Here is a 107,166-nt window from a genome sequence, read left to right as displayed (position 1 = left end):
TTTTTGCGGGGAAGACCAGACCTTCAGAGTGATAACTCACAAAGCTGGCAGGGTGTTAGGGTGGGAGGGACTTCCGTTTACATTGGGTCATTCTTTTTTTTTTAAATAAACTTATTTACTTATTATTTATTTTTGGCTGTGTTGGGTCTTTGTTGCTGCACGTGGGCTTTCTCTAGTTGCGGCGAGCGGGGGCTACTCTTCGTTGCGGTGCACGGGCTTCTCATCACGGTGGCTTCTCTTGTTTCAGGGCACAGGCTCTAGAGTGCAGTCTCTAGAGCTTCAGTAGTTGTGGCATGCAGGCTCAGTAGTTGTGGCTCGTGGGCTCTAGAGCGTGGGCTCTAGAGCGCAGTCTCAGTAGTTGGGTCGCATGGGCTTAGTTGCTCCGCAGCGTGTGGGATCTTCCCAGACCAGGGCTCGAACCTGTGTCCCCTGCATTGGCAGGCAGATTTTTAACCACTGTGCCACCAGGGAAGCCCCTACATTGGGTTATTCTTCATTCATTCATTCAGTAAGTATTCATTGTGGTCTACTGTATGCCACATACCATTCTAGACACCGTACACAATCCCTGCTGTCAAGGAGCTTACATTTTACCCCAGAGCCAGGCAACAAGCACAGAAATACAAGACAGGAAGTTTAGAGAGGACCCCTCAGCTGAGTTGCTCAAAACACATGAAGAAAGTAAGAAAAGGCGTCATGCAGGTAATTGTGGGACAGCAAGGAGAGCCACGGGTTTGGGTTTTTTGGTTTTTAACTTTATTTTTAAAAAATTGAAGTGTAATTTGAAATGTGTTAGTTTCTGGTGTACTGCAAAGTGATTCAGTTATATATATATATATATAGATATATATAGATATATATAGATAGATATGGCTACTGTTTTTCAGATTCTTTTCCCTTATAGGTTATTACAAGATATTGATTACAGTTCCCTGTGCTGTACAGTAGGTCCTTGTTGTTTACCTACTTTGTATATACCGGTGTGTATATGTTAATCCCAAACTTCAGTGTTTCCTTTGAGGAAGTCGTATCTGAGCTGACTCTGCGTGACGAGGAGGCCGGCGCGTGCAGGTCAGGAGGAGCTTTACAAGGGAAGGAATCGCACGTCCAGAGCAGCAGGGGTCTGAGATGAGGCGGGGTGGCAGCAAGCCGCACAGGGTCCGTCAGAGTGGTGGGAAGCCACTGGCGCGTTTCAAGCAGGGGTGACATCATCTGCCTGGTGTTTGAAGAGGTGGCTCAGGCAGTGTGGACGTGGGTTGTGGGCACCTTGAGGCTGCAGCCCTGCTGGCCGGGGCAGAGGCTCAGCCCCGTCCCACAACAGATCAACTAGCTGAGGCGTCGCTGGGGGCTCCGGTGAGAGAGAATTCTCCACCCTCTCCTGCAAAGCCTCAGAAAACACTGGACCCTTCCTAAAGACTGGAAACCAAAGGAGAAGACAGTGAGGGTGTGTCTTAGCTTCGGGTACACAGACTCACCCTCTCGCGCTTCTGGAGGCCAGACGTCCAGAGTCGCGGGGCAGCTCCTTCCCCACGCTCTGGGAGGAGCTGTTTCCTCCGCCTCTTCCAGCTCCCACGGCCTGTCTTGGCTGCGGCTCCCCCTCTCCCTGCAAACCGCACTCCAGCCTCTGGTTGTCACATCCTGCCCCTCTTGCCTCCCTTGCAATTGCGCTGAGGACCCACAGAACAATCCAGAGTTGTCTCACCTTAAGGTCCTCAACCTGCAAAGTCCCTTCTGCTAGATAAGGTGACATTCACAGGTTCCAGGGGCCAGGACATGGACGTCTTTGGAGACAGGGGCAGAGGGCATTATTCAGCCTGCCACGGGGTGTTAATAGTATATAGGGTGTGGGGTTTGCCTAAAGGAAACCCACCTGATTTTATAAAACCCTGTGGTGTTTGATGTCTGGTGACAAAGTGTTATGGGCTGGACTGTGTCTGCCTCTGCCACCCTAAATTCACAGGTTGAAGCCCTAACCCTGAGGACCTCAGAATGTGACTGTGTGCAGAAATAGGGCCTCTAAGTGGGTGACTGAGATAAAATGAGGCCATATGCGTGGGCCCCAACCCAATGTGACTGGTGTCCTTATCAGAGGAGGAGATCAGGGCACACACACACAGGGACTACCACGTGGGGACACGGGGAGAAGACGGCCGTCTACACGCCCAGGAGAGAGGCCTCAGGGGGAACCGGCCCTGCGACACCTACCTCCAGAACTGTGAGACCGGATATGTCTGTTGTTTAGGCCTCCCCATCTGTGGTGCATGTTATGCAGGCCCCGGGGACCAGCACACAGAGCTGCTACTGAGAGCAGCGCCGCCCACAGCAGCACGGACGGTTGGGTCAGCACTCAACACGGTTTCCCACACTCGTCCTGCCAGGCTGCTCCGAGTGGGCGGGGGAGAACCAGAGATGAGGATACAGGTCAGGCTCACCGTCTCCAGAAGGAAACACACAGAAAACAAAATGAGAGAACACACTAGGCTCAACAGAGAGGGGAAGAGCCCCAGGAGAGGGGTGCAAAGCAGGGTCTTTGCGAGCACCCGCCTGCCAGCGGTCAGCAGACGCTTCAGCCAAGTTTACACCAGCGGAGCAAGCCAGGCAGCGTCCTGCTCTGAATTGTGAAGGGGAGATAAACAGTAAGGAAACGCTTCCTTTCCAATGGTCGGTCCCAGGAAGAAAGCCAGACAGGCTGATGCTAGAATGGCTGGTTGGGAGGCCCCACCAGGGAGCGGGTCTGGGCCAAGCCCTGAGTGGGGAGGAGACATCGCCAGGCAGCCCGGGCGAGGGCCCAGGTTTGGGTCTAGCTGCGGAAGACCCTGGGGAGTTTGCTGAGGGAGGGGCGGGGGCCACCCAGTGCTGGGCCTTTGTGGGCCGTGGTAGCACCATTCATTCCTATGTAACAAGCCAACCCAAACCGCAGTGGCTTCAAACAACTATTATTTCTCACGATTATGCTGGTTGGGGGCAGTGGCGTGCTGGTGTTTAACAACCTTCTCTCCAGAAAACAACAAAATGACCCTGATTTGCAGCATTTACCCATTTCCATGGTGTAAATACTCCTAGTGGGGCCAGTTTCAAGCTACCAACAGTGAGGTCCACAGACCGGATCAAAGGCAGCACCGCAGAGAACCCACAGGTACAGTCACAGGTGCCCTCGGGAGCAGAGGGAACAGCCAGATGCACACGTTTATCAAGAAGGGCTGAGTCCTGAGTGCTTATTACCTTTGTTTAATCATAACTTGAGAATTCCAAGTTCATACAATTTTCTGAAGGGCTGTGTTTCAGTTACCGATGAGAGTCATTCCTGAGATGGTGACAGTTGTCCCCTGGGCGCTGGCCACAAGGTCCTTCTGCAGGTCAGGACGTAGCTGGCAGATCCGCAGGGCTGGGCCTCCCTCCAGCTTCCCAGCTCCACTGGGGCCCAGGGCAGAGGCTGAGAGCGGGAAGGATCGCGCACAGCTCATCTCTGCTGCATTTGCTTTGCCAGCGTCCCGAGGGACAGGATGGAAAGGACGTCCACTTGCAACAGAGAAATGAACCAGCACGTGGCACGCCCAAGGGAGCGCTGGACGGCTCGACTAGGGGGTCCTTAACACCCCTCACGGTGCATACTTCATGGCTTCCATCTCAGAGGGGCCGGGAAGGGGTGGGAATGAGGAGACAGAGCCCCGGAGGCCAGATTGGGTGGCAGCCCTGTGGGCTGAGGGCCTCCGACTTAATTCTGCAGGGAGCTATGAATGCCACTGCAGGCCGGCACTTCCTGGGGGAGTAACCGAGACCCAGCAGCACGGTTTCCGTCAGCGTCAGGCCTGGGATGGGCTGAGCTCTGGCGGGTTGCCTGGCCCAGCAGTCCGTCTGCTTTTTTGGTGGTGACACTGGAGCCTGCCTTCCCCCAGCCCCACCTGCTTATGGGGTGCTGGCGGCTAGAATGTGGTGAGAGGCTTGGGTCTGGCTGCTCATCAGCTTTGGGGTCAGGGACAGGCTTCTGTTTGAACTGGTGGGGAGGCCACCAGTTCACCTGTGTCAGCTTGGAGGAAAGCTGATGTCTGGGAAGCGGCCACCACACACAGGAAGAGAAGGGTCCCACATCCAGCCGTGCTGGAAGTCAGGCTCGCTCTGGACTTTCAAACCCAATCCATCCCCCATTTTCTCTTCCTTCCTCCACAGCACAGGTCAGCTGCCTGGTGCTGGGCTGCTGGTGCCCTCTGCAGCAGCAATCCTGATTCAGAACTTGAGCTTTCCAGGACATCTTCTCTGCTGGCTGCATGAAGACTGGTCTGGCTGCAGGGCCCCCACTGATAGAGGCCTGGCTCAGAATCCACTCTGTTTGGGCACTTCCCTGGGGTAAGATCCACCCATGTCATGCTGGGGCTCTCAGATCTAGGCCTGTGATTCCAATCCTGTTAGCTATGAGGTATTTAAGATGACCTCCTGGGTCCTTGGTCACACCAGGAGCGCTGACAGAGGCTGGCCTGAAGAGGACTCCAGGCGATTGCCTGGAGCTTGAACCCACAGGCCAGGAAGGGCAAGTGTGCAGCCCCTGGAGGATACCCAGCAGATGGGAAGCGCGGGCAGGGCCAGCCCGTCTGATGGGGGCACCAGGAGCCCAAGGGGGACACGAGTCTGGGGATGGGCTGAGCAAGGCTGTGCGAGGACATGGGCTGGGCCCAAGGAGCTGGCCACAAGCACACGGGAGTCGTCGGGCACGAGCTGAGCCACCAGGACACGAGCACACAGCAGGCTCCAACCCACTGTGGGCTGGATGCGGCGGGGAGCGGGGGTGTGTGTGTCACGGAACAGGAAGTAGGGAAAAGTCGCAGAAACACCGCACGGTGCGCCCTGTACAACAGCTTGTCAGCAAGCCTGGAGAACCACCACCCCGGCCCGGGCTCCTGCCTCAGGTTAGAGCTGACAAGCTCCGTTCTGACCCCGGTGTGCCTGTCAGAAGTGGGGAATCCAAGGTCCACTGCAGGCGGGCCAGCGCCGTGGATCAGCGGTCTGACACGGCGCATGCCCTGCCCTTCGCTGATGGATCCAGCGCAGCCCAAGGAAGGCTGCGTGGTTAAGCCTTGGCCAAGGAAGCTGCTACATCTGCTACGGGGCCTGCGTCTCTGTTCTTAGTTTGAGGGAGGGGTCAGGGTCAGAAGTGAAGGGGGGCGATGAGTCAAGGTCCTAAGCGTGGAGGGCAGCTTCGTGCCCGCACGAGCCAGGCCGGGGCTTAGACACAAAGCCGTGCCTTCAACCTGGGACCAAGTCGGGGTTGGCGGATCCAAGGGAACCTGTGCCTTTTCCCAAATGCTCAGACCCGGGCCTTGACCCCAGGTCACACACGCCTGCGGGGCCTGCGAGGCTAATCCAAGTGGAGCCCCCGGGAGGACTCTTTGTTAGTCAGCAGGTAACCAGTGACGCCCGCAGCCGGTCCCACCGTGACAGGAGGGAGCACATCACAACCAGCACACGAATGAACGTGCCGGGGAGAGAAACAGACACGGCTTGTTTATTAGAACGCAGGAAGGAGGCCTTCTTCCACGGAGCGCTGCTTCTCAGAGTCTGTATCAAGAGCAACACAAAGTTGAAAATCCTATTCCTGAGAAGAAGCAAAAAAGGTACAATTTTGCAAACAAACGTTAACGGGTGATTTCAACAAATGATAAAAAACTTTTTTTTTAAACAATAAAATTTCAAGTATTATTCCAGATGACACGGCAAACCCATAGCAGGCGGAAAGGGCAAGGACTTGTGGAAGCTCTCGGTGGGAAGAAGCTGCTACTGGCGGGCCGGGGCACCACCAGGGACGACCTACACCCCAGGTCCCTGGGCCACCCAGCCCCGGCCACAGGGGAAGAGTGAAGAAGGCGGGACAGGTTGGCGGGGCTGCAGTTGTGCTGAGGAGCCCGGCATGGCAGTGACCCAATCACGCCCTTGACGCCGGGGTCCCTGGACGTCGGATGATTTTTCTTTTATAAACAGAAACATATCCTTATTCTTTCAAATATCATACTATCTCCCATTTTAGTCAACTTGTGAATTATAAGTTATATCATTTGTGCTACAGTTTGCGATATTTAAGTCTTATTAGGAGATGAGCACCGAACCTATGAAAGTGCGCAGGTCACAGCCACCGTGCCTGCCCCGGCGGGAAACTCTGTTCCCTTCCCCAAAACAGCACAGCGTTTCTGACAAACTCCCCTTCTTCTCCCAGGGCACTTTTCTTGAAGAGAGACGTCTGCTTTGACCGTGGTTGTGGGAAAGGTACAGAGAGCAAACCTCGTGGTGATCTTCAACAAGAGGGGACGGCTGATGGCTCTTGCTCGGGCCCAGGGCTCTGGGCGCCACTGGTAGGGGTTCTTGCCGAGAGGGTCTCGCTCCACAAGAGAAAGTTCGCACCAGAGTGGCCGACGCAGAGACCCCGGCGTCCCCTGAGGGGCACTGTGAAATGCTCTTAAAGCGTCTGTATTCAGTATTTTCTGAGACACGTGTCACTGACCGGCAGTACTCCCCAGCCATTGTGCTGCCTCCCTGGATGTTTAGTTCTTGAACCTCGTCTGTTCACAGATGTGATTGAATTTCCTGCAGGGAGACAACGGTGAAATACACAAGAGGGCATCAGAGACACATTCAACAAAGGAATTCTGAATTGCGCCTGGGGGAGCTACAGGAGAAGCAACCCTGTGCTTGGGGGTTCGCGAGGGCTTGTCTCTCATACCATCAAAGAAACTAGCCCCAAACGCAGCCTCTTTTCTCCTTTTTTAAATTTTAAAATGTAAGTGGAACATTTAGGTAATTCCCAGATACTCAAAGCATCCCCAAGGCACTGTGGGTGACCTGGTGGGGCTGACACCACCTCCTCTCCAAGAAGACGACTATGTCTTTGCTGCTCTGACCCAAGTGTTTACTGAGAAGGGTTAGCCTGTTACTACTGAAATCTCTTTTCTTAGAATAAAATGGTCTCTTCCACACAGTTAATGCTCGCATACAAAGCAAGCCTTTTATTCCACCAAATCACTCCCTCAGAGGCAGCCCCTTTCCTGGAGGCCTCGTGATGACTCCTAGCCAGGGGCACTCTCTCAAGTACTTCAGCTTGAGCCTCAAATGGCTGTTTGGGGTTACAGTTGCCCCACACAGCATCCATCCACGGAACTCATTTATGTGATTGCTTCCCTTATGGTTTGAAAGCGTAGGCGAGCCTGCTCCCACGGGCCACCGCGCGTGGCAACGTGCACGTCAGCATGAACAGCCTCTAAAGACCCCGTGGGAAACTCCCAGCGAGAGCCTGTGAGCCACCACGGCACCAAAGGCAAAGGTAGACCCAGGTGCACGGCAGCGTGGCTCAGGATGGGAGTTCTCAGTGACCTCAGCCACGGATTCGGAAAGTGCTAAACCTCGAACGTGCAGGCTGGGGATGGCTGCCTGTGCTCTGGACACGTGGAGGTGGAGCGGGAGGTGAACGTTTGTACGCCAACGTTTCATGAAATGAGATAACAGAAAAGCAGAGTGTCTAAGTGATGATTTTTTATTGATATATACTATGTGACTTTATAAAAGCATGACAACTAAATTAGTTTATAAGTAGAGAGCTGACTAGTTCATGCACATCCCTAAAAGCTGCGATATCAACTTGGCCGGAACGCTTAAAGAAGAGCACCTTCCTGTGTAGGGAGAGCGTGGGTTTGCCTCTCTGCAGGGGACTCCTCCAGCCCCGGCCCGGCCCCCGCCCCCATGCCGCACTCACATTGCGTGGTGAGCCTTCACCTGAGTGCGGCAGTTGCGACCCCAGTAGCAATCAGGACGGGACGTTACGGCCACTAGGGAGAGAGAAAAGTGAACACGTGTGACACACACACCACACTCACAGACTCAGCCTAGTGAATTTAAGCCAAGGCCAAAGAGACACTGCAGCTCAAACGCACAGTGCTTCGTCACACTTCACAGCTCGTTTCCTTGCACTGTTCTCCAGGAAAGGAAAAAGAGGTTCAGCTGAAAACACAGGTTAGAAATGAGATGACTCCGGTTGCCCATAGGACGTTTGTTGGGCATCTTGTTTTAGCAACCTGCTTCAGAGACCCAGAGCCTGTGCAGGCACCAGGCAGGGACAGCCCTGAGACCCGCCCGTGTCCCTGGCCGACGCAGACGTCCACTAAGAACACAGAGCAAAGGCCCACACAGGCTATCTAGCTATTGCAAAGCAGAGTAGGAGCCAATGCAAAGAGAACTGAGCTGCGGGCCAGGTGGGGGTAGGGGCAGGGGTCTCCTTACCCGGCAGCTCAGAAGCAGGGATGTTCTGCCGATACTGGTAGGTCAGCTCGCGGAAGCTCCGCAGGCCACAGCAGTAGCACAGCACGGTGTTTCCGGTGATTCTGTAATCTAGAAGGAACACAGCCTCTTACAGGCACGGTGGTGGCAAAATAGACGCGGACTTGCAAACTGCTGGGGGACCAGTGCACTGATCCACAGACAGGCCGGAGACAAAGGGCTGGACATTTGGAACACGAGAACAAAACCAACCTAGATACCAACTTACTTCCTTACGGCAAAATAATTCCACCTGGATTAAAAATTCAAATATTCCAAAAAATCTAGAAAAGTACTAAGAGGAATGAATGTCCTTCTCTTGAGCTATTTCCAACTAAGACATGAAAACCGAACGGCACAGAGGGAAGGATTTGTAAATGTGACCGCCTACAGTTTAAACATCACAATGGAAACACGTACAACAAAAATGAAATACTAATGAAGTAGCAGAGAACATATTTTCAGCACAAATGACAATGTGTTGTACCCTTAATTAACAAAGATATCACACAAATCCATACCTCCCAAGTCCAAATAGCCTAACATAAATATGGACCAACGACACAGACAAGCAAATGGCCTGTAAAACAAAAAGATCTTCAATTTCATTAATAATCAAATATGGCAGATAAAACAATGATACCTCACCGTTTGCCTCTTTCATATTTACAAGGTCTAGAAGGCAAACATGCAGCTGACGGGCTCAGGGGATGCTGGCCCTCAGACCCCAGGCACACCTCAACCGTGCCTCCAGCAGCCCTGTTTATTATCCTAAGGGTACAACTGTTAAACCTACAGGACTGCATGCTTGACAGCTTCAGTGTTGTTTCAAATAGTGAAAAGCTGGAAACAACTTAAATACCCTTTGCTAACGAATTGGCTAAATGAAGGATGGTATCAGGATGCTAACTGAAAATCACGGTATAGATCTTTATTGACATAGGAAGGGTCCAAGATACATTGGTGAGTGAATAGCTTACTAAAAGCATATCTGATAGGATTTCATTTATACAAATTATACACACACATGGGTACGTGTACTTAGAAGGGTGATCGTGAAAGTATTATCACTGGGTATCTTTTTATCTTTTTAGGCGGTGGGATTTCTAATGATTTTCACTTTATCCTTCAGACGTCCTTGTACCACTTACATTTTCTTTGTGAACCACGTCATTCTTATAAAAATAGCCATTAAAAAGCATAAGGACTTAAGACCCAACCACACAGAGCCGTCGCAGCAGAGAAAACCCAAGACATTCACTAGAATGTGTCCAAAAATAGCTTAGAAGGGTTCCCAGCAAACCTCTCAAGTCTTTCATAATAATTCATGTCTTAGGGAAAAAAAAATCACTTGATTTTTCTGCACCCTCCCTTAGTGACAAAAATTCACACTTCACGATGCACTGGGTGTCCCTGGGAGAGGGGGCGAGCCTTCACTGAGTCACCCACGCACTGAGGGACAGGCACCAAGGACCGTGAGGGTTTGGGAACAACCAGCCCCAGGATGTCAGCGCTGACAGGCGGTAGGGCCAACACCTCTCCAGCTGTGCCTTCCCTCCCCTGTGCGAGAAAAGATTCCAGAATATGTCATGTCGACTCAAACCCAACATAAAAAAAGAAACCCAAGAGTAGTAGGACCTTTGTGTGTGTCTGCCAGGGTGGGCGGAGGTCGCAGGTGTGAGCGTGGGAAAGCTGACAAGCAGTCCTGCCAGCATGCGGCCTGGCAGGTGTGGCTGGTTTACGAGAGGCAGAGCTGCCCTGGAAAGCACCACTGTCGGTGCGGGAGGGCAGGCATGAGGCTTACCAGACAGCAGGAACGCTCCCCTCTGTAGAGCCCCGAGGCTCTCAGCCAACATGTTTTTCCACGTCAAACCCCTGGTGGCCAGATAATTCTGTAACAGGGAAATGGGCAAGAGAAGAAACACAAGCTTGGAGAAAGAAACACTAAAATGGCAAAAAGGGTTGACATTTCATAAAAGGCCCTGGAAGGTGGGTAAAGCCAAGCACCTAATAAGCGTGGTGGGCACTTGCAGAGGGCGAGCACGGCGTGCAGTTAGGAGCCCTGCTTCCAGGACCACAGCCTGGACGGCCCAGATAGCCTCGCAGACCAGGAGGCCTGGGACAGACATGGTATCACATCCACACACGACTGCACAAGATTTTTGTCCAAGGTGCTTCTTCTGAGTCTCAAAAGGCAGGCTAGCTTTACAACCTCGAGCGTAAGAGTTACCGCACCCTCTCTGAAATTCTGCAAAGACATTCCTAGCACAGGAGCAGCGAGACACCTAACCTTGGCCGGAGTGGCCACAGTGCAGAAACAGGCCCACGACCACGTGACAAGGAAGCCAGGGGTCTGGATCTGTGCTCTGCCCTCGAGACACGTGGAGCTACCTGGCTCCTTCTGTGCAAACCTACAAGGAAGCGCCCCGCAGACATCTAGCCTGAGTACCGCGATGCTGAGGCGCCTGCCATTCACCCTGGCGGCCGATGCCGCACATGGTCCAGGTGAAGGCAAGACTCCTGGCAAGAGGCTGACGTGCACGTTAAGCACTGAAGTTCTAAGAGCCGCTGCCCCCTGAAACGCGGGAAGAGAGCGACAGGGCAGTCCTGGTTGCACCCGAGGGCCGGCCGCGCCCCCGCCCCACTCTGCGCAGGCCGAGCAGGAGCCGGAACTGTGGGACACAATTCCTGTGGCTTCTTGTGTGGCGGGGATGAAGGAATACCTATTTGGGGGGAATATAGGGACAAGCAGATACACAGTGGCAGCACTAGTCAGAAGTGCCGAGTCATGAGGTCACTGGCGGGTCCTGGAAGGCCTCCCGCTGGCCTCGCCGGGCCTGTACCTTCAGGACGTCCGACTCGTAGTTGTTGTTGCTCAGCACCCCGTCCAGACACCGGTCGCCCAGGTTGAGTTCTGTCAGGACAGAGGGAAGCAGTGTTATCCGTTTCGTACACACTTTACGAAAGCACCGTTCACGCAACAGTTAAGATAACCAAATTTCCTTCATTATGGAGTCTACAAAGAATAAAAAGTTCCATGACAAAATACAACTTCAAACAGAGAAAAAGTAAAAGGACTTCCATTCCACTCCCCCCAGAAACGGCCAGTCTGCGCAGCCCCTGGTCTGGGGTCGTGAAGTCTGGACACGATTTTTTAGTGGGGGTGGTCCTCGTGCATGACTCAGCGTCCCCCTCACTGACGCTCGCAAACCTACGCAGACCACCAGGGAAAGGGGCCAACTCGTGGTGACCAACGTGGCCTCTCCCTCCTCGGGCACACGGCCAGCCCAGCACTGGCCTCAAGTGCACGAGAGCACACGGGAAGGTGGCGGCAATCGATGGCAGGGCCGGCATTACCGCAGAACGGGGCCAGGCAGCCGAGGCAGCCGGTCCGGGCGCAGCCCCAGTACAGGTGGCAGAAAGGCTGCAGGCAGATGGCACCTGCGGACACAGAGCACAAGCACCAGTCACGCCATCCAGCGAGGAGAAGGTTCAAGGAACTGGTAAATAAATGACAAGCTCGATTTTCATAGTGATCCAAAGACTGTAAACTAAAGAGCCATATAGCTCATCCGTTGGACTTTAAAGTGATACCTTGGACCCGGGTTCAATCCCTAGTCGGGGATCTGAGGTCCAGAAAGCCACACAGTGAACAGAATAGAATGGAATAGAATAGAATAAAATGACACACTGGAGAACTACTGTGGGGACACACGTCAGATACAAGATCCAGAAAGAGAGCCCCCCGTGTGTGGAAACTTAGTGTATGACGGGGGCGGGGTTATCAACCGGTGGGAAAAGATAAGATTATTCAACGTGGTCCTGCAGAGACACCTGACGACGGAGGTGGAAACAGAGCTGTGCCCTTACTTCACACCACACAGAGAAGTCCACGACACTCTTGAAACCTGAGCTGGAAGGACACACGGGAGCGGCTCCGAGGCGGGGAGGGGCGCCGGGAAGACGGCGCACACCCACACCCTCACTCACACTGCTGGGGGGCGATGCGGGGGTCCCGCTCACGCTCCGCCCTCCGGTCGGGCATGGGCTGGAAGCAGCAGGTGCATATGGCGTGGCTTCCTTGCAGGGCGCACACATAGTCCTGGGCTGTGGAACAGATAGGACACTCAGGCTGGTGCCGCCAGCACACGGGCAGCAAGAGCAGCTCAGACCACACCCAGAGGGGCAGCTGTAAGGTCTGCACGAAGACACAGACCTACAAGAAAACCCGGACAGAACTCAGGCCTATTTTCCGACAGCCAAGTGACGGTCTACCGCTCAAACTAAGAAGTTTAAATAGACTGAAAAATCACTGAAGTTACCTCCTGGTTCAGTAGTTGTAGTAAGATTTCGAAGATCACATGAAGGTTTTCTACCATTTCCCATAAAGGAAGGGCAGGCCAGAAAACAGTAAAGTGGTTTCTCTAGTCCCTGCTGGCTGACCCTGGACCAGGAGCTGTGTCCACATGGCCCGGCCCCCCGTCACTCACGCACCGCATGAGGCTCTGCCTGTGCACACTGCACTACGGTCCCAGTGGGGCCTTCCACGCGCTGCCCCAGCCATCCCTACCCAAGGGGCCTACAAGGAAGCCCCCAAGAGCCATGGCACAGCATCGTGGCAGATGGTTAAGAACGTGGCTCTGGGTCGCAATCCTTAGGTCAGTGGCCTCTTGACAGGCTCAGGCTGACGGTGGCAGAGAGGCCAGGCCCTACAACACAGGGCCACAAACCACAGTCCACGTGTCCACCTTCCCTTTCTTGATGGCACCTGGGGACCTGCCCACTGAAACGGGCATCGAACAGATAGCTCAGGGAGGCTCTGGTAACATCATGTCCTGTTGCTGGAAAGAGGCCAGTCCCTCACTGGAGGGGCCTGTGTGTGATGGTCCTTTTGGCTTTGGTGAGCACCACAGGGGATGCCGACTGCCCTGAGGTAGTGGGCTGGGCGGGGTGGGGGTAAGTGTTAGAATCAGGACTGAATCCTCGGGTATGTCCAGGAGCCGAGGCCCACAAATGAAGTTAATTATCTGGTTTCTTAGCTCCAAACAGGTTATGAGAAGCAACGAGCCATTCGAGCAGAGAGGAGCCAGCAGAAGTGCCACCCGCTTCCCGAATGGTCGGGACAGCACGGAAGGTGTGGCCGTCTCACCTGTCGTGATGCTGGCGGACGTCGATGGTGCATCCCCAGGGGCCTGCGGTGCCCCTGGCTCACTGCTGGGCCCTGGGCAGGGAAGGGGCCGCCCCGCCTGCCTGCGGTACTCGGGGCACTGTCTGCACACGATGTACGGCTGACTGCAAGGGAAGAAAACCCGGAGCTTGGAGGAAAGAGGAGACACCTGCTCTGGCCATGTATAAGGGTGGTGGCAACGACAGCCCAGCCCTGGTGACGGGACAAGACCCAGATCCCCGCTCACCGGCCTTGTCCTGCCTGCATGCCTCAGCTCTGCACCAGGTGCTGCACCCAGTGTGTGCAAAAGGGAAGGACAGCTTGGCGCCCATCCTGTACAGCAGCAGTCGGCAGGCTCTCCTCCCCGCCACCTCCCAGCCCCCCTTTCCCGCACGTTCCCAGAGCCCTCGGCCACTCCTGGGGTACTGAGATGTCTTCTCCCTGCCCCTCGCCCCCCTGAGCCATCCCTGGGGGCAAAACCACCCTGTCCCCACACTGGGCAGGACGCGCTCTCACAGGTTTGATGCCCGCCCAGTGCACACCCTTCCTTTCGTTAAAATCTGAGCAGAACACGCCAGGGCTGGATGCCGCTGTCATCAGGGGCTTTCACCCAGCTGTATGCACTTCAGCTGAGCTTTCAAATCTGCAGACGGTAAAATAGAATCTGCAGGAAAGGCACGCACGGACTCTCCCCTCATCTCGGTCAGAGGATGCCTGCCTGAGCCTGCCACCAACGGGAAGGACAGGCGAGACCTGACTAGAAAATGCGGAAACACTGAAGACATTCAGCCTCGTATGTAAGAAAAACATATAAACGGGAATAAGATACCTGTGTGTCCCATTACTCCGAGTGTCGCAGGGATCACTGCTGCCCCTCTGCACACCCTGTGGGGCACCAACACCAGGACTCTCTGACAGGCGTTTCATGACAGATGCCAGAAGTCCAGCAAGGCGTCCCCTCAGTGAGACTCCTGACCTGAGCATCCTACTTCCATGTACTTATCTCCAAGAAAAGACTGGACATGTGCACTGAACTGTAAATGCAGGCCATGCACTGCAGCTTTGTTCGGAATTCAAAATATTACAAAGAAATGTTTTAAATGGTAAAAAAATATGTATGACTACACATATGTATGGCCAGATGAATACGTAATAAAATGTTCACACTAAAGTGATTTTTGGTTTTCTTTTTGCTTGACCATTATGTGCTAAATTTGGGGGAAAGAAACAAAGATAATAAACTGAGGAGGGGGGGGCAGTTTTGTTTTTTTAAATATTATGGCCACAACACAAAAATGCATACCCTGGACTTCCGAGTCAGGAAACATCAACATTCTACAGCAGAGGGCTTCCCTGGTGGTGCAGTGGTTAAGAATCCGCCTGCCAATGCAGGGGACAAGGGTTCGAGCCCTGGTCCGGGAAGATCCCATGTGCCACGTAGCAACTAAGCCCGTCCACCACAACTACTGAGCCTGTGCTCTAGAGCCCTCAAGCCACAACTACTGAGCCTGCGTGCCACAACTACTGAAGCCTGCGCTCTAGAGCCCGCGAGCCACAACTACTGAGGCCATGCACCACAACTACTGAGCCTGTGCTCTAGAGCCCTCAAGCCACAACTATTGAGCCCATGCGCCACAACTACTGAGCCTGTGCTCTAGAGCCTGTGAGCCCCAACTACTCAGCCCGTGGGCCTAGAGCTTGTGTTCCGCAACAAGAGAAGCCACCACAGTGAGATGCCCGCACACTGCAACGAAGAGTAGCCCCAGGTCGCCACAACTAGAGAAAGCCTGCATGTAGCAATGAAGACCCAACGCAGCCAAAAAATAAATAAATAAAATAAATTTATGAAAAAAAACCCAACATTCTACAGCAGATAAAATAGGTCTCCTAGGGCTTCCCTGGTGGCGCAGTGGTTGAGAGTCCGCCTGCCGATGCAGGGGACACGGGTTCGTGCCCCAGTCCGGGAAGATCCCACATGCCGCGGAGCAGCTGGGCCTGTGAGCCATGGCCGCTGAGCCTGCGCATCCGGAGCCTGTACTCCGCCACGGGAGAGGCCACAACAGTGAGAGGCCCGCGTACCAAAATAAATAAATAAATAAATAAGGTCTCCTAGGATTGCACCCTCTGCCAGGTGACTGTGGCTTTTCTACAATAACATCCTAACAGATGATAAATACTGCAACTTACGGTGCAGGACGTATGATCACTAGACAAGCTACAGAGAGTGAGTGTGCTTCTGCAGAGTTTGTCTCAGCCTGTGAATCAAGGCACTTGATGATGACTCAGCAAACAAAAGGGTGTCACTTACTGTGGTGATCCTATCACAATAATTAAGCCAAAGCATTATGCTGCCCACCCTGAACTTACACAGTGCGGTATGTCAGTTATATCATAATAAACTAGAAAAAATATACAGATAAGCAACAAAATAATAGAATAAATATTCCACATATACAAAAAAAAAGAGGCTGTCGCAGGAGGCAGGGCAGTGAGCAAGACTCATCACAGTCACCTGGGCCAGAGCATCGCACCTCAGCAGCGGCCCAGACCAGCAGGTCCTGGGGGGCGGTCAGACCCATCCCGCCTGCCCCGCACCCACGAGGCTCACCTAACGTCCGAGGACTCGCTGTCCACGTCCGACAGCTCCAGCAGGTCCTCGGAGCTCCCCTCCTCGTCGGAGAAGGCCCTCCGGACCTTGGGCTGCAGCATGTCCTGCGTGATCCTGTTCCTGGCGGCCATGCTACGCACGTCCTCCTCGCTGCGGCTCTTGTCCGGGTGCTGCAGCAGGTACGCCTCCACCAGGTTGTTGAGGATGTGGTTTTTACAGATCCGCTCCACTGGACAACGGCAGGTGGGGCACAGGGCAGAGCGCTCCATCCAGCCCGAGTAGCAGGCGGCACAGAAGGTGTGCATACAGGGCTGTAGGCTGAGGGCACAGGACGGGCACTGGGTATGAGAAGCAGGGACCCAGGGTCATGCTGCTTCTTTCTCCGAAGGAGGACGTGGCCCTGCTCAGACTGAGGTTCGGGTACAAAACAGAAGAATGGGCCAGCTGCCCCCCGCCTCCCGCCCCCCGCTGTTTTGACTCCGCAGGGCCTCAGGCCTGTGCTCTGGGGCGCTCCACCCATGCCATGGTGGGGCCCGCGGCTGGCGGGGCTGCACCTCAGCTCACGCAGGGGCACGCTGCCTGCCTTCCACGACCCGCCTGAGAAGCAGTCCCCATGCAAAAACACGGCGTTCAACTGCAACTGCTCCAGCTGTGCACTTGTCAACTACAAGAGACTGGGGCCACGCGGCAATCTGTGCTCCAGGAGGGCCAGGGACCACTGGTGGCCAGGGCCACCAGGAACGGGAAGAGTGGAGACACTGGGTGTGGGTGGCAAAGACCTGCATTTAAGCCAAACTGCAGACAGACTACTTCTTAAGTTCCCACAGAGAAGCAAGGAGAGATCTTCGTTCTGGCACCTTCGCTCCACGTTAACTACCGTGTTTCCTTAACCATGAGATGCTGGCCACTCGGTACAGCTCCCCTGCTCTAGCTGAGATGGACCTGGCCGCTGAGGTCAGAGCCGCTGCACGCGTCTCGCAGGCTCCTGTGCAGCGTCAGTCAACAGGCCCGGCTTTCAGCTTGTCAGCCGCACAAGGAGAATGGCTATGGTAACCTCAGAGAGCCTGATGCAGAGGCCAGCCCCGTCTGCGGCCCTGCAGGCGTACCTCACACAGTCGTGCAGCAGGTCCTGGCAGATGATGCACGTGAGCGTCTCCTCCATCTTGTCTGGCTTCACAGTCGCAGCTCTGATGTCGAGGGCACTGTGGGGGTCTCCGCCCGGGTCTGCGACCAGCATGGGCAGGTTCAGGGCGGGCTCCCCGTCTGCAACGGAAAGGGACACGTTCTCAACATCGTGACCATGGAGGAAGTGCACTCCATCTCTTGGTTTTACAGACGTCTTAACCTGTGGACAGGAGACCCAGTCCTCCCTGCATTTTTTCTTTTAATTTTATTTATTTATTTACTGGCCACGCTGCGGGGCATGCGAGATCTTAGTTCCCTGACCAGGGATCGAACCCGTGCCCCCTGCAATGGAAGCTCGGGGTTGTAACCACTGGACCACCAGGGAAGTCCCCTCACTGTATTTTTTTTTTAACATCTTTATTGGAGTATAATTGCTTTACAATGGTGTGTTAGTTTCTGCTTTATAACAAAGTGAATCAGCTACATGTATACATATAACCCCGTATCTCCTCCCTCTTGCGTCTCCCTCCCACCCTCCCTATCCCACCCCTCTAGGTGGTCACAAAGCACCGAGCTGATCTCCCTGTGCTATGCGGCTGCTTCCCACTAGCTATCTACCTTACATTTGATAGTGTATATACGTCCTTGCCACTCTCTCACTTCGTCCCAGTTTACCCTTCCCCCTCCCCATATCCTCAGGTCCATTCTCTAGTAGGTCTGTGTCTTTATTCCTGTCTTACCCCTAGGTTCTTCACGACATTTTTTTTCTTAAATTCCATATATATGTGTCAGCATACGGTACTCATTTTTCCCTTTCTGACTTACTTCACTCTGTATGACAGACTCTAGGTCCATCCACCTCACTACAAATAACGCAATCTCGTTCCTTTTTATGGCTGAGTAATATTCCATTGTATATATGTGCCACATCTTCTTTATCTATTCATCTGTCGATGGACACTTAGGTTGCTTCCATGTCCTGGCTATTGTAAATAGAGCCGCAGTGAACACTGTGGTACATGACTCTTTTTGAATTACGGTTTTCTCAGGGTATATGCCCAGTAGTGGGATGGCTGGGTCATATGGTAGTTCTATTTTTAGTTTTGTAAGGAACTTCCATACTGTTCTCCATAGTGGTTGTATCAATTTACATTCCCACCAACAGTGCAAGAGGGTTCCCTTTTCTCCACACCCTCTCCAGCATTTATTGTTTGTAGATTTTTTGATGATGGTCGTTCCCTCACTGTATTTTAAAGGGCATTTTTACAAAGGTTCAAAGTAAGTCTCATAATCCAGTATGTTTAAGTTCTGTTTTATAATAGTTAACAGCATAAAAAAGACACTCAGGATACACGGGTGAGAGATAAAGGCCAGGTGTCAAATAGCATTTGTGTGTAAAGTCATTTTTGCTTAAACAAACAAAAAATGTGACCCATATGCACACAGGGAAGTGCTGGAAAATACAGACCCTCAAATGTTACCAGGAGCTTAAATTTTTTTTTCTGCCAGTGTGTTTTACTTTTTTTATAAGCAGAGATTAAATTTATTTTTAATTAAAAAATACTTACAATTTAAAAAGTCAAATATTTAAAAGAAAATCAAAGCAGCAGCCCTCTGCCCCAGCCTGTCCTCAGCCTCACCCTCCCTCCTCTGGGGAAACGACTTCCGTGTCTTCTGTTTCTTCTGGTCCGGACCTCTGTGTTTCTGAACTGTCAAGCTACGTTTAGGCTGGTGGATTTTAGACATCATCTCCTGGCATCCGTTAAAGCAGAGAAGGACTCTGCCCCTCTGGGTCTCCTTCCCAATATTATTCTAACACAATGATTGGATCAGTATGTCGTATTTATATTATTATGCTTAAATATTCACTGCTCACACAGTATAATTTTCTTCCGTATACAATTTTTCATTTCTGATAGAGTTAAAAGTGGCTCCATTTTCATACTTATTTTTATGTACCTGTTGCTGACTCATCCCACACCTCCCCAGGCCAATCAACTCAATTTTCCACTCAATACATCAGATAATGCAGTTTCTTTCCGAGGCCCTCCCTCCTGTCACACTGCCCCAATCCAGGGGCAGCTCTCAGGCCTGCCTCACAGCTACTGTCCTCCCAACAACATTCCCCAAAGTGTTTTACAATCTTTTTAACTTCGACTTTTAAAGTATAGATTTTTCTCAAAATCATCTTTAACGTGAAGGTTCAAACTATCACTTAAAGATAATACACTCTTAAAAACTGGCTGCTGGATCAGGACAGAGCTGCAACCCCAGAATGTGGTCTCCAAACCAATAGCATATCCTGACAGTAAACACAGTTCAATCCCGATGGTACAAACAGGAAAGAAAAGGCCCCGATTGCCATCTGGAAGATGCTGAGGTACCACAGGTGTCAGCTGAAGACAGGGTCCTCCGACTTCTGCAGATGGTGGGGCCCCAACAGGCTCAGGTGCGACGGTGCTGCCGGGGCCCCAAGGCTACACGCAACCACCAGACTCTGACCTGCTTTTACTCTCTTCTTAACGGGCTCCAAGTCCTCCTGATCCTTGGGCTCCGATACAGAAAAGGATGCCCCCTCTCTTTCTGGGAGAGCCAAAGGGAAGATGGCGATTTCATCACTTGCCACAGATGGACCACACCCTTTTGGGGAGACGTCTGCACCTCTCAAGCCTGTGAGAGGGACAAACAAGAGACGTTCTGATTCACCTGCCTCAGAAGAAGGGACAGCGGTTCAAAGCATCACTGGTTCAAACCAGGCACAGGCAATCCAAGATGTCATTAAAAAGAAACCAAACAAACGGAAGGGTTCACTCTGTGTGGCTTTTACAGTATATGAATTATAACCTGTAAAGAATACCACAGTATGGTAGTCCCTGGCCTTCAGCCTGTCTCTTGGGGACGGAACAAGACATTTACTACTACAGAAATCTTACTACTGACAGCCTGATGATGCCTGACACCACCTCTGAACTCCTCAGTGGCTTGTCTGTCTCCGTAACAATGCAGGGCAGGATTAGTGAACCAAGGGCAATGCAGCTACCACCCCGAGATCCCCATCTCACCGGAGCTGGAGGGAGGCTCTCGCCCTGCAGAGGTGGGCTCCATGGAAGAGGTAGAGGCCGTGGGGAAGAGGTCCGATGTGGACGTTGATGGCTGTGGTTCCTCAAAGCACACCTGAGTGGCGGGTGGCGACGGCAGGACCTGGGGATCCTGGGGGTCGTCGCCTCGCCCTGCACCTGAGGTATCTTTGGTCACGTGGAACACGTTTTCTTTATTAGCTTCTGTAAGCACAAAGAAGCAGGAGCATAACACAGTCGGGGCGCAGGGGGAGCCGCTGCGTCAGAAAGACATTCCAGCGGATGAAGAGTCAACGCACACACCCGCTCCTTTGCGAAAATCTCACTTACCGAAGGAGTCTTGTGTTACGCCTTGCTTTTCATGTAAAGATTCGTAGAGGTATGCCACATCTGGAGGGAATTAACCAAACCGGAGTGGCGTTTGCCACGCGTCAGGAGAGCTCATCTTTCTCTTCTGCTCCCTCCCGTCACCTCACGGTCACTTTGCCCTTGTCGACTAGTTCGACTTATCAGCTAGTAACCACATCCGCCGGTTTAAGGGATCTTAAAGCAAGTGATCCAAAACATCTGAACCAAACTTAAAATAAATAAGCCTCAGAAAACCATCTGGCATCAGGAGGCAGACTAAGGCAAGCAAAGCAATGAGGAGGGATGAGCCTGTGTCTTGTTATTTCAAACCACCAGGACTGGACACAAGATCCTCCCCTGTGGCCGGGGGCTGGCTTTGACTGCTGAGGACAGTCTAGGGGATACCTGCCCTCTTCTTCCTCCTTCTGGGGTAACCTTCGAAGGACTCCCCTAACTCTCCCTGTCCTGCATCATTCTTCTCCCGCCAACACAGGCGCAGATGCTCAGAGCTGGAAAAGCCCTCACGGAATCCTGTCTAACCTTTGCTGTCTCCCGTAAAGTCTCCCAAAGCAGAGCTGTCCGTGGCCTCCAGCCCCCATTCTAGGCCTTATTCTCCTCACTCAGGTGCCCTCCTCACCGCCCCCCACCCCCGCACCCCGTCTTCCTGGCTACCATATTGAGACCGTGGCTCATGGCCACAGTGGTATTTCTGAAGAATGGCTGGGGCTCAGCCCGCGAGGTCAACACTCCCATTCTTCAACAGACACGACCCACACCAAGAATGTACATGAACGAAAAAGGGGATGCAGCTAGTACTAACATTCCTTCAGGAAATACCTGCTTCAACAGCCTCTTCCCACAATGCTTCCCAGCTGTGGCCGGGTCCCCTGCTGCACCACCCGTGAGTCCAGCCCAGGAAACGCCCCCTCCCTTACTGTGTTCTGGCTCATTCTTCCTGTACACCAAGTAGATGATGTCCCCAGTCTGTAAAGGGCAAGTCTGCTTCTTAACAACCTTCAGCTTGTTAATTACTGTTCCATTGGTGCTGTAGGGACAACAAAAATACAATTTATCCTACTTAAAACAACTTGGAGTTAAAATTTTCCTTTTTTACAGCCAGTAGGAAAGCAGTTCAATACTACCACTTTGCAAATAATAAAACACTCATAGGAATGATGTAAATACTCATGCCACCTTACAATTCTCTTGAGAAGAACCTTGCCTGTTGCCCTCTCACTCACAGCCCAATGGTGTGTCAAATGTTTTTTTTTTTTTTTTTGCGGTATGTGGGCCTCTCACTGTTGTGGCCTTTCCCGTTGCGGAGCATAGGCTCCGGACGCGCAGGCCCAACGGCCATGGCTCACGGGCCCACCCGCTCCGCAGCATGTGGGATCTTCCCAGACCGGGGCACGAACCCGTGTCCCCTGCATCGGCAGGCGGACTCTCAACCACTGCGCCACCAGGGAAGCCCCGTGTCAAATGTTTTAACGCCTCCGCTGTGCCAGCCCCACATTCTCCTGGTGGAGCCCTGGACGCCCACCAGCAGCACGTTCTCTGATTCCCAGCTTCTCTCTTGCTTCTGCACCACGCTCTGTCGACAGGTCTAACCCTGCTCCGGCAGCCGCGGCCCAGCTCAGTTCACTCCTCACATGAGCACTGACCCTCCTACGAGATGGGCTCTGGGCAAAAGCAAATCGATGCAGGGCTACCGACCGGAAGACGGCGCGGTCCCTGCTGCTGGGAAGTCACTCCAGTTAATCAGGGACCACAGTGCTGGATGGGAAGGCACGGCCAGGAGACACCGGGACCTCGGTCAGGCGGGACAGGAGGCACCTCCCTGAGGAGGGGCTCCCGAGTGGACAAAGACAACCCCGCAGGCAAGGGGAAGAGTGCACCGGACAAAAGCCAAACTCGGCAACTGAGCAACCCCTCCCCGCCCCTTGCCAATTTCAGGCACTCAGTCCACACGGGCCCCAACTCCACGGCCCCACTCCTAAGGCCCCCAGTGCTGAAGAGGCATCACCTTTCCCGCTGAGCAGACTGCCACTACTTTAGATTTCTGTAAAGGGCCAGGCAGGAAATAGTTCAGGCTGAGCAGTCACGCTGTCTCCGTCCCAACTCCTCAGCAACAGGTGGCAGGTCCCTGGAGGGCTGGGCTGCCTTCCCAGTAAAGCCCCACTTAGAGAGACCAGCAGAGTTGCTGCAGCACTGCCGCAGCCTCTGCGGCCAGGCTTTCCCCACGACCTATCCTCAAGCTCCTTCTAACCCACAAGTCTGATTTCAGTTTTCTGCTTAAACCCCTCAGTGACTCCTCACTGCTCTCAGGCTAACGTCCAGTCTCTCCAGCGTGGACGTCGGCGTCTTCCTGACTGCACCTCGGGGCCTCTGCACCTGCGGCTCCTCCCACCTGGAACACCCCCGCCCCTCCAGCCACCTCAGCCAAGGAAGGCAGCAGCCTCTAGAAGCTGGAAAGGACAGAGGACGGCTTCTCCCCTAGAGCCTCCAGAAGGAGGCGACACCAATGAGACCTGAGATGGACTTTGAGCACCCAGGCCTATAAGATCACAGATTTGTGTTGTTTTAAGCCACTGAGCCTGTGTAATCGTTACAGCAGCCTTGGGAAGCACATACTACCCTGTAGCCAGTGTGGGAGAGCCAGGGACTGAGGCAGAAAGAAGACTCTGGAACCAGCACTGTTACTGTACATTGTGTTGAGAAATAAAGGACTTGACCTGCTATCTATCAGAGGAGGAAAAGGAGCATCCGTTCTTCCTAATAAAACCAAATTCCTGGTCTTCTATCCCTCAAACTGCTACTTACCAAAGAATCTCATAGCACTTGACCTTCACAACAATAAAAGAAATCACCTTGTGGGAAAGGCGTGTTCTCAACACTGCTGGATGGCCGTCCGCCACTCACGCCTTCCACCCAGCATTCCTCCCCATAAACTTACCCCAGGAAAACCATCAGACATGAATGGAAAGAGTTCTGGAGGAGAGTCACTGCAGTGTCGTTTAAAATAAGAACAAGTCAAAAGAATAACTTGCCATCAGTAAGGGAGCTGACAAGTTATTATATAATAATGAAAAAGACGAGCTGGACCTAGACATACGGACGTGATGAGCACTCTGCAAACATTACAAGTAAAATAGATACACAGTATAACAGTATAATCTCATTAATACAAAATAAATATGTATTTTGTGGGTGAGTGGAATTTTGGAAAGCTTTTCACTTTCATGTACTACTTATGTGGTATAATAATAATTTAAAAAAGAAGAAAAAAGACTCCTTGATTTGGGGAAGTCTAACTTGAATAGGTTTGCAAGAACCCAAAATGTATCACTGCCTTTTAAGTCTTATTTCTGAGCTATTTTTGCTTCAACCTGAATACATTTAAGAATGGTCACAGACACCAAAGTGTCACTAAGTAGCCCCTCCTGGAAACCAGAAAATACATCTCCCAATACCCGGAGACCCTATCGGACTACTGAGCTATAGAAAGCAGGCCCCCGTCTCTTCTCTGCACTCACTGGCTTCAAGTCGGCTTCCTGAAGCTACAAGAGGAGAGAAGTTCAGAAAGAGCTTACCTGGTATCTTCCAGCGACACCTGACCAGATTTTTCATCCACTATAATTTTACAGTGATCTCCAGAGACCAGTTTATTGCCGGGGAATGAAAGGTCACAACCTAAAACAGCAAGGGGGGCGTGCTGGATACGACCGTGGGTACCGGGCATAATACCGCCCTTTGCTTAATCAAAGCATGCGGCTGGAAGTCAAGACCCACGTTGTACCCACTTAAGGAGACAGCACTTAATCAAGTACAAAGAAACTTTAAAAAAAAGCATTTAAGTGTTAATCCAAAGTAAGGGAACAGGGACTATGTCTTGAACCTTTCTGACTCCTCCTTACCTAGAGGGTATGCGCCATCATCACCTCCAGCTACACATCAGCTGCTTCTTGGTGACATTTTTACAATATGCACACATATGCAGATAGCCTGATAAGTATTACAGAACTTTAAAAAAACTATGGGGCTTAAATATCTTCAGTATCTTAGTCCTTAATTTCTTCTGTGTAACCTAAGGTTTCATAAATCATCACAAAATTAAAGCAATGACAGAGTCACAGAAAATATGACTGAGTAAATTATTATAGGCGCATGTACGCGTTTAAGAAAATTTAAAACAGAGGGGGAAGCATCTATGGTTCAGTACAATTGTTATACCCTCATCAATCCAAGAGGAAAACCCTCAAACGCTTTGTTCTCTCCTTAAATCAAAAGAATAAAAGCGGGCTTCCCTGGTGGTGCAGTGGTTAAGAGTCCGCCTGCCGATGCAGGGGATACAGGTTCGTGCCCCGGTCCAGGAAGATCCCACATGCCGCAGAGCGGTTGGGCCCGTGAGCCACGGCCGCTAAGCCTGCGCGTCCGGAGCCTGTGCTCCGCAATGGGAGAGGCCACAACAGTGAGAGGCCCACGTACCGCAAAAAAAAAAAAAAAAGAATAATAAAAGCTTTCAGAAGTGTTTTAATACTGAGTCACTAATCTGCTTATAACAGGTTTGCACCATAGCTACTAAGGTTTACAGTACCTTTATTTTATTTTGGGCCGCACCCCGCAGCTTGCAGGATCTTAGTTACCTGACCAGGGATTGAACCCGCGCCCTCCGCAGTGAAAGCGCAAAGTCCTAACCACTGAACCGCCAGGTAATTCCCTACAGTATCTTTATTTTTTAATAACCAAACGTGGGAAGCAGTACTGGTACCCGTCTACTGGTGGTGAATTAACAAACACACTGCAGAACATCACCCAGCAACAAAAAGGAACAAACTACTGATATACGTAACTGCCAAGGATGAACCTCAAAAGCACCAGCCAAGGGAAAGCAGTCTGACCCAAAGACTGTGCTGCAGTACAGTGTGATTCCCCTTAGACGGCATTCTGGAAAAGGCAGAACTATAGGGAGAGAAATCAGATCGCTGGGTGCCAGGATTTGGGGTTGAAGGGCAGGGACGGGCTCCAAAAGGCAGCCAGGAACTTGCTGAGGTGATAGAAATGTTCTACATCTCGACTGCAGTGCTGCGTCCATTTCTCAAAACTCCCTGAACACCTAAAAGGGGTGACTTTTACCATGTGTGAGCTATGCCTCCGTAAACCTTAAATATCAGAAATCTTATTGGCACAAACATTCTACATTATGGGGAGTGTTTTGTTACATTAATCCAAGGCAAATTTCACCCCTATTGAAGACTGTCCCCTTGTGCTGAGCAAAACTGCCAGGATGGTCTCCTTGCAGCCCCAGACTCAGGCTGGTCACCAGGCTTTGTCGCCGGAGTGGGGTTTTACTAGGCTTCTCCACACCTGAACATCAGCATTCCAACTGAGAACTGAAATACTAAAGTTCTACTGTTGCTAAAGCTCTACTGTTGGCATTTGCCCTGCTTGTCGTTCAGTTGGTTGTTCTCTCCATGGCTGGTACACATCTCTGCCTCTCCCCGACAATGGGAAGGTCTTTGGGAAGGCGAGCGCCCCTGCATCCTTCCACACACGTCAACTCAGCTCTCCCTTTTCCTCAAAATAAGGCCTTGTATATAGCAGGCGTGCAATAGTTTTAAAATAAATCTAGTTCCACAACCTGAAACCCTATCCCCCAAAGTGACTGTATTTAGAAAGAAGGCCTGTAAATGATAAAAGTTAAATGATGTCATTAGGGTGGGGCCTTAATCTGATAGGGCTGAAGCATTTATAAGAGGGAGACGCCAAAGATCTCTTGGTCCAGCAGGCCAGGACACAGCGAGAAGGCAGCTGCCTGCAATCCAGGAAGAGGGTTCTCACCAGGAAACAAACTGACTGGCACTGTGAACTTGGACTTCCTAGATTCCAGAACTGTGAGAAATATACTTCTGCTGTTTAAGCTTCCTGATCTGTGGTATTTTGTTATGGCAGCCCAGGCAGACTAATACAGTTTTGCTGGAAAGGTTAATATATTCAAGGAAAGGACTTCCATTAAGAATCAACTCAACAACACACTTTTGCTCCTTGTATTAGCATGTAAAATGATACTACAGTGTTGTGTTATAATAACAATGGCTAACATTAAGTGCTAACTCTTAACCAGGCTCCTTCTAAGCACTTCACTCAAGATCTCCTTTAATCTTCACAGTGACCCCATGAAGTAGCTACAAAGGCACCGGAAGGTAAATTAGCCCAAAGCAGATTATGCGGTGGTGGTGGTGGTGGTGGTGCTGGTGGCCTAGGGGGCAAGAGGGTGGTGGTCTCCAGGCTTCTGCTCAGTCACCAAACTTCCATTCACACCAACTAAAGACAATGCATCTTGGAAGGTTTCTAATGATATGTAAATATTTTTAAAGTTGTAAAAAAAAAAATGAACTTGATATTGGGATTTAAGACTGCTTCCCCAAAAACCCCAACAAAAAACAGGTACAGGTGCATGATGATGGGTAAAATGAAACCAAAGAACATTTGCTTTTAAACACTAATCTTTCTCATTATCTCTTGCTTAAAGTATAAAGTCAGTGGACAATTTATTAATTTGCAGAAAAACGAAATATTTTTGTTGGCCTGATCAGTGCACTTCACTTCCAGTAGGAAAGCTACAAGGGAGGTTAAATCACCAGATGGCCGCTAGGAGTTTAGAGGCAGCAAGTGCGGGGGGTGGGGGTGGGGGGGTGGGATGGGGGTGGTGAGGGCTCTTCCTCTCACTAGTTACGGGACTTTCTTCAAGGCCGTAGCTTCCCACATTCATTACATCAAGAAATATTTGAGCAGCTGTATTCTAGGAGCTGGGACTTGAGATCTTTTTTTAATGTAGCTGCCTACGGCTATAAATTTCCCTCTGAGCACTGCTTACCTGCATCCTCTAAGTTTTGGTACATTAAATTTTTATTCATCTCAAGGTATTTTCTAATTTCCCTTTTGATTTCCTCTTAGACCCACTGGTGGCTTAAGAGTGTTATTTAATTTCCACATATCTGTGGATTTTCCGGTGTTCCTTCTGCTACTTATTTCGAATTTCACTCCATTAAGGTCAGAGAAGATGCTTTGGGTAGTAATACCCTTGAGAAAACCGCATTCCAGGGGATAAATTATTGCACCTACTTCGTAACGTTGCAGTGAAAATGAAATAACCTGCATGAAACACGCAGAAGTAACTGGGCCGACCAATACGTGAATAAACGGCAGCTGTTACAGGACGGCCCATTCCACCGGAAAAACCGGGCAGCAGAACGCGCCGCGTCCAGGGGCCTCCCACAGCCCAGTGGGCCCGGTCTCGCCCAGCCCCCGCCCTCAAGCCCCGGCTCCAGTCCCCCAGCACTCGGACCCCGTCGGCCGCCCCCATCCCGGGTCCCCGGTCCCCGCCCCCGTGCCTGGACCCGTCCCCGGCTCTCCCCCAGTCCGTCCCACGTCCCCCGTGCCCGCTCCCCGCCCCGCACCTCTTCTCCGCCCGATGGTCCACTCCCGTTTCCTCAGGAGGACGTGCGGCTCGCCCTCCTCGGCGCCCAGGCGGAGAAGCCTCCCCCACGGCTGCTGCTGCGGCGACTGCTCGCCTTCCCCCGGCCGCTCCATCGGCTTCACATCTGACGAGACCCGGAAACGTCGGGTGAGACCCGGCCCGCGAAGGCAGAGGCTGCGGCCCGCCGCTCCTCCTCGCCGCCCGCGCCACGCCGCCGCGGCCCGCGCCGCCAGCCGCCCCCCCCTCCCCGGGTCCCGGCGGCCGCCCGCGCCCGCCGCCCTCTTACCCCCCGCCCCGCGCCGAACCCGGAACCGGCCGCGCGGCCGCCGCCGCCGCTGTCAACGGACATCTCGGATCCCTCAGCTGATCCGTGAGGCGGGGCCAGCGGCGTCCGGGCCCTGCGATTGGCGGGCGGTGGCAACCACCGAGCGCGGCGGCTAGAGCGGAACCTGGCGGACTGCCTTCGAGAGTGGACGCGTGGAGGCGAGCAGAGCGTGCGCAGACTGGAGGCTGCGGGCCTGGACGCCCTCTTTAATGCTGGCCGGGACGATTTGGTGTTCCAGAATCTCGGAAGTAGCTGCGGTCAGCGCCATGTTAAGTCGGGGCAAAAGGGACGGAGTGATTTGGGCGTTGGGCCCCGAAGCAAATTCCCAAAGCGGCGTTGGAAGTGCAGAGGGCGTTTAGATATGCAAAGGGACGGTCCACCTTACAGATGACGAGGTAAACGCAAGTCGAAGCTTTCGGGTGCCAATTTCCCCGCGATCGGAAAGTTGGTAGTGCCCTGGGAGAGCTCTGGAGAGCGCGAGCATCTCGGTTGCTGGTCTGCACCTCTTGTGGGGGGTGCTGTCTTTCGGTTTTAAACGCGCGTTTCCGTGGCTCAGCGATTCCGCCTCCTGGGGTCTAGCGGCGTTGCGGTGTGTGTGCCCGGGGAGGATGCCCTGGGGTCGTCCGTGCCGGGCGCGTGGGAGTGGAGGTGCGGGTCGGCCAGATGCCGAGTCGCTGGGGGGCGCCGTGCGGCCCCGGGCTGCGCGGCTCAGAGCAACGAGGTCATGCCTGACCGACGGGGACCTCGAGATGGAAGTAGAAAGGACAGATGTGTTCGTGCGCTCATAAAAATAATGTGAAAGGACAGAAAATAGCAGTGGCTGCCTCGTGAGAGAGAGCAGAAGTCAAGGGAGTGAGGAAGACATCTTTCGCTCTGTACTCCTTTGTGTAACTTAAACGACATCATTTGTAATTTTTACCTTTTTCTCTTAAGATAAAAAAATGTATCGATTCTTTCTCTGAGACTGTTTTTCAGTATTGTTTCGTGGGGGACTGAGGTTACTGCATTTGCTCTCAGAACCAGGGCCTAGCCTGGCATCAGGAGTTTTTGGAGGGCCTGTGTTAGTCTACACAAGGCCGACCTGCGGCTGAACCAGGATGACGTTGAGCCGAAGGAACAGCCCAGGCTTCTTGGGTGACAGGCTTCCAGACCTCGGGGACATTGAGCCAACTCAGGCCAAAGGCCCATTTCAACTTAGTCTTAAAAAAGCGCATCTCTCCTGTCCGTCTCAGATTCAGGACACAGGAAAGGCCAGAATTTAAAATTCCTCTGAAGAAATTTGGTTTAGGGGGAAAAGAAGCGAATCACAGCACCCTAGCAGACTCTTTGGGTGTTGGGGACAGTAGGTGCCTGGCTAATCAGGCCTTTCTGTTCAAATGGAAGCCCTGTTCTCGGGATCACAGCTGGTGTAGCCCCAGCAGCAGCTCAGCTTTACAAGAACTGGCAGCTACTCTCTGGTTGAAACCTTATCCTCTCTGCCCCTCCCCATCACCTCAGGCACATTCACTGGGTCAGTAGGGTCCTTGCTTCACAGAGGTTCCCTTAAAGGCTGGGCTTAACTCACTCATGGTTTGGCTTCGGTGTCCAGCAGGCCGCAGTGGCTCTCCAGGTATGTAGATACGAGAGCAGACATAGTCTCCTCAGTGGACAGAACTGAAGGCCGTTCTCATAGCTCTGGCCAACACTCACTCTGATCTTTTGGCCCTTGAATTGCCACCAGTGGTCTAGCTGTCTGGTCTGTCAATTTGAAGAGTGCTGACTGACAGATTAAAGACATTACTCTTTGGGGCTGCAGACTGTAAAAACAAATTGTGGCTGCCTATCAGACTGTCTAGGTCAGTCGCATAGATGCCCATCTTTGATGAAAACAAACAGAATTAAGCTATCAAGCCTGCCTCTCCCTGATCACTGACTACCACCTGCAGTAGTCATCACAATGGAAATTCCAATGTATCCCCCATCATGGACTGGCAGAAGTGGAGGATATTACGCTCCTGATATAGAAGCCAGCAGGTAACTTGGAGGTGGCAAACCTTATGCCTAGTCTACTGAGGGAGCCTGGTACCTCCTGCCAAATGTTGGCCCCTTGGTTTTGTGTTAAAGGAGGACCCATTACTTGGGGGCGTTGATCTCCCTACTCCTGGAAAACTGTATCTGTCCTTTGACCCCTTCTCAGGGCTACCAGTGATGTCTCACCACTGCTGACACGTTTTCAGAACGTGTTCTTTCACCTGATCAGCTAATTCTGGACACAGTGACTTGGCCCTTGAAATGAAACGAAACTAAGCTCTCATCATGTTTTTGATTGGCCCATTTGCCCCCTAACAGTGGTCCATCTTTTGTAACAAAGTCTATACAACAATGACTTACAGTCAAGGTAATCAAGGGACCTGCCAAACTCCATCATTTCCTGTTGTACTCACCTGAGTTGGGCTGTTTGGTTACTGTATTAATTTCCCATTACTGCTGTAACTAATTACTGCAAATTAGTGGCTTAAAACAACACAAATTTAACAGTTCTGGAGGTTAGAAGTCCAAAATGGGTCTCATTGGGCTAAAATCAATGTACTGGCAGAATGGATTCCTTCTGAAGGCTCTCGGGGAGAATCCGTTTCCTAGTCTTTTCCAGCATTCCTTGGCTCATGGCCTCTTCATCCATCTTCAAAGCCAGCAGTGCCCCGCTGAGTCTTTCTCACCATGCTGTATCTCTGTTACTGTCTAGTACCTCCATCTTTCGCTTATAAGGATCCTTGTGATTAAATTGTACCCACCTGGATAATCCAGAGTACTCTCACTATTTAAAGGTTCATAATTTAATCACGTATGAAGAGTCACTTTTGCCATATACGTTCCAGAGAATAGGAAGTGGACATAGTTGGAGGCCACTATTCTGCCTACCCCAGTTACCGAACTCTGCTGTTCCTAAATAGGGATCATCTCCATTTGCCTGATTCCTGGATAATGTTCAAGAAAAAGTGGTAGGGAGATATGTGAGATTATACAGACTATTTTAAAAATTTAGGTCTCCACCTTGACCATTCCTGGGCATGGTGCTTCCTTGTTTCACCCTCGAGCAACAACAGGCAAGCCTGAGTGTTATCCCTGGCAGGTGGCTCTCCAGAAAGAATCATAAGGGATGAAAATAAAATTTAATTCTGGTTCGTTCAGCTGAATTTTCTTGTTGCAGTGACATAGTCTTGAATCATGAGAATAATAATCACTTGGCTGGGTACACTGCTTTCTGATTTCCCTTTCACTGGTCCACATAGGGCAAAGTGGGAGATACAGTGAGTCTCTGAAATTTTTGGAAAAATGCCTTTGTCCCAATCCACACCTTCATGTGAAAAGTCTGGGCATGAATTTGGGTTAATTGTTGAAAAGGTAAAGTTGTAACTTCTGAATACACTGATTGTGTAGCAGTGAAGAGAGAGCAACAACATTGGTGATTTGGAGCAGGGTGACCCTTAGACCCTGCGGGTACAGGGAGTTCATGGGGCAGCCAGTGATCTTTTTGCCCCCTCATCCAGCACTGATTCAACAGCTGTAGCTGGCAATCTGACCTGCAGGCAAACTTGTCATGCTCACCCATATCCTATAAAAACAAAAAACTTGACTCCCAGATTCCAGTCCAAGGTGTAAGGAGCTTCAAGTTATCTCTCCCAGCCTCACAACAAGAAAAAAGCTGAAGAAGCTGGAAATCAACAGCTCTTCTCAGATCTAGCAGATAATTGACCCCAAAATTGTAGAGACAGACAAATACAGGGAATCAAAACTTACCAGAGCAGAAGCCACTACTGGAGCCAGTACCAGGATATTAAAACTTACACCTTAATTGGAAGATGGCCAGAGGCTCAGTGTGGACAAGATTGAAAGTTAAAAACTCCAGGGGGTGCCAGTCTTAGAGGGGTCCTCACACTTTTGTTAATTTTACTCCCAGCAACCAAACACCCCCTTGTGCTCCTGGTAGGGGCAGGAGAAAAGTAAACATTTTGAATATACCCAGAGTATTCTGTTCTTCTTCACAAAAGTCTGCCCTCAAGGGAAACTATTCCACCAGAACCTAACCTACTGGGGTTTTATTGGAGCCTACCTGACAGAGGGGAAGGAGAGAACCCAACTTCAGCCTCCTCCAGCCTGCCTGCCACACATGGGAAGGGCAATACCCAACTCCAGTCTTCTCTAGCCTTCCTGTCTCACCTGAGGTGGGGGAGCTTGGAATAGAACAATCTGAGAAGCACTGTAAAGGTCACAGCCCAGGAGTACAGACTAAATAAATACTGAGACCTAATCATAAGTGGATAGACTGCTTCCCCAGCCCCACACATTAACAATACACCAATAGGGACGTTGTATAATAAGAGGGGGTTACAGCTGCAAGAACTGCAGAGCTCAGACCTTACTTAAGAAGTAGTCTCTTGGGCTTCCCTGGTGGCACAGTGGTTGAGAGTCTGCCTGCCGATGCAGGGGACATGGGTTCATGCCCCAGTCCGGGAAGATCCCACATGCCGCGCAGCGGCTGGGCCCGTGAGCCATGGCCGCTGAGCCTGCGCGTCTGGAGCCTGTGCTCTGCAACGGGAGAGGCCACAACAGTGAGAAGCCCGCGTAACTGCAAAAAAAAAAAAAGGAAGTAGTCTCTAGGGAAACCCAAGGACAACAGGGGAGACAAAAACAAATACACCAAAGAGGAAATTTTAGCCTCTATCATCACCTACACCTATAGTAGACAATAAGCAACCTACCTCCTAGCCAGATAAGCATGAAACCTCACACTAAAAGCCTATTTACCTCAATTCCTTTTACTCAATGCATCATGTTCCACTTTCAACCAGAAGTCTACAAGGAAGACTAAAAGACAAAAACACAGTTTGAAGAGAGTAAGCATCAGAATCGGGCTCACACATGGCAGAGATTTTGGAATTATAAGGGACCTCATGGAAAAAGTGGACAACATGCAATAACAAATGGGTAATATAAACAGAGAAATGGAAATTCTAAGGAAGAATCAAAATGAAGTGCTGGAGATAAAAAACATTAACAGAAATCAAGAATGCCTTTGATGGGCTCATCAACAGACTGTACACATCCAAGGAGAGAATCAGTGAGCTTGAAAAAATATGCCAACAGAAACTTCCAATGCAGAAATGCAAAGAGAAAAGAAGTTTTAAATGAAAGAGAATATCAAAGAATTTTGATGGACTAACATGTAAAGGGAATACCAACAAGAGGAAAAAGAGAAAAAAACAAAAAAAAACATTTGAAATAATAATGGCCAAGAATTTTCCAAAATAATGACACCAAACCACAGGAATCTCAAAGAACACCAAGCAGGATAAGTACCAAAAAAATTACAACTAGATGTATCATATATGCAGAAAACAGAACAATAAGAGAAAATCCTCAGGTGAGTAAGAGGAAAAAATACAAAAACCAAAAACACCTCACCTACTGAGGATCAGCATAAGAATTACATCAGGTTTCTCTTCAAAAACCACACAAGGAAGAAGAGAGTGGAGTGAAATATTTAAAGTGTTGAAAGAAAAAAAAAACCACCGAACTAGAATTCCATACCCTGCAAGGTTATTTCTTCAAAAGTGAAGGAGAAATAAAGACTTTTTCAGACAAACAAAAATTGAGAGAATTTGTTGCCAGTCATCCTGCCTTGCAAGAAATGTTAAAACAAATTCTTTAGAGAGAAAGAAAAGGATAAAGGTTAGAAACTCTGATCTACATGAAGAGTTAGAGAAGGAATAAGTGAAGGTGAAACAAAAACCTTTATTTTTCTATTCTTCAAAGAGGTAACATTTTGTTCAAAATAAGAGCAACAATGTAGTCAGTAATTATAGCTGTAATAAGAGCTAGGAAGAAGGAATTGGGAATATTCTGTTATAAGATTCTTGTGTTACCATGAAGCAGTACAGTGTTATTTGAAAATGAACTTGGATTAGTTGTAAATGGTTGTTGCAAACTATAGGGCAACCATTACAAAAAAAATTTTTTAAGTATAATTGATATGCTAAGAGAGGAGAAAAATGGAATCTTATAAAATGCTCTATTAAAATAAAAAAGGCAGGGGCTTCCCTGGTGGCGCAGTGGTTGAGGGTCTGCCTGCCGATGCAGGGGACTTCGGTTCGTGCCCCGGTTTGGGAGGATCCTACATGCCGCGGAGCGGCTGGGCCCATGAGCCATGGCCCCTGAGCCTGTGTGTCCGGAGCCTGTGCTCCGCAACAGGAGAGGCCACAACAGTGAGAGGCCCGCGTACCAATCAATCAATCAATCAATCAATCAATCAATAAAGCAGAAAAGAATATGATAAGTGAGGAAAAAATAAGGGTGATGCATAGAAAACAGTAACAAATATGGTAGATATTTGCCTAACTATATCAATAATCACTTTGTTAATGGTCTAACTACATCAATTAAAAGACAGAGACTGTCCTTGTGAATTAAAAACAAAACAAAACAAACAAAAAACCATGAAGCAGTACAGAAAACCAGAAAAACCCAAGACCTGACTCTATGTCAACTACAAGAAACCTTTCAATATAAAGACACAGATATATTAATGGTAAACGAATGGAGAAAGTTATACTATGCTAACACTAATCAAAAGGAAGTGAGAGAAGTTACATAAATTTCAGACAAAGCAGACTTCAGAGCAAGGCAAATTATCAGAGATAATGAGAGGCATTACACGCTGCTAAAGGATTCAAAGCTCCAAGAAGATATAGCAATCCTTAACGTATATACACTAACAACACAGCATCAAAATATGTGAGGGAAAAACTGATAGAACTGCAAGGACAAATAGATTAATCCAGTATTATATTTGGAGATTTCAACACTGCATATCAGTAATGGGCAGATCCAGGAAGGACATAGTTGAACTGAACAGCATCATCAATCAACTGGACTTAGTAGACATTTACAGACTACATCATCCAATCAGGGCAGAAATCACATTCTTCTCAAGTTTGTCTGGAACATTCACCAAGATATGCCACATTCTAGGCAATAAAACAGTCGAACACATTTAAAAGAAAGTAAATCATACAAAATATGTTCTCAGACCACAGTGGAATTAAACTAGAAATTTTCCAACAGATAGTTGGAAAATCCCCCAAACACTTGGAGATTAAACAACACAATTCTAAATAACAAGCAAAACAATTTCTAAATAACAAATAGGTCAAAGAAGAACTCTCTCAAGAGAAATTTTTAAATATTTCAAATTAAATGAAAATGAAAGTACAACTTAAAAGAGGAGATATGTGTCTACATATAGCTGATTTGCTTCGCTGTACAGCAGAAACTAACACAACATTGTAAAGCAACTATACCCCAATTAAATATATATATTACATATATATAAAAGTATGCTGTTTCTCAGCTGCTGAACCTGATATAAAAATTAACAACAACAACAAAAAATTTGTGAGATGCGGTGAAAGCAGTGCTTAGAAGGAAATTTATAGTATTGAATGAATATATTAGAAAAGAACAAAGATCCAAAATCATTAAGATACCACCTTAGGCAACTAGAAAATGAAGAGCAAACAATAAATGCTGCAGAGGTTGTGGAGAAAAGGGAACCCTCTTGCACTGTTGGTGGGAATGTAAATTGATACAGCCACTATGGAGAACAGTATGGAGGTTCCTTAAAAAACTAAAAATAGAATTACCATATGACCCAGCAGTCCCACTACTGGGCATATACGCTGAGAAAACCATAATTCAAAAAGAGTCATGTACCACAATGTTCACTGCAGCTCTATTTACAGTAGCCAGGACATGGAACCAACCTAAGTGTCCATTGACAGATGAATGGATAAAGAAGATGTCGTACATATATACAATGGAATATTACTCAGCCATAAAAAGGAACGAAATTGGGTCATTTGTAGAGACATGGATGGACCTAGAGTCTGTCGTACAGAGTGAAGTAAGTCAGAAAGAGAAAAACAAATATTGTATATTAACACATATATGTAGAATCTAGAAAAATGATACAGATGAACTTATTTCCAGGGAAGGAATAGGGACGTAGACATAGACAATGTGGACACGGTGGGGAAGGGGAGGGTGGGACAAATTGGGAGATGAGGATTGACATATATACACTACCATGTGTAAAATAGATAGCTAGTGGGAACCTGCTGTATAGCACAGGGAACTCAGTTGGTGACCTAGCTGGGGGGGATGGGGGGGTGGGAGGGAGGCCCAAGAGGGAGGGGATATATGTGTACATATAGTTGATTCACTTCGTTGTACAGCAGAAACTAACAGAACATTGTAAAGCAACTATACCCCAATAAAATTTTTTTTTAAAAATATTTTCATGGGTATATACATATGTAAAATTCAACAAATTGTAGGTTTAACCTAAGTTCAGTATCTGTGTATCACTTATAAGTCAACACAGAAGTAGAAAAAAAAAACCTGACAAACTGTAAGAGCTTTTAACTTTCTTGACAAAAAAATAATAGCTTTCAAAAACAGAATTAAGCTTATGAATTTATAAGCCAACTTACAGTTGGGTGTAAAAATGAACCCATAATTTACATACTAATGAATCTGGTGTTTCATTAGTAAATTCGCACACTGCTTGGCTTAAGGCCATTGGAGAATATCTAAACGCATTCAGCATGGATGGGAAACGCACGCTGTCTGAAAGGAAGCAGTGGCTCTTGCAGATGTGGGCCAAACACACACAAAGGCAGAGCCATCCCGTCACTAACTGGTCATTTCTACAACATGAGGCAACTGGATGCCGATACCTAGATTAGATTAGACTGGGCCGAGGAAACCATGCCTCAGGTGATTAATATCTGACAGTCTAAGAAAGTAAAAAAAAAAAATACTGCAGGATGAAAACTAAGTTATTTTGAAGGCTATAAAGGGAGAAATTAAAATTCACTCATGTATAAGACTTGCAAAGTGAGAGGGGTGACTGAGAAAAAATACTTTCCCTTCTGAGGAAAAGTTTAATGAGAGAATCTGGAAGACAGAAAGAAATCGGAGACACCTCGAGGAAGGAGACATTTATCTTTGTCTACTCTTTGTCACTGAGACCAGGGGTCATAGCCAACTCCATGTTTACCCACAGGGTGGTTTCAGCGTGGCTATAATCTCACAAAGAATCATAGGCCATCAACATCAGATGTTGTATGTAGGTCCCACCACCCTGGTAAAATCAGTGGTTGAGTTTACCTCTATGCATCATCCCCACCAAGGAATTATTCATTTGAGAAAACAAGCCAAATGCTGCTTTTACAGAAGACACTCCCCATAAGTGGTCATCAGGAAGCTGTTCTACCAGGAAGGCAGGACAGTGGACAAGATGCCATTGTTCCCCACAGAGCCTGTGACTTTATGGGAGAGGCCAAGCCATGTGCACACAGCAACCGCAACACAGGCAGTGGGAACAGAGGCCTCGGGGGCACCCAAGACAGCAAAGACTCCTGGATGGTCCTGAGGCTGTGTGACCCTAGAGTGGGGAGGGTAAGAGTTGGCCTCAAGAATGGTCAACTGCACTTGAGGTCAGACATGGCCTTAAGCAAGGTAGGAAATGCCAGACAGGTAGGAAATACCTACTCTAGTGCTCAGAGCTGAGGCAGGAGAGCTCCCACTCTATGAGTAATGCACCCTCCCTCCAAGGAAGAGTTCCAGTTTTAAAGATAATCTAAAGATCGCCTCCTTATTCTGCAGAGATGCTTATTGTATTAGTGCAGTCGTCTGCTCTAGAAGGCCACTCCCATCATAACTAGTGAACACAATATGTTATCTCTGATCAATTCAATGAAAACACATTTTTCAGGAGCCAATTTCCCAAATACACCAAGCTTTAACATTCACCAACATCACTGACTTACCAAAATCTTACTATTAATAATACATACAGGACTTCCCTGGTGGCGCAGTGGTTGAGAGTCCGCCTGCCGATGCAGGGGACACGGGTTCGTGCCCCGGTCCGGGAAGATCCCACATGCCGCGGAGCGGCTGGGCCTGTGAGCCATGGCCGCTGAGCCTGCGTATCCGGAGCCTGTGCTCCACAATGGGAGAGGCCACAACAGTGAGAGGCCTGCGTACCGCAAAAAAAAAAAAAAAAAAATACATACATACATTTTGGGACTTCCCTGGTGGTCCAGTGGTTAAGATTCCACGCTTCCTAATGCAGGGGGCCTGGGTTGGATCCCTGGTCAGGGAACTAGATCCTGCATGCCGCAACTAAAGATCCCACATGCTGCAACGAAGATCTCGCATTCCGCAACGAAGACCCAGTGCAGCCAAGTAAATAAATATTTTTATAAAAAAACATACATTTTAAGGCAATTCATATTTGGATGGGATGGTTTTTAACATTATTTGAGGATAGCTAGGAAGTTTTAGTTGAAGAGATTCTGTTTAATTTTAATGGAACCATTAAAAAGATTGTTACCTGTTTACTGTCAGGGTGGTTTAGTATTCTAATGAATATAATATTTACTTACAAGCGTATACTTTGTCATTTGTATCCCAAATCTAATTATAAATTGAGGTGGAAAATGAGATAAAATCACAGAAGTAACCCAAATCAGGAAAACATTGATCTAACTGTTAAAACAGAATCAGGAAAGTACTGGGAAAATACTGCTGTAACAGAGAGGAAAGTGTCCCCATTCCAGAGAAATTCCTGTGAATGTCCAAGAGTTAAGGAAAACAAGAAACTCCGAGTGACCAGAGACACTGAGGGAGAATCCAGAGACTACAAAACCAGGCAACACAGGATTCAGATAAATTCCAGATACCATGGCAACACAGACTCCTTAGTCTTAAAGGGAAGCCACAGGTAAATGGTATTTCACTGAGTTCAAGAATTACTGATGTATATTCCACTTCTACTAGTGATTCTTAACTATTCTTTTTATAAAAGCCGTTTTGGGAATGTACACATGCCACTTCCCACCTCGAACCTCCTCTAGCCCAGGCCTACCCAGTCTCTGAGAAAAGCCCAGCCATCCTACAAGAAGCACAGAAGCTTTTCTTTAAGTGACAATAGGTGATGAAATATAGGTGAGAAAAATTTAGAAATAAGTAAATCAATTCCTGTAAGAAAAAATGTACAAATTGTGTCAAATGCCCTCCAGAAACGAAAATATGCCAATTTGCTATACCATGAATGGAGAGACAATATATTTAAAAAATTTGTAGGTGAGAATAATAATAAATAAAATTTAAATATACATCAGTGAAAATTTTTAATTTGGTGGCATATGTTCCTACATATCAATTGCAAGCTGAGGAAGAAAATGGGGCAAAAATCACAAAATAACAGGAAAAACAAAGCCAAGAAGACAAATGACCCATCTGTTAGATCAGGCAGGGTAAGGAAGCTACCCTGGAACGGACTTGGCCTGACACAGGAATTTCCATCATAGGTGGCCGGAAGTACAAAAGACCCTGGAAACTCCGAGGGGCCAGGGAAGTGGCGGGAGGATTCCTATCTTTAAGGAAGTGGGCAACAGACTCTGCTGGGGCCCGGGGGAGGGGCCATGCAGGCCGGCACCCGCCTCAGCCCGAGCCCTGCTGCACGGACCCTCGCGGTGCGGCGTCAGCGCGGGGAAGGGCTGCCGCCCCGAGCCCGGGACAACGGCGGACCCCCGCTGCGGGGCCCAGGTGCCAGCCCGAAGCCGCCCCCGGGGCGCCCACACGGCGGACCCTGCAGATCCTCCGCCCTCCGCGCCGCCAGCTCTCCACCCCTTGGGACCCGGGACGGGGACTGAGCCAAGCGCGGCAGGGGAGCCGCCTCCGCAGCGGGAACGGCCCCAGCCAACCTCAGCACCTAGGCCGACGGCAATTGTCCGCCTCCCGTTGCTGGGCAGGATGCTGTCTCCCGGCAACACAGAGGCGCGGAATTGGCCAACAAACGGACAAGAATTTTAGCCAATGGCGTCTTGCGCCAGTGGGCCGTGGGCGCCCTGGCCAATGGAAAACGTGAGCGGTCAGTTACTAAGCTGAAACCGGTCTCTACGTAGCGCACCTGCGGAGGATGGAACCCAGAAGGCACTAGCTGAGCATTGATAAAGGGAAAGAAAATATTCTCTGTGAGCCAGATTTTAAAGTTTTGCTAAACCCACTAGGCTTTCAGTGTTGTTCAGCCTCGCTCATGTACTGCTGTCGATCTGGCAGCCGCTCTGCCCCAGGCCACCCCCATGCAGACCCGGGTTTATCCCCGAAGAGCCCCGAGGACCGGGATGCCAAGGGATCCCTGCACAGAGAAGGCAGGAGCAGCGACCTCCCAGGAACACTGAAATCAGTGCTCTTATTTATTTCTGCTTTAATTTTACTTTTAATTATGTTCTTGGGAAAGAAGTGCTGCATTCCCACGGGCTGGCATTTAAGTGGGTGGTCGGTAAGCTCAGTGACAGAAACCTGGCTGTTTGTGATGAGATTCCTTGGGCTCACAGGATGGGGACAGGGGTGTCAGAGAGGCGAGCTCTATTAGCCAGTGATGAGTCTGGTTTGAAATAGTGGAAAGATAAGAGGAAGAGTAACTCATCTGAGTATACATTTTGGACAGCTGTGACTAGGGAACTTTTTATATATCCAATAATAAAACAAAATAAACAAGGTTGGGCTTAAAACATTTAAAATTGAATACGAAGATAAGGGCATGGACTTCACTGTGTTTCAAATGAATAGTACAGTCACACAGGAGAAAAAAGAACCAGTCCAAGTAGATTGAAATATCAATACAATACTTTTGTTATATGTGCTTAGGCCAAAGACAGAAATAACTGCAAAGAATTCTGAAAGCTACTAGTAGGTTGTTTTTTGCAGTAGTATGGTGTAGAATTCTAGAATTATTTTTGTATTATGTAACTGAATACATGATTAAATAACTAAGCAGTGATTAGTAGTATTGGGACCTACGGTTTTCCCCACTGGAGAAAGGAGATACAGACACTGAGGAGGGAAGGGGAGAGCAGTTGCAAGGGGTTAGATTACAATTAGTTAGAGCAGGGATTCATAATGGTCACATATACGGAGTTATGTGTGTCTATTTCCTAGCTCTGTCCATTAAAACGGCCTAGCTCTAATGATACCTCAGTAGCAACGAGCACACCAGCCTCCATATTGAGATTGATGAATCCCATTCGCCCGATAGGAACCAGCCTCCCTTGGAGAGGAGTTGGCTGAAGCAGGGAACACACAAGACTGACATGAGGGCAGGGTCAGCGCAGCACAGCTGCCCGACAGGGTGGCCACACCCCTCAGAGATGTTTTTCTGTGGTCTTTGCTCTGCGGTCCTCAACCAGTCACTGCCTCTCTGGGCCCTACTTCCTCCCTAAGAGAACAAAGGATTGTATCCTGGCAGCCTGGGGTCTCTTTTGCCCCCTTTGCTCCCGTACCTACCTGTGACCCTGTGGTCTTTCTCCAGCACCGGTCTGAACAGTGGAAGGGGGGTGTAAACAAGCTGTGAAGCCACAAGCTGAGTCCTCACCCTCGTTCTGAGGCGTCTAAATGGCCCTTCTGCTCTCGTTTCACGGGAGCTGCAGCCTGAGGGTCTCAGCACTGCGCTGGGGCTGGGCAAGAAGGGGAAGCCTCTCCAGACTCGGCGCACGGCTCGGGGTGGGAGAGATGGCACGGGGGGTGGGGTCCGCAAGATGTTGCACGCGGGGCCCCCGCGTGTGTGCTAGAGGGACTGGCGGTGGCAGCTTCGTGGGCTAGTGCTGGCCTCCAGTCCTTCACGTGTGGCGACCACAGCCTGCAGGTCTCACTGTGAGGGCTCGTCTTCCGACTTCTAACCCACTGCAGGTTGGGGGCCACGCCCACCTGGAGCCCGAGCTGAATCGCTGTGAACGCCCAGACCACGCACTGGAGGCCCTGCTCCGCGATAGCAGAGGCAAAGGGACAGGAGGCCCTTGCCTCCCAGCCCCCCAAGCCTGTGCGAGCAGACGGCAGGGACTCCATTCCCTTCTTCAACCCCGGAGTGCAGCCGGGGCTGGTGGCGGGCGCCAGCAGGGGCAGCCATCTCGTGACCCCTGTGCTGAGCTGCTTCCCCGAGGGAGAAGCAGTGCAGGCAGTGCCACAGTCACTGCCTCCTGTGGCTTGCCCGTGGCCTTCAGCCTCTGCCTCAGCGAGCACAGCTGGGGCTGAGTGGCAAGCCCACGGGCATCCCTGGCAGGAGGACACTTGCCCCTGGGGGCCCAGGAGGCCTCAGCAGCAGGGCCCCCTGCCCAGCCAGAGGTCCCCTGACAGCCCACGGCAGTCCCGTGGATGAGGAGGCGGTTCTGACCCTCTCAAGGGACCAGCAGCCACCCCGACCCCCGCCCTGGTGCTGGCTGTCATGTAGCCCTACAGCCTCGGGCTTGGGTAGCAGTCGGCCCTGCAGCCGGGTTCCTCCTGCCCGTTCAGTGTCAGCCCTCACTGGGGCTTCAACACAGACTCGTTTCTTAAGAACGTTTAGAACGTGAGCACACAGAGCAAGGTCTGGACGGTAAGCTCTTGTGGATGTGATTAGATGCATATAGACGTGCTGTTTGACGTAGACAGGCTAGTGGCCCCCAGGAGAGTCAGGCTCAGGGTACCAGCTCCTGCATTTCAGCAGCAGCTCTTCTCCTTCTCCCACACTTCAGTGAAAAGTAGGGGCAGGAAGTGAGGTGGGACCTGCAGCCCATCTGCTGCAATTGTGGTACTGTCCGCTCTTAAATCTGGTGCTGGGGAGAAGCAGGAGGGGAGGAAGCACCCGCCAGAAAATCCTGGAGCCACAGGGAGCTCGACGTGGGGACGAGCAGACCCTGGGCTGGTGGCATGTGGGAACTTCAGCTGAGGCAGGGTCAGTGTCCAGGCAGCCAGGGAGCCCTGGCCATTCCCCTTCGGGCCCCCCCCAGTCGTCTCCTGCTTTCTGACCCTGACCCTCCCCTCCATCGGAACAGATGTCACTGCTTATATGTCAGTCCCACGGGGCTCGGGGCTGGGAAGTGCCGAGCCTCCCTCATGGCCAGATGCCAACTTGGAGAGGCCAAGGGCAGGAAAGGCTGGCGTCGGTGCCCGAGAGCTTGCTCACGTCACACTGGAGAACGTCCAGGAGGATGGGAGACGGATACAAAATGGAAATTTCAAACATGAAAAGCATTTTATAGGAAATGTTCACAGCACGGAAAAAGCAGTTTAACTCAGGACAAAGTGACTTTGGCTCTGACTCTGACAATGAGTGAGCAAAGCACGTGTGACACCTCGCCCACCTGTGCCCACCTGCGCCCCAGGTTGTTCTCACCTGAGTGCCCTGGGGAAAAAATTCCCTCTGGGTTTACATTTCGTCTTCAGAAAGCCACCTCTCATCTTCCGGAACTTTTTTGGAACTGAGGGTTTTTCTCGCCCTCCGGAGGTCCCACGTTCTTTGTTTCGCAGATTTTCTTCTCTATCTCTTTGATGTCACTTAAGAAGAAGGATATCATGAAGGAGGGATTAGTGATCACTAAACCCTAGGGATGATCCCTCTAGCAGGAAACTGGCACATGGTTCTAACCGGTTCTATTATTAGTGCTGTTCAATATGAATTACTAAAATTTAAAACAATATTATATCAAAAGCTGATTTTAGAATAATTCTACTACAGCTCAAACTGTAGAGAACCAGGCAAGTGGAACAAAAGTATAAATGTATTTCTTGCTTCCTGTTGACTTACATTGCCGTTTCAAGGGAAAATGAGTGTATTCACATGCCTTGCCATATAGAGGAAGAAAACATACTTTAAATTCTAATTCAGAGGCTGTTGTCCTGCAGCTCTTCACATACTATAGAACAATATCTCCTCTTTGGCAAGTAAGGTAAAGAGGCTAATTTGTGACTGGATATTTGTGGCCAACACAAAGTCAGGCGATACATCACTGCACAGGGGTGGGAGGTGGGCATCTGCTGTTGCCCCGAAGAGATCGAACCCAACCAAGAGCGAGGTCAAATCAATGACCTTGACACACCTGCATAGTCGTAGTGCTCCTGACCAATTCATCATCCAACTTTATGAAACTGTTATACGATTACCAGCTTATCAACTGCATAGCAGAATTTCTTTGTCCCATTTTTGTGGTAAGAATTAAGGGAACGGTCATAAAGGGTCTAACTGGATAAGTATATTTATTTATTATTTGTTTTATTTATTTTGGCAGGTGGACTCTTCGTTCCTCAGGGCTCACCAATGGGAGTGGCTGTAGTCTGATGCTGCTAGATGGCAGGTATTCTTTGCTTCCTTCCTGAGTTCCTTCAGGGCTCACCAGCTCACCTTTGGAGGGCTGCAATTGCTATTGACTATGACATCACTTATTTACTGATATGGCAGGCAATATTTTATTTCTCAAGTAAAAATAATGTTAATAAAGTGGCTTATAGGAAAGGGAGTCTTGTAAGTTTGGTGGAGCGCTCTTCTCAGATCTTGGAGTCAGGTGAACGTTAAGCAATTGGAAAAAGCATTTTCCTTCAATATAAATGATGATATCAGTTTCAAAACCAGAACACTGGGCTTCGAGCCGGTACTAAAATTGCTGAACCTTAGATTCACACAATAAACCAGGATTCCAAAAGGGGGCAGGAAGGGTCCCAGGCAGTAGGTAGCTCCCCCTGGACTTTAGCAGAATCAAAGGCAAGTTGCCTCTGGAAGACAATGTTCCCCAATTCATTCAGTCAGGATTCCTCCAGCTTAAAATTAAACACATATTATTGACAGCTCACAAAGATCACCAAACCCACATGGAAACGAAGCCATTATGAAGGAAAAGATCACCCAAATGATAAGCAACAGATTTAGGCCCAAAATACATCAGATATTAGAATGATCAGATACAGACTATAAAAGGATTAGATGAAATGTTTAAATAAATAAATTAGGGAATCACAAAAGTAAATAAGCAAAAAGAGACTATAAAAATGACCAGGCAGGGCTTCCCTGGTGGCGCAGTGGTTGAGAGTCCGCCTGCCGATGCAGGGGACACGGGTTCGTGCCCCGGTCCGGGAGGATCCCACACGCCACGGAGCGGCTGGGCCCGTGAGCCGTGGCCGCTGAGCCTGCGCGTCCGGAGCCTGTGCTCCGCAACGGGAGAGGCCACAGCAGTGAGAGGCCCGCGAACCGCAAAAAAAAAAAAAAAAAAAAAAAATGACCAGGCAGACTTTTAAAGTTTACTTTTATTTATCTTAAATATGCATATGGAAAATTCACCATTGTTGATGTTAAGTGCTGAGCATATTGACAAACGCATAGTCATGTAACCACCACAACCAAGACACAAACGCTGCCATCATCCTCCTCAAATTCTTTCCTGCTACCCCTTTGAAGTCACCCATTCCTTCCTCACCTCCAAACCCTGGTTATGACTGATCTGTTCTCTCTCTGTATAATCAATGCCATTCCCAGGATGTCGGGTAAGTGGAATCAGTCACACAGTAGGCAGCATTTGAGTCTGGCTTCTCTCACCCAGCGTAAGGCGTGAGACCAAGCTCTGTGGCCAGGTGGTTCCATAGCCTGCTCCCCTGTGTTGCTGAGCAGCATCCCAGTGTGGGTGCTACAGTGCATCGATCTGTTTGTTATAGTACATTTATCCACCCTCCAGCTGGGCATGTGGGTTGTATCCAGTCTTTGGTGAATATGTAAAACGTGCTATGAACATTGCAATGAAAGTTTTTCCTTTTTTTTTTCTTTTTTTTTTTTTCTTGCGGTACATGGGCCTCTCACTGTTGTGGCCTCTCCCGTTGCGGAGCACAGACTCCGGACGCACAGGCTCAGCGGCCATGGCTCACAGGCCCAGCCGCTCCGCGGCATGTGGGATCTTCTCAGACTGGGGCACGAACCCATGTCCCCTGCATCAGCAGGCAGACTCTCAACCACTGCGCCACCAGGGAAGCCCTGCAATGCAAGTTTTTACGTGAAAATGTTTTCCTTTCTCTTGGGCATAAATTGGCAATATGGTAAATGTACGTGTAACTTTAAAGAACTGCCAAATTGCTTTCCAGAATGCATTGTCTTGCATTCCCACCAGCAATGTATGCGCTCCAGTGGTTCCACATCCACACCAGTGCTTAACAGTGTCAGTTCTTTTTACATTTGTTTGTTGTTAACCTAATAGATGTGTAGTGATATCTCATTGTGGTATTAATTCCCTAATAATTAATGATGTTGATCATATTTTCATGTGCTTATTTAACATCTACTTATTTTCTTTGAAGTGTTCAACTATTTTGCCCATTTAAAACTTGGGTTGTTGTGTCCCTATTTGTACGTTTTGAGAGTTCTCTATGTATTTTGGATATAAGTTCTTTCTTAGATATGTGACTTGTGAATATTCTCTCCCACTCTTGGCTTCTTTTTAATTTTCTTAACAGATGTTTCAGTTGAGCTGACTTCAAACCCATCAACCCTAGTCTCTTCTGCTGCCAACTCCATTCAATGAGTTCATAACCTCATCGTATGTTTACTTTTACAATACCCATTAAACATTTTTTTAAATTTATTTTTGGCTGCGTTGGGTCTTCATTGCTGCACGCGGGCTTTCTCTACTTGTGGCGAGCGGGGGCTACTCTTTGTTGCACTGCGCAGGCTTCTCATTGTGGTGGCTTCTCTTGTTGCGGAGCACAGGCTCTAGGTGCATGGGCTTCAGTAGTTGTGGCACGCAGGCTCAGTAGTTGTGGCTTGCAGGCTTAGTTGCTCCACAGCATGTGGGATCTTCCCGGACCAGGGCTTGAACCCATGTCTCCTGCATTGGCAGGTGGATTCTTAACCACTGCACCACCAGGGAAGCCCCAGAATACCCATTTTTAATACAGTTTGTTACAGTTCTATATCTTTCCATTCATTATGTCTACTTTTTCCTCTATCTTCTACTTATTCATCATAGTTACTTCAAGGTCCTCATCTGACAAGTCCAGTATCTGAATCATCTGTAGGTCTGTTTCTATTGACCATTTTTTCTTTTGGTCATCAGTTACATTTTCCTGATTTTTTTGCACAACTAGCTGTCTTTTATGTTTAATGTTGTATAAATAAGAAACGTACAGTCCCTCCAGATGATACTGTCTTAGATCAGAGAGGATTACTCCTTTCCTATTTCAGGAAAATAGTATAGGGACTGTGCACTTCAATCCAGTAAGAGAGTGAGTTGTGTTGGGGCTGAAGGTCTATCACTGAGGCACAACTTACACACAATAAAATGCATGTTGTATAGTTTAATGAGCTATGATAAATATACACCTGTCTCTAACACCCCAATCAAGAGGTAAACTTTTCCCCAATCCCTCAAACTGTTCCCATTTGAATTTGTCAAAAATTTTTTGCATATACGGAGATAATTTTTCCCTTTTGTTAACGTGAATTACACTGATTGGTCTTCAAGTATTCATTAAAATTTGCATTCCTGGGATAAATGCTACTTGGTCATGATGTATTAACCATTTTTACATATTGCTAATATTTGCTTGATGTTAATATTTTGTTTAGGATTTCTGCATCTATTGAATTCGCCTGTCATTTTCCTTTCTTATAATATCCTTGTTAGGTTTTTTTTTTTTTTTTGCGGTACGCGGGCCTCTCACTGCTGTGGCCTCTCCCGTCGCGGAGCACAGGCTCCAGACGCGCAGGCTCAGCAGCCATGGCTCACGGGCCCAGCCGCTCCGCGGCATGTGGGATCTTCCCGGACCGGGGCACGAACCTGTGTCCCCTGCATCGGCAGGCAGACTCTCAACCACTGCGCCACCAGGGAAGACCATCCTGGCTGCTTTTAATACAGATGTTAGACTTGGAGCTGCAGCAACCATCTTGAGCCATGAGGCAATATGTGTGAGCACAGAAAACCATCTTGTGAAGTACAGCAGAGTGGAACCCTAGAAATAGCCGTAAATCTCTTATGACACCAGTGAAGTGCTGTGTCAGCCCAGGGCTGTCTACTTCCAGGTGTCTTATAGGAGAAAATTAAATGGCCTTATTATTAAAGCTAGTATTATTTAGGTTTTCTGTTACTTATAAATGAAAGCATTATTTATTTATTTATTTATTTATTTATTTATTTATTTATTTATTTGGCTGCGTTGGGTCTTCGTTTCTGCACGTGCGCTTTCTCTAGTTGTGGCGAGCGGGGGCTACTCTTCGTTGCGGTGTGCAGGCTTCTCATTGTGGTGGCTTCTCTTGTTGCGGAGCTTGGGCTCTAGGTGTGCGGGCTTCAGTAGTTGTGGCACGTGGGCTTCTAGAGTCCCGGCTCAGTAGCTGTGATGCACGGGCTTAGTTGCTCCACGGCATGTGGGATCTTCCCGGACCAGGGATCGAAACTGTGTACCCTGTATCGGCAGGCGGACTCTCAACCACTGCGCCACCAGGGAAGCCCGGAAATGATTTTTTTTAAAGAACCAAATGGGAACTCTAGAATGAAAAATAGCTGATATAAAATATTTATTGAATGGACTTATCAGCAGATTTGACATTATAAAGAAAAGGATTCATGACCTTGAAAACTGGTTAATAAAAACTACACAATCTAAAGTATAAAAAATTGGAAAAAAATTGTAGAGCATCAGTGACCTGTAGGACAATATCAAAAAGTCTTAAATACCTGTAATTGGAGGATCATAAAAGAGGAAAGAAAATAGGGCAGAAAAAATATTTGAGCAAATAATGGCTGAAAATGTTCCAAATTTGATGAAAAACACCATTCCACAGACACAAGAAGCTCAGAGTATCCCATGCAGGATACACATAAAGAAAACCACAGCAAGGCCCATCACAGCCAAACTGCTGAAAACCAAAGATAAAGAGAAAATCTTTAAATCAGCCAAAGAATAAAAGACACATGACAGGGACTTCCCTGGTGGAGCAGTGGTTAAGAATCCGCCTGCCAATGCAGGGGACACGGGTTCGATCCCTGGTCTGGGAAGATCCCACATGCTGCAGGGCAACTAAGCCTGTGTGCCACAACTACTGAGCCTGCGCTCTAGAGCCCGTGAGCCACAACTACTGAGCCAGCGTGCCAAAACTACTGAAGCCTGTGTGCCTAGAGCCCGTGCTCCCCAACAAGAGAAGCCACCACAATGAGAAGCCCACGCACCGCAATGAAGAGTAGCCCCCGCTCGCTGCAACTAGAGGAAGCCTGTGCGCAGCAACGAAGACCCAACGCAGCCGAAAAATAAATAAATAAATATATCAAAGAAAATAAATTAGACTGTGGTTGCACAAGTAGATGATTGCAGAACCCTCTAAACTTACTAAAAAATATTAAATTGTTCACTTTAAATGGGTGAATTGTATGAAACCACAATTGAGGAATAAATAAATAAGTTACTCACCTGGGACTTGGTCATTTTTTGCTACTCTTGGGAAAGGGCCAGCAAATCTAGGCTCTGCCCTAACATGTGAATCTTCTGGACTCTGTTATAACGCTGAAGTTAGAGGGCTCTCGTCAGGTTTCTTCACCAAGGATGAATCCTTGATCCTGGGCGTCCTCCATCTCACATAAGCCGATTAGTTCATGGAAACTGGAATCTGTTGAATCAGTAGCAAATTAAATTCTCTTTCGTTGAGGCATATTCTTTAGCATCTAAATCTCCCTATCTTGCTGGAAACTGACCTTCATTTAAAGCCTGGACTGGGTTTTCTATAGACTCTAAGCAGAGCTAACAAGGACTGGAGTATGCAGAGGGTACCCCACAGCATTAATGGCAGGGCTTTTTTTTTTTTTTTTTTTAATTTTTGGCTGCGTCGGGTCTTCGTTGCTGAGAGCAGGCTTTCTCTAGTTGCGTCGAGCGGCGGCTACTCTTCGTTGTGGTGCACGGGCTTCTCATTGCGGTGGCTTCTCTTGTTGCAGAGCATGGGCTCTAGGCGCGTCGGCTTCAGTAGTTGTGGCATGCGGGCTCAGTAGTTGTGGCACATGGGCTTAGTTGCTCCACAGCCTGTGGGATCTTCCTGGACCAGGGCTCGAACCCGTGTCCCCTGCACTGGCAGGCGGATTCTTAACCACTGCACCACCAGGGAGGTCCCAGTAGCAGTGTTTAACCCAAGAGCTCTGCAAAAACTCCAAAAAGCCCTGTGAATTCCATGATCATCTGTGAGACTTAACAGGTCCTCTACAAATATCTCAAGACCCCTTGGTACAAAACATTTAATTAGGTGCTTGGGAGTGAATGTGTTTCAGGCAAAGAACATGAGATATGGAGTAAAACAAATAAGGTTCCTTCTGAGCTTTGTCTCTTGCTGGCCATGTGACTTTAAGCAAGGCACTTCACTTCACTGAGCCTGGTGTGTTTTGTTTTGTTTTAAATGGTGATGGAAACACAGACCACATGGGATGCTTATAAGAATTAAAGGTGATATGGACACGAAAGTGCCTACTAAGGACCCTTAAGATAAGAAGTGGAAACAGAATGATTATGAGAAGGGTTTCTGGAGCTTGAATGTGTACCTCAGAATCTTGTCTTTGCCTTGGAGTCCCCATCAATTCTTAAGCTTGAAGGGGCCCACATTCCCTTCTTTCTGTGCTGGAGAGGATTCGGGCCCTCTGGCCTGGCCTATCCTTACGTGGGAACAAGAGAAGAAGCACGGTCCAAACACAGGACTGCATGTGGGTGGAGGGAGGGGTGAGTGCAAGTGTGCATGGTCTCTGAAAGGCTGCCTCTGAATTCCAGAACCCTTGTCTCACACAAGCTTCCACAGCACAGCACTCTGGAAGGTCGGAAGAATGTGATTTTCTTCACAAGGGTGGGTGGCCTGGAAAACTGGGCATTATTCCATCATTCTCTCTGAAAGTAAGTAAGTGAGGGAGAGAGACAAAGAATGTGTGCGTGTGTGTAACACATAGCAAATGGGAAAGGAGAACATCAATTTCACTTTTAAAGGCATGAATAAAAGAGGAAATTGAATCCAACAATTCATTAAGTGAATAATTTGCATCAGTTTCTCCTCAAAATACAACAGAGTTCATTTTAACCTCATAATGTTCTTGGGTGTTCTAAATTAGTTAATATGTGTAAAAAGCTTAGAACTGAGACTGGCACACAAACATTTTATAAATGCTAGTTAGTGTTCTTATTATTGCATGATATGATTATAGAGAAATCAGAATATACATGTAAGCTAAATAAAGAAACAATTACCCATAATCCCGCTACTTCAAGGTAAGTAGTTTCTCCAAGGGTGGTAGAAACAAAAACGTGATCTTATAGTCTTTCTAACTTTGTGAACTGGCTTTAATGCTATATAGTGAAGACATATTTTTATATACATATTTTTTTTCAGACCAGTAAATATACTCATAGACCTGTTGTTTTGGCCTATCAGAGGCCACCCAATCAGTGTCAGTCACTAACCCCCAAATGATACCTAACCCCTCACCCTGAGCCCCTGCCATGCATTATTACCTCCCCAGGTCCCCCAGCCATCGACTCCCAGAAGGTGTCCTTAAACATGAGCTGCCGAGGCCCTTCAATGATTCACGCCCACAGGCTCCCCTCACCCCTTTCTCCATAGTCCATTCACTAGCCCCCCGACCAACCAACATGCGATATCCAGGTGTCCCATGTCTCCAATCACTGATTCGAGGCCACCCAATCATTACCCTCAAAGACCCCTCACTCAATCCCACCGCCTGGGCAAACATTCCTAAGGCCCTCAACACTTACTCCACCAAGGCTGCCCCCAACCAGCCCTGCGACTCCCACTCAGACCCACGTGGCCCATCCCGGCCCTCCCACAGCCCTACCTCGTACACCAACAACTCCCATCACCGACTCTCAAAATCATCCACCTCCACAGGCTTCCTCATGTTTTTGTAAAAATTATTTATTTATTTGTTTGTTATTATTTTATTTTATTTTATTTGTTTATTTATTTATTTTTGGCTGTGTTGGGTCTCCGTTTCTGTGCGAGGGCTTTCTCTAGTTGCGGCAGGCAGGGGCCACTCTTCGTCGCGGTGCGCGGGCCTCTCATTATCGCAGCCTCTCTTGTCGCGGAGCACAGGCTCCAGACGCGCAGGCTCAGTAGTTGTGGCTCACGGGCCCAGTTGCTCCGCGGCATGTGGGATCCTCCCAGACCAGGGCTCGAACCTGTGTCCCCTGCACTAGCAGGCAGACCCTCAACCACTGAGCCACCAGGGAAGCCCTGTTATTATTATTATTATTATTATTATTATTATTATTATTATTATTATTATTATTTGGCTGCGTCAGGTCTTAGTTGCAGCACGCGGGATCTTTCACTGTGGCGCTTGGGCTTCTCTCCAGGTGTGGCGCGTGTCAGTTTTCTCCCTCTAGTTGTGGCGTGTGGGCTTAGTTGCCTCACGGCATGTGGGATCTTAGTTCCCCGACCAGGGATAAGATAAGCTTCCTCCACGAGCCTATAATTTACACACACCGCACTCCCCTGCCCCATCACTGACCCCCACAGGGCCCCCAACCCACTCGTCCCTACGGCACAGTAATAAGCTACTGAGAAAAATTCTCCCTCCAGCAATGAGATCCGGCCTCCCCATTGACAGAACTCTCACAAACCCCAGCCATCCCCAAACCATACAGAACCCCAATCATTCACCCCACAAACATTAAACGTCATGGTTCCTCCAAACAGCAAGTTCGTCGCCCTCTGCCGACCCCAGCAGGCACCTAGTTTCTGCTCTCCACACAGGCCGCCGTCACCGACCTCCGGAAGGCACCCCAGGTCCAGGTGCCGCATCACTGACGCCTTCAGACCGACTCAGGTAACCTTCCAAGCACCAGTGCTGCGCACCCCACATCATTTATCACTACAGCTGTCCAGTCACTGTCTGCGGACCCACGGATCCCCACACACCGGCCCTCGCACGTCCGCAATCACTTAAAACCCCTTCCCCACGCCAGCTCGCCCCAATCACCCACCCCCGCAGCCCCGGTACTCGCCTCCCCAAGCCCGCACGGCGCCCGACGCAGCTGTCACACTCCAGGCCCACGACCTGCGATCCCAAGGCCCGAATCACCCAATCTCCGCAGTCCTCGGCCACTCACCCCAAGAACCCCCGGTTCCGACCCTCATTGGCCTCCTCACTCGGCCGCACGGCTGTGCTGCGGGCCCACAGCGGGACCCCAGCAAACGCGGACGCCGCCCCCCAACACCTGACCTCTCCCCCGGGTCGCGACGCTGACGCCGCAGGGCCGCGCAAGTGTCCGCGCAGAACTACATTTCCCGTACCGCTGCTCTCTCTAGAACTACATTTCCCAGAGGGCTCCGCGGCGCATCTGGCCGGGAGCTCCCACCGCCTCCTCTGCTCGGGTAGGCAGGCGGGCTGCGAGGATGGGTGTCCGGACCCGGCGACAGCCCGTCTGACCACCCTGGCGTCAGACGCCGGAGGCTTTGAGGCGGAGGTGAGCTGAAGCCCAGAGAGTGAACGTGGTGGGGGGAAACTAAGAGGAAACACCCTCTTAAGTGTATTGTTGCAAGAAGTTTAGATCGCATAGTGCAAAGTGGAGTATCCCACTACTTTAACAGTAAAACGTGGAAATAAATGAATTAGGCAGTAAAGACATTGGGAAGAAACAAAATAGACGTCTGGGAAGCAGAAGAAATAAATGTGTGAAAGATCCATTACCCCATCTGCAGACAGTTTTCCCTATATTTACATCTTATATTACTGGGGTATATTCGTTACAACTGATGCACTAATATGGATACATTATGATTATTATTAAAGTCCATAGTTTACACCAGGATGCACTTTTCGTGTCCTACATTCCCCGAGTTTTGACAAAATTGTATCCACCATTACAGTATCATGATTAGTTTTACTGCCCTAAAAATCTCCCATGCTCCACCTATTTGCACCTCTCTCCATAACTAGAACCGCCCCCCCAAATCTCAGCAACCACTGATCTTTTTACTGTCTCCACAGTTTCACCTTTTCTAGAGTGTCATATAGTTGAAATCATATAGTTGAAATCATATGGTAGCCTTTTCACATTGGCTCCTTTCACTTAGCAATGTGCTTTCAAGATTCCTCCATGTCGTTTTACAGCTCATTTTTAAATTTCTGAATAATATTCCATTATATGGATGCACACAGTTTGTTTATATATTTACCAGTTGAAGGACATCTCGATTGCTTTCAAGTTTCAGTACTCATGAAAAAAGCTGCTATAAATATTCGTGTGTAGGTTTTCATGTGGATATGAAATATTCATGAAATTTCATTTGGACATATTTATTTGGATAAATACCAAGGGGCACGATTTCTAGATTACATGGTAAGAGCATGTTTAATTTTGTTAAAACACATGCCAAACTGTCTTCCAAAGTGGCTGTACCATTTTGCATCCCCACCAGCAATGAGTGAGAGTTCCTGTTGCTCCTCATCCTCGCCAGCATTTGGTGTTCTCAGTGTTTTGGATTCTAGCCATTCTATATGTACCTGTTGGTATCTCATTGTTGTTTTCATTTGCACTTCCTTAGTGACGTATGATACTGAGCAGCTTTTCATATGCTTATTTGCCATCTCTATATCATCTTTGGTGAGGTGTCTGTTCAGGTCTCTTGCCCATTTTTAAACTGGGTTGAGCATTAGAGAAACAGAGAAACAGAACCAATAAGATATATCTAGAGCTATCTCTCTGTACATATTTTTGTTTGTTATTGGGTCATTTGACGAAATTTGAACATGGATGATAGATTAACAGAATTGTATCACTATTAAAAGTTGATAACTGTAAGGGGATTATGTAAGAAAATATTTTCTTAGGAAATACACATTGAAGTATTTAAGGGTAAAGGTACATTTATGCAATTCTCAAATAACATCACACACACATACACATATGGGAGAGAGACAGAGAATACATAACACAATAACGCAAAAGTGAGGGTGAATTGTTTACAATAGGTGAATCTGGGTAAAGGATATTCAGATGCTCTATGTACTGTTCTCACTCCTACAACTTTTCTGTAATTTTGAAATTATTTCCAAACAAAATGGTTTTTTTCCCCAAAAAAGAAAAAAGTTGGTCAAAACAAATGCATATCATTGAGAAAAACCAGAACACTGGGCACAAAATCAAAATCTAATGGCTTGCAGGAAGAAAAAGGTCACATACAAACGATTAGGAATCAGAAAAGCTTCCTGCTGCAAGCAAGAAGATCATGGAGCAATGCATTCAAACTCATAAGAAGATGTGCTTACGGAATCACAGTGTATCAGTGCTGAATATTGCCCTGACCACAGTGACAAGGTACTACTTTGGAAGCATGAGGACGTGGGAAGAGTGTGCACTTGTGGAAGGCAACCCCTCACCCCGACAACAAACCTACGGCTGGTGCCTCATCACAGAAGCAGGATGGACAGCAGAGGTAAAGCGCATTGTCCCATAACTGACATGGTGATCTCCTCCATAAACCAATGTGCACGATGTGTCTTTGTCAGCTTGGGCTGCTGTATCGAAATGCCATAGAATGAGTGGCTTAGACAACAAAACTGATCTTCTCACTGTTCTGGAGGCTCGGAGTCTCAGATCAGGGTTCCGGCCAGGGTGGTTGGGTCCTGGTTGGCAGGTGGCTGCCTTCTCGCTGTGTCTTCACAGGGCAGAGAGAGAGCTCAAGCCCTCCAGTGCCTCTTCTTAGAAGGGCACAAATCCCATCATGAGGGCCCCACCTTTGTGATCTCATACCACCTTACCTCCAAAGGCCCTGCCTCAAATACCATCGCTTTGGGGCTTAGGGCTTCAACACATGAATTTGGGTGGGGGGGCATAGACATTCAGTGCATAACAGCATGCATATGTTTGATGAACATAAAAACTTAAAGCCGCGGTGATAGTTCTTGTCTTGTTTAAATTTTCTAACTAAAGGGGTTTTAAATGGGTTAGGTTTCTTCACTGAGTTTGACATCGGATGAGCACCAAACGCCAGACTGGGAGCAGATTTAGGGAGCTCCTTTCTATCCCAAGGATTTTTTTTCCTAAAGAAAGAATTGGAATTGAATTTTACCACATACTTCTTCTATTTCTTATTTTTAAATCTATTCATCTGAATGTGTTAATTAATAGTAACAGATTTTTCCAAAGTTAACTGTTTCAATCCTAGGGTGAACTTACTTGTCACTGTTGTTTTTACTATATTGCTAGACTCAGTTTGCTAAAGTTATTTTGGATTTCTTTATTGATGTTCAAAGTGAGTTTGATCTCATCTCTATATTTTCTGAAAAAAGTATTTGATCTAAATTTTCATATTTTATAGTTTCCTCTAATAATTTTTCAAAACTCTTTTTTCATTAGATGCTGTTTACTTTTTATTTTTCTCAACCTTTTTGAGAGATTCATCATTTAATTGGCATTTTCAAAGAATCTGTTAATAATTTTGTTGATAATCTCTATTATATGTTTATTTTTTCTATATCAGTGATTTTTCTCTCTGTTCTTCTCATTTAGCTAATTTAATTAATGTGTTGTTTTAAAATATTTCAAAGCCTGTGGGCAAAATCGTTAACACCCACTACTAGTAGCTTCAGCCTTCCCTTCCACCACTAGTTCCTGTCTCTCCGTTTCTTCCGGAGCCTGAATCAGCACCTTACTGTCCCCGTGTGTCCTCACCTACTAGCCCCAGGACTCCAGCTTCTGTTCAACCCTTTCCTTGGCCCTGGCTGCTCCTTTTAGGGTAAGTGTGAATGAATTCAGTTGTTCCAATTGCGCCTTTTCATTGAGCACTTTTGTTTTCCAGTGATTAAGAACAAGGAGAATGATTTAATTGTTAACAAAATGATTGCTTTTCAAATTATAACAAGATGTGATCATGGTTCATCATGTAGAAAATAGACACATACAAAAAAAGAAAGTAATTGTCTTTAATCACACTCCTCTGGGACAAGCAGTTGAAATCATATTACATCCACTGCACTGGTACAGTTGGCTAACCACACTCCAAATGATAGGAAAACCACTAGGTATTTTCTAAGTAAAGATTTATTGAGATATAATTTATACAAACTAAAAGTCACTCTTTTTATATCGTGTGTACATTTTGACAAATGCGCAATTGTATACCCACGACCATAATAAAACTCACTAGCTTTTAATATTATTTGTAACTTCTAATTACATTTACCAAAGCTTTGAAAAATGCACCCACATAATGGCCTATGGGATGAACCAAATGACTGCTGTTTATTGTCCTACAGCAGGAAGGTTAAAGGGAAGGAAACAAGTAACAGGCGTGGAGGACCCCAAAGGAAAGGCCGTGGCCGGGACCAGGCTTACATCCCCACTGCAGATAAACACACCAGATGGGAAACAAGGAGAGAAAAAAGCTTCCCCAGGTGGGAGAGTCTGATGTGGAGCCTCAGTCAGAGATCACTAAGGGCTGAAAAGGGAGGGAGAGATTCCCAGGGAATGGCCCTAGGATGGGACTTGAAAGCTGGCAAAGCTTTAAGTTAGAAGAGAGTAGATTTTCAAGTAGGGGCACTGGGGACTGACTGAGCAGGAGATGAATACCAACAGCAACCTGGCTGGGAAAAGTCCACGCCAGCCGTGGCTGGCTAGACAGCACAGTGGCGGTCTGGATGGTCTTACTCCACTCAGGCTGCTACAACACCAAGACTGGGTGGCTTATAAACAGCAGGAATTATTGCTGACAGTTCTGGAGGCTGGAAGTCGAAGACCAGAGTGCCAGCGTGGTCGGGTTCTGCTGAAAGCCCCCCCCCCGCCAGGTCCCTGACTTCTCATGTACCCTCACCTGGGGGAAGAGATGAGCTAGCTTTCTCGGGTCTTTTATGAGGGCACTGATTCCAGTCAGGAGGGCTTCACCCTCATGACCTAAACACCTCCAAAGCCCCAGCTCCTAATGCCTTCACTTTGGGGTTTAGGATTTCAACATATGAATTTGGGGGAAACACAAATATTCAGATCATAGTAGAAAACAAGTTACAATAAGCTACTAAAAGTTGGGAATGAAGACCAGGTATGATTCTAGAGGCGCAACTGAAAGGTCCGTGTGGGGGACACGGCAGAGCACAGGCGGGCACTGGGACTCAAGGTTCACGTCCTGGCTCCCCAGTGACATCTGTTACCACCTCTGTTTCCCACCTACATAACAGCAAGATTAAACTGGATGGCCCTAAGAGGCCCTTCTGACTCACATTCAGGACTAGGGGAAACAGGCAGTAGCAATAAGGCTCATTAATAACGGTATTTATTGGGCCCTCACTATATACAAGGCTTTCCACTTCCTATTGCATTCAGCCTTCCTAACAATCATATGTAGCATGTACTATTATGATCATCCTCATGTGTTAGGAAACCGAGGAGCTGAGAAGGCATGTCTGAGGTTATATGTGGAGTGACGTGGCCAGGACCTGAGCCCAGGCAGACCCGCCATCTGAACCACCACCCTCTGTTAGCCCTGTTCCTTAGGTGACAACAACTGTACACGAGTGAATTATTGGAGGGGGTGGGAGAGGGAATGTACATGAAATGAAACACGATGTACTGAAACAAGAACAGGACTTGGTTCCAGACTATACATCAGGGAACAAGAATAAGGAAAAGGACTGAGATTTCTAGAATGGGAGACTGGAGGAATGTTGTTACCAGTGACAGAAGGATTTGCAGCTTGGGAAAGGCAGAGAACATGTATTTCAGAATTATGAGAAGCCTATGTATTCAAAAAATTTAAAACAGAATTACCACATGATCCCATAATTCGACTTCTGGGAATCACTAAATAATTAAAAGCAGGGTCTCAAAGAGACGTTTGTACACCCATGTTCACAGTGACATCATTCACAACAGCTAGAATGTGGAAAACAGCCCAAGTGTCCATCAATGGATGAAAGGATAAGCAAAATGTGATGTATATATACAATGGAATATTATTCAGCCTTAAAAGGAAGGAAATTCTGACACCTGCTACAACATGGATAAACCTTGAAGACATTATGCTCAGTGAAATAAGCCAGTCACATAAGGACAGATACTGTAGGATCCCACTTGTATGAGGTACAGACAGAAAGTAGAAAGCTGGTAACCAGAGGCTGGTGGAGGGGGCTTCGGGGAGTTTAATGGGTACAGAATTTTAGTGTTGCAAGATGAAAAGAGCTATTGAGATGGATGATGGTAATATATTCACAATATTATGAATATATTTAACACACTGGAGTGTACACTTAAGACAGTTAGGGTGGTATATTTTATGTTATATGCATGTTAGCACAGTTTTTAAAAATGAAAAAAAAAAGAGGCCTAGGCATTCTTTCTTTCTTACTTTGGTCTTATGAAGAATCTTGCAAATAGCTAAGGCAGGTGTAATACCTACTTTAGTCAAAACTCTTTTGATTGCAAGAGACAGAATGCAACTAAAACAGAAGATTAGGAAACAGAGAATTTGAGAGTGTAGATACCTCAGGGACGAGTGGGTCCAGACCTCAAATGACATCACTGGGACCTTCCCTAGTCATGTCTCTGCTTCATTTTAAGTCTAGAACCCTCCACTCCGGCTGAAGATCGAGTTCTCCAGGTAGGGAGGATGCACAAGAGCAGCTCCATCCTCCAAGGGAGGCCACCGCTTGGCACCCGTTTATAGGGTCTTGGTAAATACAACTTCTTGACTCACATGCCCAAAACCTGGGCCGTCACTGGCCGACGGGATAGAATATGGCTGCGGCCAGGCAGGCCAGAGCAGTGCATTTGCAGTGAGGAGGGGTGGCCAGGATTCCGGCCCCCAGCACAGGATGAATGGACTGGCCCGACACCGCACGACCACATAACCCCATTTTAGTTGTACAGATTGGAAATTGGAGCTCAAAAAAGTTTAATTTGTCAAAAACTATGCAATAGTAAAATGGCTAATAATGCAAATGAGGTATGCCTTTTGTGATCCTAATTTTTTCAGACTCTCAGTCTTCCCAGCTTTAGTTTGTGACAAATGCCGGTAAGGATTTTGAGATATCTAAAGAAATTAGCTGATTTATACAGTGACGAAAACAGCATAATTACCAGCAGTGTAACAAAGAGCACTTCATTTCTAGGGAGATAGAGGGGTTCAAACTCAGCCCTGCCACCTGGTGGGACCCTGGTACCAAAGTAGCTTAGAGTGAGCGTGGAGCTAAACACTAAGCAAGCAAACAGTAAGGGAAACACGGGAAGCGCCAGGCACAGAGCTCACCTGCCACCAGCACTGCACTGACCACGCCCGGGGACTTCTCATTCCTTCCACCGGGAAGCCTCTCAACAAGGCGAACTCGCAAGACTTAACACCCACACTCAGGTATGAGTCAAAGATGGGACCTGATTGACGCTAGTGGCCATCAAGGCAGGACAGGAGCCGAGGACTGTTGTCTCTCTCAGGGACAGCCCGGACGTGGGGTGTGGGATCGAGGCCTGGCTGGGCCCACTCTGGCAGCACTGCCCCTGTGTTTCGTGGGGACATGGATTTGGTGTCTGATGGCGTTTCCAGCATGAACTGTCTACGGCCCTACCCAGACCCTCCACTTCAGAAGGCACAGGGCAGGTGTGGGTAAACCGTCTTAGACTCTGTGTCTTATCTCTTATTTTTCTTGAAAGTTATGCTCTTGGTAGAGCTAAGCTATGAGTATCCTACTCTTTTAAACCTCAGAGGATTAGGGGCTAATCCCCTTCCCCCATCTTTTTGTGAGTCTGAGCTTGATGTGTTTTATAATGAATGATTTTAACGACTCTAGAGCTTTGAGAACTTCAAGTTACAAATGTCACCTCACTTGTGTTTCTCTCATCTCACCAGTGACTGCTCCATAGCTACATTCTCTTTGCTGGGCACCTTTAATGATTTAGGTATTGTTAAATACCTAAATATAATGACTTAGGTATCGTTAAATACCTAAATAAAATGATTTAGGTATTTAGGTATTAAATAAATTTGGTGTTCCTGGTTTATTTCATCTTAGCATTCTGAAAGTAAGAGTCTCAATGACAAGATGTCAAGACTACCCAGATGAATTGTGTAATAACTGTGAAACAAGTTGTAAAGAGCCCACAAAGTAAATACAGAATACATGGTATCACTAAATCTGCAGATTTGGCCCCAGAACAAATCCACTACTAAGGTCAGTTGATGTGGTGATGGGGTGTGTGGTGTTGGGAGGGAACTGTGCTGTGTGGAAGAAAAGCTTTACTTTAACTTAGTTAGATTTCATTCTTTTGAGCTGATCATGACACGTTACATTGCCTGCTTCTAAGTTGCAGACAGACATCAGGAGGTAAATGAAATTTTCTAAGATAATCAGAGTGAGGATGGCTTTTCCCTTCACCATGTGGCAAATAAGGGGTCAGGGGAGAATTCCGATGGTGGAAACCACTTTACATCATAACAGAATACAGAAAAACCATTACAGGTAACTGTCACAATGCTCTTTTCCAATTATGCCCAAACCTCAAAAGATTTATTTCATTCACTAGCTATTTCCATAAAGACAGGACCAGAGTGATACACAAGTTTATTAACACAATCTGCATTGTGAACAGTACCTCCTGGGGTTATATGAAATGGAAAACCTGCAGAAAGAGCTTCTTCAAAATGCAGATTGAAATGCAAATCCAACTGTTAAGAGAAAATACCGCTGTGTAGCCTGATGGCAATTATTTCCCTTCAAATGAGGTTTGCCTGTCAGCAGGAGAGAAAGACTGGGTGAGAGGGGATGTCTGATAAATGACAGGGGCGTGTGCTCCACACCAGGCCTCTCTAACAGTCTACTTCCACCTAATTTATTAGGCTTCATGAGGTTATACCTGAAGCACCTCTGTTTTAATCTTAGAAAAGCTGATGTTCAATTTGGCATGGTGTTTGTGATGGGAACTGGCGTGGAGCCTTTGAAGAGCTTCTCTGGGGTGATTCTACTCCTGAGATGGGAAATCTTGTCTACGGGTGACAGACTACGTGAATTATAATAAAAACAGCAGAATACTGAATAAGAGTATTTTAATTGCGCAGCACAAGTTTTTAAACTGAGAGTACACGAAGTACAGTACATCATTCCTTTCTTTCTTCACTCAGTAATGGGCTACCTTTTTCTTGTCTGTACACATTTAACATAAATAACAACGCTTTCTTGTAAGGTGTTCAGCCAACCCAGAGGCAGCATAAAGACCTCATAAACATTTCGGTTTCTATCAGTGAAGAAAGTCTAGTAATAACTGCAAGGCCACCGGCATATGGAGCAGATGGTAATGATCTCCAGAGCCATTTATGTTTGCAGCAAAACAGAACAAAAAACACAAAAAACTGTTATAATTTCTACTGAATTATTAAAACACAAAGAGAAAACACTGATGTTGAGTGTGAAAAATCTTTTTTTTTTTTTTTTTTTTTTGCGATACACGGGCCTCTCACTGCTGTGGCCTCTCCCATTGCGGAGCACAGGCTCCGGACGTGCGGGCTCAGCGGCCATGGCTCACGGGTCTAGCCGCTCCGCGGCATGTGGGATCTTCCCGGACCGGGGCACGAACCCGTGTCCCCTGCATCGGCAGGCAGACTCTCAACCACTGCACCACCAGGGAAGCCCAGAGTGTGAGAAATCTTGACAGATGTCAGTCTATGCCCCGTGGACCAGGAACTGATACACAAAATTTGGTCAAATGTTCATCATTTAACACATCACAGAAAACAAATGTTACACTCAAATTATTAACTCAGGAACATTTAATAAAGGGACTATTTACAGATTTGTGTTCACAATTAAGAAAACCAACCAGGAGGGGTGGTGAAGCCCCCAGAAGCAGTTAACACCCTTACATCTGACGAGCAGGGAGCTGCAGCCATCTGGGTGTCTGTAGACCAGCAGGAGGGAGGAGGGCTGACACATACCTCCCTGTGTGAACCTGAGCAGAAACCCTAGGAAGCAGTCGTGCACTTCCTCTGGGCATGCAGAGCAGAAAAAAGAGAATGGGTGTGGAGACGTGCACAGATCCATAACACAGACAGCTTCCATCATGCAGTTGCTACAAACACAAGTCATCCCGAGCCCCTGTCTCAGACAACACGGTCTATTCAACTATTTTTAAAGATTCACACTTAAGTGCTATCGTAGTCATACACTTTACTTCTAAATAGATCATAACCCCAAGTATGTTGTCATTACTTTGGTTTTAAGCAGTCCATTAACTTTTTGAAACATTTTTAAATGAGAAAAAAAATCTTTCATATTCACCCACACATTCACCGTTTCCAGAATGTTCTTTTCTTGCTGTCCCCAAATTTCCTTCAGTGTTTCCTTATGGCAGGAACTCTCTCTGATTTTGTTTCTTTGAAATCTTTTTTGCTTTCACTTTTGGAAGATGATTTTGACAGGCAACCAAACTCCAGGTTGCAGGGGTTTCTTTTTTATCTTTCATAATTTAATGATGTCACTGTGCTGTCTTCTAGTTTGCATAGTTTCTGACCAGAAGTATGTTGTTATTCTTTGTTCTGTGAACGTGTTGTGTCTTTTTCTTCAGGCATTTTACAATCGTTCTCCTTAACACTGGTTTTCATCAATTTGACGATGATGTCCATTGGCATCTTTATGTTTCTTACGTGTTGGGTCCTTTGAGCTTATTGAACATGTGGAGTTATACTTTTCATCATATGTGGATATTTTTCAGCCATTGTTTATCCAAATCCCTTTTCTCCCTCCTCTTTCTGGACCTCCCATTCCATGTATGTTATGCCACAGTAACTAATTCCCTGTTCTCCTTTCCCCCCCGTCTTTTTCTCTCTGTGTGTATCATTCACCTGGATAATTTTTATACTTACTGTTCAAATTCATTGTTTTCCTTCTTCTATGTCTAATATGTTCTTAATTCCATCCAGTTTTTTTTTAATTTACAGATGTTGTTTTCATCCTGAGAAGTTCCATTTGAGCTTTTAAAAATGTATCTTCCACTCATGTGTCGTCAAATTCATGTTTTCCTCTACTTTATACTTACAATAACTATTTGAACATCCTTGTCTACTAATTCCAATCACTTCAGTCTTTTCTCTTTCTACTGCCTGATTTTCCTCCTGGTTACAAGTCATATGTTCCTGCCCCTTGGCATGCCAGGTAAGTGTTTTGACGTCAGTCACTGTGGGTAGAGTAGCTTTTAATCTAGGTTTAGTTACCCTCCCCACCAAGACAATATTGTTCTGGGAACTCTCTTGATGCTCATGTGCTTTCGTGTGGCTGGTGGGAACGTGAACTGTCCCCACCTGCGCTGAGCTCCAGGGCTCGCCCAGCTCACTGCTCTCCAGTGCTGCTCTCCTGGTCTCAGCTTCCTTCCACACACGTGTGAATCAGCACTAAAGCCCAAAGACTCAAGGGGGGACTCACTGCGGATTTCTGCCGGCCATCTCTGGGAAGCTCCTTCCTATCCAGCACTTTTCCCTGCAAATTCTAGCTACCAGGGCTCCCCAGGCGCCAACTCGGCAACTCTCTTCAGTCCAGCAGGACCACGTTCATTCCCCTCCCTGACCTGCAGCCTGGACACTGCCCCCAGGGCCTAGGCTGGGCAGTCGTGGGGCTCTCCTCACCATGTCCACCTCCTGCCAGGGATCAGAAACCTGTGTTTGACATATGTCTAAAAACCACTATTTCATAAATGGTACGGTTTCTAGCTGCTTAAGGCAGGAGAGTTTATCTGGTTCTTCCTATAGCACCATAGCAGAAAGCAGAAGTCTTCACACATAAAACACAGCTACCACTTTAAAATGCCTATTTTCTTATAATAATTTATATATAATGTACACATCTTCCTTTTAGAATTATTTTAATAGGATCATGCTTATCAAATTCTTCAAGTTATTAGAACTACTCCTCTGCATGAGATCTCTGATATATAATACTCAGTATTTCCTTTGTGTATGTATTCTCTAGTGTACTCTGAGTTACCCTTTCCCGGTGAAATCTTTCACTTACTTGTTATAACAATTGAGTTTTTCTCCTGTTTAGGTCTTCTAAATATTTAACAGGCTGTCACTTTTGACTGAAAGGTCTGTACTTATCACAATACTGATAAGACTTCCACACTGAGGAGCCATCAATATGTAATAAGTTTTGTTTTCTGGGAGAAGGCTTTCCTATATTGCCTACTTAAAAAAAGTTCTCTTTCTGAATTCTGTATGGTGAGACAGTCACTGCAGTGACAAGGTGTCTCTCCTGTACATGTCCTTGGAGTGTGAGGGGCCTGACACCTGATGGCAGACTCCCCATACTCACTGCACTCACCCCGTGTCTACAGCATATGACTTCTCTGATGTATCAGGAGCTGTGCCTTCCTGTGGAAGGCTGTCCCACATTCACTGCATCTATAGCATTTATCTCCTGTATGGATCCTTTGATGCCTCATAAGGTGCGACTTTCTAGTGAAAGATTTCCCACATTCCCCACATTTATAGGGTCTCTCTCCTGTATGAATCCTCTGATGTATAATGAGCTGCGCCTTCTCAAAGAAAGCTTTTGTACAATCACTGCATCCATAGGTCTTCTCTCCTGTATGATTTCTCTGATGCTTAATGAGCTGTACTTTCTGAACAAATGCCTTCCCACACTCACTGCATTCATAGGGTTTCTCCCCTGTATGAATTCTCTGATGCCTAAGAAGCTGTGGCTTCCAGGCAAAAGCTTTTCTACACTCACTACATTCGAAGGGTTTCTCTCCAGTGTGGGTTCTCTGATGGTGAATGAGGCTTGACTTCTCACTGAAGGCTTTCCCACACTCGCTGCACTCATAGGGTTTCTCCCCTGTGTGTGTCCTCTGATGAGATACCAGGCTGGACTTTTGGGTGAAGGCTTTCCCACAGGCACCGCATTCGTAAGGTTTCTCTCCGGTGTGAGTTCTCTGATGTGTCAGGAGCTGTGACTTCCCAAAGAAGGTTTTTCCACATTCAACACATCCATAGGGTTTTTCTCCTAAATGAGCTTTCTGATGTCTAATTAGCTCTGACTTCTTAAAGAAGGCTTCTTCACAGTTCCTGCACTGATAGTTCTTCTCTCCTGTGTGAGTCATTTGATGTTTGACAAGTTGCGGTTTCCTGATGAAGGCTTCACCACATTCACTGCACTCATAAGGCTTCTCTCCTGTGTGGATCCTCTGATGCCTAATGAGGAGTGAGTTCCTGCTGAAGGCTTTTTTACACTCACTACATGCATATGGTTTCTTCCCTGTATGAACCCTCTGATGAGTAATAAGCTGTGACTTCCAAAAGAAGGCTTTTCCGCAATCACTGCATTTGTAGGGCTTCTCCCCTGTGTGTGTCCTCTGATGTGTAATGAGCCTTATTTTCTGGGAGAAGGCCTTCCCACAGTCATTGCAGCCATAGGGCTTCTCTACTGTGTGGGTTCTCTGATGCCTTTGAAGCTGTGACTTCCTGCTAAAGGACTTCCCACAGTCACTGCAGCCATAGGGCTTCTCTCCTGTATGAGTTCTCTGATGTAAAATGAGCAGTGACTTCCTGCTGAAAGCTTTTTGACATTCACCACACCCGTATGGCTTTTCTCCTGAATGAGTCCTTTGATGAATTGTGAGTAATGACTTCTGGGAGAAGGCTTTCCCACAGTCACGGCATCCGTAGGGCTTCTCTCCTGTATGAGTTCTCTGATGTATAATGAGCTGTGACTTTTTGTTAAAAACCTTACCACATTCCATGCATAAACAGACTCCTGTATGTGCTATTTGGTTTGTAATGAGCCCTGGCTCTTTACTGCTGAGTTTTCTACATTTACTGCAATCAGAGTATTTTATTCCACCACGGGTTTTGTCAGGCTTGATACAGAATAGTAATTTCTTATTAAGCTCATCAAGTTTTTTTCTTTCACAGTTACTTTTTGGAATAAGAAAATCAAAAGGATGTTTCAAACTTTTTTCACCTGTGCCACATTTATGGGATCTCATTCCTAAATGATCAAAGTTAATGCCTGAATGAAACATTTTCCCAAAGACGTCATATTCATGGCCTCTCTCCATACTTTTAAGCTTGTCTTGATTATCCTGGTGCCACATTTTGAGATTATTATCTAGCCAGACTTCTTCTAAAAAGGAAAAAATGAACCATACTGTGTAAATTTCCCCAATGATTATGCTTATTGAATAAGTCTTCTGAAATGGAGCCTAAGATCCCAGTCCATCAAAAAAAAAATTCTCCCAAATACAATGTCTACTTATTAGGCATTGAACATTTTAATAGAAATGAAAACAGATTTTGAAATTACGAATGTTTATAAACACAACTTTCAAATAAGGAAAGATGAAATATACGCAAGTGATCATGATGAGGTAAAAGAGACAAGCAATTTCTGGGGGTGGTTAATGCACTCATTCCACAATAACCTACTGATCATCTACTGTGTGCTCAGATGCTGTGAGTAGCAGAAATCAGGGAGGAAGGCAGGTAAGTACCCCCATCAGAGAAGGCTGAGAATCACAGTACACAGAAGAGCAAGATTAGTACACAGTGCTGAACGTCAGGCAGGAAGAAACACTGAATATGATGCACAGCAAATGCAGGATATCAACTTCATGTCGGAAAGATGAGGTACGTTAGTTTGCTGTACTACTGGTACATTAAAAAAAAATTCTCATTCAAGGTCCTCACCCGAATCACTGATATCAGTAATTTTACCATCATGAGAGTTACTTTTGGAATTATCCAAGAGTTCTCCAGAGCTCAGCATCAACACTTGTATTTAGGTTTTTGACATTTTAGTTGAATTGATCATCTATATATTGCATCTGTATATGATGGAAATTATTCTAAACCACAAGTATTCTTTGCATATCATTAGGATAGATTTTTTTTACCCTGTAAGTACAATTATTTGTGATCTCCACAATATGACCATTTATTGAGTATTTTAAAATGATATTTTAAAGGTTTGTTTAGTTCATGATATTCTTTACTAGGAATTGTGAGGTAATACTCCCAAGATGAAAGATATGGCAAGATCTCAGATGTAAGGCTATCAGTCCTTTTCTGCAGGATAATTTTTTCTTGGGGGGAAAAAAAGCCACATCTAACTCTCAGACATACCAGAATTTCAGAGGAAGAACCAACTAGAGCCCGAAACGGAGGAGAACAAAGGATTCAACGATCCGAGCTTCAGTGAGTGTGGATGATAATGCTATTCGTGGGTATTTTAAAGACTAGAGAGAGAAGTTAGGGGGTTAAAAACAAAGTCGTCTGTAGACACAGAAGTGTGAGATCCACCTGGATAGTTTACAAAAAATTGTTTCAGGAAATGTTAGAGTAAAGAAAAATTACAAATTTTAATTCAAATCAAATCAGGAAATAAGATTAAGATATATATCCAAATTAATAAGTTAAATGATATAAAACAATATTGAAGTTAAACTGTACCAAAAAATCTTTAAGAAATTTTAAAAAAGTCTTGTCACTTTGGCAAACACATGGACCGGGTTTCACTGGTGCCACCACAGGTGCGGGTACACGTGTGTTTCCCCGTCTCTGTTTCCATTACACTCTTGTCCTTTCTGCCTTCATTTCACCCTATTTTCAATTGATATTCCCACTTCTAGGCTTGCTCCCTCCCAACTCTAGTCTCCACACAGCAACATGTAATATCTAGAAAATGTACTCAGGCCTTTTAACCCTTTGCTTAGAAACCTCTGATAAACCCAGACGTTTATCATGGCTTCTGCACCGCTGTGTGCCGGCTCCTTCCGGCCCCCACTCCCTCTCGCAACACTGGGCTCCTCCCCATCCCAGACCCCAAAGGCCTTTTCCTGCTGCAGGCCCTTTGCATGTGCTCTCCCTGCCCAGCTTCCAGCATTCCTGGCTCACATCATTTTAAGGCCACACTAACAAACACCCTGTTTATTCCCTTCATAGCATGTATCAAATAGGTAATCACCTTGCTTCTGTCTCTCGCACTAGAATGTAAACCCTGAGGGCAGGGAACAGGTTTGTGTTTTTCACTAAGGTACCCCCGCTACATAGCGCATAACCAGCCCTCAATACATGTAGGATAAATACTCTTCACTTGTCATTAAACTTCTAAAGCAATTCCTTTCTATATAGTTAATCTTGACAATTAATTTTGCATTTTGACAAAAATGCTTCATGTTCAAACACTGAATTAGTTTTATATTTTTTTCTAAATTAAAATTCTCTGGTCCTGCAAGGTTATTTCATGACTCATATTTTATCTCAACTCCTCTCATTCCACAAAAATAGCAGTGGTTCTAAATTAATGGGGGAACATAAAGTCTATCTTGACAGCTTTTCCAAACTATACACATCCAGTCCTAATAATTCGTGTGAATGGTGCCTAGACATCTGTAATTTGAAATATTTTCTAAGGTAAGCTGATACACTTACTTACACGAAAACCTTTGTACTAAAGAAATATTTGATAAATAAGAAAGCTCCTGCCATACCTGGCCTCACGACAACCAATTAATGAAGTATTTAGTAATTACACAGCATAAATTCCATAGAGAACAGAGAAGAGTAAGTTACTCACCATCTTTCTATGTGGGAAAAAACCTTAAGACCTAATTGGTTAAGGAATTACAGATAATGTGTGATCACACCCGGGTTCCTACAATACTGCTCAGTGCGTAGAGCTTCCAGAAAAGGCTGGGAGTCAGGGAACACTCCCTGGAGGTGGAAAAAGAGCTTGAAGTGAAGAAGGGGAGGGTGTCTAAATGGGAAAGTGTAGGACAACCAAAGGCCCCCATGCAGAGAAACAAACGTGAAAGACACGAGGAAAGAGCTACTTTGAGTGGCGTCAAGCAGGACCTCTGGGCACAGGAGAAACTGCAGAGATAAGGCGCTGCCACACTGCGAGGGTCTTCAACACAAATGGCGTTGAAGTATCACAGAGCAGGTCTGAAACCCAGCAGACTACTGGAAGGGATAAATGCGAAGCTTTATAAGCTGAATACCAAAGGCACCAGAAAGAAGCCCTGGACGCTGACCCTGAAGTTCTTATCTGCAGGGAGGCCGGAAGAGTGCTTAAGGCGTTAGACTTTTCTCCTGTATCCATGGACTCACCTTCTACTCTATGTGGGTTTGAAATAGAAATCTGACCAATTAGGGAGAGAAAAGAAAAATAATAAAGGAAACTCAAAGGTAATCAGTGTCACCTCAAACAGGAAAAAACTATGAATTCTTAAAGAGGAGGAAGGAAGCCCCCCTGTACAGGTGGGACTGGGGAAGCTAGCAGAAGGGGCATATCCAAGAAGGCAGGTCCTAAATGACTGTGCTGCCGGGTACGAAGACAGGGCACACTTCATCACCAGCTCCGCCAAAGGGGACGCATCCTGACATGGAGACCAGGACGGAGAGCACATGAAAAGTCAGGAAGGACTTGTGTCACTAGGCCTGAGTCAACTCCAAGGATGGAGGAACTTGAAACACGGTTTTACAGATAACATTTCAAAAGTACCAACCTGTCATCAAAACCCGAGACCTAACTTTCACTATCTGCCATATAGCTGATTATTTCTCACCTGGAAAGTTCTGACTTAGGATTTCTTCACCTAATATCCACGGCTCTTCTTGCTCCAGTTTGAAAATCGCCTCAGGTTTGATCATTTGATAACCTGTCAATTGGAAACACAGAGAGTCCCAACTGCTTGGGCTGAGGGACTCTTAAATATAAAGATTTCACTACAGAGGCTAAAAAACAAAACAAGCAAATAAAAACCTTTCAACTGGGTGTAGCAATCAAAAAATCTGTTTGACATCTGAAACTTAAACCTGAAATCCGTAATATCTTAGGGGTCCCACAGTTGCTGGGTGCACCCTGTGTCACACAAGAATGTTCTTACCCAAGAAAACTAGATTGCTATAGTTCTCCAACATCACATCCCTGTACAAGGTCTTCTGAGTAGGATTAAGCAGCTGCCACTCCTCCAACGTGAAGTCCACAGCCACATCCTCAAATGATATCTAAAAAAGCATAATCCCTGTTAAATCGGAAGTCCTTCTCTTTGTTGCATACAGGCTTTCTTCTCTACAGTGACAGGTGGCCTCCGAGTTGGCCCCATGATCTCCAACTCCTGGGATTCATGCTTTCGTTTAATCCCCACCATCCTGACCATGGGCTGGACTTACTGACTCACTTCCACCGAATGGAACAGGGTAGAAGTGCTGGATCAGGTGTAAGAGAATGTGACTTCCACGTTGGGAACCCTCTCCTGCTCTCCCTGGGCCAAATGGCGAGGCAGCCCTGTGCACAAGCCCACGTGGCAAAGACCCGAGGCCTGCCAACACCCACATGAGTGAGCTTGGAGGGGGTCACCTCCCTACCGCCCCGTGAGATGACCATAGCCCTTCTCAACAGCCTGATGACAGGGTCGTGTGAGACCCTCCACCAGAACCAAATGGGTGAGCAGCTGTCAGACTCATAACTCACAGAAACTGAGATACATGTTTGTGTTTTCAGCCACTGAGGTTTGGGGTAATTTGTTACATAGCAACGGATAAGTAATATAATATCCTAGTCGTGCATTATACTCTGAGAGGAAAACGAAAATGTTATTAAAATATTCATCATTATGAATTCATTCACCTATCCACCCATCTACCCATAGAATAAGAAGTTGGAATAGGCTGTCTTTAAATAAGCAGTGTTTCTCAAAGAAGGTGCCACTGGTATCTGGGCAAAGGACAAGACACCACAGAGACCGATACTGTCCCAGGCTGGGCCCACGTACGTGTGCTGCAGTGTCATCAGAAGGTGCCCAAACAGCGTGGAAAGCTGTCCTGCCTTCCAGACGCTGGACAAGACCCAAAACACTGCCCAGGGATAGGCTCCCGTGCCAGCGGGCCAGGATGCTCTCAATACGTGGAGCTCACTGGTCCTCTGGTCCCAACCAGAGGGTTTCACTGGACGCTGACACTTTCTTGGGGTCTGGTCTGGCCATCCTCATGGGCTCCCCAGGCACGGGTCACACTCTCCAGGCCCTACCTGACCACATTTACTTCCTGTTCGAATTCACTGCATCTGATAATAGCCCCGTATTTGCAGAGGGGCTGAGTGAGCGTTTTAATGGACAGTTTGAGGACAGGCTTAAGGGGCTGACAGGAAGGCTCATGGCGACCCCAGCCTGGAGCACAGAGCTCAGAAGGGAGCGGCCCTTCGCATGGTGCCAGGGCCCAGCCAGGCTGCCCCCAGTCACAGCCCTCCTCTCACAGCCACTGACCCGTCATGCTCTGCGGGAGACCCCGCGGGAACCTCCACCCCTACGACCCCGTCCTGAAGACTCAGTGACTGCCAGATCCTGTACACCCACTTTCAAATCTTTTAAAAACTCAGGAGTTTCTGCTAACCAATTCTTAAACACGCTCTATCTCTCTGGTTAAATTATGTAAAAATATCTGTTCCTCTGTATAGGGACAAAGTGTCTTTCCAGACAAAGGGTCTGGATGAAAACGGAGATGATTTCTTTTAAAGTTTTGATTATTAAATGGGACACACTGATGATGACCAGAGAGAAAAGAAAATAAAGCCCAGCACCAGGGGAGGCACAGGGGAGGGAGAAAGACATTAACGACCTTTGTGTTTTAGACCTGCTCCTGAAAGCTTTCCTTCCTCCTGGAAAAAAAACAAGAAACAAAAGAAAATGACTCCCTGTGCTTCTCTCCGCGCCCGTGACCGCTCTGGGTGTAGACTGACGCCTTCCTGCTCGACGGGGCTGCCGCCCAGCAGCACAGGGCGCCTCAGCCCCTGTGCTTCCCACGCAAAAGCCCCGATGCCGTCTGCACCCCATGAGGTGGCAGGGCCTGGACAAACAAAATGGCCTGGAACTCAGCGCCCCAGGCAGCCCCTCGAAAACCAAGGACTGACGTAAATTATTCAGACCGGGCAACGGAAAGCCATGCTGGGGCCCTGTTAGCCTAACTGCCTGATGAAAGCATGTGCTGCCTGGAGGCTCTGGGACTGCGTTCCTGGTGTGCACACCCAGCCGCGTGACCCCGCAGTCTCAGCCCTGGCAGGTGTTCAGGCCAGCCTCCGCCTGCTGCCAGAGCTGTGCTATGCGAACCACTGCCTTGTGCCAGGTCACAATTGTTCACACGGCCACTTGAGAAGCCTCCTGATGTGCTGACACATGCCTTCCTGATTGGGAAACGGCTGAGACCACATGCAGGCTGGGAGGCTGCCCCGGATGAACTCCCTGGTTCCTGTCTTGGCCCCTCTAGGTCTGACCTGTTCAGGTTCATGATGGGGTTGCCTGTTTCTCACTCAGGCCCTGAAAAATCAAGCGGATGGGCTGAGGAGTCTGGCTCCTGGTTAAAAACCTAAGTGTGAACCTTCAGGTCCAAACACAGGCAGGCCCAAAGGGCTACCCCGCAGGCCTCCTGGGGGACACTGCCCCCACCCCTGCCCCCAGACCTGGGGCGCAGCCTGCGTGCCATGGCCTCCGAGGGGCCGGTGAGGATCTCGTGTGCCCTGCATCTCTGCCTGAGGCCTTTGGCAGAAGCCTTTCTCAGGTGCCTCTCTAAGACCCCCTGTGGGAGGGGGGACCTGAGGACACCGTCCGCCTCTGACCCAGTGCCCGGTGCTTTCCACTCCCTCCTCCCCTTCCCCTCCTCCTGGCCCCCAAGTCCATAAATCTGCCGGAGCCTTTTGTTCGGGGCTCCCTGGGCAGCGAACACCTGTGCTGACACACCTGACACGTGGCCAGGGCGCTGTTCACTCCTCAGGAAACGGTCCTGGGGAGTCGGTGCCTTCTGCGGCCTCCGGCTCTGACTCGCGCCATCATCTCGGCTCCTGTCACCCTGGCTGCTGCTGTCACCAGCTACTCTGACACCTGGCAGCTCGGCCCTCTCAGCTCTGCGGAGCTCCTGGCACAGAACACAGCAGCGAAGGGGAAAAGCTACAGTGCTGTGCACTGCTTTAAACAACAGGATTTTTAAAAGAAAGGAACAGAGGAAGGAAAAGAGGGAGGAGGTCAGCTAGGTGGATGGGAATTGTTTTGAAAGGTGAAGGGAGGGATTCCCCTGGTGGCGCAGTGGCTAAGAATCCGCCTGCCAATGCAGGGGACACGGGTTTGAGCCCTGGTCTGGGAAGATCCCACATGCCGCGGAGCAGCTAAGCCCTTGCACCACAACTACTGAGCCTGTGCTCTAGAGCCCACGAGCCGCAACTACTGAGCCCGTGTGCCACAACTACTGAAGCCTGCGTGCCTAGAGCCCATGCTCTGCAACAAGAGAAGCCACCGCAATGAGAAGCCCGCGCACCGCAACGAAGAGTAGCCCCCGCTCGCTGCAACTAGAGAAAGCCCGTGTGCAGCAACGAAGACCCAATGCAGCCAAAAAATTAATTAATTTAAAAAAACAAAAAGAGAAGAAAAGTGAAGGGACACCGCAGTCGTTTCTTGAGTCAATAATGTCGGGGCGGTGGGGGGAGGGATGAATTAGGAGGTTGGGACTAGCAGATGCAAACTATTATATATAGACTGGATAAACAACAAGGCCCTACTGTAGAGCACAGGGAACTATATCTAATCTCCTGGGATAAACCGTAATGGAAAAGAATATGAAAAACAACGTATATATATTTTTATATATAACTGAACCACTTTGCTGTACAGCAGAAACTAACACCACATTGTAAATCAACTATACATCAAAAAAAAAAAGGTCAGGAAAAGGAACTGAAGGCAGAGACCCTCCTGTGCAGCTTTTGCCAGCAGAAGCAAAAACAGTTCTACCTAAAATGTATCGAAATTCCAACTGAGAGAATATATATGGGGCCATTTGAAGGTTTTGTAACAATCAGTTGTGCCAGATGATTCAGGTTTCTTCCCTAAACCCAGAGCTCAGGTGGGACGTGGACCCCGGCCTGCTGCCCACTGCTGTGCTCTTTACACCCGCGCCCACCGAGGACCTACAAGGAACAGCCTCAGAAATACGTTCATCCGTTACAGGATGCCATCTGCCACCTCATCTACATCAACAGCTAGTAAAACGCTTTCTTTACGGGAAACCATCAGGAGATGTTTGCTCCCACCGAGCAAATGGTCTGCTTTTTGATAGAGGAAACCATGCAACTCTTCCTGTTTCTCTTTCTGTGGCGGCTTCTGGGAACGTGTGAGGAAGCTTGCGGCTCAACTCCAACAGTGCAGGGCCTTATTTCTCTTATGTCTGTGCCCCAACTTCAAGACTTTTGTATGATTCTGTGATCCACCTTGTACTTCTTTTGACATCTTCCTTCCCAAGGTTATATTTTCTCCGGTTACAATTTAAATGTATTTAGACCCTTCTTGTTAGTTGTAGAGATGCCTGTGAGCCTCATCACACCCACAGATAAAACTGCTAGAGGACAAATAACTCACCTGTGACTTGATCATTCTCCCCCGTTCCTGGGAAATCTGCTCTGCTCTGTCCTGATGCTCTGGAAAAAGGCCTCTGGTCAAAGGTCTGTGGACTGGGAATGCACCCCGAGTCCTGAGGCCTCTTCTTTCTTATTTCACATGAGTTTTCGTGCTCCTGAGGGCCATGGCCTGGAGGTGCAGTGGGAATTTTATTTTAGATGATGCAATTCATTTGGGGACCTCAATCTTGGTTCTCTATAGCTGGGAACTCAGACAGGCTATGTGCTGGCACTAAGAAACACGATAGAAAGTGAGCTACTGGCATGTGTCAGTCGAGCCGACCGCAGCCAGGCCAGGCCTGCACCGCACACTGGGCTCTGCAAGCTGGCTCCCACCTGGGACTGCCCGATGGGAGCCACCTGCCTCGCCGGTTCAACCGAAGACCCCAGGGGAGCCCCACCACCTCAAAGCACTCTGCAGAAACGGCAGCGAAGTCTGGAAAGACAGTCTTGGCTCACCCACCCTGCAGCACCTTTCCCCGGGGGCACTTAGATGAAGCCACTGGCACAGGTACTACAGAATAAAATGCGACTCACTTCTAGGCAGGACAGGGAACGGGCAATGGCCTGGGGTACTGGCTCTCTACTCCAAAATCAGCCCTGGAGCAAAAGGAAAGCAGAGATCAGAGGAACTAAAAGAAATGGTCAAAAGGAGAGGAGAGACCCCGGGGGAGACGGAGGCCACGGTGAAGCTGACGCTCAGGTGTGGGTTTCCGGCTGAGCCGGCCGCACTACAGCCCAGAGCAGATGCAGCGAGAAGAGAGGCCTAAGGAAATCTTTTCCGTTCTTTCTTTCTCAGCTCACATTGGCGCAAATACTGCCTTCCCTTCCCTCGGAAATCAGCAGAACAGCCTAGGCCACGGTAGAGGGCGGCTCAAAATCCCGGCTGAGTTTAGGAATCACAGAAACGGCAAGGGCCCAGCTGCCTTCAGGCACTTACTTGTCTCCCACTGCCCCATGGACCCCAAGGAAACTGCTCCACACCTGCTTCTTCCTAAGGGTCTCTGATCCCTGATCGGAGGAGCTGCTCAGACAAGTGGTGGGTACGGGGCTATCCAGTGGCTCTAAGGTCCACACTGCTGGCCCTGGGGCCCCTTCCCTTCCCTTTACTTCAAAGGCCTGGCCTCAGCCCTTCCCTAATGCAATTATCAGAGTAGGAAAGCAGATAACACCTCTAGGGAGATACAGCTCAGAGCCTGTAAGGGCATATACGAATTAAAAAGAAAAAGACTCCCCAGAACCTTATTCAAAGAGTATTTACTGTAGAAAATCTGTAATTACAAAATCCTTCTCTGCCCCTTTGGGATGTATGTTAATCTTTCCTAAAACTAAGTTTAACAACTCAAGAATGCCTTTCTTAAGGACCTGGGAGCCGTCTTGAAATAATCCAGGAAGGTACACCCCTCTCTCTGGGTCTCTGGGAGGACAGGAGCCTAACCAGCCTGACTTTGGCACCCGGCTCCAAATTGTAAAATTACCCCCCATCATAAAGGTATGACAAGTGTATTCTTCCTTTGGATGAAGGCAAGTAGCTAACACAGTAGCCACCCCCACTACCAGGATGGACTACATGTGACAAATGATCACTTAACTTGAGACCGTGTGTATAACGGGTTGTACATGCCCGGCTACAGAAAAGGGCACGATCTCTTCCTGTCTCTCGCAATGTCTTTAGCAGACTGCCTGAGGTGGGCATCAAATTCTGGTTCAATTTTTATTCAATAATAAAACTGTTCTAAGGGACTTCCCTGGGGGTCCAGTGGTTAAGACTCCATGCTTTCACTGCAGGGGGCACGGGTTCGATCCCTGGTCAGGGAACTAAGAACCTGCATGCCACGCGTGCAGCCAAAAAAATTTTTTTTTAATTAAAAAAAATTAAAAAACAACCACCACCTATTCTTTCTCTTCTACTTTTGTGGAGAAGTCTTCTGGATTGGCAGAGACTGGTTGAAATTATTTCCCCAACGAGCCAAATAACCAAATAAATGAGTACAACCACTACTTTAAAAACTTTTTAAAGATCGCAAACTGTATTACAGAGATCACCTGAGGCAGAATTATCAGAACAGATGGACCAAGGGTTAAGATCAGCACAATCACAAAAAACACGATGTCTTCATGCACACAAATACTTACACTTTCAATGTCTCCACCGCTCATGAACCAGGTCACTTACACCAGCCGGATACTGGATCAGGGCCAAGGACTCCACGGGCTCACAGCAGGGTCACACAGGGATGTGACTTCCTTCATGAGGGTACACCTGAAAGGAAATATCCAAAAATACAGTTGCCGGTAAGCCTGGGGGCACGAGGGACAAACTCCACCTCCCACCCGAGATCTGTCTAGCGCTGCGGTCCACACCTGTGGCTCCTTGTTCTCCCGGCTTGGTCCCCACAGGCTGACAGGCTGAGAGGAAGACCGACATGGTGGATGGCCAGTGGGCACCTTTCCGCAAAGTAAGCTGAGCAAGGAGAGAACTTAATAGCTACAGGAGACCTAGAGCAGGAGCCCCTTTTTCTAACAAAGAATGGGGGGAAAGGAGGGAGGTATCCTCAGGGTCCCAGTGCAACGGAGAGAGATGGGTGGACTCGTCCTCCACAAACGAGGGAAGAAACTTATGCCCTGGTGTTAGCAGACTGCCAGGTTTTCCTCCTGGGCAGCTAACAAGAGTGGAGAGAACACTGGCCCCTTTGAGGCCCTTCCTGCCCACCCCTAGAGCTGGGCTGAGGGCTGGAATCAGACTACCCGCTCGGGAGCCCCACACCCTCGGTCAGCAAGGGAAAGAGGAAAGGAAACCCAGGAATGCTGCTCAACGCCAGCCGGACCACGGACCAGCTCCTGGCACCGTCTCTCGAGGGCCTTAAACATTTCCCTCTTCGTCCTGTAGCGAATCGAGGGGGGGACACAGGCCAGGGAGGGAGGGCAGGTCCCAATGTTACCCAGGGGCTGAGGATCCTGTGGAGAGTCAAGAACCAGCCCATCTAGGCAGACAGGCTGGATCTTGAAATTTGACCTGAAACAGCGGCAGAGGGCAGAGCGAGGGCGTCCAGGGCAGGAAGAACTCTACAAGCGGAACGGAGCCGGCACGCGTTCCGCCCACGCGTGGGGGGCGGCACACACAAAGGTCAGGTTCCCCGAGTGAAACCGGACTCTCCTGAGACCAGAGCGAAGACTGTGGTGCATGGGAGCAGGTCTGTCACGAAAAACATCCTGGGAGAGCAGAGAGCGACACCCAAAGGAGAAGCGCCTCTTCCCGAGACGCGCAGGGAGCTCCCTGGGGCTCCCGGGCACGGGCAGGTCCCGATGGTCTAGGAGGCCCAGTGAAAAGGGAGCCCAGAGTCACTGCTTTCCAAACCCGAGGCCCCCTGAGACACAGGCCCACCTGCCCTGGAAGCTTCTATCTTGTCTGGACCCCTTTTGGATTGATGCATAGGAGACCTTCTGTAGCTTCTCCTCTGGAAAAGGGGACGTGCCAACTGTACTAACACCCCGAACAGTCACCCTGCTTCCTCCCCCAGGACCCCAACATACTCCTGCACTGTGCCCTCACGTCCACGTCGGGTCCCACTCACACACTGATGCAGACCTAGACACACACTCACAGTCTCATTTACGGGCCAGGAAAGCAGCAATTTGCTGAAGGCCTCTTACTACCAGGCCCTGTTCCGGGCACGTGGGAGAGACCACTAAACAGGACAGAAAGTCCCTGCCCTCTAGGATGGGAAACAGACACACAAGTAAGTATAATAATTTCAGACTGTGAGAATGCTCAGAAGAAACTTCAGATGTGCCAGAGGAGTGGGTGGGTGGAGGGCACTCCTTGCAGATGACTTTTAGCTGAGCTCTGAGGAGGAGGGGCTGGCCCTGGAAGGCCACAGGCCAGCCACGCCCGGCAAGGAGCATCCCACACAAAGGGCTGGAGCAAGGGGGAGGACTCCTAGCCGGTGGGGTCTCTGAGCACTTTTAAACAAGGAAATATTCAAGTAAAAGGAGCCATCACTGACCAACACAGCCGTGTACACGCTGGGTGAGACGGGCCAACGAACAAAGGACAAGGCGGTTACTGAGCAGAAGTCATGACGTTGAGTCTTGCCTGAGCCAACGCAGGACTCACCCAAACCCCAGAACACCACCCTTAGAGGCCCCGCAATCACCAACACGCAAAGGCCCTCAAATTCGGTTCCAAAGACCGCCTCAACCACACTGACTGACCCCCCGAGAACCCCCAGCCCCCAGACCACTGGACACACGAGTCTCCAGGACACACAAGCATTGACTCCATAAACCCCATGTGCCCGACGCCCCCAAGGGGGCCTGGGCCGTCAATTACACACACTGTGAGTCCCCATCGGCTCCTCTAGCAAGGCCCCCCCATCACCAACCACCAGTGACAAAAACAATCCACAGAAGTGCATGAATCAATGAACCCAAAAGTCTCTCCACAGCCAACCCATGATCAGACACCCACAGAACCACTGACTCCCGGTCACGGCGGGCTCTGTCACTCAGCCCTGCGCACCAGCCACAGGCCTCCCTACGGGCCACCTGGTTGATTACGACCCCAGAGCCCTCTGACATCCACAGGCTTCTCAATGCCAAGGCCAAGAAACCCCATCACTGGCTCCTCCAGACCCCACTCGATAACCTCCACGGTCTATCCACTGACTAGACACTGAGTCAGTGGAACCCCAGATGCTGAGTCCCAAAGGACCCCCAGAGAACTCCAACCCCTCCCTCTCGCGGTGCCCACCCACTCACCTTCACAGAGCCCGTCACCACCCGCCCCCTGAACCAGGCCCTCATCACACGGGGCTGCCAGCCACTCACCTCCAGATACCCACTCTCCAGTCCACGCCGTGCTCACCCACCACTCAGACGCCCCCAGAGCTCATCACCCTGCGAGGGCCCCCAGCTCCGCACAAACGCCCCCGGCCCCTCCAATGGCGCCAATTACCACCCCCCACTTCCCCCTCACAGCCCCCAACAGGCCGCCTGTCAACCTGTGTGCAGACCCCTGCCACTGACACGCGGCCTCCGACCTGATGCTTCAGCCACAAGATCCCCAAACACGGGCCGCCCCGGTCACTGCCCTCCACCGAAAAAGCTACCATCGAAAGGTCAAGTCAAACCAAACGCAGACGTAGCAAAGAAATGTTTTACTCCGAGGATTTATTCTTGGAGGGGGGGAGGGGTGCTGGAAGAGGAAGGACGCTGCGGCCCTAAGAGGCACAGCATCTCTGCAGAGTGTGGGGAAGCTGGATCAAAGGGCGGGGGACCAGACAGCAGACGACGAGAGGACATCTCACCGGAGGTCGGCCAGTTCTGGGCGCAGTGGCGGGCTGCAAGCTGCTCAAGCCTACGGCCCAGAGTTCAGGGAACTGCGGGAAGGAGAGAAGCTGAACCAAAGTTTGGTTTCTAAGCGTTCTGATCAGTGAGAACAAACAGTTCAGCTAATCACTGATGAGGCAAAAGATGAGAGGGGCTGTGTCATATTTACGTACGGCCTTGTCACGGGTAAACAAGGGCATCATGTGGGAAGGGGGTTCTTTGCAGCCAGCTGCTTCCCGGAACCCGAGAGGGGGGGGATCTTCCCAGGAGCACACGGCTCAGGTACAGCCCAACACTGCAGCAACCAGCGGCCCCTCCTGCCGACGAAATCCTCAGTGCAACCACTCGGGGCCCTCTACATGCCCCCCACGCGCCCACAGAGCCTCGTCGTTCATCCCTTCGCGCCCAGTCGCCAAGCCAAAGGCACGCAAATCGTGGATGGCTAGAGCCTTAGCTATTGCTGCACACAGACCCGAACCCACATCCCCAGGGCACACGCCGGCCCCGCACAGCCCTCCACTCACTCCCGAGGGGAGCCTCTGGGCTCCCTCACTCCCAGGGCCTGCTGCCTCCAGCCCCCGAGGCTAAGGTCCCCCCAAAGGCCCCTCCCAGAGGCGCCCACCATCCACTTAATTCCCTCCGCCGGCCTCACAACCGCTCACCCCTCCCTGGCCCCGAATTACTGATTTCCACAGACATTCCACTACCTCGCCCGCCAAGTGTCCCCAGCTTCATCAGCCCCACCGTCTCCCCGCACAGCCCCTCGTCTCCCACCACCACGGAAGGCCCTACCCTGCCCCCCAAATCTCCCTCCTGCTTCCCCCATCACTGCCGCCCACACCCGCCCCTCCAGACCCCTGTCCCCCAGGCGTTTCCCCACTGTCGCGCTCCCTCCCGCCTCCCAGCTGCCCGGCCACCCCGCGGCCCCCGCGGCCCCTCCCCTCTGCCGCCCCACGCCCCTCCCCCACAGCGCACCCCCACCTGGACCGGAATCGGCGCCTGCGCGACAGGGCCGTCCTCTCGCGCCTTCCCCGCACCCGGCTCCGGAGCCGGTTCGTGCGCACGCCGGCGTAGCCCCGAGCCTGTCCGCGCCGGGGTCTCAGCGGCCCCGGTCGGACGCGGAGGCCACCGCCAGCCCGCAGCCCCGCCGTCCCGTCCCCGCCCCCCACACCCTTACCCCTTTGGCCCACGGCGCCGAGGCAAACACGGCCGGGCCGCGGGAGTGTCCGCGCAGAACTACGTTTCCCGGAGCCCCGTTCGCTTTAGAACTACATTTCCCAGAGGGCTCCGCGGCGCGCCTCCCTGATGGACAGGGGCGAGGTTTCCTGGTGCCAACCTCTTTGCGGCTGCCTGGGGCTCCCGGTTCAGACGGTGGGATGTAGCCTGCGCTACCCCCCACCCCTCAATGTGCTCCAGTTTTGATGGTAGAGCAAAGTAACTTTTTTTTGAGTAAAGGAATTTATAAAATCAAAGTCGTAGTATAGGTACGTTTTATCCAGTCCAACAGTACTAACAAAAAGAATGAAAATAAATGAAATGAGGGATTTGGGGAGAAATAAAATGTAATTATGGGAAGAGAAGTAAATTAAGGAATATAAAAGCAGAATATAAAAGGAATTAAAATAGAAAAAACTAAACTTGATAAATCCAATTTTTAAAATAAAATGTAAAATCATACTAGAGACTTTTATCAAAAAGTGAGAAGAGGGCCTCCCTGGTGGCGCAGTGGTTGAGAGTCCGCCTGCCGATGCAGGGGATACGGGTTCGTGCCCCGGTCTGGGAGGATCCCATATGCCGCGGAGCGGCTGGGCCCGTGAGCCATGGCCGCTGGGCCTGCGCATCCGGAGCCTGTGCTCCGCAACGGGAGAGGCCACAAGAGTGAGAGGCCCGCATACCGCAAAAAGAAAAAAAAAAAAAAAGTGAGAAGAAACAGCAAAAACAATTGGTAATGAAAAAAGAAAATTAGCCAAAAAGAACAAATTAAAATATCTGTGAAAGAATATTTTGCTCAATTCGCGCTCTTGAGAACCACAACTACTGAGCCTGTGTGCCTACAAGAATCAAGACAGTATGGTACTGGCACAAAAACAGAAATATAGATCAATGGAACAGGATAGAAAGCCCAGAGATAAACCCACGCACCTATGGTCAACTAATCTAGGACAAAGTAGGCAAGGATATACAATGGAGAAAAGACAGTCTCTTCAATAAGCGGTGCTGGGAAAACTGGAAGCTACATGTAAAAGAATGAAATTAGAACACTCCCTAACACCATACACAAAAATAAACTCGGGCTTCCCTGGTGGCGCAGTGGTTGGGAGTCCGCCTGCTGATGCAGGGGACGTGGGTTCGTGCCCCAGTCCGGGAGGATCCCACGTGCTGCGGAGGGGCTGGGCCCGTGAGCCATGGCCGCTGGGCCTGTGTGTCTGGAGCCTGTGCTCCGCAGCGGGAGAGGCCACAACAGTGAGAGGCCCGCGTACCGTACCGCAAAAAAAACAAAAACAAAAACAAACAAAAAAAAACTCAAAATGGATTAGAGACCTAAATGTAAGACTGGACACTATAAAACTCTTAGAGGAAAATATAGGAAAAACACTCTTTGACACAATTCACAGCAAGATCTTTTTTGACCCACCCTCTAGAGTAATGGAAATAAAAACAAAAATAAACAAATGGGACCTAATGAAACTTAAAAGCTTTTGCACAGCAAAGGAAACTATAAACAAGGCGAAAAGATAACCCTCAGAATAGGAGAAAATATTTGCAAACGAATCAACGGACAAAGGATTAATCTCCAAAATATATAAACAGCTCATGCAGCTCAATATTAACAAAACAAACAACTCAATCCAAAAATGGGCAGAAGACCTAAACAGACATTTCTCCAAAGAAGACATACAGATGGCCAAGAGGCACATGAAAAGCTGCTCAACATCACTAATTATTAGAGAAATGAAAATCAAAACTACAATGAGGTATCACCTCACACCAGTTAGAATGAGCATCATCAGAAAATCTACAAACAACAAATGCTGGAGAGAGTGTGGAGAAAAGGGAACCCTCTTGCACTGTTGGTGGGAATGTAAATTGATACAGCCACTGTGGAGAACAGTATGGAGGGTCCTTAAAAAACTGAAAATCTAATTACCATATGACCCAGCAATGCCACTACTGGGCATATACCCAGAGAAAACCATAATTCAAAAAGACACATGCACCCCACCCCAATGTTCACTGCAGCACTCTTTACGATAGCCAGGTCGTGGAAGCAACCTAAATGACCATCGACAGACGAATGGATCAAGATGTGGTACATATATACAATGGAATATTACTCAGCCATAAGAAGGAATGAAATTGGGTCATTTGTAGAGACGTGGATGGATCTAGAGGCTGTCATATAGAGTGAAGTAAGTCAGAAAGCGATAAACAAATAATGTATATTAACGCATATATGTGGAACCTAGAAAAATGGTAGAGACGAACCGGTTTCAGGGCAGAAATAGAGACACGGATGTAGCGAACAAACGTATGGACACCAAGAGGGGAAAGTGGTGGCGGTGGTGGTGGTATGATGAACTGGGGGATTGTGATTGACGTGTATACACTAATATGTATAAAATTGACGACTAATAAGAACCTGCTGTATAAAAAAATTAAGAAAATAAAATTCAAAAATAAAATAAAAGTATCTCTTCCTTATGGTAAAAGTTACCAAAACAAATAAATAAATCTCTCCCTTATGGTAAAAGTAAAAACAAGAAATAGCCCTGAATTCCTTAACTTGAGATGTGTGGTTTTCTTTAATCAACAGTAATCTTTTGATCCGACTACCTGCTCTTTGTTGCAAAAACTCCTATAATATCCTGGCTTCCCCGTTTGCTTCTTTGGAGCAGCCCCTCAGAGCTAAGATGCTGTGTCCCAAGCTTAAGTCCTCAGTTTTGGCCATAAAATAAAACATAAGTCTCAACGTTTACGTTGTGCGTTTTCTTTCAGTCGGCTATTGTTTGCTCTGTCTGGGACGGAGAGTTGGCATGTTCATGTCTCCCATTAGTGATGTACTTCTATTTCTCTTTTCATCTACCGTTATGAAGTTGGTAACTATTATTTGGGGCACTGATATTCACAACTGTTTTATAACCCTGTGCACTGCAGCTTGCAGCCTCACACGGTGTTCTTCTCCGCTGTGCCCTCCGGTCGGAACTCTACCCGGTGTGGCGTCCAGACCCGAGCGCCAGCCCCTGCACGTAGATGGACTCTGCCCAGGCAGGCGCTGACAGGGGGGAACACTGGGCGCTTGCAAAGCCTGCCAGCCCGCCTTTCCCGTCAGCCTCCGCCGCTCTCCCCAGGCCCTCCGCCTCCTCCGCAGAGGGTTCTGGGAGATGTCGTTTTCTGCCGGCCGCTCATGGTCGCGTGACGTACTTCCGCGTGCGCCGCACCCCCCGCCTCAGCGGGGGACGCGCCTAGCGGGCTGCAGCCGGCTGGGCGACTGTGCAGAGAGGCGGGCCGGGGACGTTCTGTTTCCTTGGCCGCGGGGCTGGCGGAGACGCGAAGGTACCCTGGCCCGGAACGTCCTGTGCGCACCAGGCTCTTGGCCGCCTGAACCCCCACGGTTGATCCGGGCGTGGAGGCGGCCAGCCCGGCCTCGGTCCCTCCCGCCTCACGGCTGCGGAACGGTACAAACTCATTGCCCCGGTTCCCTCCGCCCGGGCCCGGAGGCCGCGTCCCTGCGAGGGACTCAGCCCCGACGGGCAGGTGCCTGGTGCCCGCGGACCCTCCCTCCGTGGGGCGCGAAGCCCCTGCTGGGTGGGCGGGGTGGGAGCAGCCGGGAGACCCTGCACGAAACAGCGCGGGATGGCCAGCAGGTCCCGGACAGCTTCGTGTTGGGTGAGTCGGGACTTTCTCCCTTGCGCAAGCTGACTGGGCCGTGAGCGTGGCCGTGTTCATCCCGTGACGGCCACACCAGGGCCTGAGCTCGCGTGTTCGCCGCCGTCCGCCTGGGTCTCCAGGAACGTTCCTAGTCTTCGGGCATTTTGTGTCCGGTGCCCTGTCCTTCGGCAGGTACCCTGTTTTATGGTCTACAGCGGACCCTGAATTCTGAGGGCAGCGAGGGTCCTCGTGAAGGAAGTGATCCTTTGTCGTTTCAGGTTTCTCACACACAAGTACGGAGTTGTCTTCGTGTCCAGCCCTCTCGGGCGCCATCAGGGAAATTAACCTCCTTTTTGTTCATTCACTTGTTGAGATGCTCATACACCGAGTGTCTTTGTGTGCTGGACGCTGAGACTGGCGCCGGCAGTACGTTTCTTGCTTTCGAGGAGCTGCGGTCTCTTGCGGAGGGTGGTCGCTGGGCAGGGTGGCGGGCAGGTTCGAGGGCTCAGAGCCGGAAGGAGCCGCGTGGCGAGGGGAGAGGGCCCGTGGACCGGCCGGGCCGGGCGGGTGGTTGGGCGGTGAGCCAGAGCAGGCTTCCAGGCGAAGGTGAACTTCCTCGGGGCCGTTGGCGCGCTGCTCGTATTTCCGGCCTTGAGAACACTGTTGGAAGAGGTATCCAGGGGCCGAGCGGGCTTGTAGGTGTTGGAAGCGCAGTGCCTGTCGTCGGGTCTGTAGCTTGGGTAGGGGTTTTCAACTAACACGTGCAGATTAAAGGCGCCTGTGTTCGGGGGAGCGCAGGGTATGACGAGTAGAGCCCCAGGAGGGACCAGTAGAGGACTCGGGGCAAGCAGGACGGCGGTGCCGAAGGGCTGGGGTGCAAGGGAGGTGAAAGAAAATTTGGAGAGTGGTTTCTTCCCCTGCAAATTTGAGAAAAGAGAGCTTCCTAGAAGCCATGATACGAAATGTCTCAGAAGTATTTCATGAGGCCGAAATGTGCCGCCTGGACTTCAGAATGTGTGGGTCTTAAGCAGCTTTTCCAGAGCAGAGAGAATGGCGGGGGTGGTGCAGGTGGTCAGTTCCTGAGAGGCGAAGGGATTGCATGCGGCTGTGGGCAGCAGGATGTAGAGAAGCGACTAGTAATAGTATAGACACTTTTTTAGGTGATCAAGTGTGACAGGAAGAGTTTGGGTGTCAGGGGAGAAGGGATTTCACCAAGGCGGCCGGAGGGGTACAGTTAACCTCAAAATCAATGAACTTTTTGCTTTTAAACAATAACTATACAGAGAGTACAACGAGAGAAAACGTATTTGCAATAGCAATTGGAAAAGATAAAATAAGTGACCATAAGGGTACAGGACCTGAATAAAGAAGACTTCACAACTGTTGAATAATATTAATAGACACCACTCTTGGCCTAACCACCTTGTGTGTGTGACGTCATTAACACCTCACGGCCCTGTGAGGCAAGTATGTCCCCATTTTACAGCTGAGGAAACTGGGGAGCCTGCCAGGTCCCAAACTAGTGAGGGAAACAAGGACACGAGGGTGGCAGAGCTGAGATTCAGACCCACGCAGAGTGTCTCCAGAGCCTGCACTCTGATCGCCTCTTCGGACCTAAAAGACTTGAACAAATGTAGACAGCATTTCCTTGTTTTTGAGTGCACGTGTTTAGCAAGCCTTTATTGACTACTATGCCAGGTAATTTTCTAGGGCATGCAGGGGTGAACAAGACTGACAGGGCCCATGACCCCGTGGAGGGTATGGGAGATGGTAAGACATACCAGGGAAACATCATGAACAAAGCTGTGAATGCTCATGCACTGAGAGGCTGGGTGGCTGCTTCAGACTGGCAACCTTGTCTTGAGGCAGCATTTAAGCAGAATCTGAATGACAGCTGGATGATCATGGGAGGATGGGGGCACAGAACAGGAAGCAACTAAGTCAGTAGCCTTAAGGTGAGAACCAGCAGGTGCCCTGTCTAGTGGAAAGAAGGCATGTGGCAGGCATGGGGAGGGAGCGTGTGAGAGCAAGGCCAGGTTGTGTAGGGCCCTTTCAGTAGGCAAAGGCTCATCTGGAAAGCCCTAGAGTTTATTACATTTTATGTTTTATTTTGAAATAATTTCAAAACTAGAGAAGTTGCAAGAATAGTATAAAATAATCTCCTGTATTGTATTTAAAGAAAACACCCTTCACCCAGATTCCCCAGATTAGCTCTGTCATTCTCTCTTTACTTGTGTGTGTGTGTGTACATGAATTGGTATAAAGGGAACAGCCACAGAGACTGAAGTTCAGTGTTACTTTCTACCAGAGCCTCTTTCCCCTCTCCTCTGTTGTGCAGATGGGGAGTGACTGATCACCTCATCTAAACAGACATTGAGCTGGTTTGGGGCTGGGGTGCTGCTTTAGTTGGACTCGGTTCACCTGTATTTTCAGCGGGGTTTGTGGATCGCAGGCTCCTCCCTCTCAGTGCTTTGTGTCCTAAGTGCCTTGAGACTATGGGAGAGTCAGTCTGCCATTCCCGCCCAGTTCCTGCACTGACCGCACTCAGCAAATGCCCCAGGGGGACAGCCTGCTGTCCAGGGGGACATCGAAGGCTCCACTGGTTTCTCTTTCTCCTGGTGTCGTCCTCTGTCTCAGCTGACCCCGTCCCCCCTGTTCTCAGGCTGGACAAATGCCCTTGGCGAAGTAAACAGCCAGCCGGCTCTTAGCTCACCTGGGAAGAGCTCTCCCGTCTCTGAAATTTGGTTCATTTAGTCCTCCTTGCTTGCGTGGGTCTCTGATGTTCACGAGGATTGTAATTTACCATTAATTTTTTAGTTGTAGCAGCGGTAGTCCAAACGTATGATTTTATTTATTGTGAATAAGTGTTAGAAAAGAAATATCTTCTTAGCATTTTGATTGAGAATTCATTGAATTTCTAAATTAATTTGTTGAAAATTAATATCTTTATACCACATTGAGTCTACATATCATAAATGTTACTCGATTACTCAAGCCTCTGTGTTTTTTTTCTTTTTAAAAAAAATATAAAAATGTTTGAAATTTAGTTGATATACAATATTATGGTAGCTTCAGGTGTACTACATAGTGATTTGACATTTACATACATTATGAAATGATCACTGCCCCAAGGCTGGTAATCGTCCCAGTACAAAGTTATTACAGCATTATTGACCATATTCCTTATGCTGCATCCCCATGGCTAATTTATTTTATAAATGAAGGTTTGTACCTCTTAATCCCCTTTACCTATTTCACTCACCCTTCCACCTCTGGCAACCACCTTTTTGGTCTCTGTGTCTATGAGTCTGTTTTTGTTTTGTTTTGTTTATTTGTTCATTTAATTTTTTAGATTCCACATATAAGTGAGGTCATATGGTATTTGTATTTCTGTCTGATTTATTTCACTTAGCATAATACCCTCTAGTTCCATCCATGTTGTCACAGATGGCAAGATTTGGGTTTTTTTTAAAATGGCTGAGTAATGTTCGTGTGTATGTGTGTGTGTGTGTTTGTGTGTGTGTAGCACATCTTCTGTATCCATTCATCTATCACTGGACATTTACGTTGCTTCCATATCTGGGCTATTGTGTTTTCTTTGCCTCTGCATTTATGTATTTTATCACATGTGTATTTTTCGTTAGGTTTTTCTCTATTTTTAAGCTTTATTCCTGAGTACTTCCTAGCTTTGTTGTGGTTCTTATTACATTTTCAAGTTGGTTACTGTTGATGTATCAAAGGGCTGTTACATGTTGATTTTTTGTTTTACTGCCACCCTGCTGATGTTTCTTATCGGTTCTCATGTTATGCCAGCTGTTTCTGTTAGGTTTTTTAGTCAGAAAATCAGATGTTTGTAAATAATGACAGTAATTTCTCCTCCTTGCTTAGTGTTTATCACTGGCATTTTGCTTTGTTCCTGCTGTGTTGGGTCCTCTGGGACAGTGCTGACTAGCAGAGTTGATGTGAGCGTCCGTGTCTTGTTCCTGATTTTAGTTTCACACAAAATATGATTTTTTTATAGGCTTAGGGAAATTACTTTTACCTGTAACGAACTGAATTCCGATTTTTAAAAGCGGTTAAATTTCCTCTTAGTACTTTGTTTCATCTATTGAGATGATTGTCTGTTCTCCATTAATGTACTAATGTTACTTATTTCTTTGATACAGTTGTGTTTTGTTTTTTTAAAGTTTGGACTGTGCTTTAAGTATCTGGATAAACTTCATTCATAGTTTGCTATGTATGTATGTACAGGATTTGTTTTACTCTATTAGTGTCTTTATCTAGGTATTTTTAATAAATGAGATTGGACTACAGTTTGTGCTGTCCTTGCCTGCTCTGTAGGGTTATACAGGTTTTGTGTGATGGGTTTCCCATCATTTCCCGGCTCTACATCAGATTAGATATGGGAGAAAATTTCTGTTCCTTGGATGCTGATAGAACTTACTTTTCAAGATAGTGTGGGACTATTGTCTTTATGGAGAGCGTATACCTTTGATTACTGTTTCAGTTTATTTTATGACCATGGGCTAGTCAGTCTGGTCTTCCTAATTCTTTCTGGGCAAAATTTGGTTACTTTTATTTTCCTAGGAAAATTTCCATTTCTTCTAAGTTTTCAAATTTATTGGAAGAAATTTGTAAATACAGTCAGTTCTGCTATCATGTTTGCTTTAAGGATGTAAATTTGTTTCAACATGATTGATATCTTAGGGAACAAAGTGAGCTTTCTGACTGATTTCAGGCAAGCCTCTTTTCACCACTTTATACTAATCTATGGCCCTTCTGACACCCAAACGTCAGGTGTTTTTCAAGGTACAGTGCCATATTTATGGTAGTATTTATGTATTTCTCAAATCAAACATGTATAAAACTGCTACTGTTTTTATTAAGGTTCCTGATTTTCTTTTTTCATGTGTGCTACAAAAGTGTCACACCCCAACCCTGCTCTTCCCATAAGCAGAGACTTTGCATAGTGGTGATTTTTTTTTTTGTAACATCACATTATAGCAGAACTGCTTGTGTATAGTGATCGTTTATGAATTTTAAAATCCCTTTTCTATCTTAGAGTTATGCACCCTGTCTTGGTCATTCCCTCTTTTCTTTCTTTTCTTTTCTTTTTTTAAAATTTCTTTATTTTCTTTATTTTTTTGGCTGCTTCGGGTCTTAGCTGCGACATCTTTCATTGTGGGGCGGGCTCTTCCCTGGGCTTCTCTCTTTTTTTTAAAAAATTTTATTTTTTTATTCATTTTTGGCTGCGTTGGGTCTTCATTGCTGCACATGGGCTTTTCTCTAGTTGCGGGGAGCGGGGACTACTCTTCGTTGCAGTGCGTGGGCTTCTCATTGCGGTGGCCTCTCTTGTTGCAGAGCACAGGCTCTAGGCACACGGGCTTCAGTAGTTGTGGCTCACGGGCTCTAGAGGGCAGGCATAGCAGGTGTGGCACACGGGCTTACTTGCTCCATGGCATGTGGGATCTTCCCTGACCAGGGCTCGAACCCATGTCCCCTGCATTGGCAGGCGGATTCTTAACCACTGTGCCAGCAGGGAAGCCCCCGGGCTTCTCTCTAGTTGTCGTGCGAGGGCTCCAGGGTACGTGGGCTCTGTAGTTGCGGAGCTCGGGCTTAATTGCCCCACAGCATGTGGGATCTTAGTTCCCCGATCAGGGATTGAACCCGCTTCCCCTGTATTGGAAGGCGGATTCTTTACCACTGGACCACCAGGGAAGTCTCCTCATTTCTTGATTATGCTTGCCCAATTAAATTTTTTTGTAGTATTTCCTGTGTATTTTGTTTTTATTCTTATCAAACTTAAAAATAGCAAAAGGCTTAAAATAAAATACACTCTCTGCTCTACCCCTTTCTTCTTCCATCCTGTCCCTTTGGTCTGTGTTTGCTCTTGTGGCATCTACCTCAGGCCTTGCTTCCTGTTTCTCCTCCCCCCTGCATGAATGCCTTGGGCTTGATGTCACGGCTTCATTTTTCTCCATCACGACCTCAGACGTGCCCTGTTAGCTGTCCCTCCCCGGCCCTGGCAGTCATCTTGGCAAGAGCCAAGTATTTGGATGTCAGTTAACTTCCAGGCATTGGAAAGTCCAGGCTGCACTCCAACCCCTCTTCTTCCCCGACTCAGGCTGCGGGAGATGGGAGGCTCTTCTCTTTATTCCCACTTCACTTTTTGTCCCTGTGGGAGCTCCTCATGGGTTGGGATGGGAAGCTCCTGTCATCTGGCGGTCAGTCCCCAGCATGACAGGGATCGCTTGGAGCCTGTGACAGGGCTCTACCCTGTATTTCCACTGGCCTCTGAGGCTCCCCCAGCGTTGCACTCACTGTGTCTTCCCTGGGGTCCCCCTCGCTGCAGGCAGCGCTCTTGGGGAGGAGCCTGTTAGGGCGTCGTCAGTCGGGGCTCCTCTAGCTGCTGCTTCCTTGCCTTCAGCCCCCATCCCTCCCTTTCTCGTCCTGCAGGCTTCCCAACCTGTAGAGGGCAGTGTCTTCCGCTTGCTCGGCCAGGATCCTTGCCTTCTCCTCGACGTCGTCCTCTCTCTCTCTGCGCTGTCGTCTCCACCGGGGCGTCTCTGCCTCTGGCTTCACTGGATGCCTGGGACCCAGCCACGACTCCTTACCCTAGTGCTCTTACTCCAGCCCCAGGGACCTTCATCTTTCCCTGGAACTCGGACCCCTCCCCTCTCCGTGGCAGTCAGAATGGTCTCAGATGGGGGTCAGAGCGCGCCACCCTGTCCAAGGCCTTCCGGGGGCTTCTCCTCCTGTGGAATGAAATCCAAGTCCTTACCACGTCCTTCGAGCCCTGCAGGCCTGTGCCTTTGTTCTCATGCTGCGTGGAAGGCTCTTCCCGAAGAAATCTCGGAGCTCGTTCTCACACTGCTTGTGTTTCTGCCCAAATGTCGCCTCAGCAGGGTGCTCCTGATCACCCATCTGAGATAGCGCCTGTGTCTTCCTCCCCGCCTCTCTCCCCTGAAGCTGCTGGAGGCCTGTCAGAGCACTGTCACCGCCTGCGTGCTAGGTGGCTGTGTGTTTACTGGCATCTCCCCTGCAGGAATGGAAACCCACTGAGGACAGGGACTGTGTCCGCGGTTGGTGCCTAATAAGTGCTTATTGAATGATCCCCTGAGGGTCTGTGGCTTGCTGCTATCTTTTGGTCCTGTGAGAGGAATTTATCGTGAGCACACTGGGTAGTTCTCAGAGGCATCAAGCACCAGGCATGCAGGCCGCATGGCTGACACTGCTGCAGGGCCGCCTGGTAGGACCCGCGCACCTCGGGGAGCAGACGCCCCCGTGCTGGCTCGTGGCCTGCGGCTCCGCGACCTGGGCTTTAGGTTCACAGTCTGTGCTGGGTGTCCCCTGGTCGGCTCTGTTGTGGACCCCTTCTTTTCTTGGAAGAAGCCTGGCAAGTCACCTATTTGTCACATTTTCTTTTCCTTCTTTCTTTCTTTTTTTTAAAATTTAATTTATTTTTGGCTGCGTTGGGTCTTTGTTGCAGTGCACAGGCTTTTCATTGCGGTGGCTTCTCTTGTTGCGGAGCACGGGCTCTAGGACTGCGGCTTCAGTAGTTGTGGCATGTGGGCTCAGTAGTTGCAGCACGCGGGCCATAGAGTGCGCGGGCTTCAGTGGTTGCGGCATGTGGGCTCAGTAGTTGTGGCTCGCAGGCTCTAGAGCGCAGGCTCGGTAGTTGTGGCGCACGGGTTTAGCTGCTGCGCGGCATGTGGGATCTTCCCGGACCAGGGCTCGAACCCGTGTCCCCTGAATTGGCAGGCGGATTCTTAACCACTGCACCACCAGGGAAGTCCCTGGCATGTTTTCTTCATGTGCTTGCTCCCACTGAGACTCAGGTGGGCTGAGCAGCTGGCCAGACGGCAGGCACTTCCGGAGGGTCAGACCTTGTGTGTCTGGTGCCCGTAGTTAGAGTCGTGCTCGCCACCCCATGCAAGGTCTCCCTGAATAGGTTCTTATCAGACTGGAAACACCTTATTTTGTCTGCATGCATAGCTCTTCATTTCCCTCTACAGGACTAAAAGCTTCTGGAGGCCAGAGTGAGCTTCACTCATCCTGAAGTCTTCAGGACCCAAAAGAGTATCTAGCACACAGAGGCTCACTTATTATTATTATTTTTAAATTCTCTCTCAAAGCAAGTGGTGGCCTGGGCGCAGGATGCAGTCTGTGGAGGGACATTCTCCTTTCCTGGGTCCTCTACATCTTTTCCATGTCTCCCAGTATAGTTGCAGCCTGTGGAATGGTGTGTGTATTGTTACAGGGATTGTCGTCATTCAAGGATATATCTATGGAGTTCACCTGGGAAGAATGGCAGTTACTGGATTCTGCGCAGAAGCACCTGTACCGGGATGTGACTCTGGAAAACTATAGTAACCTGGTGTCTTTGGGTAAGTACAGCTTCTCTTTTTGGCTCAGGTCGTGAGTCATAAGTTGCCACCACTTTTTCTTTTGTTGTTCTGTCCCGGGGCCTCTGAAGTAATTAATGATTATGGACTTGAGCTCTAGAGGTCATACGTTCTCAGTCCCTATTCTGTCTTCACCCCCTCATTGTAATCTTTCTGCAAGTGCAAACAAGCTGCCTCCTCTCCTAGCTCCTAGCTTCCTTTTCTAGTCCCCAGCAGTTTGGCCCACATCCTTTGTGATTTTCCCTTAACAGGGTATCATGGTACCAAACCTGATTTAGTCTTCAAGTTGGAGCAAGGAGAAGAGCCATGGATAATAAACGCGGAAGTTTCCCGTCAGAGCTGTCCAGGTGGGTGAGCAGAAACCATGGAGAGGGGAGGTCTGGAGTGAATCGGGGCTGGCACTCAGGGAGTGTTGGGTGCGCAAACTGTTCTTTGAAGTCCTTAAACCACTGGGTGGACTCGGGATGAGCCCACGAGTCCTCAGGTAAGGATGGGGCCCTCGGTTTCCTCCCGTGGCCCCGAGAGGTTGCTTTCTGGGTTAGTTTTCTTCCTTCTGGCACCTTTTTTCTCTGCCTTCCTTCCCGTAGTCATGGGCCTTGTTTTCTCTCTTGCCTCTGCAGTTAACTCCCTTGACTTTACCCATAGTTTTTCATTTCATTCTCTCCCCTTGACTGTCTTAGGAGATTTCATTGCTTCCTTCTCTCTTCTCACACCAGTCACTTGGAAATTGCAACTATTACTTTCTTGGGCACTTTTCTTTTTCTTTTTTTTTTGGACACACCGCGCAGCACATGGGATCTTAGTTCCCTGACCAGGGATGGAACCCATGCTCCCTGCAGTGTACGTGCAGATTCTTAACCACTGGACTGCCAGGGAAGTCCCTTGGGCTCTTTTCTTAAAAGAATTCTGAAATCTAGCCTAGTCTCACCTGTATCTTAGGTGGTTTTTATCACCCTACTTTTATTTCCCTGACCCCGCTTACTCTTCCCTTTTGAGTTGTCCAAGTTTGGGCTTCTCTTCTATATTGTAACTGTGGAAAGGCTCTTCTGTCCTGAAAATCAAAGCTTTTTCCTCCCAGTGTTGTAACAGCAGAATTGCCATCCTCCTTCTCCTTTCCTCATGCGCTCTGGTCCCAGCTTTATACGCTTGCAGGAGAGTGCCCCTGGGCTTTCCCACTCTGCATTCTCAGTGGCAGAAATGGGAAGGCACTTCTGAAATTGCTCTTCTTCCTCCGGTTTCCCACCACTTTGGGGAGAAAAGTGTTTAGCAAGCAGTCCTGAGAAAGCAGGACAGCTACTGAGGCCCCCAACGCAGCAGTCACGTACGGGGGTGACTGAGGCTGTGTGTCTGACGGGTGCTGACACACAGTCAGACAGTGTGTACGGGGCCTTGCCTAATCTGGTTCCTGCCTTCACTCTGTTCACTCAAGGGGTCTCAGCTGTCCTGGCCTTTGTTCTGTTTCTTAACCATGCCACGCAGATTTCCTCCTCAGGAGCTTTGTACTTGTTCCTTCTGTTTGGAATGCTTTTGTCTGGACGGCTGCTGTCCAGACCGCACCCTGCTGCTGTTCCTTTCCTTTAACCCTTGTCTTGCTATCACTGTCATCTTCACACTGTTTGGGCCTCACAGATGGACTTTCCCATTCTCTCTTCATCTCCTCTCCAACCTTAAATGTCGTCTGCTCCAGGGCTGTTTTGGCATCTCTTTTAATTTACACGTGTTCCCTAGAAGACGTTATCCCTCATGTCATTTAATACCTTGTATGTGCTGTTGATGCCTACTTTTTACTGAGCACTGAACTGAGGTCTAACTGCCTACCTGCTTCTCCATTTGGATACTTAACTATGATCTCAAATGTAATAGGATCCAAAACAGAGTCCTTTGTTTTTCCTCCGAACATGTCTCTCTCTCAGTGTTTTCAGTCTCAAAGAGCAGCACCACCTGCTTCTCAAGTCTCAAATCTAGGAGTTACTAAGTCCTCCCCTCCTCTGGGTTCTCACACCCAGTCCATTAGTACCTTTCTTAGTTCTCTTTCCAAGTATGTCCATGTTGCTCAGCTCCAGAAGGACAGCCAGCCCCACCCTGTCATCCTGGACTGCTGCAGTGGCTCTTCATTTGTCTCTGCCCTTTTCCTGTTCGTTTTTACGTAACGGCCACTGATCTTTTAAAAGCACAAGACAAATCGAGATCCCCTCTAATTAAAGTCCTTTGGGTGAAAACTCTTTCCTGAGGCCTTGCCTAATCTGGTTCCTGCCTTCACTCTATTCACTCAGGGGGTCTCAGCTGTCCTGGCCTTTATTCTGTTCCTTAACCATGCCACGCAGGTTCCTTCCCCAGGAGCTTTGCACTTGCTCTTCCTTCTGTTTGGAATGCTTTTGCCTTACTTTCCTTATGGCTCACTCAGTCTCTCTTTTAATGTCTCATTGTACCTACCTACATGTCATACCTAGCTATTCTGTATCCTGTGAATTAACTTTATGAGTAAACTCCTGCAATAATAAAATTGGCATAAATAGTTGGCATTGGCTTCTAAATGCAGGCTAAATTTTTTAAATTTCTATTTTTAAAAAACATTTTTGATCACTGCTAATTGGCTACCCATTTCTGTACAGGGACTTATTTTGGTTTGATTCACTTCCCCTTGCCCCCATGCTTGGTTATGTGATGTGTGTGCACTTGGCCAGTATTTCTTTTGAACCATTGTGTCAGAGGCCTGGACCAAAAGAAAAACACTCATTACATGGCAGTTCTAAAGCCCTTTAGTTCTGTATTAGGTTTGTGTTATGATTTTAAATATATGGTGTTGGTTTTTTTTTTTCTAGAAGGTTGGGAAGAATGGTACCAGAAAAATCAAGATGAACTTGAAAGTGTTGAGAGAAGCTATGCTTGTAATGCATTTGGAAAGCTTCATCTGAGCAAAAGCCACATTTCTTCAAGACAAAGCCTCCTTAAATATAATACACATGGAAAAAGCTTGACACAAAACTTGGCTTCAGCCAGAAGCTATCTAAGACAGAATCCTGATCAGTTTCATGGGTGTGATGAATCATATTTTCTTAAGCATCAAAGAACTCATAGTATAGAAAAAAACTGTGTATGTAACGAATGTGGGAAAGCTTTTCGTTGTAAATCACAGCTCATTGTACATCTCAGAATTCATACAGGAGAGAGACCATACGAATGCACTAAATGTGAGAGAGCCTTCAGTGCCAAGTCAAACCTCAATGCTCATCAAAGGGTCCACACAGGAGAGAAGCCCTACTCCTGTATCGAGTGTGGGAAAGTCTTCTCATTCAGGTCACAGCTCATTGTCCATCAGGAAATTCACTCAGGAGGGAAACCTTATGGTTGCAGTGAATGTGGGAAAGCCTACAGCTGGAAATCACAGCTTATGTTACACCAGAGAAGCCATACAGGAGTGAAACCCTATGAATGCAGTGAATGTGGGAAAGCCTTTAGTCTGAAGTCCCCATTCATTGTGCACCAGAGAACTCACACAGGAGTGAAACCCCATAAATGCAGTGACTGTGGGAAAGCCTTCAGGAGTAAGTCGTATCTCCTCGTTCACATTAGGATGCACACGGGAGAGAAGCCCTATCAGTGCAGGGATTGTGGGAAGGCCTTCAGCATGAAGACACAACTCGTTGTGCACCAGGGAATTCACACAGGAAATAATCCTTATCAGTGCAGTGAATGTGGGAAGGCCTTCGGTAGGAAGGAACAGCTCACTGCGCATCTGAGAGCTCACGCGGGAGAGAAGCCCTATGGGTGCAGTGAGTGTGGGAAAGCCTTCAGCAGCAAGTCATACCTCGTTATACACCGGAGAGCACACACAGGAGAGAGACCCTATGAGTGTAGCTTCTGTGAGAGAGCCTTTTGTGGGAAATCACAGCTAATTATACATCAGAGAACTCATTCAACAGAGAAGCCCTATGAATGCAGCGAATGTGAGAAAGCCTATCCTAGGAAGGCATCACTTCAGATACACCAGAAGACTCATTCAGGAGAAAAACCCCACAAATGCAGTGAATGCGGGAAAGCCTTCACTCAGAAGTCATCTCTCAGTGAACATCAGAGAGTTCATACAGGAGAGAAGCCATGGAAATGCTCTGAATGTGGGAAATCCTTCTGCTGGAATTCAGGGCTTCGTATACATCGAAAAACACACAAGTGAGAAATCAGAATGGAGTAGATGTTAGAAGCATTCTCACAGAAGCTGATCCACAGGAGACTTCGGAGGATAATAGAGGCAGGAAGTCCTAAAAATACTCTCATCAAATTAGTCATACAAGAGAGAGGCCAATCATATTTGGAATGAATGTGCAAAAGCTTTCAGAAGTAAGTCATACAAACCTTTATATACAAGAGAATAGTTGCAGGAGTACAGAGCAGTAACTGTATCAGAAGTGGTAGCCTGATGATGAAGATTTAACATGGGGAATTCATATTGAGAAACCCTTGTAACTTTAATAAATCAGGAAAGCACTTCCCATGGAAGCTGTGTTACATGGGGAGTCGCGTTCCAGATGTGGTGCTGAAGAAAGTCTTGGTAGAGAGTAAAGTTGTTTTTTATTTTAATATGTAACTAGAGTAATAGCAGGAAAATGGCAAGGAACATACTCTGAAGGTTAAGGGGTATGGATTGTGATTTTCCTGAGTAACACTGAATAGTGTTTTAAAAATTTTTGGTATTTTATTTTTAAATGTAACTTGTTATATTTGATAGTTTGTGGAATAACACCCTCTAATATTCTCCACATTAAATGCTAAGGATCAGTGCTGTCTCTTTATTTCTCAGCAATATAACTAAAATAATGTAGTTTTTAATAAATGAAAGGATTCATTTCTCATTCCAAATGAATTTACTTATCCAGCAAGTGGGTCTGGCAGTTGTTAACAGGGGTGCTTCCTAAGAGCACTCACCATAATGAACATTGATTATATTTACCAGTTCAGTGTCTGTTCCGCATTGATCGGCAAGAGCGGCTTAGATCTCTCTGGAGAAATACCCCTCCTGTGTGTGTGCACCCTTACGGTGGGTCTTTCAGGGTGTCCTTTCCACCAGTCACAGGTGAGCACTCTGCCGTTGTTGGGAAATGGGAGCCTCTTTTCCAGGAGTTTTCATCTCAATTTCAGTCTCCCATGAACCAGCAAGGAAATACTGGAACTCATTCTTGTCCCAGAATTCTACTGAGACCATCAGTTAGTTCTTGCTGTTTTGATTTCTCAGAATAACTTTGGATACTGCCCCTTTTGAACCTGGTTTTCTGGTCTTCTGTGTGCTTCCTCATCTTTTCAATAAATATTGTTTTCTGCTAAAGTTAAGCAGAATGAGTTCCTGTTTCTTGTCACTGAAGGGCTTTAACTGGTAAGTCGTTGTTCTGGAGTAGCTGTAGGTAGTAAACTGTTGAAGAACAGCTGGGTGTGTGGTTTAGGTTTTTTCCTGAGACAAGAAGAAAATCTTTCAGATTCCTGTTTATATTCCAGGTGCATACGTTTTAGTACATAGTATGAAATAGCGTTATTGCTTGTGTACACCAAGAACCTTGTGGCCCCTGTTGGTAAGATTCTGGGAACACTGAGGAACTATTGTCCTAGAAGAGTTTTAAATTAATGAAATCTGGGGCAGGAGATGAGATGGCTCATTCTGGTTACATCAGCTCTTAACAAGGACAGACTTGAAGGCCTGGAATCTCATCTCAAGGCAGAGTACTGAACTTAGGCACGCTCTGAGATTGCTGAAGTAATTGCTTACTCAGAGCTGTAGGGTTGAGATGGTGGAAACCAAATACACAGTCGTGTTGCTGAATTAGAGTCATCTACCTTAAGTGCGCACTAATCCCTTATGTAAACGTGCATTAGAAAAGTTGTCTCTTGATAGTTGATAATTGGAATAGCGATATCTGAGAAGTATCCGAGGACTCAGCCTAGCAAACTCTTGATATACTTTGCACTGTATTTGCAGGCCAAATACAGATTGCAGCCCATATTTGTATGGGTGGCAAGCTAAGAAGCTTTTACATTTTTAAATGGTTCAAAAGATCCAAACTTTTATGAAATGAGAAAATTATTTGAAATTCAAATTTCAGTGTCCATCCATCAAGTTTCCTTGGACCACAGCCAGACACAATCTGGCTGTGTGTTGCTGTCCGGCTGCTTTTGCACTGCAATGGCAGAGTTGAATGGTTGAGGCAGACACGGTATTACCCACAGAACCCACTAACTCCTGATGTAGAGGCCCTTCCTTTCCGTGAAAAAGTGAACCGTGCCTTGTAGGAGGCAGCTTATTCTTGCAGTACCCCATGCCTCGCTGTTAACAGCTCTGTGTCCAAATTTCCTGTTCTTGTAAGGACACCAGTCATATTGGCTTAGGTCTCACCCTATGACCTAAGTTAAACTTGATTATCTCTGTAAAGACCCTGTCTCTAATTAACTTCACATTCTGAGATACTGGGGGTTAGGAATCCAGCATCTTTTTTGACAGGATGCAATTCAACCCATAACAGTCTGCCCTCCTGCCCCTCCCCACCCCACCAAATTCATATGCTTTTCACATGCAAAATACATTCACCCCTGCCCAACATCCCCCCAAATCTTAATCCACTCGAACATCAACTCTAAGTCCATAATCTCATCTAAATCAGGTATGGGTGAGACTTGGGATATGATTTATCCTGGGGCAATATTCCTCTTCATCTGTGAATCTGTGACACCAGATAAGTTATCTGCTTCCAAAATACAATAATCAGATAGGCATGGGATAGATATTCCCATTCCCAAAGGAAGAAATCATCAGGAAAAAGGGTGTTAGGAGTCCCAACCAAGTCCAAAAACTAGCAGGGTAAATTCCATTAGATGTTAAGGCTTGAGAATAACCCTGTTTGGCTAAATGCTCTGTCCTCTGAGCCCACTGGGGTGGTGGCCCTGCCCCTTCAACCCTGGATGGTGGGCCAGCCCTCTGGAATTAAAAAGGAGGCTTCACCTTCTGGAACCAAGGAAGTGGCCCCACCCTCAGGGTCATTCTTCCCTTTGCTTTAAGGATAACCTATGTTCACAGCTAGATAGCTCTATCAGCCTGTTTCCTGCCTGTAGAATCTCAGAAGTTTGACAAAGTTCCTTCATTTCAACCTTTCTCTGTTCCCTTCAGTCCAACTTGGTAGCATTTCTGCTGAGATGATTAATTGGATTCACAAGCCATACACCCATAAACTCTTGAGCAAGCAGCGTCTGGCCACATGCTTGGTGTTCTCTCCTGAGCTTGCTCTCTCATTTTTTGCGATATGAGTAAGCTGAGAGTCTTCCAGATCTTCATGATCTAGTTCCTTTATGTTTAACAATACATTCTCAGAAGAAGTTAAGTCATGCCTTCAACACTTTGCTTAGAAATCTCTTCAGCTAAATATCCAAGTTCATCACTCACAAGTTCTGCCTTCCATTAAACACTAGAACACAAGTCAGCCAAGTTCTCTGCTGCTTTTCTCTGATTTCCAATAACACGTCTCTCATTTTTGTCTGACACCTCACCAGTACTACCTTAACATTCGTATTTCTACCAACAGTGTCCTCAAGGCAATCTGGGCTTTTTCTACCAAGTACCTCAAAACTCTTCCATCCTCTACCAATTCCCAAGCCACTTCCACATTTTTAGGTATTTGCTAAAGCAGCACCCTGTTTTCCAGCCAAAATCTTCACTTGTTTGCAAGGGCTGCTGTAACAGAGTACTACAAAGAGTGGTTTAAGTAACAGAAATTTATTTTTTATATTTTTCATAGTCCTGGAGGCTACAAGTCTGAAGTCAAGGTGCCAGCAGGGTTGATTCCTCCTGAAGGCTGTGAGGGGAGAATCTGTTCCAGGATTCTCTCTTCAACTTCTAGGTCTCTGTCTTCTCCCGTTGTCTCTCTTTTTTTTTTTTTTTTTTTTTTTTTTGCGGTACGCGGGCCTCTCACTGTTGTGGCCTCTCCTGTTGCGAAGCACAGGCTCTGGATGCGCAGGCTCAGCAGCCATGGCTCACGGGCCCAGCCGCTCCGCGGCATATGGGATCCTCCTGGACCGGGGCACGAACCCGTATCCCCTGCATCGGCAGGCGGACTCTCAACCACTGCACCACCAGGGAGGCCCCCGTTGTCTCTTCACATCATTTTTCTCCTTACGTGTGTCCAATTTTCTCCTTTTTTTAAGGATACCAGTCATATTGGTTTAGGGCCCACACTAAAGACCTCATTTGAACATAATTATCTCTGTAAAGACCCTGTCTCTAAATAAGTTCAGATTCTGAGGTGGGGGATTAGGATTCCAACATCTCTTTTGGGGGGGAAACAATTCAACCCATGACATTCACCACGGAAACAGGCAATTTGAACAACACTCTAAACCAGCTGGACCTAGCAGACATGTGGAGCGCTGTACTCCACTGCAGCAGACTCCCCAAGCACACATGGAACTTTGTGTGACACAGAGACATGCTAGGCCACAGAACAAGCCCTGAAGGGCACTGCAAGGAGCTCTAACACACTGGCCCAAACTGGGACCAAATAAATAATGATAACAGGTTACAACCCAAAGAATAAAATAACAATCCATATATCCATAATGATATATAGATATGTAAATGTATAAACAACTAGGGAAGAGGGGGAAACTCTTTTAAACAGTTGGATATCAATAAATACAAAAGGAAATGACCATTTGGTAGCCAGCACAGTAATACTTGTTTTAGGCAAGAATCATGAATGAATACTAAACCTGGGTGAGTGACAGTTTTTTGGTTTTTTTTTTTTTGAGTGACAGTTTTATGAGAGGATATTTTATTAGTTTCAAAACATCTGCCCACAAGATACTTATTAATTACAGTTGGAAAAAGAGAACTCTGGCATTTACCACCTTAATTAAGCAATCAAAGCTAATACTGCCACTACTGGTACAAACAAATATCAGGGAACTGTTGCTGTAATTCTCTGAGAAGGACACAACGTCATTTCTGTAGTATTCCTGCCCCAAATGCATAACCTGAATCTAAATTGTGAGGAAATATCTAGCAAACACAAGTTAGGGCCATTTACCGTGAGAATGGCATGCACTTTAAAAAACGTTGAGGTTGTAGAAGAAAAAGGCTGAAAGGCTGCTCCAGTTAAAAAAGAGCTAAAGAGACAGGGCACTGCACACTGAACCCAAATTTTGTTTCTTGGACATTATCTGGGCAATTGGTGGGATTTGTATACGTTTTGTGTATTAGGTAATAGTACGACACTTATGTTAATTTCCTCAATTTGGTAATCTTGTGGTCACTAGATAAGAGAACGACCTTGTTGGAGACACTGAAGCACTGGGGAGTGTAGAGGACTCACATCTGCAACTCATGCTCGTGCCTTTCACGAGAAATATGTTCTTCTATAGAGAACGCAGACGTGGTAAAGCATTAAAATCAGGGAAGTGTAAGTAAACGGTATTTAGGAATTCTTTACAATTCTTGTTTTTAATTTAATTTAATTTAATTTATACAGCAGGTTCTTATTAGTTATCTATTTTATACACATCAGTGTATACATGTCGATCTCAATCTCCCAATTCATCACACCACCACCACCCTCCCCCCAGCACTTTCCCCCCTTGGTGTCCATACGTTTGTTCTCTCCATCTGTGTCTCTATTTCTGCCTTGCATACTGGTTAATCTGTACCATTTTTCTAGATTCTACATACATGCGTTAGTATAAGATATTAGTTTTTCTCTTTCTGAATTACTTCACTCTGTATGACAATCTCTAGGTCCGTCCACATCTCCACAAATGACCATTTTTGTTGCTTTTTATGGCTGAGTAATATTCCATTGTATATATGTTCCACATCTTCTTAATCCATTTGACTGTCGATGGTCATTTAGGTTGCTTCCATGACCTGGCTATTGTAAATAGTGCTGCAATGAACATCGGGGTGCATGTCTCTTTTTGAATTACAGTTTTCTCTGGGTATATGCCCATTAGTGGCATTGCTGGGTCATATGGTAATTAGATTTTCAGTTTTTTAAGGAACCTCCATACTGTTCTCCATAGTGGCTGTATCACTTTACATTCCCACCAACAGTGCAAGACGGCTCCCTTTTCTCCACACTCTCTCCAGCATTTGTTGTTTATAGATTTTCTGATGATGCCCATTCTAACTGGTGTGAGGTGATACCTCATTGTAGTTTTGATTTTCATTTCTCTAATAATTAGTGATGTTGAGCAGCTTTTCATGTGCCTCTTGGCCATCTGTATGTCTTCTTTGGAGAAATGTCTATTTAGGTCTTCTGCCCATTTTTGGATTGGGTTGTTTGTTTTGTTAATATTGAGCTGCATGAGCTGTTTATGTATTTTGGAGATTAATCCTTTGTCCGTTGATTCATTTGCAAATATTTTCTCCCATTCTGAGGGTTATCTTTTCATCTTTATAGTTTCCTTTGCTGTGCAAAAGCTTTTAAGTTTCATTAGGTCCCATCTGTTTATTTTTGTTTTTATTTCCATTACTCTAGAAGGTGAGTCAAAAAAGATCTTGCTGTGAATTATGTCAAAGAGTGTTTTTCCTATATTTTCCTCTAAGAGTTTTACAGTGTCCAGTCTTACATTTAGGTCTCTAATCCATTTTGAGTTTATTTTTGTGTATGGTGTTAGGGAGTGTTCTAATTTCATTCTTTTACATGTAGCTTCCAGTTTTCCCAGCACCGCTTATTGAAGAGACTGTCTTTTCTCCATTGTATATCCTTGCCTACTTTGTCCTAGATTAGTTGACCATAGGTGCGTGGGTTTATCTCTGGGCTTTCTATCCTGTTCCATTGATCTATATTTCTGTTTTTGTGCCAGTACCATATTGTCTTGATTACTGTAGCTTTGTAGTATAGTCTGAAGTCAGGGAGTCTGATTCCTCCAGCTCCATTTTTTTCCCTCAAGACCGCTTTGGCTATTCGGGGTCTTTTGTGTCTCCATACAAATTTTAAGATTTTCTGTCCTAGTTCTGTAAAAAAATACCACTGGTAATTTGATAGGGATTGCATTGAATCTGTAGATTGCTTTGGATAGTATAGACATTTTCACAATATTGAGTCTTTCAGTCCAAGAACATGTAACTCTCCATCTGTTTGTGTCATCTTTGATTTCTTTCATCAGTGACACATAGTTTTCTGAGTACAGGTCTTTTACCTCCTTAGGTAGGTGTATTCCTAGTATTTTATTCTTTTTGTTGCAGTGGTGAATGGGATTGTTTCCTTAATTTCTCTTTCTGATCTTTTGTTGTTAGTGTATAGGAATGCAAGAGATTTCTGTGCATTAATTTTGTATCCTGCAACTTTACCAAATTCATTGATTAACTCTAGTAGCTTTCTCGTGGCACCTTTAGGATTCTCTATGTATAGTATCATGTCATCTGTCAACAGTGACAATTTTACTTCTTCTTTTCCAATTTGTGTTCCTTTTATTTCCTTTTCTTCTCTGACTGCCATGGCTAGGACTTCAAAAACTATGTTGAATAATAGTGGTGAGCGTGGACATCCTTGTCTCGTTCCTGATCTTAGAGGAAAAGCTTTCAGTTTTTCACTAGTGAGAATGATGTTTGCTGTGGGTTTGTCGTATATGGCCTTTATTATGTTGCGGTAGGTTCCTTCTATGCCCACTTTCTGGAGAGTTTTTATTCATAAATCAGTGTTGAATTTTGTCAAAAGCTTTTTCTGCATCTCTTGAGATGATCATATGGTTTTCCTTCTTCAGTTTGTTAATATAGTGTACCACATTGATTGATTTGTGTATTTTGAAGAATCCTTGCTTCCCTGGGATAAATCCCGCTTGATCATGGTGCATGTTCCTTTTAATGTGTTGTTGGATCTTGTTTGCTAGTATTTTTTTGGGGGGGTACGCAGGCCTCTCACTGTTGTGGCCTCTCCCGTTGCGGAGAACAGGCTCCAGACGCGCAGGCTCAGCGGCCATGGCTCACGGGCCCAGCCGCTCCGTGGCATGTGGGATCCTCCCGGACTGGGGCACGAACCCACGTCCCCTGCATTGGCAGGTAGACCCTCAACCACTGTGCCACCAGGGAAGCCCCTGTTTGCTAGTGTTTTGTTGAGGATTTTTGCATCTATATTCATCAGTGATATTGGTCTGTAATTTTCTTTTTCTGTAGTATCTTTGTCTGGTTTTGGTATCAGGATGATGGTGGCCTCGTAGAATGAGGTTGGGAGTGTTCCTTCCTCTGAAATTTTTTGGAAGAGTTTGAGAAGGATGGGTGTTGGCTCTTCTCTAAATGTTTGATAGAATTCACCTGTGAAGCTATCTGGTCCTGGCCTTTTGTTTGTTGGCAGATTTTTTTTTTTTTTTTTTTTTTCGGTACATGGGTCTCTCATTGTTGTGGCCTCTCCCGTTGTGGAGCACTGGCTCCGGACGTGCAGGCTCAGCAGCCATGGCTTGCGGGCCTAGTTGCTCCGCAGCATGTGGGATCTTCCCGGACCGGGACCCGTGTCCCCTGCATCGACAGGCGGACTCTCAACCACTATGCCACCAGGGAAGCCCTGTTGGCAGATTTTTAATCACAGTTTCAATTTCATTACTTGTGATTGGTCTGTTCATTTTTTCTCTTTCTTCCTGGTTCAGTCTTGGAGGGTTATACCTTTCTAAGAATTTGTCCATTTCTTACAGGTTGTCCATTTTATTGGCATAGAGTTGCTTGTAGTAGTCTCTTACGATGCTTTGTACTTTTGCAGTGTCCATTGTAACTTCTACTTTTTCATTTCTAATTTTATTGATTTGAGTCCTCTCCCTCTTTTTCTTGATGAGTCTGGCTAAAGGTTTATCAATTTTGTTCATCTCAAAGAACCAGCTTTTAGTTTTATTGATCCTTGATCCTT

At 47.8% G+C, this 107,166-nt stretch overlaps 3 protein-coding genes and 1 long non-coding RNA gene across 10 annotated transcripts; 2 read left to right on the top strand and 2 right to left on the bottom strand.

Moving 5' to 3' along the window:
- Positions 1-5,475: 5,475 nt before the first annotated feature.
- On the bottom strand, positions 5,476-28,459 carry CHFR (checkpoint with forkhead and ring finger domains). 2 transcript variants are annotated; one of them, XM_081252260.1, is made up of 17 exons: positions 28,381-28,459; positions 28,075-28,218; positions 24,208-24,307; positions 21,553-21,662; positions 20,600-20,659; positions 20,255-20,473; positions 19,695-19,862; positions 17,174-17,330; positions 16,068-16,385; positions 13,442-13,584; positions 12,283-12,399; positions 11,650-11,733; positions 11,136-11,206; positions 10,097-10,184; positions 8,257-8,364; positions 7,733-7,805; positions 5,476-6,570 (listed from the first exon to the last, which is right to left on the bottom strand). In XM_081252260.1, exons 2-17 carry the CDS (start codon positions 28,205-28,207, stop codon positions 6,528-6,530), a joined length of 1,992 nt encoding a protein of 663 aa, XP_081108386.1. In that variant the 5' UTR covers positions 28,208-28,218; positions 28,381-28,459; the 3' UTR covers positions 5,476-6,527. The 2 variants fall into 2 exon arrangements, with proteins under 2 accessions (XP_081108386.1, XP_081108387.1); XM_081252261.1 differs by lacking the exon at positions 28,381-28,459 and having other exon boundaries at positions 28,075-28,324.
- A 99-nt stretch (positions 28,460-28,558) lies between these two features.
- LOC308626800 (uncharacterized protein) lies at positions 28,559-56,400 on the top strand. Its single transcript, XM_081252262.1, has 4 exons — positions 28,559-28,814; positions 44,568-44,633; positions 53,045-53,117; positions 53,340-56,400. Exons 2-4 carry the CDS (start codon positions 44,627-44,629, stop codon positions 53,764-53,766), a joined length of 507 nt encoding a protein of 168 aa, XP_081108388.1. The 5' UTR covers positions 28,559-28,814; positions 44,568-44,626; the 3' UTR covers positions 53,767-56,400.
- Positions 56,401-62,303: 5,903 nt separating this feature from the next.
- On the bottom strand, positions 62,304-82,277 carry ZNF605 (zinc finger protein 605). Of its 6 annotated transcripts, none has more exons than XM_081253377.1 (8): positions 82,207-82,257; positions 78,063-78,162; positions 77,835-77,961; positions 76,236-76,298; positions 75,661-75,828; positions 71,149-71,269; positions 70,828-70,920; positions 62,304-67,385 (listed from the first exon to the last, which is right to left on the bottom strand). In XM_081253377.1, exons 5-8 carry the CDS (start codon positions 75,673-75,675, stop codon positions 65,590-65,592), a joined length of 2,025 nt encoding a protein of 674 aa, XP_081109503.1. In that variant the 5' UTR covers positions 75,676-75,828; positions 76,236-76,298; positions 77,835-77,961; positions 78,063-78,162; positions 82,207-82,257; the 3' UTR covers positions 62,304-65,589. The 6 variants fall into 6 exon arrangements, with proteins under 6 accessions (XP_081109503.1, XP_081109504.1, XP_081109505.1 ...); XM_081253378.1 differs by lacking the exon at positions 82,207-82,257 and adding an exon at positions 82,011-82,170; XM_081253379.1 differs by lacking the exon at positions 82,207-82,257 and adding an exon at positions 79,084-79,843.
- A 3,205-nt stretch (positions 82,278-85,482) lies between these two features.
- Positions 85,483-97,963, top strand: LOC308627086. Its single transcript, XR_014017347.1, has 4 exons — positions 85,483-85,916; positions 94,159-94,285; positions 94,555-94,650; positions 97,126-97,963. It is a non-coding gene; the product is annotated as an uncharacterized lncRNA (long non-coding RNA).
- The last annotated feature ends 9,203 nt before the right edge of the window (positions 97,964-107,166 follow it).

This window comes from Mesoplodon bidens, assembly GCF_964165515.1.
Source record: "Mesoplodon bidens genome assembly, chromosome: 13".
Taxonomy (NCBI): Eukaryota; Metazoa; Chordata; class Mammalia; order Artiodactyla; family Ziphiidae; genus Mesoplodon; species Mesoplodon bidens.
Note: the sequence above shows the minus strand (reverse complement) of the source record. Positions and strands in the feature narration are given on the sequence as shown.

Coding starts and splice junctions, on each gene's coding strand:
- ZNF605 (XM_081253380.1), bottom strand. Junction 70,921..71,148: donor TAGCAATCTAGTTTTCTTGG/GTAAGAACATTC, acceptor TCCAATTGACAG/GTTATCAAATGATCAAACCT. Junction 67,386..70,827: donor CCTAAGTCAGAACTTTCCAG/GTGAGAAATAAT, acceptor TTTCCTTTTTAG/AAGAAGTCTGGCTAGATAAT.
- CHFR (XM_081252260.1), bottom strand. CDS start 28,207: ATGGAGCGGCCGGGGGAAGGCGAGCAGTCGCCGCAGCAGCAGCCGTGG. Junction 19,863..20,254: donor AGAGCCTCCCTCCAGCTCCG/GTGAGATGGGGA, acceptor TCCCTCTCACAG/GCTTGAGAGGTGCAGACGTC. Junction 16,386..17,173: donor CTGCTGCACGACTGTGTGAG/GTACGCCTGCAG, acceptor CTGTGCCCTCAG/CCTACAGCCCTGTATGCACA.
- LOC308626800 (XM_081252262.1), top strand. Junction 53,118..53,339: donor ACGCCTTCAGACCGACTCAG/GTAACCTTCCAA, acceptor GTCACACTCCAG/GCCCACGACCTGCGATCCCA.